General features: G+C 41.9%; 4 protein-coding genes and 2 non-coding genes across 16 annotated transcripts; 3 read left to right on the top strand and 3 right to left on the bottom strand.

The window, feature by feature from the left end:
* Positions 1-28,158: 28,158 nt before the first annotated feature.
* LOC117464707 (pleckstrin homology domain-containing family A member 1-like) lies at positions 28,159-56,269 on the bottom strand. Of its 7 annotated transcripts, none has more exons than XR_011644987.1 (14): positions 56,073-56,269; positions 52,891-53,076; positions 51,831-51,887; positions 51,463-51,508; positions 48,380-48,477; positions 46,941-47,063; positions 39,052-39,186; positions 38,101-38,169; positions 35,649-35,713; positions 35,490-35,553; positions 34,792-34,881; positions 32,593-32,666; positions 31,131-31,305; positions 29,753-29,844 (listed from the first exon to the last, which is right to left on the bottom strand). XR_011644987.1 is itself a non-coding variant. In XM_071206659.1 (13 exons), the coding sequence occupies exons 3-13, from the start codon at positions 53,029-53,031 to the stop codon at positions 29,476-29,478; spliced, it is 1,257 nt and encodes a 418-aa protein (XP_071062760.1). In that variant the 5' UTR covers positions 53,032-53,076; positions 54,500-54,555; positions 56,073-56,265; the 3' UTR covers positions 28,159-29,475. The 7 variants fall into 7 exon arrangements, 4 of the variants coding, with proteins under 4 accessions (XP_071062760.1, XP_033963175.1, XP_033963178.1 ...); XR_004554115.2 differs by having other exon boundaries at positions 32,626-32,666; positions 56,073-56,267; XM_071206659.1 differs by lacking the exons at positions 31,131-31,305; positions 32,593-32,666 and adding an exon at positions 54,500-54,555 and having other exon boundaries at positions 28,159-29,844; positions 56,073-56,265.
* Positions 56,270-57,302: 1,033 nt separating this feature from the next.
* On the top strand, positions 57,303-57,374 carry trnam-cau (transfer RNA methionine (anticodon CAU)). Its single transcript has one exon. It is a non-coding gene; the product is annotated as a tRNA-Met (tRNA).
* Positions 57,375-58,119: 745 nt separating this feature from the next.
* Positions 58,120-59,521, bottom strand: mrpl58 (mitochondrial ribosomal protein L58). Its single transcript, XM_034107281.2, has 6 exons — positions 59,343-59,521; positions 59,155-59,179; positions 59,010-59,069; positions 58,804-58,886; positions 58,384-58,553; positions 58,120-58,294 (listed from the first exon to the last, which is right to left on the bottom strand). The coding sequence occupies exons 1-6, from the start codon at positions 59,505-59,507 to the stop codon at positions 58,210-58,212; spliced, it is 588 nt and encodes a 195-aa protein (XP_033963172.1). The 5' UTR covers positions 59,508-59,521; the 3' UTR covers positions 58,120-58,209.
* Positions 59,522-59,726: 205 nt separating this feature from the next.
* Positions 59,727-59,798, bottom strand: trnaq-cug (transfer RNA glutamine (anticodon CUG)). The gene has a single exon. It is a non-coding gene; the product is annotated as a tRNA-Gln (tRNA).
* A 1,120-nt stretch (positions 59,799-60,918) lies between these two features.
* On the top strand, positions 60,919-72,805 carry daglb (diacylglycerol lipase, beta). The gene is made up of 15 exons (XM_034107280.2): positions 60,919-61,013; positions 61,113-61,264; positions 61,737-61,911; positions 62,684-62,951; positions 65,171-65,293; positions 65,409-65,536; positions 66,347-66,473; positions 66,887-66,970; positions 67,689-67,766; positions 68,345-68,425; positions 68,613-68,740; positions 69,447-69,515; positions 70,058-70,130; positions 70,216-70,469; positions 71,791-72,805. The coding sequence occupies exons 1-15, from the start codon at positions 60,919-60,921 to the stop codon at positions 71,984-71,986; spliced, it is 2,031 nt and encodes a 676-aa protein (XP_033963171.1). The 3' UTR covers positions 71,987-72,805.
* A 774-nt stretch (positions 72,806-73,579) lies between these two features.
* Positions 73,580-142,008, top strand: spag9b (sperm associated antigen 9b). 5 transcript variants are annotated; one of them, XM_034108097.2, is made up of 30 exons: positions 73,580-74,437; positions 84,752-84,872; positions 89,185-89,255; positions 93,033-93,127; positions 110,290-110,437; positions 115,292-115,363; positions 116,340-116,781; positions 116,870-116,963; positions 118,009-118,133; positions 118,591-118,648; positions 120,079-120,231; positions 120,328-120,385; positions 120,656-120,789; positions 122,155-122,211; positions 123,990-124,163; positions 124,798-124,927; positions 129,549-129,638; positions 130,510-130,671; positions 131,168-131,339; positions 131,474-131,683; positions 133,481-133,640; positions 135,954-136,082; positions 137,148-137,228; positions 137,323-137,390; positions 137,480-137,628; positions 138,219-138,390; positions 138,479-138,592; positions 139,003-139,176; positions 139,774-139,905; positions 139,994-142,008. In XM_034108097.2, the coding sequence occupies exons 1-30, from the start codon at positions 74,138-74,140 to the stop codon at positions 140,110-140,112; spliced, it is 4,164 nt and encodes a 1,387-aa protein (XP_033963988.1). In that variant the 5' UTR covers positions 73,580-74,137; the 3' UTR covers positions 140,113-142,008. The 5 variants fall into 5 exon arrangements, with proteins under 5 accessions (XP_033963988.1, XP_071062908.1, XP_033963983.1 ...); XM_071206807.1 differs by having other exon boundaries at positions 123,984-124,163; positions 139,006-139,176; XM_034108092.2 differs by having other exon boundaries at positions 123,984-124,163.
* Positions 142,009-144,179: the final 2,171 nt, after the last annotated feature.

Genomic DNA, 144,179 nt, shown 5'->3' with positions numbered 1-144,179 from the left:
TTCTTTACCAAAGGAAACCTGACTGTGTTTCCCCTCTGCGACCCCACCACTGCCTTCTGCTGGAATTCGCTCACATTAAACTCACTCATGTTTTTTTGGGTGGCTTACACGTACTCACATGCATTTATCATATGTTTATAAATGAAACTGCTATGGATGATTGCCAAAGGTTTGAAGACAAAACCAAGATAATCTTCTCCAAATCAAATTGAAGCATCTCAGAGTAAGTGAAGTAAAAAAAGATGCTTTAATTAACATATTCAAAATTACGGATCTCAGATTTGATTGGTTACCATGTGATTATTCTTCCAGGTATTTCTGCCCTCTGCAGCACCAACCCATATAGTCCGTGCTAGGAATTGAACACTTCTCATAGAAAATGAAAAGCTGGCGGCTCCATTCCATTCTGTATTGTTTTACCCACCAGGTCAGCCTCTAAAATCATTGATTGGAACGTGGTCCAAAGTGCAACATGCCCACTGAGAGCAGTAAAACAATGTTTCTGTGTTATTCATACATGATGAGGAACATATGGTCTAGCTGAGCTCCAATTAATAATGAGGGGACAATAGCAAACGTCGTCATTGTAGCCTTATTAAAGCTGCAAATTAAGATAATAATGATACTAGTCATTGGTGTCGACCATTGTAGTACCTTCAAAATTCTTGGGATTTAATTCAAATAAACTGCACAGATTTCTATCAGGGCTGCTCAGTGTTTGTCTCCAGAGATGCACAGTGCATCAGCTCAGATAAATGATGCTCCTCTTCCACACTCCTGGAGGTGTGGAGCGTGACCGCAGCATGACACGGTGCTTTGGGACTGACGATCTCCAGCCGGCATCCAAAAATCATGAAGTAATGACCAACAACTGGCCCATAAGAGTTTATTATTGGAAGAGCCTCCAACTAATGAGAAACAGCAGGACGAAGGGAGGCTTCCTGCTCCATAAATCAGGACACACGTCAAATGAAATGACGTCAAACACTGTCTGTAGGAACATTTGTGATAGTGGCAATACAAGACCAGCTACGCACTGAAGGGTGTAAACACCCAGTCTCATGGCATTTCGTGTTCACCAACATGATTTTTAATCTATTGATTCGTGTTCACCAACACGATTTTCCCCTTTTTTTCGTGTCACACAGAACGATTTTAAAAGCAATGTATTTCTACTTGTAATGTGTTTCGTGCCTGCAGCACGTCTTTTTCTCCGGTCGGGTCGTGGAAGACCGGAAGCTGTGTGGTTCATAAAAACATGTTCTTACTCAATATCAAGCCACAATTATTGCTTTTATTTTAAATCGTATAATTTCGGACTTTTGTTGCCGTCTGTGAGGAAAATAAATGGGGCTCAGAGCCTCAGAATACTGAAATCTGTATTTTTAAATATTTGTTTCCTTCTAATTTGTTATTCTTTTCAAAATAACACACTGTTATTTACTCACCAATAACACACAATTATCCTTGCTTTTATTTATTGGTTTAATTCCATAATCTCGGGCTTTTTTGGCGTCTGTCAGGAACTGAATTTCAAAATAAAATAACCGGAAACAGACGTAGGCCTATAAGGGACATTTCGAGCATCATTGCGATTGTCAACATTTCTGAGTTTAGGATGGCCGAAGACACTACACTACCCATAATCCCCAGCTATCGTTTAGGACTACAGTCCCCGTGATTAATCTTCAAACTCTGGGATTGGATGTTGGAGTGGCAGTAGTAGTAATGATGCTGTTTCAATGACATTAGTATGCATAACAAGTGACAGGTGGACACGCCCCAAATTATGCAAATGAGCTAAATCCGTCTCCCATTGGCCAATGATTTAAGTCCCGCCTCCCATGTCCCGCCTCCCATTCTTTGATGTGAGATTGGCGTGAAAGCCCCCCCGGCGTGATTCTTTTGTTGTATCGATTAAGATAGTTAAGGTATTTGACCCCTGACCCTGAGAGTGGAGTAATTGCCCTGCAATTAGATTAGCCCCAGGCACCCCCTTTGTTGTATAGGTCTTTTGTTGTATTGATTAAGGTATTTGACCCCTGACCCCGAGAGTGGAGTAATTGCTCTGCAATTAGATTAGCCCCAGGCGCCCCCTTTGTTGTATAGGTCTTTTGTTGTATTGAATAAGATAGTTAAGGTATTTGACCCCTGACCCTGAGAGTGGAGTAATTAGATTACCCCCAGGCAGTCCCTTTGTTGTATAGGTCTTTTGATGTATTGAATAAGATAGTCTCTTTGACCCCTGCCCCTCAGAGCCCTTTGTTGTCTAATCTAATTAGCCTTTGATGCCTGCCCTTTGATGTGATGTGTAATTTCACACTGATGAAAGCCTCTGTATAAATGACTAGGCTACGACCGGTGTATAGAGATATGCTCAAAACTAAATTTAAAAAAGACAGACAATTCAGTTTACCAAGTCAACCGTCTGAAGCGCCAGTCAAGAAACGAATGCGGCATCGGGGGTTCAGAGTACAGCCTCTTTCTGGTCATGTGTGTTGGAGCAGGGGCTCTGTAAGGAAGGTTGAAGGAAGGAGCAGGATTTCTCCCCCCGGTTTGACTGCAAAAGGCTTCTCTAGTAGATTCTGCCTGCAGGGCCACATGATGCCATGACCACACACACACACACACACACACACACACACACACACACACACACACACACACACACACACACACACACACACACACACACACACACACACACACACACACACACACACACACACACACACACACACACACACACACACACACACACACACACACACACACACACACACACACTCACTAAGACAACTAAAAAACGTTATTGCCCTCTCTAGATCTGATTCAGTCTTTGTTTTAAATGATATGTGAGTGCTAAGGATGTTTCTTTTAAAGTTTTTTGTGAAACTGTTAACTACAAGGAAGTATCTGCTTGCAAAGAGGGTATTCATATTAATTTAAAATATCTTGTTTTTTGCTTTTGGTATTTGTTCAACACATTCGCAGCAGTCGGTTAGCGGGAGATGATCTATAAGATTATTATGATCCGGTAATGGCTCTACAACACCATCCTCTAGTTTAAATGTCTTCACTTTGTTTCTTTTTCTTTTCACCTTCCTTCTTTTTGTCTTTTTAGTTTTCCGTCCTATGGTCCCTTTTCTTTTCATTCGCATTCTGCGTTTGCTTTTAATTTTTCTTCTCCTTTTCATGTTGCTTTTTCTTTTTCTTCGTTTTTCTTTACTTTTTCTTTTCTTTTCTGCTAATTGTCGTTTGCGATCTTGGCGAGTGGTATGAGATATACTGTTTCTATAAAGGTTATCTATAATACCATCTTTTAAAGAAAGATATTCTTCATATGTCATGTTATCATGGTCCTCTTTTGTCCTAAAGACCTTACATGGATATGATATAGAGGAGAGCTCTTCTTCGGGGACATCCTCTCCCCTACTTTGTAACATCCAGTCATTAAGCCCATATCCATTATCCTGGTGATAATAAGGGGAGGCTACATCAGACTTGGTTTTTCTCAGATCCATGGCTAGTTTTTTACGGTCGTCCTTAGTTTTATATGATTTGCTGAGTGGGTGGGACATATTGCGTTGAGTGGGAGGCTTCATCTGTAGAAAGTACTCTGTTTGAGGAGATTTCGTTAGGATTCTGACTCTTAATGGCAGTTTGTAATTTTGAGGGTATTTCAGTGAAACAAGGCTGTTTTGAACATTTGACAGATTTATGCTTAAATTCTCTGGTAAAGTTACTGAAAGATACACTTTGTGTATAAAAAGCTGAAAAGTAGATAATGAAGTACTTTGTGTCAGTAGATTTCGTTAAGAATCTTTGACAGATTTATGCTTAATTCTCTCAAGAAGGTTACCGAAAGATACACTTTTGTATTAAAAGCTGAAAAGTAGATAATGAAGTACTTTGTGTCAGTAGATTTGGTTAAGAATCTGACTCTTAATGGCAGTTTGTCATTTTGAGGGTATTTCAGTGAAACAAGGCTGTTTTGAACATTTGACAGATTTATGCTTAAATTCTCTGAGAAAGTTACCGAAAGATACACTTTTCTTTTTAAAAAAGCTGAAAAGTAGATAATGAAGTGTGCTTTGTGTGTACAGACACACTGAAAACACTGAAAAACACAACAAGAAGGACTGTAATACACATGTATCAGACACGCTCCCCTTGCTATAATGATGACAACAGTTTTTAGATGTAAAAAAACACTTTTTTTATTTTTTTCACACAAAATCAATAGTTATACTGATTGTAGCATCCCCAGGACAGTCTCCAGCTTAGAATTCCCCATATTACTGGAGATATCGTGATGGAGTTTTTTCACTTCAGTCAAAATATTCACGTGTATGCTGTTTTCAACACACAGATGCATTACATCTACAAACAGAGCATACAATGAGAGCACATGATACACTTTTGATGTTTGTTTCATTTCTGAGATAATGTTACAGAATGTTTCGGAAAATGAAGATTCCAGGACCACTTTAAATGTTTCGTTTACAATCGTTTCCCAATGACCCGGAATAGTACTGCCAGAACGAACGATATCCAAAATGTCTTCCAGTTTACAAACTTCGGCCATTCTTTTTACACAGGGGTCACTACTCGTTCTGTTTTCAATCGTCCCCATCACCACACTTATTAAAAGGGTAATGACTACATTATGATCAATATATACAGAGCGTTTTGCATAGTAGTTTCCCATTTTTATTTTACTTAAAGAAAAAAGTCAATGTATCGAACAAGTCCCTGGCTTCTCCATCCAACTGCTGGTTGTTAGTCTTCTCCTTCTCCATCCAACTCGGCATGGATCTTTTCAAGTCTCTCCTTGAGGCGTCTGCAATTTTTGAGATTGTGAAGAAAAGCCTCCGAAGCGCCTTGGATCCTCCAATCATCCGTGAAAATGTCTTTATCATTAAGAGTCTGGTCGATCTCAGTAATGAAGTCGGTGAGCCAGAGTCTTTTCATTAACGCGTTGTAATTGTTTCTGAAGTAAAAATCGGACATGTCATTCAGAAAATCGTGTTGCCTCTGGCCGGGGTGACTGACTCGGCACCCGTTGCATATTTCTTCTCTGTACCGATGTATCACCCTCTCCACAATATCAACCAACACCGCTTTCACTGTGTCCATAAACAGAGACGTTTTGGCCCAAGGAGCAAAATCAGCAGCAGTAGTATTGCAAGATTCGGGTTTCCCCCTTGGTGGTGATGATGGTAGTCCAGTAGTCTGTTCCTGGCTTCAACTCGCGGGGGGAGTCTTGGCTTTTCTCTGCTCCATGGCTAGTTTACAACGGTCGTCTTAGCGAGGTCCTTCGTTTTAGATGATTTGCTGAGTGGAGGGTGGGGCTTATTGCGTTGAATGGTGGTAGTCAATTATAGAATTGAGAGTTTTTAGAAAAAAGTTCTTTAAGCGTTGTAGCTTTTTCATCTCATCTCCAGCAATAGGTCATCATTTAAGAACAAGTAATAGTTTTGTCAAGATTCTACAGAAAAAAGTCAAAAAAGTATAGTATGTCAGAAATATGGAAAAGTCATATAGTATGTTGAAAATCAAAAGAAGAAAACTCAATTCAATACAAATTAATGAATATTTTACCCTGTTCTAAAGTTTTGCACCCTTAAAGAAAAACCCCTTCCTTGCCAACTACTTCATATTATACCCTTTGTTAAGTGTTGCGTACATCAGGGTGTATCTCAAAGTATCTTGGTAACATAAAATAACTAAAATATGTAAGTTTATCAGAAAAGAAAAAACCTTGTTTATCTGAACAAGTGTTGCATACACCAAAGTGTGTCTAAAATCTTAGTAACACAAGAAAAAGAGAAGAAAGCGTTGATGTTAACAAAAACTGGATTGTTCCACTGAAATAATTAATAAATAATTTGCTCTTAAAAAGAACAAATGTATTCAGATAAAAGTATTTTGTTAGACTATTAAGTCCACGATGATTACATTTAACCCCTAACCCATTTGTATAATATGTTTGTTTTCCAATAAAGCCAGAGTCACCTGAAATAATTTTGTCTCCATACCTTTTATTTTTATTTTTTACATTTTTGTAACAATCTTAAAACATTTGTAGAGAACAAACACTGTGGTTAAAATGAGTGTCTTTATGACGTCTCTCACACAGTTGGTATTTTTCACAAAATTCATTTTTAAAACACATCATCTTGATACAGAGACAACCCCGACATTCTTTTTACATAGGTAGAATACACAATGTTTTTCTTTGAGGGGTCCTTAGTTTAAAATGATCTGGTGAGGAGGGTGTGACTTGTTATGTTGAGTGGGAGGCAGAGTCCTCTGTAAAGGTGAGATTCTTTTTCACCAGTATAATGTCCATCGATGTCTGACTCTGTTTAAAAAGTTCTTTAAGCTTTGTAGCTTTTCCATCAATCATTTTCAGCCAAGCAGTCAATGGCACCCGCACTGCTGTCTGAAATACTCCACATGTAGAGTTAAAATTCTCCAAAACAAAATCATCAGAGGGGTCCTTCCCCAGCGTTTCCAAATGGCTTGCACGGTTATACCATCGCCCCGATGGTCTGCTTTTAGTTTCCCAGACGGTGCTTGTCAGGACTCTTCTCACTTCTGGCAGCGGGGAAATAACTCTTTCTTCCTCCACATTGAGGGGCGGCGGTGAAATCTCTTCTTTGATCTCGCATGCTGTCTGTGTTTCTTTGCTTTTCTTTGCAAATATCTTGTACACCGATGGCCACTATGGTTTCTTGATGCACTACTTCTTCCGATACAGTGGTTGCGTGGAGATCTCTGGAAGACACCAGAGTTAACACAGCCCAATCTGTTGAGTTCAGTGTCGCTTTAACACTACGGGGTTCATACGTTTCTCCATTCTTCAGATTGTATAAATGCAGTTCATTCCCCATACAGATGTAGCGCTTCGTTTCAGACGCCTACCCGTGCGGGTCCGTGATCGGCACGGGGTGGGCCCCTGCTGAAAAGGAAAACCCCCCCGCAGGACTTGAAACGCCCCCTTGATAAATACATTTAATTATAATGAAACCAGCTGCAATGGATCATGGATCCACCAGGGGGAGCCGTGAAAAGCTGCCACACTGGAACTCATGTGAAATAAACAGCTGATCTACAGGTATCTGATATAGCGGATATTTGTTAAGATCCATATGTCACGGATAGGATCATATTCTGTGCTAAATAAGAGACATGTAATCATTTACTAAACATCACCATGTTTTTATTTAACAAAATAATGTTTAATTCACGTTGGCGTAAGTACAAAACCATCGCTATGTTTTTAGATCAGGAAATGCATCCAAACTCAAACAAACGATTTTCAATCATCATCCTCACATTCATTTAATGTATCATATGTTATATATTCGCAAGTTGAAATGAATGCACTAAATTTAATCCACGTGAGTTTACAACAACAAAAATAATCGCTTTGTTTTTATATCACATCCGACCGGAGGAAAATGCAGCGGCTCTCACTACCGATCATCCTAATCCCACGGACAAACAATAATATGTACAGTGTTAATAGTTTACTGTATTATTAGTGTCTAATATTACTGGAGATTTCGGAATGGTAGGCCTACTCGATTTTGATTTATTGTATCGGCTTCATATCGCAATATATTCCCGAAGTCTGAAATGCAAAATGTCCCACATTAGGGCAATTCACCCTACATTTAATCATTCAAACAAAATCATATTTCGTTTCTTTTTAACGAAATAAATGTGGTTTAATCCACATAATTTACTGTGTTAATTGTTTACTGTAGTAGTGTGCACATTACTTTTCGCTGCTTGTTGCACCTGGTTAGAAGCTAAACTGCATTTCGTTGTCTCAGTACCTGCAATATGTGCAATAACAATAAAGTTGAATCTAATCTTGAGCAGGAACAAATGTATTTAGGCTACTTAGTACATATCTGACATAAACGATTAAACACATTTGTGCATTCTTTAAACCGAGTCAAGCCGAGTCCGGAGGCGGCGGCACATTAAAGTGTGCACCTGATTGTTTAACTTGAAGGTGCCTGATGACATTTAATCATTCAAACAAAATCATATTTCGTTTATTTTTAACGAAATAAATGTGGTTTAATCCGCATAATTTAGGCCTACTGTGTTAATTGTCTACTGTAGTATTGTTTAACTTGAAGGTGCCTGATGCAGAGTCCTGCACGGGTCTGATTTTCAAGACCCGCTCCCGCCCCGCGACGTGCAATACCGAACCCGCCCCGCTACCCGCACATATTGCCAATTAGTTCCGCGACCCGACCCGTCGGCACAAGATCCGCAACCCGACCCGAACCCGCATAGCCTAGCCTATATATGAGTAGTGAAAACGTGCAATTATTAACACATGCAGTTGCATATTTGTCTCAAAAAGCGTGGGATGTTGGTTATTTTCTCCATCTAGGATGACACCAAAAGCCTCCCAGACGTTGGATTTCGCTCTTGAGGAAGTGTTATTGAAAATGCTGTATTCTCCATAGAGAGCTTCACCTCAGCCATTTCGAATGTGGCGCGCACAGCAGCAGATTGATGCGCTGCAGAGGTTATGATTATGCACGGTCCCGCGGGGGAGAAGTCTGAGGATTTAAACATTAAACTACATTATTATTATTTTAATATATTTATTATGCAACACCCGCGACCCGACCCGCATCATCTTTGTTTTACCCAGAACCGAACCCAGAAAAAAGCGTTTGAAAAAATACCACTCGCGAATCACCTTTTTTGCGGGTCACCCGATGCAGGACTCTGGCAGAAGAACTCTAGCTTGAATGGCCTTTGTATGTATACAGTAGGCCTACAGTATAGCCCAACCATGTACACCTTCCTTTTTTCCCGTCCAAAGTTTGAATTGGATAAAGGTAATGGTTATCGATGGTGCTTTTATAGCCGATTGTATAATAACTGTGTGATTTATATTGCTTTTCAAATGCATATATGGCCACCCATTTACACGGCTCTTCCCGTCAAGAATATGAATAGAACTTAGTTAGATTACTTTACATTTCTGCATATTCATTTTTAATCACACACGTCTCTCCACGTCTCCCCGTCCCGAAAATGATAAATAAAATAAAAAGAGGAAACAATTTTCAAGTTCAGTTTTCAACGTTTTATTTAAAATAACTGACATAACAGACACCGTATATTGTAGGCCTATCTGCTGCGGAAACCAGGACGAACTATTTCGGGATCTGTTTTTCGGGGGCTCCCTCTCATTTACCCGGCTCCTGATCTTATGCCACTGGTCAATGTTCAGATTTGGGAACCAATTGGAAACTCAATCTTTTTCAACCTCTTGACGGGAAAAAAGGAAGGTGTAAATGGTTGAATGATGAATAAACAGTGAGGAGGGGTACAGTATGAATACACTAGATATATACAGCAGCCCAGCCTGTGAGCAGTATGAACACCAATGAGCGCTCAGCTCGAGATACCAGCGAGTCGAGAGAGAGAATGATATCTGCATTTTCTTTGCATCTTTTGGTTTGATTAGGACACATCCTTGGGATCGTGTTTACAAACATTGACCAGACCGTTCACCAGCCCCCAGCCCCCATGTTGCCTATGCTGTCCTGTGTTGCGAACTCTTTGTTTAAAACGAATTGGCCATCGGAATGTGTGGAGGAAGGGTCACATTCCACAGCTCCCCCCCCCACCCCCCCCCCCCCACACTCTGTAGCGATTTGTTTGCATATTTCTATGCCGTAATTCATACTGGTCCTCTCACGCACATACATTCTCCTTACAGTATACATATAGGCAGTGGTGTAGTGGAGATTTTTTTACTGGGGGGACGCTATTTTAAATTAGGTCATCCCAAACAAGTGCGCACGCGCGCAGTGCACTCACAAAACGGGCAGACAGGTCCACAGAAACTACCGGTATGCTTAGTCCTACTTTACTTACTGTACTGCAAAAAGCAGACGGCGCTGCGCTCAACAGACACAGACTCCAAACCATGGACACACTGGCACATACGTTACATAAACAATGTATAGGCCTAAATTGCATAAACTACAGTATTGCAACTAAGCAGACAGCGCTGCTTTTCTCTCTCTCTATCTCCACTTTCAAAATCTATTTAAAACTCATAACAAAAAAACAAAATTCCCAAAGTTGTCCTGAAATTAACTTATTAAATAAACAAAACGAAAAATATATATAGCCTACTAATGCAAACATTGAATATGGATGGGAAATTATTCTGATTAGGCCTAGCCTACATTGCAAATAAGCAGACAGCGCTGCTTTTTTCACACACACACACACACACACACACACACACACACACACACACACACACACACACACACACACACACACACACACACACACACACACACACACACACACACACACACACACACACACACACACACACACACACACACACACACACACACACTGCGTTTTGAAGACTGATACATCAGATATGGATGAACAACTTTGCAGCCCAGTTTCCCAGCTTTGCAGTGTATCCACGGGTTGTTTCCTCCGCCACATCTCCTCCGTCCATACCTCTGGGAAAGGTGAGCTTGAGCTAGCCAGGGGAACGTTGCTAGCGCAGCTAACGTGCACGTTAGCTAGCATTATCCACGTCTTTAGGCGGCTCTTCTGATGATGTACTGTAGTACTAGTAGCAGCTTCACTCTTTCTTCTTGTGAATTATATTCTTTTTAGAAAAGAAGTCAAGTAAAAAATGTTTGCCTGCCATTATAGAGCTTTTTCGTTAGCGTTCTTGAGGGAAAGAGCTGCCGCAAAATCGGCGGGCGGTAAACTGGCCGTGGGTGTGTCACTGACACACCCCCAGCTCGCGGCGGGGTCACGAGCGTGATGACTAATCATAATTCTTTAAGGAAATCTTTTTTATTATAATTACTGTGATATGTATTATGTTTTTGTCATTATTACAACAAATACACACTTGCAACTGATAAGACTGGCAATGATTTTATATTTATTAGACTATTACAAAAAAGATCATGCTCCAAATAAGTGGGGGTACGGCGTACCCCCGCGTCCAACGCCCACTACACCACTGCATATAGGCTATATGAGTCCGTGTATCTACGGACCATTTGTTTTTCTTTATTAAAAAAGTAAACGGAAGAGCGTCTGAGAGGCGTTTTTGCCCTTTTGCTTTTTGCCTTACTAAATGGTCTAATGGTCAGTGGAGCGAGGGGGGGGGGGGGGGGGGGGGGGCGAAACTCGCGGAAGTGATTTCAAAACAAAAAGCACTCGTTTGCTTGGAACAAAGAAAACGGCCAAGACACACATTGAGTCTAGAACATGAATGTTATTAAGGGCTGTAAATATAATAAGCCTGTGTCTAAAATTGACAACAGGCTTATTATATTTATAGCCCTTAAGATACACGTTTGTGTTTAACAGCTGACCACCATGACATAGGCTATTTTGTTTTAGTAGATTTCGCATGAGAGCACAATGTATAAATATGAGCATTACATTATATGAATATGAGAACAAAATGCATGAATGTGTGAGTGACAATATATGAATGTGTGCATTGAAATATGATAATATGAAAAGTGAAAAACAATGAACAAGACTTAAGGTATTCATCATAATTAATTATATTTATTTCGTATGGATGTAGGATTTTTGACTTTGTTTAGAGCAGTGATCTTCTACTATATGAACATTTTGGATGCAAAATCACAAAAAAAAAAAGTAAAAACAGATTTTGAAAATGATATTATTTTTCATATAGGTAACACAAACATACACAACGAAACCATTTAAAAGCTGGAAATATATACATGGGATGTCACTATGATAATGTGAAAGTTTGATTGAGGTAGCATGGGATTTCATTCTGATAAGGCAAAAGTGTTATTATAAATACAATACAAATATATATATATATATATACACATTATGTACAAAAATCATTTTTTTCTGTCTTTATCTGTGCCACGCTTCAAAGTGGTTTCTGTCAACTATGACACAGAGGGCAACATCACAGATTCCTCCTCCTCCAGGTCAAAAAACAAGCTTAAAGCTTGACTCACGTTCAGAGTTCTCTTCATCATAGTTGAATCTTCAAAACTCTAAATCTATCTAACTATATCTAAATTCTCAATGTTTGTCTGTCACTTTACTTCAATCGCAGTCTCTCTTCGTCTCCCGCCGCCTGTCTTCGTATATCTTCGTCTCTCTCCATTTCCCGCCGTCTCTCTTCGGTTCCCACCGCCCCTCTTCGTCTATTTTTGTCTCGTTTCGTATCACTCCGTTTACCTGATTACCTCACCCCCTCCCTGGTAAATACATCCTGTTGAGCAGAATCTACAGTTTCCAGTGTTTTCCGTTTCGTAAAATGATAAAATACGGTGAAGATATTAAAATATGTGCTTCCATTATTCATACTTCTGAAATATATCTGTATTAACTTTATATCATCGTATGTCCGTGTTTATTGGGTATTTTTGCATGAAACAAAGACTGGCATATAGTTTCAAGCCAGTATTTTCGACAGAAATACACATATACATCCTGTTGAGCAGGATCTACAGTTTCCAGTATTTTCCGTTTCGTAAAATGATCAAATATGGCGAAGATATTCAAATATGTGCTTCCATTTGTCATACTTTTGAAATGTATTAACTTTATATCACCGTATCTCCGTGTTTACTGGGTATTTTTGCATGAAACAAAGACTGGGATATAGTTTCAAGCCAGTACTTTCGACAGAAATACACATATACATCCTGTTGAGCAGGATCTACAGTTTCCAGTATTTTCCGTTTCGTAAAATGATCAAATATGGCGAAGATATTCAAATATGTGCTTCCATTTGTCATACTTTTGAAATGTATTAACTTTATATCACCGTATCTCCGTGTTTACTGGGTATTTTTGCATGAAACAAAGACTGGGATATAGTTTCAAGCCAGTACTTTCGACAGAAACACACGGCAATGTTGTCCGGACTGTTGTTTTTATGCGGCACCGGCTTGAACAGGTCATGTGATCTGATCACGCCGGCGTGATGGTCGACTCCAAAGGGTTAATATTAAATACATATAAGTATTTTTACAACTTGTATTTAGAAATACTCCGTTGTAATTATTGATGCATACATGTGTTCATCCATTCAATGTGGTATCTGCTATAATGGGGTTAATGTATGATATTACTTAATAATACAAGACATTATAATATATGATATGATAATTACATTTGAGTTTTATTCATTTCTTATTTCATAGTTTCTCATTATTATTATTTGTATCGCTCATCTTATTTTTGATTTTATTAATCTGTGTGAATCTGTGCTGTCCTGTTTTTCACTCTCACCCTGTTGCTGTTTGAACTACTGAATTTCCCCACGGGATTAATAAAGGTCCATCTTATCTTATCTTAATGTATAAGTTGATTTACTTCAATCTACTGTACTGTGTAAAAACACCCCAACAATATTACAAGAAATATACTGCATAAAGCAAACTATATACTTTATTTGATCTAAAATATTGATGTTTCTACAACACCCAGTTTTCCTTGTGTATTTTGTGAATAAAGCTCCATCTCATGGTTAAATCCTGTAATTGAACAAATGAGGAAATTGGGCAACGCCCTCTAGCAATTTGGCAACACCCCCAGCCACTGGCATCCGCTGGGCTTTTGACTGGGACACATCCATGTGAGTCCTATCTGGGGTGCTACATCTGTATAGTTGAATACATAACCCCAAACATCGCCATTTTTCAGAGTCCATTCTTCATGAAGTTCTTCGGCTGGAGGCGTCTGAATCCGGCACAGATATTGCATTCTTTTCTTGATTGGCGCTCCGGACGGATGGCTGTAAGTTGTCACAGGCGTCTCGCTGATTAAACCCATATCTAGGCGTCTCTTGGCCATTTTTCCTTTTTGAAAGGTGACTTGGCGAGTGGAAATGACTGGCTTGTTATTTAGTTTGAGCGTATTTATTTTCATCTATTTCCATCCCCTCACTTTTAAATGTTCTGGTGAGGAGGGCGGGACATGTTATGTTGAGTGGAGGCGGAGCCCTTGTACAAGCTGGAGGCTTCATGGAGTGAAATGGAGCAGAAACACATTTTAAGAAAACTTCTCTTTATGAATACAGCAACATTCTAATATTATCCCTAGTACAACCTCACACAAACTTAATATTGGGTTTCCTTATAGTGGTGTAAAATAATTATAAAAAGACAAAGATCATGTTTTTAAAATTGTTTTATTATTTCCCCTCTTCAGAGAGACTTTTTTTTATAGTTAGTCAAAAGTAATTACACATTAGTTCATAGTCCCTACAATTAAAAAAGAGAATATCCTTAGGTATCACTATTAAAAAACCTAAATAAGATCTTTTAAAAATAACATGAATACCCCCTTTGTAAAACATATACTGCATTCGTATACTTCCAAGAGACTCCTAAACATCTACTTGGGCAGTGTGAATTGAACGATAAACCGATCACTGTAAACGAAACGCGAAGAGAAGCAGCAGTGCAAATCGTTAAGTCTATTACCATGTATGCACTACGACATTAACTTGGTAAAATGTAATGTGTTTTTATTAGGGCTGTCAGTCGATTAAAATATTTAATCGCGATTAATCGCATGATTGTCCATAGTTAATCGCGATTAATCGCAAATTAATCGCACATTTTTTATCTGTTCTAAATGTACCTTAGAGGAATATTTTTCAAGTTTTTAATACTCTTATATATGAGTGGACAAATATGCTTTATGCTAATGTTTATTATCATTTGAACAATGACAAATATTCTCATGAATATTAAACACAACAACCTGGGGCCTATACTACGAACCTGGTTCAACCTAACCTGGATATGTTTGAGTTAGCCAGTTGGCCTAATCCAAAACATACGCGCTCTCGCTAAACGGTACTACGACGCGGGTTATCAAGTGGATCGCTCAAGCCAGCCGTTTCCTATCTAGTTAGGTGCGCGTTCACATGAAAGGGGTGGTATTTGGAGCATTCGACCAATCACAAACATGGAGAAAGCGCACTGACAGCGCAGCGTCATACTTCCTGAATGAAAAGTGAACTTTAATACTAGTCAAAAATGAAGAAGTTAAACTTTAAACATCCACGACTTAAACACTTTATCCAGGATCAAAGCCACATAGCTGCACCTGCAAGGTGAATACAGCTGGTAACAGAACAAGTGTTTGAATGCGTACATTAACAGGTTTATGATATCACTGCCCCGTCTAAGACACGATCTGACTTTAATTACATTTGTCTCGAGTGGTGTTTCGTCAACTTAATGTGTTGCTTAAAATAATACTTCTGCATACAGTATGTGACACTGTGAGTGTTGCACGGCCAGATACGGCTCAGCTGACTCAGATAAGGAGATATATGATACATTATGAAGTGATATGCCGCGGACTGTACTTACTGTACTCTGATCCGGTTACTGATGGTGTGGCAGATATTTAAGTAAGCTTTCTTAACGCTAATGTTATAATAGTCAGATTGCTCTGAAGATGGGAGGTGATATTCTATTAATGTTCACGTTCACACAGTCTGTGATTTTTGCCGGCCGTCTTTCCTGCAACGGCAGCTTTTCTGTATTTCCTTTCTCCTGTAATATGACTTGATCGCTTTAAACTCCGCACACTGAGCTCTGATTGGTCAGCAGGCGGTGCTTTCACTGAGTTGAGCTCTTAGCCTGCAACCTAACCTGGTCCCGACCAGGTTAGCCGCTAAGCATAAGTTACCATGGAGATCTAGCCTGCTAAAAAGAGAACCAGCTTCGTAGGACCGGAAAGCCGGAGTTTCCCCTGAATTTAGCCGGCTAAGCGAAAATCCTGCTTCGTAGTATACCCCCCTGGTCCCGACCAGGTTAGCCGCTAAGCATAAGTTACCATGGAGATCTAGCCTGCTAAAAAGAGAACCAGCTTCGTAGGACCGGAAAGCCGGAGTTTCCCCTGAATTTAGCCGGCTAAGCGAAAATCCTGCTTCGTAGTATACCCCCCAGGTCCCGACCAGGTTAGCCGCTAAGCATAGGTTACCATGGAGATCTAGCCTGCTAAAAAGAGAACCAGCTTTGTAGGACCGGAAAGCCGGAGTTTCCCCTGAATTTAGCCGGCTAAGCGAAAATCCTGCTTCGTAGTATACCCCCCTGGTCCCGACCAGGTTAGCCGCTAAGCATAAGTTACCATGGAGTTCTAGCCTGCTAAAAAGAGAACCAGCTTCGTAGGACCGGAAAGCCGGAGTTTCCCCTGAATTTAGCCGGCTAAGCGAAAATCCTGCTTCGTAGTATACCCCCCAGGTCCCGACCAGGTTAGCCGCTAAGCATAAGTTACCATGGAGATCTAGCCTGCTAAAAAGAGAACCAGCTTTGTAGGACCGGAAAGCCGGAGTTTCCCCTGAATTTAGCCGGCTAAGCGAAAATCCTGCTTCGTAGTATACCCCCCTGGAACCTCTCTCATTCAATACAAATGGTGTGTGTGTGTGTGTGTTGTTAGGGGATTTGGGCTTAAATCTCCTCGCGTTCCTACAAGCTGTTATCTTACATGAAGGGAATCCAGAGCATACACTTAACCGTTTAACAATAATCCACTTTAATGGTAATATACAATGCAATACAATCAAATACATTACCATACACAATCATATCGTATTATGTGTAATGTCAGGAGTTAGGCCTACTCCTGGCTCCTGCCCACAGGCCACCAGACCTCCTGTCCCAGCGACGCGTGAAGAGAGAGACAGAACAGCAAGCTGGATAGGCTTTCATACCAAATGATACAGGAGGGGGTGGAGTTTAAGGACAACTGGTCCAGTCATCTCATACAAACACCTCTGACCCTCACTGTCTCCTATTTCTGCAGCCTCTGCACCGACACACATCCCCCATCCCATTCCGAGACCACAGTGGGGTCTCGGTCCAGCTCCCCCACAGCAATAAAACCCTTACCAGCCCTTGGTCTACCGCCATTTTGGTCCTCACATTTATGAAAGGATGAAACAGATAACTCAATATAAAACACACTTCTTAAATATCAGATGCTGCAATCCCTCTTTTGCACTCTCCTAAAAGAGTGCAACTTACACAAGGCACTTGAAACATAACTATTGTCATTCCTCTCCAATATCATCAGAAACTGAGATCCAAAATATTTGAAATCGTGAAGGAACAGAACGTCACTTCCCATGGCAGTGAAGGAACCATGAGGGGGCAGCTGAGTGCTAAGAAGCGGTCTCCTGGTGGTGAATCATCAGCCCGCCTGCCCGCCCCCCCCAAAGGAATAGCCCACAACGACAGCTGATAGGGAGGGGGAGATGCGGCTTTCCCTTCACGGGTGGAACTGATCAGAGAGAAGTAGACTCCTCTGCTGCTCGACAAGTCCCCCAGCCCACTGCCAGCCGCTTCCAAGTCGTCTGCTGCCTGGATGTCCTCGACGTCCTTCCCCGGTCCGATGATGATGCCTCCTGGGACGACTGCTGGATGGATGTCCTCGAGGTCCTTCCCCGGTCCGATGATGATGCCTCCTGGGACGACTGCTGGATGGATGATGGATCTCCTCGAGGTCCTTCTCCGGTCCGATGATGATGCCTCCTGGGACGACTGCTGGATGGATGATGGATCTCCTCGAGGTCCTTCTCCTCCAATCCGCTGATGACAGCCTCCGAGTCGACCTCCCTGATGAGAGCCCGATCCGTCCTGATGTCGTCTAGGGTCCTCGCAGGTGTTTTCCCCCGCCGCACACTGGCTCCGCACAGTGGTACCAGTTGTCCCCCTTTCCTTGTAGGCGGACGGCACGGGATGTCCTCTGGGTCACTTGGTCGGAGCCGGAGAGCCTGGGGTTGACAGTCAGCCTCCTGCGTCTCGGGTCCCCCTTTTGGCATCCACAACCTGTGTGGAGAAATCTGATACAAATCCCTCAAGCCTACGCTCCGGGCTCTGGGGCCCTCGGCTGTTTGACCCACCAGTGCCTGGCCACTTGGAGCCTGTTGGTGGGGTGTCTTAAAACAACAGACGTCGGTGCACAGGTTTTCTAAATTAATTGTGCAGCTTCAGAATCTTAATACTTGGACTGTGCCAACTAAATAAGAACCCCAACATCTTTAGGTAAACTAAATAACATATTTCAATAGCTCTGAATTTCTGACAAGCATCTGTATTTATTTTTAAATGAAATCCCTGAGATCCCATTAAAAATCTAAAAATATGATTTGAACTGCTAATGTTTCTGGTAAAGAAACACACTAATCTTATGGATTCAAAAACAACCAAAATCACAATACTAACAAAGTGAATGGCTTCCTGGTGATACTGCTTCTACCCGTCAGTGCTTAGATATTATCCCGCTGAAAAAATGAATACAGAATTCCAACAAACTGTCCTCAAATGTCTTTCTATTATGTATTTAGATTAAATGTATATCCCCATAATGACCTCAACAATAAAGTCTATGGCTTTTACTTCTTTACCAGACTAGTTACATGATGTTGTCCAAATTACATTGTGTCTCATTACATTACTATGTTTTAGCTTAACTGTAAATATGTTCTTTCTACATTTCAAACCTCAGTTACTTTAATACCTGTTGAAACATTAGTTGACACATTACTCACCGGTCAGCCTCTCCAGTATTTCATTCTGGACTTACATCTCTCCCAGCAGCCCCTTGGCCACTGATTCTCTACCTGTGTTTCCTGCTATAACTCAATCAATACTAGAGACATGTCAACATTCACCAAACAGCCTCTTATCCCCAAATATGGAGCAGGTCAATTCTAAAACTGTCAATCAATGGTCAGATTGAACAATGGAGTTGGGCAGCAGGTTCCTTTCAGTCCCTAAATGAAAAATGTACATTGTAAAGTTTACACTCCCCCTTTTTTACACATTCTCTCATGTGTAAACAAAAACCTGTATGGGAAGAAAACCTTCAGGTCATAATGGATTATAAGACAATACCAAACATTTTTCCCAGTAAACACTTGAGAGTGTTTCTCTCCATCATTCCGTTCTAAAAGAAACAGAATTCCAAATTTCCTAGTTTGAGTTTCACATTCTTCAAACCGCCACCTCCTGTGGGAGTGAAACATCATGAAGCAGATTAGATACGGTTTCCCCTTTTGTGCAATGTTAGGAAACCCCTAATTTCACACATTATTATCACACAAAAATAATGTGTTAGTCCAAAACATGCTTGATTAGTCATCGTTTCAAATCACGCAGTTGCACTGATCAGGTGCAGACATACACACACTCACACTCACACTGTCAGGTTGTAAAGTCAGGTTTGGTCAGGTTCACCGCAGAGTCAGTCATTGACAGTGCCTTCCCAAGTTACCCTGTCGGTCAGTTGGTCTCCGTCTTTTTGGCCATGTGTTGTGCTCTGCAGAGACTTTGATGTTCCAGCACAGGCCAGCATCCTCCGTCTATACAAATCTGTATATATGGAGCACCATCATTTATTAATTCACAATTACAACTATAATGTTAAAGATATCTCCAACCCCTCCTTGCTGTTTCCCACATTCCCTGAAAAGTGTCTAGCCAAAAAAATGTCACTTCCTTATTGTACTATTACTATTACTGCAATTCATTTACACCTAATTAGTATTAAAATGACTAATAGATCTATTTCAGAAACATGTGTACATCACTATCTTGTGTCAAAACATTACTAGGATCTGTAAAGCTCTGCTATTTATTCCATAACTCATTCTATCAATTTATCTTCAATTCTGGTGCACTTAAAGAACAATGTTACCCTCTTTCACAGTGCGTGGAACTCTGGGTGTCTGAACATGAAACCAGTACCTCAAATTGAAATACTATATTTTGTTTAGAACCAGCTTTCCCTTCAACATGACCTATATAAATAAATATTTATCTGATCTTATAGAGCTGTTACTAAAACTCTCCCTTTGAACTGATCAATACTGTAACAAATTAAAACACTACCAAATTCACACACGAATAAAAAATCCAGTGCATACTTCCTTCATGCCCCCCCCTTTTTTTTTTATCAGTGTGTATTAGACTGATTTTCCACTTCCCTTTAATAGTCCCCCTCTTTTCCGCTATTTTTATTTACCAATTGACTAATTTATGGTCCATAGATCTTCTTATCTTCACTTATTTATCAAGTCAATTCAAGTTCTTTACAATACATTAGTAGATACCTTGTGGAGTCTTCACAATAACTAATCCCCTCTAGGATATGAAATCCATTCATCTTCAAGCAGATACTATGTCCTTATTTATGTTTAGTTCACGATAACAATGGTATAACAACCACATGTCATCCATTCTGGTCCACCTAAAAACCAATGTTAAACTCTTTAGCAGTGTGTGGAACCCTGGATGTCCGAACATGCAACCATTCCTCCCTCCTTTATCAAGGATTTAAAAACAGAAGTCATTTCATATTTCCCATGGTAATAACTATGCTACAATGGTGAAATCAATTATTTAGATTGGAATACTATATCTGGCTTGGCACCAGCTCGCCCTTTAACATTATCCATACAGATAAAGATTTGTCTTATAGAGTGGTTCCCAAAACTATCCCACTACTTTATTCACACGTGAATAAAAATGTCAAAGAATATTATGTTAACCTGATGAAAAGATTGAAGAATATGGTTGTATTCTGAACCCTCAGTGTGTTCTCATTTTACTCTAACATGTTAAGCACTGCTTTACATTTCATCTCCTCCTTTACAGTCTCCCTGCTGTTTTTATGGAGGGCGGATTCTGCTCATCTCCCACACTTTGCTCTTGTGCTCAGCTTGGAACTTCATGGTCCTGTCTGAGGGACTGATGAGGGTAGATTTCTGCCCGTCAGCATGCTGTCTGGTTCTGGATGCCACAGGCGGAGATAGTTCTGGCTGCAGTCTTGTTGTTGTCGTTTCAGCTCTGGTTCTCTGTCTGTTCGATGGAGAAGGAGGAGTTTCCTGTTGGGTTAGGTCTTTTGTCTGCTTGGAGGGTCGGGATCTTAGCCTTTTCTAACTCAGAGGGGGAGTCCAGGTCTCGGGACGCATTACCTATAAAAAATCTAGCACACTGAGGTTAAATAAATCCAACCCTTTCCACTCTGACTCTTTGTAATCATACTATCTGTCTTAATTGTTAAATGCCATCTAAACAACCTAATTGATGTCTACAAATGATATTACAAAAACTCACTCTAAAAATTGTTTCATCCATTGCTACATATGTACCCAACATAACTCTTTCAGGAAAACATTTTCTCCTATACATTGAAAAACGTACATGTTTCCAGCATCACATATTCCACACACTACGAAAGAACATCTACATATTTACTCCAATATTTTAAGCTAGTTCCTATAGCAAGATTATCATGTGTGACATAATAATCAGATGTCTTGTTTGCTAACCAAGAATATTAAACTTCAAAATGTCTTTTGGCCAGTTGAAGTCCTGCTTACTTCATCCTTAAACTCTACTTTAATTATTTGAAACCAAAAAAAGGTCTTCCTTCTCCACCATGATCCTATCTCTATATCAAAGTTCAGACAAACTGATGATTTATCTTCAGAAACCATGAGGAATGACTCATAAAACACTATTTTCCCTTACTTCAGTTCTAAATCAAATGAGCCAGACAGGAAACCCCCTTTAACCACTTGCTTATCCTATTATTTTGATCAAAGTTGTGTTACAAGCAGGTTAGATCTGTAATGAATTAAAATCAATATTTAAAGACGCAATATAAGTTAAATATATTGTTAAGGTAATTACTGTTTTATTGTGAAGGCATCTCTGGCGGACAGCGGCCTTTGGCTTTTATTTTGAAAGGCCGTTCCGGAACAGCCGTGTTCCTAGAAACACGGCAACTTGACAATCGTTCCAATGCATTAACTATAGTCGTGAAAGAGACAAGGAGGGGGAAGGCGTGTGGAAGTAAGCAATGAACTGAAAATGCCACCAATCCTGTTCTAACGTGATGGCGCACATTGAAAACCTAAACGGGCATAAGTACCCCTGTCTTTTGTACCATTACATTTACCAACATAAAACAAGGTCTTTACTAATCAACAATGACAACCTACAGACAGCTTATTTATTTAAATATACAAGCCTTTTCTTTATCCCCCTTTTTGATTCCACTTAAAATCAATCTCTTAATCCGTTCCCATTGCTCCCGATAACTCCCTGGAATTTCAGAATTGTCTTTACTATTCTGACGCAATATATTGACTTCGCTTTTATTTATCTGACTTAATTAACGTGCTTCCCCCCCTTTCAGCCACTAGATGGCAGCAGCAGAGCACAAATGAGCTTCACTCTTCTGAGCGAATGCCTGATTACCACAGACAATCGCTCACACAGGTTATTTAGGTAAAAATCACACAGATTTATTCCCCGTACAGTTTGTCCGGCCTGATAACGTGTTACATATGTCGTCACGCAGGACTCTCTGCCTACCTTGCGATCAACGTTATGTTTACGTCAGCCTTTCAAATTAATTTTTACAGACAAGGGAAACGGGAGCCGGTCTCGTCACAATGTAGGTGACGTTAGCGCTCTCTCCCAAGGATTTAACAGAATAGCAGTCCATTGATACTTTCGCTTATTCGATCTCAGACTGCTATTTTACCCCCAGTTATAAACGGCGGACCGATCTTAAATATCGACCATCCAGGTTTCGCCGTCTGGGACTTGCACCCAAAACTCACGAACTGCACCGCTCCTTCGTCACTTCAGGACTAAACTACCTGAAGATCCACGCAAACTGCTCTAATTTCTTGTTACGCAGGACTCTCTATACCTGACGATCAACGTTCACGTGTTTTATATAACTTTCCTAACATGGTATAAAATATGCATTGTATACTCCATTCAAACTTCAAAAACACTCTGAATCCTGGTTCCACAGCCCTGTCTACACGGAAACGTCGGGTCACCATTTGTTAGGGGATTTGGGCTTAAATCTCCTCGCGTTCCTACAAGCTGTTATCTTACATGAAGGGAATCCAGAGCATACACTTAACCGTTTAACAATAATCCACTTTAATGGTAATATACAATGCAATACAATCAAATACATTACCATACACAATCATATCGTATTATGTGTAATGTCAGGAGTTAGGCCTACTCCTGGCTCCTGCCCACAGGCCACCAGACCTCCTGTCCCAGCGACGCGTGAAGAGAGAGACAGAACAGCAAGCTGGATAGGCTTTCATACCAAATGATACAGGAGGGGGTGGAGTTTAAGGACAACTGGTCCAGTCATCTCATACAAACACCTCTGACCCTCACTGTCTCCTATTTCTGCAGCCTCTGCACCGACACACATCCCCCATCCCATTCCGAGACCACAGTGGGGTCTCGGTCCAGCTCCCCCACAGCAATAAAACCCTTACCAGCCCTTGGTCTACCGCCATTTTGGTCCTCACATTTATGAAAGGATGAAACAGATAACTCAATATAAAACACACTTCTTAAATATCAGATGCTGCAGTGTGTGTGTGTGTGTGTGTGTGTGTGTGTGTGTGTGTGTGTGTGTGTGTGTGTGTGTGTGTGTGTGTGTGTGTGTGTGTGTGTGTGTGTGTGTGTGTGTGTGTGTGTGTGTGTGTGTGTGTGTGTGTGTGTGTGTGTGTGTGTGTGTGTGTGTGTGTGTGAGTGTGATCGTTGGAGCTATGTGCAACTCAAGGCATATGCTCGAACGGGAGCTGCCTGGACGCTGCAATCATGTTGCTGCAATCATGAGTGTGCTGACTTCTCGTACAATGTCCCGCTGTCTGGCTGCCTGCATCAAGTCAAGGGCTCGGCGCAGTTGTGTGGATATGGCGCTCCTCTGTTTTCATTTAAACAGCTCCTTATATCCGTTAGCGCAGCTAGCTAGCACCAGATGCTAACAACAACAATAGCCGCGTTCACACTGCGGTACGGTAATGCACGTAAGGTCTCTCTCTCTCTCGCTCGGGCCACACACACACACACCCTCCCGGTCCTCCCGATGGCCAGTCGGTGCCTGCCGGTGAGCGTGGAAGTGTGGTCTGCCACAAGCGGGCGGCAGGAGCGGGGCTGTCAGCATCAGCTTGTAGATGGTATTTTAAACTCGATGCGCTCTGAAACTACGGGGCGGCCGAGGACAAAAAATACACATGCGTTAATCGCGTTAAAATAATTAGTGGCGTTAATTTTTTTTTGCGTAGTTTTTATGAAAATGTGTTCAATGTTGTGTTTTCAATTAAACAACCATTACAAAATGAAAATGTGTTTTTTATAGAGGTAATGCGCTTCTCATCTCACAGATAGTGTCCTAAATCAGCATACATTCCATGCTTATCTCAACCCCCACATCAAAAGGCCAGCTCCTGAGAGTCTTTTACAGTCAGACCGAGGGGGGAAATCTGTCACTTCCTCACAGAGTCCCTCCTCCAACACACATGAACGCGCACATGACCAAAAAGAGGGCACGAGATAAGTTTGTGCACAGATCTTTCGGCTGTAGGCGTCTGAACCCCGCACTGCTGCTGCATTCGTTTCTTGACTGGCGCTCCTGACGGGTGGCAGTAAGTTGTCACACAGGCTGATTAAACCCCATTCGAGGCGTCTCTTGCCATTTTTCTTTTTTCAAAAGTGACTAGGTAAGTGTAATTGCCTGTCTTTTTTAATTTAGTTTGAGTGTATTTCTATCTTCATCTAATTCCACCCCCACTATCTGTTGGCTCATAGCCTCAGGACGGGTGGGGAGAAGGGGGGAGGCTGGGAGGGGGGATGGTAGGCACTCTCACACATAGCTTCAAAAGATATACAGAGATTAACATCAAAGGCTTTCACCAGTGTGAAATCACACCTGCCTGTTATAACACATCACATCAAAGGGCAAACATCAAAGGCTAATTACTCAACTCTGAGGGGCAGGGGTCAGAGAGACTGGCTTAATCAATACATCAAAGAACTATACAACAAAGGCACTATGCCGTGGGGCTTTTCACTCCAATCTGATTACAAGGCTAATTACTCAACTCTGAGGGGCAGGGGTCAGAGAGACTGTCTTAATCAATACATCAAAGAACTACGCCGGGGGGCTTTTCACTCCAATCTGATAACACACACATCAAAGAATGGGAGGAGGGACAATGGGAGGCGGGACTTAGCTCATTGGCCAATGGGAGGCGGACTTAGCTCATTTGCATAATTGGGGGCGTGTCCACCAGTCACTTTTTCATGCATACTAATGTGATTGAAACAGTATGGTTACTACTACTGACTTATTATGATTAAATTATTCAAACCTATCTATGAATTAGATCAAATATAAAAGTCAGCCGAATTAGTGTTGATACTGCAATGAGACGTATTGTGTGAAGAGAAATTGAAGATGTTGTTTAATTGTTGATATATTTATGATCCACGTCAAGTATTCAGTTTCGGCGGCATTTCTTTATTTTTGCCAAAGCTCTTCTCATCAGGGCTCTATAAATAAAGAACTACGGCAGATCTGTACTATGTAATGCAGCCGAACCGTGTATTACAATGCCGGTATGTGATGACTTTCAAAGAGAAAAGCAAGAGCACTCGGAATTAAGTATTATTTTATTCTTTTAAAATGTATATATATAAACACCAAATCCCAGCATGCATTGCGGCTAAAACATCCAATCAGCGAGCTTAAACCATAGCTGAGGATATTGGGTAATCGCTCGAAATGCCTGTCTGTTTCCGGTTATTTTTATTTTGAAATTCAGTTCCTGACGGACGCCAAAAAAGCCCGAGATTATGGAATTAAACCAATAAATAAAAGCAAGGATAATTGTGTGTTATTGGTGAGTAACGGTGTGTTATTTTGAAAAGAATAACAAATTAGAAGGAAAAAAAGATTTAAAAAATACAGATTTCAGTATCCTGAGGCTCTGAGCCCCATTTATTTTCCTCACAGACGGCAACAAAAGTCCGAAATTATACGATTTAAAATAAAAGCAATAACTGTGGCTTGATATTGGGTAAGAACATGTTTTTATGAACCACACAGCTTCCGGTCTTCCACGACCCGACCGGAGAAAAAGACAGCTGCCGGCACGAAACACATTACCAGTAGAAATACATTGCTTTTAAAATCGTGCTGTGCAACACGAAAAAAAGGGGAAAATCGTGTTGGTGAACACGAATCAATAGATTAAAAATCGTGTTGGTGAACACGAAATACCATGAGACTGGGTTGAAACCAGGTTGAAACACACCACCACCTGTCATGATCCAAACATGTTGTTGTTGTAAAATGTATCCTTTCAATGTTAGGGCTTTTCAGTTTAGAGAGGGGGAGGGAGAGACTATGAAACCCTTCTTTATTATAGCGAAATTGGACCTCTGCATTTAACTAGTACTAGGAGCAGTGGGCAGCTAATGTACAGCACCCGGGGAGCGGTGTTTGGGGGGTTCAATGCCTTGCTCAAGCGCATCTCGCCAGTGACCAGGAAGTGAACCGGCAGCTATCAGTCCACACTGGTACGATCAGGACTTGAACCGGCAACCCTTCGGTTCAAAGAAGGTAAATAAAACTATAACCACAAAACTTCCTCAACTGATGATTTGTTATACTGTATGTACATTATTTAAGACTTTTGATATGCAAACTATGCATGATCTCATACTAAATATGGCGAATTTTTAAAAAAATGTATCAACGTGTTTTTCTTCCGCAAGTCTGTAAGAAGACATGTCCCCATTCACATTTCTATAATCTTGTGCAAAAGTCGATAAATGTTCACTTAAGTTTACTATAATAAGTCTCTCCTGATGGAACTATAGTTTACACTTTCTACACTGTTGACTGCAGTTGGTTAAGGTTTCACAACTGTAATTATTAGCAGCCGCTAACGTTAGCTTAGCTTGTTTCTCCGATAACGCATTTCCACACGTCCTTGGTCAAATCCTCCATGAAATTTAAATGTAGTTAAAAAACAACCAAATCTGAAAAAGTGTTTATGTTTTTTATTGTTTTTAAACATTTGGCCAAATATTTAACATTGTATGGTCCCTTCTAGAAATGTACACACAGTAGCCTACAGTTACATACATAACCTTTTAATGTGAAATGGAAAGCAACACTTGCTCAGAGGTGGAGAAGTACTCAGATCTTGTACTTGAGTAAAAGTAGAAGTACCAGGGTGTAGGAATACTGTTACAAGTAAAAGTCCTGCATTCAAAATGTTCCTCAAGTAAAAGTAGAAAAGTATTATCATCAAAATATAGCGACAGTAAAAGTAGTCATTGTGCAGATTGGTCCATTTCAGAATAATATATATGATATGTTTTATAATGATTGATCATTAAAGTGTTCTTAAAGCTGGTAAAGGTGCAGCTAGTTTGAATGACTTTGTATACTGCAGGGTAGCTTGTGGATTTACTCCAGGTGGAATTAAAGTTTGACTTAACACTTGATTAGATTTCACATCATTCATCCACATCTGTAAAGTAACTAAAGGTATTAAATACATGTTGTGGAATTAAAGTACAAAGTAGCATAACATGGAAATACTCAAGTAAAGTACAATTACCTCAAAATTGGACTTAATTACAGTACTTGAGTAAATGTACTTAGTTACTTTGTGTAGTGGAAACTTCTGTGTAGCAATGTAGTGGGAGTCACCGACTCAGGAAAGAGACACGGTAGAGCAGGAGCTTTGATGTCAAACACTGGAGGTTTATTTGGAGTTACGGCCGGAGGATTCACATCACAATCACACAGTCACGGTCTGACTGCACGGGAGAGTTGCCACGTCAATTCTGGAGAACCTCTCTCTTGTCAGCCCATTGAACTGGTTTCACAGAGTAATCAACATATCTTGATAAGATAGTTTAACCAGTTGGGCACACTGAGTTACTTGCGTCCGTCACTTATGGCCTCGAAGATGTCATACCTTGGAGTCCACAAACAACAAAGAAGGAAGCGTCCCAGTGCACCCACAACAACAGACCACCTGTGACCTAGTGTTGCCCGGTCACAGAATGGGAACAATAACATTATGGCTCAAGCAGCCTGTGTCCTTAAAGGAGATAAACAAACGTCAGGGTTGGTCCTGTACGTCATATCTAGGAGTTTAGGTCAATCATTTCCCTAACACGTTGCACCACTGCTTCTCCTTCAATCGACCTGTTAGCAAGAAAGACACCTACATGCAGTTATAACAAATTTGTATTTTAATAAACGGAGCACATGGTCTTAGAATCACAATAAAAAGGGAACAGCTCAAATCTTTTATCAACTCTTTAGAAATAACAACGCAGGCACTTTACCCATCTTTGTCAAACAGGAACACAGCAGTGGGGGGGTTGTGTGCATGCAGCCGTGCACACGTGTTCATAAAAGTCAGTAAACAACACATGTATATCCTTTAGAAAGCATCTCATCACTGTGAATAATGAAATCAATAACAACTGAAAAACACCCACAACCAGCCCAACATGACAAAACAGGAAAACGTCTGTAAATCATTGGCTCAACTCCCAACAGTCCAGAACAGATGAACAATTTTGATTATTAACACAAATACGTCAACATCTGGTGGAGTTACAAAGGAACGGTGACACAGTGCGGGAGGTGAGTAAAAGCAGCTCTTAAACTCTTTTACTAAAGCCACATAAGTCGTTGATACATTTTAGGGCTGCAACCAGGATTATTTTCATCATTGATTAAATCTGATGATTGATTGAATAATCATTTGGTCTATAGACCGGCCAAGAATCACTCTAATTTGAAATGAAACAGAATCAGGAAGCGGAAAACCACTTATGAAAACAGTTGGTGATCTATGATTTCCTATATATTAAAAAGGAACGTTTTTAAGTTCCTAATTCTTTATGCAAAACTGTTTTTCTTTTCAGATATGCTGATCTAAATCCCTCTAAGACATCATCTGTCAACAAAGGTAACATTTTTGGGCATACAAATGAAAAGCAGAAATGCACCCTCTGTGAATTTAAACTTTGGAGCTTTAAAGAGCCATAACACCAACATGAATACCTTTTCTAAATTAGGCGAGAGAGAAGAGACAATAACACATTTTAAAAAGGGAAATTTAGAATGAAAGAGCTTACAGCATCAAGCGAGATCGTCTTGAAAAAGAAACTGAGAAGCCGGATTAGTCATGGAGACAGTGGAGTCCACACAGGCGTACACCACCGGAGTTTGAAGAAGCTGCTGCTGCAACGACACGAAACGACGGCACAACTTTGGTTTGTCTCTAACATGCTTCATGAAACCAGCGGGGTTAATGAGCGCTACTAAAACATTGAAAAAACGTCACTAAACAATATCTACAATTTGATTTCCTTGCATCACAATGTGTAAATAATATCCGGGGAAGACGATAGTGAAGGAAAGAAAACAGCAGGTCCTATTCCACGAGTGCACACACATACAAAAGATCCTAGGAAGGTTTGTAGGAGCCAATCATGGAGGAAGTGAGTGCTTCCTTTAGAGACCTCAGCGTCCTCAGATCAGGGTCATCTGGAGGCCAGGTTTCTCCATGGTGCGACCGTTCAGCCCCTCGTCACCGTCGCTGCCGACAATCCCCTGCCTGGCGATTTCGCTGCGCCGTTTCCATGGTGACTGATCCTCCTCTGCTACTTGGAGGAGTGCACGGTCTCCTGCAGCGACAGGCGGGAGCGCGCAGTGGGCGGACCTCCACTCAGCCTCCACGGCAGCAGACCCAGGAAGTTGTCCTGGTGGTGGGGGTCCAGAGTGAAGCTGAGGGCCCGCTGGTGAGGGGCCAGTGGGGGGTTCTGGGGAGGGTAGATCCGTGTTGAGGGGGTAGTAGAAGGTGGAGGATGTTGATATTGGGGAGGAGTTGCCACTGTGTTCCTGGAGAGATAAACAGAAGAGGAAGTGAGAGGCGGAAGAGGAAGATGGCTCAATGGATGGAGGCTGGAGGGATGAGGAGTGCAGTGAGAGGAAAAATTAAAGAAAAAAAGAAATCAAGTCAAAATAAGGAACTTATCGTCACTTGGAGCCTAAATGCTACTAGTGACAACATTTGAGATTGACACAACTACTAAGCTTTATGTATTGCAAGATGACGTCACCAAACACCATTTTTCTGACTAACCTTTTTTTGTATCCATCTTTTTTTATCTCGTTGTAATACGCATTGTGGCCACCAGAAGCTTAAGTGCACCAGCACACTATGATCTAAATATATTTTTAACACATTACATTTTTGACGCCATCTTTCGAAGTTTCTTAAATTTGATTTGTTGTATCTGTAAAAGAAAACGTCTTTTCAGGATCATTTTATGGAGTCATTTTTTGTATCTTGATGTTGTAATCCTGATTAAGGCCACTAGATGCTTAAGTACTACCAACCGCTATATTCAAACTTTTTTACCTTTTATATTCTACCAACTCTTGGAGCAAAAGCTAGTTACTCTCACTTGAAAAGAGTTGCACAGGATACTCCATTTTGTTGTCCACAGTTACTTTGGTTGTTCCGACACCCACCATTTCCACTAGGAAAGTAACTGCCGTGAAGATAAAGATTGGTCTTTGGAAACTGGGGGCAGCTACAGATAGCTACCAGGGAAAGTCTTATCTTGTTGCTGTTGTGGTTGAAGCATTACTTTCTGCCTACCCAGTGGCAGACAGAATCGCATAATGAAAAAAATACTCTGCAGCGATTACATTTGCCATTATCACATTAAATAAAGCAAAATGTTGGGAAAATGCTCCTCTTTTTTTAGGTGTAGTTATACAAGAGAAGATTTAGGATCTGGAGAAACTAGAATTAAAAATAGTGTAAGCAGTATAATAATCATCATAAGCATCCAACCCTTATTAACAGCAGTTATCTGAGCTTTTGTCATCAATTTGATTTCTGGTGATCAAGGAAACATTTCCCTAAAATACTTTCAAATGTGATGACACTCATTATTGGTATGAACAGAAAAATGTAACATGCAGGTTGTATGGGTTAGATGTTAGACAACATTATATATTAGGAAAGAAAGAGCAGAGTTGTAAATAAATCCAGTTAGGACAACATTTAACCTGCTAGCTTAATTGCTAGGTGTCACACAAAATAAGTTTTCTTCATAAATGTTGTGAAATGCTACTGTGACACCAATGTCCATGCAGTTCCAAGCAACACGTACGAACGAGTGATGCTGCAGTTGCCAAGGAGCAGGACAAGATCAAACAGCGGTTGCTAAGGAAGCAGAGAGGCAGTGGGGCTTGGTGATTGGACGATGAGCAGTGGTGGGAGGGGCAGGAAGTAGGCAGCGGGGCTCATTTGGGGAAGGTTAGTACTTCACTGTCACACCTTACTCTCTGAAAAGCAGACACACACACACAGAGGAAATACAGAGAGGGTTAGCGGGAAAAAAAGAAAAAGCTCATAATGAATTTTGGAAGTTCTGCTGGGATTCAGGTATGCTGTAAATGTTATTAAGACGTGAATAATGACACAACATGAAGCATCAAAAACACCTGAGACAGGGAGGAAGAAAGAGGAGAAAGACTTAAAAAGTTCAGAGATGATTGGTCATGTTATAAGGAAAGGATGCGGTTTAGTCCCATGTGGATTGCCTCCAATTATGATGCCAAGATGTCAACGGCGAGTTTAAAATGTATTTTTGAAAAGATGTGTAGCTGGGATGAACAATAGCATGAGGCAAATCAGAAATAAATCTTGCCATTCATTTTCTAGGTCTGATTTCAATCGTCTTCTATCCTATGTACGGCTAATGAATACATACAAATGTTTCATCAGGTTTATCTTCCTGAATTGTATTTTTTTTATCTGTGAAAAAAAAGGTTTTCCTGAATAATCTCTCTAAAACACTTTTTTCCCCCATTTTATAAACATCTTGTTACTGTAATATTTATTATGACCACTAGAGGCTGAAGTGTACCACTAACCCATGATGTTCGAGGACTAGAGGATTAGAGAGGACTTTTTTTATTTTTTCCCGGGGTAAATACATTTAGGACAATTTATAATCCTACCAAAATCTTTTTTCCCAAACATTTCGAAATCATAATTACAGGAAAGAATTTAAGATCAGACTTAAAAAATCAAACACCAAAGCTGTTTTTATCTCCGAGGCTACTGTAGGATTTGATGGACCAGTGTGTTAATCTAAATAATTATAAGCATGATGTCTGGGGAGGGGGGGGGGGGGTTATGATGGAGGATGAGGATACTGCCAACAAACAGCATACAGGCACAAAAACATCATCAGAGTTCTGCAAGCACATCTGCCAACGAGCTGGGGATAAATACCTGGACTCGGATCAAATGTCAAAAACCAAAACACTTCATGCAGCACTCACATCATTTAGGATTTTTGTTTTCAAGAAATGTTGAGGAGCAAACTGTCAAGAAAACTATTCAAATACTGTCAATGGACCGCACTGCAAAGCAAACTCATAGGGTATCTGTCAGTAGCTTTAGGAGGGATGAACATGATGAGTTAACTGTAAAAATGCAAGGGCCTCAGTGGGACACAGAAGCAGAGAACTCCTGTAGTGAGCGGGTTACTGCTGGGTAGGGGATCGGGGGGGCTGGTGGCAGGGGTTAATAGGGGCATAGGGGAAGGGGACTGGGTCACATACGTGCTGCATTCACCACTGCAGAATGGCGTATACCTCGGTATACAAGGGCTGGACAGCCTTCTGGCCTGACGGATCTGAAAACAGTTTACAGCACAGCTCGGTTACAGTCATGTGAGGAGCTGCTCTCCTAAACACCACACAGACATCCAGAGGCCTGACTGCAGCGAGGAATATCCAAGGAACAAGTGGAATGGAACCCATTCAAATGTTGTCATATGTTTCATGTCATTGTCATTGCTGGGAAGGCAAGAAAGTGCAGTGTTGAATTTGGTGCAATTTGGAAATATGTTCAATATTAATAAACAGTGTGTCTTTGACTGCAGTTCACTTTTGCAACTGGCCACTTTACAACTTACTTTGGATACTGATACTTAGTTTTTCTCTGAAGTAAAATGATTAACCTTTTAATTGTAAAACTATTAATTCCACACATTGAGTAAACAGTTGGAAGCATACAGGTGAGATGCAGTGCTTTGGGGGATGTTTTGTATGGGATACAATGGGTTAGAATATAACATCATTCAATATAACATGAACTGAACATAATAATAAATGTAAAGCTGTTTGGGAGTATTTTCCTGTCCACGAGAGAGAATCTCCCATGGGCTTCAAACCGTGAGTAGCTACGACTTAACTGTGTGTTCTTTGAAGGAAACTCTTCGAACAGAGTGAAGAGATTGAGAGAGAGTAAGAACAGCAAAGACAGGGAGTGTGTTTGAGTGAGTGTGTGTGCATTTGTGTAGAATAGACATAAATAGTAGCTCAGAGTGTAAGATGTGTCGAGAACATTTGTGCAAGAGGAAACAAACACTTATCATCCTGTGAAAACAATCACAATCATCATCATCATCATCATCATCATCATCATCATCATCATCATCATCATACAAATTATGTCCAATTGAAATTGAGGTTCAAATGGATTTTTCTCTGAATAAATATAGGTGATCTAATCAAAATGTTCCCTGTGTTGTTTTAAATCTTGATGAGCTGCACTATATCCTCCCACCTCAAGATGGAGCTACTTGACTGGAACAACAAGCGAGTGATTGGAGTAGGGATGGGAATTTGAAAGAAAATATATATTCGAATATTCGACCCCCCAAAAAATAGTTAACCGAAATGTACATATCCTATAAAAAAAAAAATTGGGTCAAAAGATTAATAACTCATATTCGAATACCTGAATAATTATTCGAAAACCTGAATAATTTCGAATATTCGATTAATCGTTCCCATCCCTATATTGGACCAGACAATTTAGGCCCAATCCCAAACCACGCCCTACACCCTACCTCTCCGTTTGCGCGTTCGCGCAGAGGGTCCTCCATATTAAGTGCTGTTCCAAACCAAGTGTGTTCTAACTAGAGTCCACTTCAGTTTTGAGTACAAGGTTTTACTTTACTAAAATGTTACTCACCATCTTTGAATTTTAATTTGAAAGGATAACTACATTTTTTAAGGGTACCTTCATATATTTATTTTTATATAAGTATACCTCAAGAGTATTTCATTATACACATGTTTTCTTGTTAGTGTACCTACAGTGTTTTCCCTGGTTAGTGTACCTACGTGTTTTCCCTTGTGTGTGTACCTACGTGTTTTCCCTTGTGTGTGTACCTACGTGTTTTCCCTTGTGTGTGTACCTACGTGTTTTCCCTGGTTAGTGTACCTACGTGTTTTCCCTTGTGTGTGTACCTACGTGTTTTCCCTTGTGTGTGTACCTACGTGTTTTCCCTTGTGTGTGTACCTACGTGTTTTCCCTGGTTAGTGTACCTACGTGTTTTCCCTTGTGTGTGTACCTACGTGTTTTCCCTTGTGTGTGTACCTACGTGTTTTCCCTTGTGTGTGTACCTACGTGTTTTCCCTTGTGTGTGTACCTACGTGTTTTCCCTTGTGTGTGTACCTACAGTCTTTTCCCTTGTGTGTGTACCTACGTGTTTTCCCTTGTGTGTGTACCTACGTGTTTTCCCTTGTGTGTGTACCTACGTGTTTTCCCTTGTGTGTGTACCTACGTGTTTTCCCTTGTGTGTGTACCTACGTGTTTTCCCTTGTGTGTGTGCCTACAGTGTTTTCCCTTGTGTGTGTACCTACGTGTTTTCCCTTGTGTGTGTACCTACGTGTTTTCCCTTGTGTGTGTGCCTACAGTGTTTTCCCTTGTGTGTGTACCTACGTGTTTTCCCTTGTGTGTGTACCTACAGTGTTAGCGGAGCGTCCGGGGCCTCGCTGAGCTACGATGGCCCCTGAGATGGCCTTAATCCAGCTGTGCATGTCCTCTGGACTGTCAGCCTGAAACACAGGGAGAGAGAAAGACAGGATGGGATCATGTTTCATTGTTTTTCTAGGAAAAGTCATTTGTAAATGCATAAAGAGTATTATTACTGCAGTGCTAATAATGTCACAGTGTTAAAAGCCTGAGAGAGAAACATTAAGTGAAATTCCAAGCTGAGATTATAAAAACAATGCATCTCTGTGTTCTCTGTGAGGCTGATTAAGGACAGCATGCGTACTGTGTATCATGATCTTCTTAGTGTAGCGTGTTAGCATGCTAACATTCGCTAATTCAATTTTGCTGAGAGGAACATGTAATTGTGGAACAAATTACATTACAATCCATCAAATAGTTGTAGAGACCATTCACAAGAGTGAGTGAGTTAGTTAGGGGATCACCACGTCAAGATTTGTAATAAACTTTATCTCCATCATCCATCCAATAGTTGTTGACATTATTTCAGTGTGAGTACTGAATTGCAGAACAGATGGAACAAGAAACACTTTGCTAGCATGGCTAAAAAAAAAGAAGATTTTACACAAAAATGTAAACTATTGGTCCTTGGGTTTACGAAAGGCTGGATATACATTTGACTGACTGACAGATTTATCTTCATGTGTGTTACCTGCATGTAGAAGGTCCTGGAACTGGTGACCATTTCAAACAGGTTGTCCCTCATCATCAGATCACTGCAGAACAGAGAGGGTTATTAATGAGCTGCCATGTGAAGGCCTGGCAGCAGCAGCAGCACTGATTCATGAACGCCTCACAGGAACTCACTGACCTCTGTTTGCACTCTTGCACCTTGTGAATCTCCTTCAGAGGGATGACTCTCAGGGCCTCTCTCTCCTGAAAGGAACACAAGAGATAACTGTTACACACACAAACACACATACACACACACACACAGACTTCACAACAGCAAAAACATGCATACAATAACGTGATTCCAAAACGCACAGACAATTACATTAAAAAGCATTCTTAAGGAGCCTTATTCTGCTCATTTTCAGGTTCATATTTGTATTTCCTGCCTCTGCTGGGACACGTCTCCATGCTTTAATGTTCAAAAAGCTCTTTATTCGTCTCATACTGCCTGGGCTGCGGCACCTCTTTTCACCCTCTGTCTGAAACCAGAGCCCAGTCTGCTCTGATTGGTTAGCTGGCCTGCCCCTTAGCCTATCACGTCAAATGTGTTGGTGCACTAGCCAATAGAAGCATGAGTGTTACGTAGTGATTTAATTATGTGACATGAGTAAGCAAAGGAGTCCAATGGATTTGAGACCATTTACATGCGCAAACATCTATGTAACCGATACAGGAAAGGGAAACCCCAAAAAGCTCAATAGAGCCATAATGAGGTTTGTTTTTGTAGTATATGAATTTAAAATGACATCTCCCTTCCTCACCTAAACTGCTTCATCATTTTTGCTGCTTGATTAAGTTACCAGCTTTTATTTAACGAGATATCATTAGTTCCATCTTCCATTAGAGCCAGCTATACAGCTCACACTTATTATTGTTCCTCTGAGAAATAGAAGATATGCCAACTACTGTATGTGTGATGTGTGTCTGGTTGCATAGCTCCGTGGTGATTATATTTTACGCTATTTATTTTATTTGCTGCTCAATGTTGAAAGTACAGAACACACAGTGAACATTTTAAAGTGGGCGGGGGATTCCTACTTAGTGGCAACAGTCTAAGGAAAGGATAAGCAACCTGAGGCACATTTGTTATTTGTGATTTTGGGCTAAATACTAATTAATTATTAAAATATAATTACAAATAATAAATCAATATAAATACAGAAACTAAAAGGAAGAAAATGTGATTGATTAAGAGCTCTATATCAAAGAAAACTTGCCTCTGGTGTTGATAAATAAAACATATGTTTTCCATGCTTCCTCTTGCCTTGCAAAAACCCACTTTAAACTATAAGTAGGCGCCTGTACACATTAGATATTAAGCTCATACACTTTATTAAAACCATTCCTGGTCTGCATTCCTGCTCAATGATCTGTTTGACACCATGTTCGATACTCAAAGAGGTAAAAGTCTCTATAATACATACAGATGGATCTCTAACCCTGGACTAATGATTACTTTCTCAAAGTATATATCATCACATAATCCAACCAAAACTTCCGGTGGTAAAAAAAGAGGCCACTTATATACTATTTAGTTACCATTACATTTCTACCCTCACATGCTGATTAGCTCACCAACCCACAGCTCAAACGTTCTGCTGGTTACTGACTTATCATAGTTGACATTATATAATTATAGACTATTTAAAGAGCAACTCGGGTAAACTGCATTCATTTCCTCTTCTCATATCAGACTTTAGTTCAGCTGCGTCATCTGTAGCTGTCAGGCTGTCTTATGAGGTTGATACTATACAGTATGTTTTAACATGTGATTGCACTCATGAGCTTCATAGTATCATTTGGTTGGCAGCTTCAGAATATATTTGACACACACACACACACACACACACACACACACACACACACACACACACACACACACACACACACACACACACACACACACACACACACACACACACACACACACACACACACACACACACACACACACACACACACACACACACACACACACACACACACACACACACACACACACACACACACACACACACACACACACACACACACACACACACACACACACCCGCAACACTAGGTGTGTCCATGTATGTGGTAAGGAGTCGCTAATCTCTCAACACGTGGATAACATGAGGAGGACACACACACACACACACACACACACACACACACACACACACACACACACCCGCAACACTAGGTGTGTCCATGTATGTGGTAAGGAGTCGCTAATCTCTCAACACGTGGATAACATGAGGAGGAATTCAGGAAACATGCTGCTGCGTGTACACACAACTAACTGAGTGCAGAGAGAGTCACTGCACACACGCACAATTGTTATATGTGCACAGTTTTATTCCTCAGTACTAGTAAGCAGTGTGTGTGTGTGTGTGTGTGTGTGTGTGTGTGTGTGTGTGTGTGTGTGTGTGTGTGTGTGTGTGTGTGTGTGTGTGTGTGTGGGTGTGTGTGTATGCTTAAGTGTGATGTAAGCCAACAGTGAGTGTGGCTAGTAGCTACATGAACAAATATGCATACTGCTGTAACATGATACTTTTTTAACAATTGGTTCATTGAAAAAGAAAGAAAAAAACATATTGTCTCACCAGGTCAGATTTGTAGTAGCTGAGAGCGTTTTCTTCCAGCATGAAGTATCTCCTCTTCCAATTCTTCATCTGAGGAAGAGGAGCAGAATTATCAACATAAGTGTACACACACAGGTTACTAAGGTTTTAAAGCCTTGAGATTGGCACTTTGGCCGCTGCCATCTTGGTTTTAAGGAACCAGAAGTGTCAAAAGAGAGTGGAACTAGGTACAACCACATAGTAGCAACCTGTCAATCACAAGGTCCTCAAGCATACTCTGCTTTACCATTTCTTTGGTTAAAGGGGACCTATCATGCAAAATGCACTTTTGTACGTCTTTTATACATGAATATGTGTCCCCGGTGTGTCAGAAAACTCACCAAGTGTCATAAAACACAACCCTCTCTCTTTTCCTCCATACCCAAATCTCTAAAAACGGGGCTGCAACGGAGCTGATTATTATTTGAATTGTTCTGATGTCAGAAAAGGGGTGCTCCGCCTATATGGGCAACTCTCCACCTATCAGGGGAATGAGAGACCGCTGGAAAGTGCTGGAGACGCTGTAGTACATATGCCAGGCCTGTAAGTGGCGCTGTAGTCTGCCACAAAAGCAGAATCAGCCCTTGCAAAAACAGGGCTGGAAAACAGCAAATAGAGCGAAATGAGGCATGGATAAAATGCATGATCCGTTTGGTATTTTGAAAAAAAACTTCACAGACATGTTTTATATAGGTATGGCCCTACAATATGTGTTTCAAATATAGCATGATAGGTCCACTTTAAGTTTAATCAATTTATTTTAGCTTTTTCAAGAATATTGTTTTTTTGGTGAATTATGCTCTTTGAAATGACCAGAATTGCTGTGTCAGCAGGTGATTTTGTGTGTGTGTGTGTGTGTGTGTGTGTGTGTGTGTGTGTGTGTGTGTGTGTGTGTGTGTGTGTGTGTGTGTGTGTGTGTGTGTATGGCCTCACCAGAGCCCCCTGTTTGACACAGTATCCGGCCTTGATGGCCTGGTCCTGCACTCCTCTGGATAGGAAGTAGGGAAGCTGATTCTGACCTTTCTTCAAACCTCCCCGCTCCCCCTCGGTCTGCCCCTCCCCCTGCTCCTGAAACACACACATACAACAAAACATTTTACAACTTAAAAAAGCTTCTTATTTGCACATTCAGCAAGTACGGTGCAACATTAGCCTCTCTTTAGAATGGGGAACATCACATTTCTTAATTTGTCTCTACCGATTTAGTATTGTTTAGCAAAGACACGTGATGAATCTTCTTTTTTTTTTAAACTCTATGTCTGGGTTGCACAAACAAGGTTTAGTTTTAAAAATGTGAATAGGTTTAAAAAGGCCCTATTATGTTTTTTGGGGTTTTCCCTTCCTGTAGTGTAGAATTCAGGCATGCAAATGGTCTGCAAAGGCTATAATCCCAAAGAAAGACTACATTTAAACCCGTCTTTAAACATGTAATAAGTTCGTACTCTTAAAGGGAGGCAATGCTCATGACACGCATTTTTAAATAATTATCATCCGATAAAACAGACCAGTCTCTGCCAGTCTTTCTTTCTTTTTTTTAATCCGATGAGGTTATCAGTGATTTTAAGCTGATTAATTACCGAAATAACATCAACCCTGTGGGCGGCGCCATTTTGACGAGTCACATGACTTATTTTACCGGAAGTGACGTGAATAATGCGTTTGGTGTCGAGGACAAATTGACGTATGTGCTTTGTTCATGTTGTTTACTCTAGTTACTCTCACAATTATATTGAAATATGTATCATTGTATCGCGAAACATTGCCACAATTCGGATAGGAACAATCCACGGAATGCTCGGTTCCATCTATTGCCAACGGGTAAGCGTAGGAAGTACGTTCGGAGGCAGTGGCTAGTAAAATGTGCTTGGCCCGAACCGAAAGATCCACAGGCACATGTATGCAGCGAATATTTCAAGTTTCCGGACGATTACTCTGAGAGTATGATGAAACATTAAATGGGATTTATTAATCAACCATTACTTAATGGGGATGCAGTGCACTGCCAATAGCCGCGTTCACACTGCGGTACTTTTCCCACAAAGGTTCATGCGAACTTAGTTCATGCAAACTCTTTAGTTCGCATGAACTAAGTACAGATCGCGTTCACACCAGAATAAGTCTCTGAGGGTGGATTAGGCAAATGAAGCCGCTGACGTCACTTCTTCTCCTTCTGCTTTGGGTTTACTGGCAGGCCGCAAACCACTTCACGGCGTATACTGCCGCCCAAAGTCCCCGGCCGGAAATCCCCGGAGTTGGGGACTGGCTTCAGTCGAAGCTGCTGGGAGTCCCAGCAGCTTCTACTGAAGCCTTCCGAGTAAATCGCCAGAACGCCGACACCTCCTCATCTCCACCGCTCCCATGTTTTATTTTGTGTTGCCATAAGTTAGTCTCTCTGCGTTTCTGCGCTGGGCTAATGCTAATGCTAATAATGCTAATGCAAGGATAATAAAATGGCGGCTTCACAAAACTTTTTGGGAGTTTTACGGGGCGTGGTTTGCAATCCGTCCAGCCAATCAGAAATATAGCTCTTTTCTCACAAAAGAGCCGCTCGAAAGTCCCTGCTCTCTCGCAGGGACTTTTGAGGGGGTAAAAAGGTTCGCATGAACTACTTTTAGTACCGGCTCTTTTTGGTGTGAACGCGATCATGAACTAAGTTCGCATGAACCTTTGTGGGAAAAGTACCGCAGTGTGAACGCGGCTATTGCCAGCCAGCGTAAGCACATTACGCAGCAGACTTTACTTATTGTTTACTACGTAAGGAAGCAGAAATTGCAGGACCCAGAGCGCACGGAGCACAGAGCGGACAGCAGATAACGGAATTGCAGTGTTATTGCTTATAGATTATCAGAACATTTCAAAGGGGACACAGCCACATTGGATATTAACCTATGGATTAACTACATCATCGTTTTTATCGTTGTAATGCCATTGAAGACCAGTTTAGACCAGACAAAGACCAAGGTAAGCCATGTTAGCCTAGCGCATGTTAGTACCTAGCGCCACTTGTTTTGATGTACGTTTTTATTGATAACGTCGCGAGTTTGTATCTTTCAGTGGTGAGGTGAGCACCGTTAGATTCTGTGTCTTTACGATCATAAACGATGTGTTGGATGTGCAGCTAGGATAAGTAATAAGGGAGCTAGGAGTGATTTTCAGAGCAGTAATAGGTTAGCATTTTTCGCTCGGGGCTAATTCAGAGGCTCACGGTTAGCATTGTGTGTTTTTTTTTAAAGAAAAAAATGAAAAAGATCAGTTAAATTAGTTTTTTTCCCCGTTATATGGATATAAAATATTCATAGTTTATTAAATATTAAGGTTCCTTAGACGTTGTTTCCTGCAAATGACGCGATGTCGGCCCCGGAACCGGGTCCGTGGGGCCTAAGAGAATAACAGAGTATGTTTGTTTGGTTTTTTTACATTTGTATTTGGATGGAATTAATACCTATAGTGATAATTCAAAGTAAGTCCGCCTGGACTTTATTTTTCTAAACTTCTTCCTCGGCTGACTAGTCCAAACTCAAATACTCCGCCATGTTTTCGTCGAATGAGCTGTTCGTGTGTTTACAAAGTGAACGCATAGATGACGTCACAACCTAGTTTTTCGGATCATGTGACTACTGAAAATGGCCAAAATGGCAGCTGCCTGACGGAATATACAGGTTTTGATAAAAAAGAGCTATAAAATCATTATTTACCGGGGAATATCGCTGATTTCTTCAGGGTATGGTTAAACATAATGTTTCACTAAATACTGAAGTTTTTATTAACTATCTAATGACTGGAGCCTTCCTTTAAATTGAATTATGCTGCAACATAAAAGTCTTAAAATTGGGATCAAGTTTTATTCTAAACCTATTGTTGAGGAAGAGCATCTTTTAATATGGCTGCCTTTTTGAGATGGACTGATGAAAATAGGTGATCTTGTCCACTTTTTGAATCTTATATTATTTCTCAAAAGAGAATACATTAGAGTTGTTCTACCGAGTCATCATGAGTAATAGTTGGCTACTGACTTTTTAGTTAGTAACATTTTGTCAGGAAATACAGAGAAGCCAAAAGTTAATGCCCCTGATGACAGCATGCAAATGCATTTATTTATTTGGATAAGCTAGAATCTACAGATTGGTTGTTTAATTTCTGTTCAAATCAATAAAGTTGGGTTCAAACTGTTTTTTTGGTTATTTTAAGACGTTTTAAATTAACTCCTTGATGGTGCAACCTAGGCTTCCAGTCATCAAATTCCAACCATTGCTGGTCTGTGTTGGAGCGTGTCGGGTGAGTGTGGCTGCATACCAACACTGACAGGACCGGACCTGCTAACAGCTGCTAATACAACTGTTCTATTTCGTATAGGCTATTGACCTCGCTATTGGGTAATCCCCTGCGCACCCGCGCAGCACTGAAAACACTTGGGGTCCATCTGCGAGGTGGGCCCCACCTTCGGACTCACTTCCGGTATAAATAGGAAGGAGGCCCGATAATCTGCTTCCTCTTTTCTTCAGCACCCCGGTACTGAAGCACTGCAGAGACACTAAAGAGTAAAGGCTCTTTTAAGAGCCACCTCGAAAAAGATCCTTAAACATGAATACACAGGGTTGTGTGTTAGAGTTTGCTCCTCATGCCAGACGGGGTTCATAATGAGTTATGACCGGCACTCACGATGCGAATCCTGCCTGGGGTCGGAGCACGCGCACGCAGCTCTCGCCCAGCTCTCGCCCAGCTCTCGCCCAGCTCTCGCCCAGCTCTCGCCCAGCAGGTGTCATGTGCTCATTGTCATTGTGCCCGTCTCCCTCTGGCTGACAGACAGCGAAGAGCAGACGCTCTCGCTACTACGGCCGAGGAGGATGATTGGCCAGTCCAGAGTCCTACTCCGTGGACCAAGCCCTTGAGTTCCTGAGTTTCTGGATCCGAGTGCTGATCCGAGTGCTGGGCAGGAGTCGGAAGACTCCTACCCCGCCTCCATCCAGGGATCGCCCGCAGCGCCCGCAGCACCCGCAGCCACGGCGTCAGGGTCGCCCTTCGGCGGTCGCGGGGGCTCCATCCCACGTCTCTGCTCCTCTGCCACCCGAGAGACAGGGTCTCCCGGCGGGGAGCCGGAGGGAATCGAGGCACCCCCGCTCCTGGTCTGCTCCGCGAGAGCCTACGAAGAAGCAGGGCCGATACTGACGGTTTGGGGGGGGATTTTTGTGAAGAAAATAAAACAGTTTCATTTTCCAACAGTTTGTCTGTGTCATCAGTAACAACTGTTTCTCACATATGCCCCACCCTGTGTAAGCCAGTTGCCTCTGACCTATCGGTTAGTAGCCAGCAGGGCTCGCTGCAGAAGCCTGCTGTTTTTAACGTATCGGTTAATAAACTGCAGAGCTCGCGGCATTCCTCTGTCCCAGATATACCTCCTACACACGGTCATAATAAGCCCACGAGTGCCGTTATAACGCCTCGTGTGGACAGCACTGCACCCACCTCCACTCATCCCCTGAGCGTGTGGAGCAGTGTTAATTTCGTCAGCTAGTTTTTAATTTAGTTTTAGTCATATTTAGTCACCTTCATCCTGTTTTTATTTAGTCAAGTTTTAGTCGACTAAAAGTCTGAGCATTTTAGTCTTATTTTAGTCGACTAAAACAGTAACTATTTTAGTCAAGATTTAGTCGACTAAAAGTCTGAGCATTTTAGTCATATTTTAGTCAAAGAAAACTAATTATTTTAGTCTACTTTTTGTCAATGAAAACTGTTGAGTCTTTTTTAGTCATCAGATTATATAGAACATTTCAGTCAAACTAGTCTAACCAAAACCAATACTTTGTCATTTTAGTATATATAAATAAATACGATTAATTTGTCCTTATTTGATGAAAAACTCAGGTTGAATGATTGAGAAGCTTTGCAGAGAGTATCTGCTCAGGTTTGTGGTGGTTTTACCAGCTGTGTTATGGCCACATTGCTTCCCTTCTGATGAATCAATGCATTCGCTTTTTATCTCCGCCTCATTGTAGCGAAAATGGGCCCAAATATCACATAGTTTCTTTTTCCCAAGCAGTGGTGGCTTTAGACTTTTTCGTTGTCAGTCATTTTGACGGACAGGATTGTAACATTTCCGTCATAATCCATTATTACCCATCGAGTGCACAATTTATCACTCACTCGCGCTGACGGGGGGGTATTCGGTTAATGCGACCACTGCTCCTAAGCCCTGTTGTTGCCATTTTATTTTCTGTTGAATAAGGTTAGTTAGACCATGAGTTAGACCCGAGTCTTCCTGACAGTTCAGTGTGCCGCTGCCCGGTGTAATTCAAATGTACCGCCGCGCGCAGCATAGACACACAGCTACTGCCCTGACGCAGCACCGGAAATGGAACTGCTGGGAGAAAAACTGACTATCAGAAATGTAACGTTATCTTTGATAATATTTCGTCTCCTCATTTTTCGTCAACGAAAGTAAAGAGAGATTTTGGCATAGTTTTTATTTAGTAAACTACATTTTCGTCTCGTCACTTTTCGTCAACTATATTGCATGATGATTTCGTTGCAGTTATTCTTAACTGCCGTCGGTGCCGTCTCGTCATCGTCTCGTCATCGTCTCGTTTGCGTCATGGAAAAAAAGGTTGTTGACGAACATATTTCGTCATAGTTTTAGTCAACGAAATTAACACTAGTGTGGAGGCTCCCTTTCGGTCCAGGCCCACCTTGGGTTGCCTCACGGGCAGCGGCGAGGGCTCTGGCGTGGTTCGTCACCATGACGACCACAGCACATCACGAGCATGTATGCCCGCTCTCAGAGTGGCAGCGCATGCCAGTCTGATGGACAGATCAATCAATCAATCAATCAATCAATGTTTATTTATATAGCCCAATATCACAAATGTTACATTTGTCTCAGTGGTCTTCACAGTGTGTACAGAATATCAGTATGACAATACGACACCCTCTGTCCTTAGACCCTCACATCGTAGGAAAAACTTCCAAAGAAAACCCCCAGTTTAAAGGGAACATGGAGAAACCTCAGGGAGAGCAACAGAGGAGGGATCCCTCTCCCAGGACGGACAGACGTGCAATAGATGCCGTGTGTAAATTGAAAAGATAATACATTTGCAACATAGGTAGTCCAAATGTTTGGAAATGCATGTAGATGGATGAGCAGGCTGATCAGCAGAGGGTACTCTGCAGTTCGCCTATCCCCCCCAGCAGTTCAATTGGATACAGGAAACACTCCTGTCATCCCAGGAACAGTGTCTTGCGCTCCATTCAGAGCTGCAGGAAAATACTTTTTCCAGGGTTCCTCAAAAGGAGGAAAATCAGGGGTTTTTACTCCCGTTATTTTTCTAATTCTAATTCTAAAGACCGGGGGAATGAGACCCATCCTTGACCTGTCAGTATTCCACATGCTGACAATCAAACAGGTGCTGGAATGTGTTCACCATGACGACTGGTTCATTTCCATAGACCTGAAGGATGCATACTCCACGTACCCATCATCCCGAAACACAGGAAATTCCTGCGTTTCTCATTTCAGGGAATATCAGACCAGACAATCGTCTGCCGTTCGGATATTCCCTGGCTTCTCGCATTTTTCCAAAGTGTGTAGAGAAGGCTCTGAAGCCGCGACACTGGGTTTTTGCTCTCGGTAAGATTTTCTCAAACTTGGTAAATATCTCTCGAATTTCTTTGTTGAAAGCGGAGTGAATTTCTGGGTTGAATGAGTGGAATGAATTGATATGTGTTTGTGAGTATTAGTACCCTCCACCTGCGAGGATCTTCCTCCGAATTCATGCGGAATATAGGTATGTGTTTGTGGATGTTAGCTCCCGCCACCTGATGGAATATAGGTATGGAATTGATGTGAATTAATTTGGTGAATGAAAGTTTGAATGTGCTTTTTTTTATCACCAGTCATTTATGAGGAGATGCCTCTAAATACTGTCGGACGATTTTAAATGTCACAACTTAATTGGGCAGTTGAAGTTCAAATTTAGGGTAATAAATGTAAAACTGTGAATTAGAGTTGCATATTAGAAAATGACCACAGCATGATATGTTTAGTATGATTATAATGTTGTAACAAGAGAAGGTAGAAACCCTGTATACGTTTGGACCATTTTTCTTCAAATAAACTGATCCCATCTTTTGGACTGGGACAACTTAAAAGACATTTGCTTAAAAAGGTAAGATTGCACACTGCCACACTCACACTTAGGTAGGGCCACACCTCATTACTGATATCAAAATTCGTTCGGAATCGCTTAAACAGATTTAGCGGGTTGTCTGAATTGAAACAGCAGTTAATTGAACCTGGTTCTTCAGGAGTTAATAGAGGTGAGATCTTGCTGACGTTGGTGGATCTGGGCCAAGCAGTAAACTTATATAGACTCAATAACTTCTGTTAGGTCAATTAGTAGGTCTGAGTAATTTGCCGGAATAAATGATCAGGCCTCCCGACTCCTACAGTACCGGGCGGACCCAGTGGGGCGCAGGCTACATCATTCTTCGCCCTTAACCCAATAGCAATAGCCTTAGTGGGCGAAGCCTATACGAAATAGAACTGAAGTCACCTACTGTAACTCCAGCTTCTATGAGTATAGGCGTAGCCCTCTAAGTTCTGGGCCCCACTGGCTCCATGAATAGCTGAAGAAAAGCTGTTTGTGTGGGAGCAGATTGTCGGGCCTCCAAAGGCGAGTCCGAAGGTGGGGCCCACCTCGCAGGTGGGCGTGGACTACAAGTGTTTTCAGTGCTGCGGGGGTGCGCAGGGGATTACCCAATAGCGATAGCCTTAGAGGGCTACGCCTATGCTCATAGAAGCTAGAGTTACAGTAGGTAACTTCAGTTACCTGGGTAGCTGTGATGATTGGGACTCCTCCTATAATTTCAGTCTTGTAGGAGACCTGCTTCATGGCTCCAAGAACGTCTTGGGTAGTCTCTGCAGTTGTTTGGCCCTCGTCTGGCTTTGGCACCTAAAGAAACATCTGGAAGTTAAACAACAGTCCTGTCCGTCAAACACACTTTTTATACCCTCAAAGGGTTGAAGGTTAAAGTGGTTTATATTTGTAGTAATGCCTTCAAGGACAGGGACAGGCAGCAACGCTTACAGATGGAGTCCTTTTGATTTGGTCTTATTATCATCATCATCATCATCATCATCATCATCATCATCATCATCATCATCATCATCATGTATTCTAATAAAGTCTATAGTTAGGGCTGGTTCAGCTTTCAGGAGGAGAAACATCCTCCATGGTCCTACTATTTCAGTGTTTTTTTTTCTTTTTCTATTTTACATTCCATCTTGAATTGTATTATATTTTTGTTATTGTATGTATGTTTGTTGATCTGTAAAGCCCACTGAGACAAATGTGTTTTGTGATATTCGGCTATACAGGTACAATTTCATTACAAAGTGACATCACTATGTAACAATCAATCTTCTATTGGCTAGCGCCCCAACACATTGTAAGTGAGAGGGCGAGACATCTCTAAGAGATTGACCAATCACAACAGAGCTGGCCAGCTAACCAATCGGAGCAGAATGGGCTCTGGTTTCAGACAGAGGGTGAAAAGAAGTGCTGCAGCACAGGCAGTATGAGAAAAATAAAGAGCTTTTTGAACATTAAAGCATGGAGAGATGTCACAGTAGAGACACTACATACAAATAAGTAAAATAATTCAATCTTTGAGCACAGCGCTCTGTGGCAATTTCAAGCTTTATGTATAAAGTCCTTTATGATAGATAGTTTTAACCTCCGAGTAATTTAAAATATTTGTATGTCGGTTAACTGTTGTTTTAGTGAGTGTTTAGCCAGTGTTTTCTTTCTTTCCTTCCACCCTTTAATAGCAGGGTTAGGAGTAGCAGGTGCAAACATTTCATATCCTGCATCTCACGCTATTTAGTGAAACAGAGACGTCCCATGGTGGGCGTTAGTGGTTGTGGCCACGTCTGTAAATATAGTATGATGAAATATTGAATAACTTTTAAGGTCCAGACGTGACCACAAACAGCTGCAGGTGTATATGAAAGCTCCCATCTTCTCTGTCACACTCTCTGTAAGCCTGAACTGAACTGAACTTCATCGCTCTAGCCGGATGGGTAATTTTCCATCTGCCGTACCCTGAGGCAGAAGACAGAGTGGCGTACAACAGCAGGAGAAACAGGGTCACCTATTGATCCATGTGTGTATGTGTGTGTGTGTGTGTGTGTGTGTGTGTGTGTGTGTGTGTGTGTGTGTGTGTGTGTGTGTGTGTGTGTGTGTGTGTGTGTGTGTGTTAGGCTCACAGTAATCTTGGTAGCATTGTTGAGAACACTGATCCATTCCACCAAATCCTGCTGGTCGTTGGCCTGCAGATAAAACTTCCTCATTCCTGCATTTATAACTGCAGAAAGGGAAAGTCAAACAGAGAAATGTCAATGTGTTGGTTGTCACCCGCTTCTTACTTTGAAACACAAAAGTGCAAAAACACAAGAGGAAGAAGAAAAATTCCCTGAGCTTCATGCAAATCATGAACTAAAAATATCAGTTTGGTTCTTTTCAGAGGCAGAGGAAGCAAGAAGGAAACTGTACAATGACTCTGACCTGATGAGAGAGAGAGAGTGTGTGTGTGTGTGTGTGTGTGTGTGTGTGTGTGTGTGTGTGTGTGTGTGTGTGTGTGTGTGTGTGTGTGTGTGTGTGTGTGTGTGTGTGTGTGTGTGTGTGTGTGTGTGTGTGTGTGTGTGTGTGTGTGTGTGTGTGTGTGTGTGTGTGTGTGTGTGTGTGTGTGTGTGTGTGTGTGTGTGTGTGTGTGTGTGTGTGTGTGTGTGTGTGTGTGTGTGTGTGTGTGTGTGTGTGTGTGTGTGGATGGGACGTTAACACATGCAGGGATCAGGTCATTGTACAGTTTCCTCCTATTGAGTGACACACAGCTACTGTGGACCACCAGAGGAACAACAAGCTGCAAGGGACAAAAGAGAGGAAATAAACCAGGAACGGGAGAGGAAAAGAAGGAGGTAGAAAGACAGGAAAATCAATAGCAGAAACAAGGAAGGAAGGAAGGGAATAAAGAGTGGAATTGAAGGAGATTGGAGGAAAAAAGGGTAGAGGAGACGGGAAGAAGAGGAAAATAGGGAAAAGTGTGTTGGAAAGTATGTGGACATCTTAATGTTGCTCCCATATGTGGACATGGACATAAATATTTGTTGCAGCTTTTAGACAATGTTGAACTCACTGCAGACATTTGTGTAGCTGTTTTGGCTTTTATATACATATTAAAGGTGTTCGATGGGGTCAGGGATCAGTGCAGTCCAGTACAGTTTTTTCACTCGAAAGGGGGAAACCATTGCTCTATGGAGCCGCCTTTTTGTGTCATTGTCAAGTTGTAACAGGAAAGAGACAAACACAAACTGGAAGCACACTATTGTCTCAAGTATAACTGTATATAGAAACCTTCAGATTTCCCTACATTGGAGCTAAAGGGGCCTAGCCAAATCACACACAAAAAAGCAGATTTTTGGATTTTTGCTTCACTCATTTTAATGGTCTGCCTTTGAATATAATTTCACATGTAACCCGTTAATTAATGGTTTGATTCAGCCAAACCACAGTTGTTGATTGTTAGAACAGGGATAAGAATAACCAATATGTTTTATTTTGTTTCCTTCGAGTATAAATAAAGTGTGTTTACCACAAGTTAGCAAGCCTAGCAATTAAGCTAGTCTTAGTTCAGTTAACCAGATCAACTTAAAGGGGACCTATCATGAAAAATGCACTTTTGTACGTCTTTTATACATGAATATGTGTCCCCGGTGTTCCAGGGAACTCACCAAGTGTCAGAAAACACAACCTTCTCTCTTTTCCTGCGTACCCAAATCTCTAAAAACGGGGCTGCAACGGATCTGATACAGACTGATCCAGATTTGAAAATTCTCTGGTGTCAGGAACGAGGAGCTCCGCCTATATGGCCAACTCTCCACCTATCAGGGGAATGAGAGGTTGAGCCACGGCCGGCCATTGCCGCTCGAAAGCGCTGGAGACGCTGTAGTACATATGCCAGGCCTGTAAGTGGCGCTGTAGTCTGCCACAAAAGCAGCGAAGAAGACTTCCCGCGCATGGTTGCCCTTCTGTTTATTCTCCGCTGTGGCTCTTTTTCTCCCTCCCCGAGGCAAGCGTTTGCGCCTCCTGCTGCTGTAATTCAATGCAATCCCTCCCCGTCGAGGCAAGCGCTGTAATTCTCTCTGGTAGTCCACCAGCAGATGACAAACACCCACCTCTCCGCCTCTTCCAAGGAACGAGGGGACCGTGTGGCAGAGTTTCAGTTAGATTTTTTTCCGCCGGTCAACATGTCCGTTAAAGTTTAAATCTTCCAGACAAAATTAGAAAAGTGATTTGAGTGTGTGTGCATCTGGATGGGACGTTAACACATGCAGGGATCAGGTCATTGTACAGTTTCCTCCTATTGAGTGACACACAGCTACTGTGGACCACCAGAGGAACAACAAGCTGCAAGGGACAAAAGAGAGGAAATAAACCAGGAACGGGAGAGGAAAAGAAGGAGGTAGAGAGGGAAAGAAAGGAAAAGGAATAGCAGAAACAAGGAAGGAAGGAAGGGAATAAAGAGTGGAATTGAAGGAGATTGGAGGAAAAAAGGGTAGAGGAGACGGGAAGAGGATGAAAATAAGGAAAAGTACGTTGGAAAGTATGTGGACATCTTAATTTTGCTCCCATATGTGGACATGGACATAAATATTTTCTTGACAGAGTTTGTTAGATTTTTCTCTGCGGTCAACATGTCCGTTACAGTTGAAATCTTCCGGACAAAATTAGAAAAGTGCCGGTCAAAGGTCTTCTTTGTTATTTATTGAGCTTTAAAACAAATGAATAATGACTCTATATAATCATATATAAGAATAAAACACGGAGGACGGAGATCTCTTATTCTCCCCTGCTTCTGGGCCTAGCAGCTGATCTCAAAGCACGCTCCCCTCTCCTGCAGGGGGGCGTGGTCAGCTGCAGCTCAATTGCATTAAAGCTACGTCACAGAATCAGCCCCCTGCAAAAACAGGGCTGGAAAGAGCAAATAGAGCGAAATGAGGCATGGCTAAAATGCAGGATCTGTTTGGTATTTTGAAAAAAAAACTATATTTATATACTTTATATAGGTATGGCCCTACAATATATTGTTCAAATATAGCATGATAGGTCCACTTTAAATGAAGAAGGTGTATAGTTGTATTTTGATTCAGTTAAATGAGGAACATAGGCAGAAGAAAATGATATTTTGTGGGGTGAAAGGTAGTCAATGTTCCGCCTATACACATGCAAAGATAGAAGGAGAATGTAGAGGAAGGAGAAGAAGATGGGGAGAAGAAAACAACGATGAACTTACCAAAGCAGAACTCGGCTTTCGGTCTGAGTTTGGTTGCATCACTGACCTGAATGAGAGAAAGAGTAGAGTTAAACTTTACAGTGACATTCATTAACATTTTCTTACGCTGATTGTCTGGAAACTCAGTCAAAATGTGTTAGAAATACAAAGCCAGAATCCAGAAAGGACACTATCATCATCTTAACTTAGCATAGAAGAAGTAGGGAATTTCATCTGTTTTTGTCTTACACCAAGATATGGACAAATGGAAAGGGTGCGTTTGCGTGTATTGTGTGTGTGTGTGTGTGTGTGTGTGTGTGTGTGTGTGTGTGTGTGTGTGTGTGTGTGTGTGTGTGTGTGTGTGTGTGTTTGAGAGAAAGGGGACTTACCTTGGAGATGTAGGTAAGTTTGAGAGATCCCACCTTCTCTGCACCTTTAGGCAGATTCTAAACAAAGACACACAAAGATGTAGAAGTTGGAGAAGTAAAATTGGTAGCATTATTGTAAAACAAAAATGGATTTGTTACTTATTCCATAAAAAAAGCTTGCATTACGGCTTGGTAAAATGTAGGATATTAATTTTTTTATATATATAAGAATATTTTATAAGTTTATAGTTGGAATTTGAACATTAATTTGGATGTATTAATTTCCCGTGTGACTGCTAAGGCCGAAAGCATAATTTTCTTTAACGAAAAACACATTTCCTGACATTAGAGGAAATCTAAACATTTAAAAGTTTTTGTTGCAAATATAATTGAATATAATAATAAAATAGCTACGATTATTAGTTATCAGCATTCTTAAATCAATAATCTGTCCACTGGCAGCAGCTACAAACCTGCAGCGTTTGAGGAATTCCCCGGCCGTGGGAAATATAAATACTACTACCCTTTTCAGTTTCTGTTCTGGTTCCTGTTTTGATAAGGTCTTATCAAACTCCTCACACAAGTGAGTTATACAGCTTCAACCAAGCGCACTAAAATATGTGTCAGGTGTAGTTCTGTCCAACAAAGCCACAACTTCCTGTTTCTTTTTCATCCATTCTTGTTTTCAGGCATACGTTTAGCATGCCTGAAAACGACCTGACTTTGCTGAAAAAATAAAGGCAACGAAAGCAAGCATTCTTTCCCAGAACTCCCTGAAGTTGCAAGTCCCTGCTCGTTCACTTTCATTGTGAGCTGAAGTTAATAATAGCTGCCTGGAAGGAAGGAAATTCATCACTGTACCTGACGGTGAGCACTAAACATGCGTCTGAACTTCAAAACAAAGCGGCCAAACAATCTCTTTTTAATACCACCAAACACAAGTGTGCTCAGTTGGTTCAGATGTTTTCAGTGCGGACTAACCAAAGAATAATCTCTATAAAGTCAGACACATGGGAGAAGCTGTCAATCATGTACACACACCCATTCATTGGCTTCCCCTCACAAACACACGCTCCCTCACCTGTGGGTTGTCCATGAACCACAGCAGGTTTCCCTGTTTGGTGTCCAGGATGAAGTATCGGCGCAGGAACCTTCCGCTGCTCTCATTTTCCTCGATGTCCAGGAAGCCGCAGATGCGATTCTGTCGGTCCACATAAGGCATCGCAACCCCGAGCAGCTCAACTGGCCCTGGGGCATCACAGGAACGCTGTGGGGGGACAGGGGACAGGGCCACATTCAGAACCACTCACAGACATGGGCATCATTTAACCTGCAGGGAGGTTGCACGTATGCAATAACATGACCTGAATGAAAATACTTCATGGTTAAACATCTTGTTTTCGTCTCAGTTGGATTTGAAATTAAATTAATAGGAAGCTCCTACCTCAGCTTTATTTCAATTTCATTAAAAAGGCTGTAAAGAATGACGTTTTTATGCATGTTAAGCTTCTATTGAGTTCTTTAAAAGAAGCTTTGAATGTCTGGCGTCAGAACGTCTAGACATAGAAAGAAAAACATGTTTTATTATGTGGCTACATCTTGCATGTCATTTTAATGTTGTTAGATAGCTGATATAGGTGAATGCCTCTCTTTGTGTGCTGAGCTCAGTGAAAAGTGTTCGTTATCTTTATCTTTTATTTTCTTCTATTTAAATTGTATTCAATACTTTTTTATGTTTCACTCGTGTGTTTTTTGCAGCTGAAAAAAAGTGGTAGTACTATAAAATATCTGATCTGATCTAATATGTTGTTTCTAAAAGGCTAAATGCCTGCACATATGGATTAAATCAGAATATGTCATTAAATAAAAACATTATTGAATGTTCTTATCTTAAAAAAGTTTAGATTTTTAGGATTTAAAGTTTCTATAGAGTTGTGAGAAATGTTCCGATCACCCAATCGTAAACAATCAAAAAAGTGCTACAAATTTCAACTCATACATTGTGATAATATGTTTTAAATGCTCTGTATCTGTAAGGTCTGTACAACATATGGATGAGTCACTGCCCAGCTGCTGAGTCATGCCTTTAACAACCTTCATTTCCCTCTCACAATAAACGCGTTGCAACAAGCAGGTGACCAGCTGAACCGCCTCAAACACTAAACTGGAGAAGGCTTTGAATGCAGCCTACATTTTTTGTTTTTGCAATGCAGCCTTGGTAGAAAGCCTGGTGATAATACACCTCAATGTATTAAAAGGATACTGAAAATGTTGCACCTTTGTGGTCATTTGGATCCTAAAAGGTATTTTTTCCATGTCAATTCAAGCAGAGGAGGGATTTCAAAAACAATGAAGAGATACCTGAAAAAAGTTCACACTATACAATCAGCAGGAAGTGTAATGTGTGTGTGTGTGTGTGTGTGTGTGGTGTGTGTGTGTGTGTGTGTGTGTGTGTGTGTGTGTGTGTGTGTGTGTGTGTGTGTGTGTGTGTGAAGGGAAAACGCTTGATATTCAAATGACAAGGACAGGGAAACGGTCATTCAAAAACTCTCAAATCAGAAAGACTTTGTTACCAAGGAACTCACATCCCCCCTTTGACCATGCTTTGTCTTACACCACGTGTAAAGTGTTTAAATGTCATACATACTGAATTAAAACATATAGTCCAATCATTTCATTTCATTTCAAACCTTTATTTAACCAGATTGGTCCCATTGAGATCATAGATTTCTTTTTCAAGGGAGACCTGCAGCATATAGGTTCCACATGAAACATAAAACAATAAAGGACATCATACATTATATTTACAGGATGCATAGTTATAGACATTTACAAGTGCCCATTGTATCAGCAAGCATTTCATTTAGCCTAGCTTTAAAAACATGCAGAGGAATGAGATTGCTCAGTTTCAATTCTTGCTGAAGATTGTTCCAAGCAAGTGGAGCTGCGCACATAAAAGCTGTCTTACCTGAGACAGTGCTTGCTCTTGGCACATCTAACAAGACCACATCATGTGACCTCAGACAATAGCTGCTTGCTGCTCTCTGTGTCTCAGAGAGCAGATATAATACGGGAGTTTACCCAACAAAGCTTTATAGATAAACGTGTACCAATGACTGAGCCTCTTTACAGTAAGTGATGGCAGACCTGCCTTGGCATACAGGGTACAGTGATGAGTAAGTGCTTTACAATTTGTGACAAATCTCAGTGCGCTGTGATAGGCGCCGGCGGCATCCAACTTGTTCAGGCAATAGGCAGGTGCATTCATATACAACAGATCCCCATAGTCCAGCACAGGTAAAAAGGTCACAGAGCCTTTTCCTGGCTTCAAACGAGAAACAGGACTTGTTCCTGTAGAAGAAACCTAGTCTAACCCTCAGCTTTTTAAGCAGATTATTGACATGAAGTTTAAAAGCCAGATACCTAGGTATTTATAACTAATACAGTCACTATAATGGACGTGCAGTATGGCAACAGCTATTACTGTTAATAATCTGCCATTTGTTTTTAATTATTATTTACCAATCCTTAAGATATTCCATTCACAATCAAGAAGCAGCACATCTCCCAGTTACAGGATCTGGATCAATCACATTTCTAAATGTTTCCTTTAAAAAAAATCACAGAAATTAATCAATTATCAAACTAACTGCTGATTCATGTTATTTATATCGACTAACTGAGTAGATATACATCAGAGAGACACTATTAATGTATATCATATAATAATAAAAAAGCACACAAAGGGTAAACCAGAGGAGCAAACATAATACGGTAATAAATCACAGGCTCAATATACAGTTCTATGGCAATATTTGGAGATTTAAACGTCTTAAATATAGATAATATTAAAGGAATATGATGATGTTTATCTACACTATCGATAAGGGAAATCCACAACACTACACATTCCTTCATATTCATTTTGCTGTATAACATTTCATTGCACTGCAATTTAACCTGCTGTAACTCCATTACTGACGACGTTATCTTGCATTATTAATCATGGACCCATACAGCCACACACGTATATATCACTGTGGTAAATAAGTCCATTTAAACACAATTATTGCCTGTGCGAATCAAACTGTTGTCACACAGGCCTAGAAACATCGACCGATTTCCCTACCGCCTCCATTACCGCTGTGCTCGACATCACATACTTATGAATTATTATTTTTGGGACGGCATTTGTTTGTGTACAGCTCGGTGTAACCGTTAGGCGGCTCGCGGGCTGTAACAGAGGATTGTGGGTTTACTTACACAGTTCGGCTCAGTCCGAGTCCAGAGTGTGGCAGCTGTCCGGTACGAGCGTAAAGTTACATGCAGATTAAGCACTTACAGACTGCATCCGGTTTCTGTTTCAAAAATAAAAGCGTTGACGCCTCAACGTTACTTCCGTTTGGACTTCAAAGTAAAATACCTTATTGCCAGAGGGACGGACGACTTCGGCCCATTCCCAAACCGCCCCCTACACCCTACCCCTACACCCTACCCCTCCGTTTGCGCGTTCACGCGGAGGGCCATATTGAGGGCTGTTCCAAAGCAACGAGTGTGGAGGGGGAGTGGGCTATCAAGCCCTCAAACAGCGAGTCTGCAGCGGTGCTGATTTGAGACCGGTCTCTACCTGACCGGAGTCACGCTGTGTGTGTCCGTCAGGAAACAAGCTGTTTACGAGTAGTTCCAGCAAACATCCACTGATAAACTGCGATATTAACAACCTCATGATAACCTCATATGTTTTTAACTTAGGATCATACCTGTGTTTAGTCTAGAAAAAGGTAAATGTCTGCATTTTATTATAAAGTTGTGTATATTTACAGACCATTGCAAAAACTAAGAAGCTTATAAACATCAGGTTTAAAACTAAAAGAGCTTTGAAACACAATGAAAGATGTCTGGAGTTTTTTAAACTTTTTGTCTAAGAGATGCTGATTTGAAACCGTTGTTCCATACAGTTACGGCATTTCCTGTTTCTGCCGGAGAGAGGGGAGGCCGTCCCAAAGCTTGCTGCTGTATTTACTCCCTCCATCTGACAGGAGGGAGCCTCGTTGAGCTGCGAGTGTGGCTACAGACGGAGTGAACTCCGTCTGTAGCCACACTCGCAGAAACCTAAAGGAAGTGTAGTACCGCTGTTTGGCCACAACGAATATTCTCATCAGACTCCGGCGCACTTCCTGGGGGCTTGGGCTGCAACTAAATACGGGAAATAGGGAATAGGGATTAATTTTACGATTATTTCGCCATTAAGATGTTGGTCTATGAATTGTCAGAAAGTACACGATTAAAGAATCAATGCATGTAAGGCTACTTAATTTTTTTATAATTTTTATGAAATGTCCAAGGCATGTATTTAAATATCTTGTTTTGCAGTTCCAAACCAAAATACTTTCACTAAATAGAAATATCGTCAAAAGAACACATACATTAAAGAAATATGATACCACACATTTTGAGTATTAATAGTTATGATTTTACAACGGGTGCTGTGGAAGCAGAGTGGCGCAGCGGAAGCGTGCTGGGCCCATAACCCAGAGGTCGATGGATCGAAACCATCCTCTGCTAGCTTTTTCGTAGATTGTGAACAATGTATGGTGCACTGCATACCGCTACCCAGTGTAGATTCGAACAATTTGTCGTCCCAACAACAAAAGAGGATTGCTGGCTTATCTAAAAAAACCTCTGTTCCAGAAAATCTACACACACCTGAAATAGTGTATCAGTTGGAAAGTCCCAGTTAAAAACTTAATTTCTGAGTTCGGCGTCACAAGGTCTACGGGAATACATTCGACGTTCGTTTGAAGGTAGCCTTTCTGTGTATGTAAGTGGTAATGTAAAGAAAACAATAAAACGAAATAAAAAGCACAGGAAGGAACTGAACGTCTATACATGCACTGCCACAAGATGGCACCATTGGACCACAATAAAGTCAACTACCAGCTCTGAATTATCCCTCTAAAAGGAAATAGCAAACAGCTAAGCACCAATTAACAAACGAGGTATAGCTATATAACCACATGTAGGATAGCATGACTTCAACCTGTGAATCCAATCATTACCAAATGATGGACAATATCCTGGCCAACCTTACAGACTTAACAAGAGTAAAATAAACAGCTATCAATATAATGTGTGCTATATGTCTGCCTTTGAATTGTATGTTTTTCCCAAGATGTTTGGTTGAAATAATATAAAAACATTAAGAAATGTAAATTTAAAACAGAGACACAAAGTCTAATCATTTATTTCAAAGTGTTGTTTGTGTTCTAGTCTTACTCTGCCCAGGAACTACACAAATCGGGGACATTAATTCTTCATTCATTTAATACGGAAAATGTAGCAACCTTATTGTATTACAAGGCTTATCATTATTTACAATAGCGAGGTAGAAATATAACAGTTAGTCAAAATCCACTCGTCTGCTCTTCTTGGTAGCTGATTGGATCTTCTTCTCTTTGAGTCGCTCCTTGTCCCGCCTCGCTAACCTGCACAACATATTTTACATTGAATACATACACTACACACTGATAAGCAAAGTGGATCAACATTGATTTGCTCTACTGCTGGGTATTACCTGGCTGCCCTGAGAGCTACGTCCTCTGCTGTTGGTTCATGTGGCTTCTCGCTGGCCTCAGCTATGATGGCAGAAATCTTCTGTATGCAATCAGAGAGGTTTCTGTTCTGACTCCTGCTCAGCTCTGAGTTCACCAGCAGCTCCCCAGCCTTATTGATGCGGTTTTTGTTCTGTACCACGACGCAGAAAATGTGTTCAGTTGGTTTAGGGTGACAGGGTGAAATCAGAGTTTCAGAGGTCATTCAAATATTATTGTTCTGTTTTTGGTTGATAATGTAATGATCCCTTGGGATAAAATACTTCCACTTAGGTATAAATGTAATATGCATAACATGTAGTTTATTTGTGAGCTACAGTAATAGAACAGATTGCAAAACTGTCAAACTGCGATCAACAACTCCACAGCCTTTTAAAACAAACCGTTTCAAAGATTTTCCGTCGAACATCCTCTGGGATCCAGTCTGCTGTTAGCACATGGAATCGGACCTCAGCCTTTGTGCTGACTGTGGATTGAGATTTGAACACACAAAGGAATATACTGTGAATGATAGGAAAGATTGAAGGCCTTGTACTAAGTGGCTGGAGTCACTTGTCATATTTTAATAATTAAGTAGAACTTTGAGTACCTTTATTTACATTCTGACCACCAGGCCCACTGCTTCTGCTGTAGGATACTTTCAGGCGGTCTGAGAAGAAATATATTGTTGAAAAATACAAAAAGAAAAAAACACTTTCTTATTCTGCTGAGTGAAAATATATTAGTATATTTACCCACTGGAATATGCACTTGGGAATCCTGCCAAAGTAAAAATAAAATAAATGTATTGCTTTGTTGTACATTCAGAACACAATTACAGTGAACTATTAAAGACTTCATAAGGCTATCATGCAGTAGCCTACATGAACAGATTCATGAATTGGGAGGTAATTCCTCATACTTACAGTGTTATTAAACTAACCTCTGTGGTGTCTGCTCCTCGAGTCCCGTAAGCAACACGCAAATGTAAAGTGTTGTTGATGTCTCTTAATACGACATCCCTCAGTTTTATATGTTGTGGAATCGTGTTAACTGCTGTACTACGACAGAGAAAATAACAACAACGTCGTGCTATGTGCGCCGCCATGTTGGACTGACTTCATAACAGCAAGTGAACTGGTATTCGTCAATGTAGCCATGCATGTACTTGGATGAGCTAGCTGCTGCTGCTAAAGTGCAGTTTTATATGTAGGTACTGCATGCTGCCGAGTAGAAACTATATGTATAGATTTATAAAACTAGAAACACACAGTAGTTTCCATCACCTTTGAGGAGTATGTTCATAACAGAAAATGATCATAACGTTAGGTCCTACCGAGATTTGAACTCGGATCGCTGGATTCAGAGTCCAGAGTGCTAACCATTACACCATAGAACCACATGTGACGGATTTTCACAGGGGTATATAAAAATACTGGTATTTATTAATTACTAATTGTACAAAAACATATACGTAAGTAGACTATTTTTGAGCGATACCTTGAGGACAGTTGTTTGAGGCAAACTAGTCCGTTTATGTTAATCACAGTATTTAGAATAAAAAGCTTAAGTGCAAAGCTAACGTGAAAAGACTGTTACTAGTACAGTAATTATTATAACTATCACGATATTTTCGGTGTTCTATTATTCCGTTATTAGGAAAACATTTTTTACTTGGAATATTTTCATTACACCTATAGCTGACAAATGTCAAACGTTTACAGTTCTGGTTCTGACTGCTTAGGGAGATATATGAAATATGCCGATCTGTCGAAATCAATTTGGAAAAAAAACAAAAGTGTTCTACCACATCGGTCAAAAAGTGTCTCTCCTGCTATATTGAGAGGAAAAATCCCGGAACTATTGTGCGGCGAACTCTGTTGCAATAGGGTAACACCAGCGGACGGACATGGCTTGTATTCCTTTTTCAAAACAAACCATCTTTCTATATTTAGATGCGTTTTACTTACCGTTATGTGATTAGTTGCGAACGTTAGTTACAAGGCATTATCTTGATATATAACTTGCTAAATAATGGTAGTGGTTGCCATTCGGGATTAACGCTAGCTATAATTTTCTAGTAATAGCTTTAGATAGAGTATTTTTAGCTAACGTCACGCAACGATAACGACCCTGCTAGCTGTCGGTAACCGCATTAGTAGCATTATCTAATGTAATTGGGCTATATGTTGTAAGGTTGCCAAACACAGCACAGTATCCGACGTCAACATGTTACAGTGGACGACGTTAACTTAGGATACAATTGTTAACGTTAGCGGGCATCTGCTCAAATACTCATCTTAACGTTAGCTTGTCGCGAGCGTTTGACGGATATCTCTCCCTTTGGCTGGTTAAGCAACATGGGAAAGTGACGTTATGACGTGACAACAAAGGGCAACGCTTGATGATCAGCGTGTGTCATGCATTACTTGGCTTGCTCAAGAGATTCATACCCACATAAAGAGTGGTGAGAAGGTCAGTTAACATCACAGGGACATTTCGCCTTGTATAGCTGCACAATGCCTGGAATGGTGGTGTTTGGTCGGCGGTGGGGGATCGCCAGCGACGACCTGGTTTTCCCCGGATCCTTTGAGCTATTCGTCCGTGTACTTTGGTAAGTTGTCTCTTCCTGACGTCTAAGTAATCAGACATAATAATAATAACACGCATTGACCCTGCTATCTGTCCTTCTCTGCTGCTATTCTCTCCTTAGGTGGATTGGCACCATGATCCTGTTCACCTATCACAAGGGTAACTTTGATTGTTACGGCGGAGGAGTTCTCCACACCTTTCTGGTTGGACTCATGGTTGTGCTGGCGCTCATCATCCTGTCACTTTGTGCTACTGTTTATGTCAGTGCCCAAGGTAAATCCATTTGTATGTATTTTCCTCCTTACAATTAAATGAGCTTTACCTATATAGATCAGAAACTAGATCCACATTATTGGAGTGGCAGACATCACAGGAACTCAATGCTTTCACATAGTTTTGCATTCAGTAGAATTGAGATAAAAACGTTTTTTTCCGGCACACAGTTTCTGGGCTACACAAGGAAAAGTATAGGAAAGGATGTAAAAGTGTCCTTCCTTTTAGTCCACACATAAGTGCCATCCTTGATATTAGACTTGCAAAAGGCGTAACTGTCAGAAAGTACAACTGTTGAAATAAAGGAAGGAGCCACCTCTGCCTCCTGTTGAAACCGGGACAGATGATTGGTTTACTGTCACCCTCTGCAACATCACAATCTCTCCGTGTTGCAGATCAGTAAAGTGACATGTTCAAAGTCCAGATGCATCTCCTTTTGTTGACAACACAGATATCTATGATTGTTCGCCAGGTACCATTACAAACCCCGGCCCACGGCGCTCCATCCCTGCTCTGATTTACCTGCGAGCGATCCTGTACATCCCTGAGCTGGTGTGGGCCTGTCTGGGAGCCATGTGGGTGTCTGCAGACAGCAAAGGCTGCGATCCAGCCACGGTGGGGGCTGTCATCTCAGCAGTGATAGCCAGGTAGGTGGTGGAGGGCTACGGTTTCAAAGAGTCATTGTTTTATAGTTCGCCGAGGGGTTTTCATTCAGCCTCTTTCAGGGTTCTTTAAACTTGATAAAGCGGTGATTTGTCCTCATATTAAAAACTAACGAAACACTCCACCTGTCTGCAGTAAATCCCGCTATCACCCCACCCAAATCAGCTGAAGATATCTTCAAAACAAAAGCATCAAGATACATATGTAACATATATAATGACACTAAATAATGATGCAATTACTCTATACAAAACAGCAAGAACATAAATGGTAATAATACAAAACAATTATTATCTCAAACAGTATTTTATTTGAACCTTCACGATTTAGAATATGCTTAACTCAGAATATACTCCTTGAACATGTTCAACATAATCTGGTGTTTCATCGAGACTCATGTAAAGCAAGCATCTTTTAATATTTCAAATACAACCTGTTTTTCCCTTGCACCTCACACCAGACATGGAGCGGGTTGGAGCTAGCGGGGGGGGGGGGGGAGTGTGGTAGAGAAACCCCCAATGGAGGGAACTTTGTATTTGATCCTTTGCACACCATCTTTGAATAGTAGGAAAAAGTTACAACACACATTGACGGCTGAGTGTACATTTATTATGTTACCTTAATCTTTCTCCGCCACATTTAAAGTTGCAAAATAGATGTGATGATAAGGGATTTGGTTAAGGTATCTTGAAAGTGCTTGAAATGTTCTTACCTATACTTTAATAAGCTGTCTGAACTTTATGTCCTGTATCACAGCTGGGTCATCCTGCTGTTCACCGGGTTGGGCGTGGTGTTTGTGTTTGACCCGCTGGGAAACCCCCGTCCTCCGCACTCGGCCATGGAGCCTCTGGGAGTCAGGGACCAGCAGAGCACCGAGGGCACGCAGTTCCTGTCCACCGCTCGCTCCCTGGCCGTCAAGGTGTGGGAGAGCCGGCTGAGGCTGCTCTGCTGCTGCCTGCCGCAGGACGAGAGCCACCGGGCGGCCTTCTCCAGCATCGCACAGCTCGTCGGGGGGTTCTTCTCCGTAAGACACGGCTTCTCCCTCTCGTCTGTCCTTGTTCTTGTCTTCAAGTCTGGGTTCACATGTACAAACATATTGAGTGTGCTCTAAGAGAGAACTTAGTCCAACAGGAGTGGCTTAGGAGTGATTGAGGACATTCTCACAGCAACTCTGAGGGAAGAAAGGACACACTCTTGTATCTTAGTGGGGAGGTGTGGCTGACCCCTTTGCTAGGTATGAATACATTATTTTATAAAACGGATTGATTCATAAAAAAAAGCCCTAAAGTGATTGGAATAGAATACAAACTGAAATTGATAGCCATGTTTATAGAATTTGGTTTCTTTTTTAGAAATTATTTTGAATACGTCATGGCCATACTGAAAAAGTATAAAATCTGTTTCTCTTTAAAAACACAGGCACACAGTAACCTATTAAAATGCTGACATTTATATCTTTCCTGTGTTTGTGACCAATCTATAGCTAGCGGCATCGGTCGGCATAACAACCAGCAAACAAGTCCTTTCTCTTCAGCGCCCTCCTCCCTAGTCCTAATAGTTCTTAAGCTTAGGATCTCTCTTAAGATGCTTTGTGAATACCTTAACCAGGATGTTGTCTTAACTCAAAGGGAAAATCCTTAGAAAACCTGGTATTATTAAATGTCACTTGTTAGACGCTTTTATCCAAAGCAACTTGCATACATTCAGTCCTGTGGGCGATCCCCACGGGAGCAATGTGGGGTGAAGTGTCTCAGGGACACCACGACATGCTGACTGCAGTGGGACTCAAACTTGCTATCCCCTGATTTGAAGTCCAGCACACTATGCACTGAGCCACAGCCTCCCTCCCTAATACTAATACTTTTCTTAACATATAATAATTTGGAGCAATTCTTTTTACTAGGAGCTTTATGAATGTGGCCCCTGGAAGTTAGACTGCATCAAGTCAGATGACATATTAGAACACCACAAGAAAGACTACAAAACCGTGTGTGTGTGTGTGTGTGTGTGTGTGTGTGTGTGTGTGTGTGTGTGTGTGTGTGTGTGTGTGTGTGTGTGTGTGTGTGTGTGTGTGTGTGTGTGTGTGTGTGTGTGTGTGTGTGTGTGTGTGTGTGTGTGTGTGTGTGTGTGTGTGTGTGTGTGTGTGTGTGTGTGTGTGTGTGTGTGTGTGTGTGTGTGTGTGTGTGTGTGTGTGTGTGTGTGTGTGTGTGTGTGTGTGTGTGTGTGTGTGGGCCGACATCACAACACCTCAGGAAGAGACTGTGGAACTGCACAGAGACTCTACAGGGAGGGTTCTGCTCAGCATGAAGCCGTCTGAGGTCAGGCAGCACCGTGTGGACTCAGACTGCAGGGAAGCCTGTTTGGGGTTTGCTGACCACTCAGTCTCACACTCAGTGTTTAAGAACGCCGCTGTCGGTGAGGATGTTCTGACATTTACCATCAAAGCCAGACTGCAGGTGTCACCCACTGAGTACACTCTGTCCACCTGGTACCCTCGCATCCACACTCCATTCTGTTTAAACCATCAGGATTCACAACAACACCTAGAATCCACTGCACACATAACAAATGGATGTAATGCATACAAACGCCTGTACATAGCCGTCATGACCGTATTGTGGACATTGTGTCTGATGCGGTACGAAACATCTTACCATCTAGCGCAGCAATGTACAAGCACGCTAGAGTGCTACCAGCATGGTTTGGTTTTACAAATGATGTCTTTGCTCACATCCCAAATACACCTGATGTTGTTTTTGTTGACACCAACCACAGGGAGGTGCTGATCTTAGAAGTACGCTGTGCCTTTGACCGGTGCATGGACCAGGCTTTCCAGGACAAGTATATTAAACACCAACCACTGCTCGATGTGATACAAGTGTAGATATAGCATACTTGTATTCGGAAGTCTTGGCCATGTATATAAATGCACCATGACTGGGCTGAGGATGCTGGAATGCCAAAGAGAAAAGCCAAACAAATTGCCAAATATTGCTCTGTTTCAGCTATTAGCCGTGTGGAGAAGGAGGTGCTATGTGTTCCCTTAAGGCTGCTGCTTAGCCGTGTGGAGAAGGAGGTGCTATGTGTTCCCTTAAGGCTGCTGCTTAGCCGTGTGGAGAGGGAGATGCTATGTGTTCCCCTAAGTGTTCTGTGCTGCTTAGCCCTGATATATTTGATTCCCTGTCTTATGTAATATAATTTGTGGAACCAAATAAAGTATTCAAATGTGTGTGTGTGTGTCAGGACACAGACCTGGTCCCCAGTGACATCGCAGCTGGTCTGGCTCTGCTGCACCAGGAGCAGGATAAGATGGAGCAGAGCAGAGACCCAGACGTCATGGTGGACCACAGCCCCTCGTCTCCCCTCGTAAGTCTGCCCCTCGTGTCGTCACAGCCGCACAAGGAGCAGGACACACTGCTTGTTTCAGTCATGCAAGTCTTTTAAAATAATGTTCTTGTTGACGATCGTTTATTCTTCATAGGGAGAAGATTTGGAGACGGAGCTGGAGGAAGCAGCTCACTGCATGCAGTTTGCTGCAGCTGCCTACGGCTGGCCCATGTACATCTACTCCAATCCGCTCACCGGGCCCTGCAGACTCAGCGGAGACTGGTGAGATTGAGACTTCACTTATCAGTCAGTGGGACCCGTCAGAGGAGTCACACGGGTAGCCGGTTAGGTTAAAGGACAGGTGTGTAGCTGTCAGGCCTTCAGACTCAGTGTGTGTTCCTCTCTGGGCGACTGTACTCGCATGCTGGGGCAACAGGAAGAACAAGTAGATCCAAAGGAATGATCGTAATGCTGTGTTCACATGGCTTCGGGCAGACAGGAGACAGACAACACTTCCTGCCAGCACAGAAAGAAAACATCCAATCAGTGTGATGCCACGGCAAGACAGCAGAACACGCGTTCATATCATTTGCCATGGTGATGTTTCATTGTTTACAAATAATGGATATATCAAGAAAATGTAATGACTCTTTATAGCATATAGCTTCTTGTAATATCATGGAAGGATTCCAAGCACTGGTCTGTGGGGTGTTGCACACAAATGAAAAAGCTTCCTGTTCCCCCTTGTGGGCTTAGTGGGCTACCTAACTTCAGGTTGTAAATTCCATTGCAGAGTACGGCGGGAAGTTTAAATATTTAACATTTTGAACGACAATCTTATCTATATTTAACGATGCTGGTATTCTATGACTGCCTCGCCTCATTGCTGCTTTCCTTCATTAAAGCAGAAGCTAGACATCAATGCAAATATAGTTCTAAAGTCCTTTCACTATTCTGATTATAGAGAACAAAGATGAACTGAAATCTAAAGCCCAATATTCTCCTAGGTGAGACATCTAGATTTCAGAGTCAGAAAAAACCCAATATGTGTTGACCACATTGAGATTAAAAGTGTGATGCGTGTTCTATCAGCTGTAGAAGCCGTGAGGCCGAGTATGACATCGTTGGAGGAGACCACCTCGGCTGCCACTTCTCCTCCATCCTGCAGAGCACAGGTCTACAGTACAGAGACTTCATCTACGTCAGCTTCCACAACCAGGTACACATCTCACATGTTCCTGTGTGTTCATAGTTTCCCCAGATGGACTGTTTTAGGTCATCAACTCCTATCCAACAGTCTCGCAAGGCAAGGCAAGTTTATTCATATAGCACTTTTCAACGCAAGGCAATTCAAAGTGCTTTACAAAAAAAATAAAAATGAAAGACATTAAGCATTAAAAAAGAAAAGCTAAAAAATACATGGATAAAAGTTACAGTGCAGTCTAAAATATGAATAGTTCAATTAAACATTACAAGAAAAAGTACATGGATAAAAGTTACAGTGCAGTTTAAGATGTGAATAGTTCAATTAAAAGCAGCGACAAAAAGAAAAGTCTTCAGCCTGGATTTAAAAGTAGTCAGAGTTGCAGCGGACCTGCAGGTTTAACGTCATCTGAATCGTCTTTGTTGCAGATCTATGAGATCCCGTTTTATGTGGCCCTGGATCACAAGAGAGAGGCTGTTCTGGTGGCTGTCAGAGGAACGCTGTCTCTGAAGGTGAGTGGACTCCCAACCCCTACATATGTTGGTCCATTATAGACAAAGAAAAATCATTATTGGTTGCGGTGCTTGCCAATATGTTAGATTGTTGTTTCTCTCGGTTCCTTCTTGTGTTTCCCGTTACACACACAGTGTTGGTCCTGGTTGGTTTTCATTTTCTCCTTTTCAATCTATTATTTAAAATGTGCAAATAATATAATCTACTACATTAAATATGACATGCCGAACAATGAACTAGTTTCTGTCCATGTGTGCACATGAATAAAGTTGTGCGATTTTTGTTTCGTTTTTTACCCTCCCATTTCCCGTTACTGTACAGAATGACTTCCCCATTCGTACCCCAGATGGTGTTGGAGGTGATAGACGAGTGTTAAAGGCCACAGCTACATATCGGTGATAGTTGGTCTATTTGTGATGGCATGTAATAGTTCCTCTAAAAGATAAAACCCCATGACACACTTGTATGAGAGTGTTAACACATGTCTACACACCTTCACATTAAAGTCAGACAGAATTATGGTGATGATTTGGTTGGGGAATATTATAGTCTCTCTGCTTGTGTTCGTCCACAAGACTTAAACGTTCATTCTTAATCAAGCTTTAAATCAACCTTGAAACATTTCATTCCTTCCCCAGAGTCTTCAACATTGAATGATGCCTTTAACACGCGGTCTGAGACCAATGTCTTGCTCATTTCACTCCGTCTGTCCTGCAGGATGTGCTGACAGACCTGTCTGCTGAATGTGAGAACCTGCCTGTAGAGGGAGTGCTGGGATCCTGCTACGCTCACAAGGTGAACGACATTTAAACACGCCACCTTTCAAAAGCTTTTAATGTGTTTTAAACACAAGCTGACAGAGCTGAGATTACCCACTGTTAGTACTGGTGTTCTGATGATAGATTTTAAATGAAAAATAAATTAAGAAATGATAATTGGTTTTAGCAATATGTGCGAGAATATTTGAAAGTATTGGGCACTATTGTTGAAAGCAAACTGAGATGCAACGCTATCACCAATGCTAGGTTTGCCAAGGCTCAACCACGTGCTTTAGGGAAACTTGGAAGCCTTAATGTGGACAGAACTGTGCTAGCATTATTTATAACAACTCCATCCAGGGTATACATGCAGACCTCAAGATCTGTGTCCCACACAGTATTCAGCATTTAGCTCTGATGTTAAACTTGCACTTGGGTCTTCATTGATTTCCCAAATGATGCTAGTACGCTGTAGTATAATACGTTGTCATGCATGGTTGTTACTGTTATTTTGATATAATTGTATGCTCTTTTTGCAAATCGAATTCTCCTAAAAGCACTAAAGGTTTCATGTATTCAGTTCAGTAGAGATGAATGCTGCTGTGTTCCCTGCAGGGCATGTGTCAAGCGGCAGGCTACATCTACAAGAAGCTGGTCAACGATGGCATCCTGAACCAGGCTTTCTCCATAGCACCGGTAAGAAGGACATTTCAGCTTGGGAACTACATCTCAGCCCCAGAATGCATCATTACTTTCCCTTCTGCCAATCGTATCTGGAGGGAATGAGATTTCATTTTTAGGAAAAACAGCATTGATTTCTACACAGCTCTCCATATCCATTCCATGTATTGTAATCCTATAAGTGTTTCCTTTCTCCTTGTAGGAGTACAAGCTGGTCATCACCGGTCACAGTCTGGGTGCTGGCACAGCGTCTCTGCTGGCTATCCTCTTGCGCAATTCCTTCCCCACCCTGCAGTGCTACTCATTCTCTCCACCAGGGGGCCTGCTGAGGTAAGGAAAACTATTCAGTAACCATGGCAGCAACAGTTTGGCAAACAGATGACAGCCCATAAAACTGGGATGGTCCCCTGGCTTTGAAGGGTTACTCAATTCTGAGTCATTAGTTACATATTTCTTATAAAAGGAGATTATGATGTCTTTTTTTCCCTTGACATGTATTATATAGAGCAGTGTTTCTCAAACTTTTTCATACCAAGGACCACTTAACCAATAAAAAACACTCGCGCACCACCTAACTCCACAAATATCCAAAAACACATCGTTTTTTACAAATCGCCTGAAAATGGTACAAACAAGTGGCAACATGTGTGAAGAAGGTGCTTATCTGGGCTATATCATGCAATCCAAAGTGAAACTTAAGCTCGTTCCATTGCGGAGATATTCCCGCGAGAGTGCGAAAAACTTAAATAAATGTATTTATTTCAAATGTGAAATGTTACCAATATACTCACGGACCACTAGGGGGCGCTCACGGGCCACCAGTGGTCCGCGGACCACACTTTGAGAAGCACTGATATAGATAAAAGAATGATGTGAAAAGTTTGTACTTTGAAACTATCAGTGAAGTTTCAGTCCTTGTTGTTTGACTTTGGTTGTATTGGTCTGACTTAGATATGGCTGTTTGTCACATAGAGAACACTCAGTTGTTAAACATGTTACTAATGTAATGCGTTTTCTGTTCTGTGTGTCTATGCAGCAAAGCCTTAGCTGATTACTCCAAGGACTTTGTGGTGTCCGTGGTGCTGGGAAAGGATCTGGTTCCCAGGTAACTAATGGCTATTATTTACTTCTTAGCCTTAAGAACATATTGTTTAATCAAAGTTTCAATTTATAACATATAAAACATGTATTTTGATACTGGTTAGATCGTTGTAGCTGTTTGGTTTATACATTATTTCCAGTGGATCCCTGAAGATAAATATATGTGTGTGTCAGCAGCACTGGAGACACTTGTTTTCCAAAAGCCAAGTGAAAGTGTGGTGATGACTATTACGGAGCACTGTGTCACAGCGTGGCTCTGCCCTGGTGTTAGAGAGCAACTTCCACACTACTTATTTCATATAAACCTTCTATGTTTGTCTTCTGGACCATTCTCAGAAACGCCTGGATGGAATACATTTTGTTTTGGCACAAAATCCACATAATGATAAACTGATTAGAAAGATCTTGTGAAAAGCCAATATCTCTTTGGCCATACAAACAAACCCATTCTCAGCCATAACTCAATCATTGATGTGATCATTGAGGCATACATGCATAAGGCGGTAGTTCTAGTAGTTGTTGTTAATCATTGTTCTTTTTGTACAGATTGAGCCTTCCCAATATGGAGGATCTGAAGAGAAAGATTCTTAAAGTAGTGTCAAACTGCAATAAGCCCAAGGTAAGAACCACTCAAAGCCATGAATGGAGTGCTGAATGTCTCGTAGGTCAGGTCAGTCTGTGAACATATGTTCTGTGTGTTCCAGTACCGCATCCTGCTGCAGGGGTGTTGGTACGAGGTCTTCGGAGGAGACCCTGATGACTTCCCCACTGAGATGGACAACAGGAGGGAGGAGGAGCTTAGCCAGCCTCTGTTGGGGGAGGAGTCACTGATGATTCGCCACTCGTCATCCTATCAGAGCCTGGCGTCGGACGAGTCCCCTGCTCATACTGCTACCCACTTACCTCTCTTCCTGCCTGGACGCATTCTGCGCATCACAGAAGACGGGCCATCACGGAGGTTTGTCTACACATATTTGTAATCTCTGACTTCCCCAGATCCACCCGAAGCAGAGCGGTGCAGGGATGAGGTCTCTGTGTAGGCCAACCCCTACAGTTAGCAACTGGTTCCCCTTAGAAGGAGCGCATAGGATTTTGGAATGACGTTGAAAATAAGTTCTGTGGCAAAGACACATCTATGATCGTCAGGCGCTTTGTTCAGATAGATGATCTTTTATGGTGACAAGTTAGGTTTTAAACAAACTGCATTGACTACAATTGACTTCACGTCACAACCACTTAACCAAAGGCAGAATTTAGCTATTTCTTGGAAGTCGCCCCTTTTTAAGTCATGTTTAACTTTAATAACGACTGGGGGTACTAAGGAATATCGTAGAACAAACTGTTAGATCTCTTAGGTTTGTGTAAAGCCGTGTGCTATTCAACAGATTTTAGTTTGGCAGAACCATCATTTTTAAGTTAACAAAATGGCTTGTTGGAGCTCGTGCCCCCCCTCCCTATGAGCCCACTGTGCTCTGATTGGTCAGCTCGCCCACTCTGTTCTGATGAGTCCACCACCGTTACAGCGGAACATCAGTGATTATGTGTGTTACGTTCCCTACTGGGCTAGGGGAACCAAAGGGAAGCAACACAACCAGAGTGGATTGGTAATCATTATAAGTGGCTGACATCCTCGTGGATTCATCTTCTCATTACAGACACATGCAGTTCCTAACATTCGGTCTATATGCTGTCAAATGTATTATCTCTTGGATTTACACACGGCATCTATTGCACGTCTGTCCGTCCTGGGAGAGGGATCCCTCCTCTGTTGTTCTCCCTGAGGTTTCTCCCATTTGAGGCTCGAGGAGCGGACAGTGTGAGCTGGGTTACTGGTGTCGTTTCCTGTTCCTGCGGGTTCCTGCGGGTTCCTGCTGGTTCCTGCGAGACAGAAAGACAGCGAGACACTGCGGAACTCAGCCTGAGCACACACACACACACACACACACACACACACACACACACACACACACACACACACACACACGCACACGCACACGCACACAGCCACACACACACCTTTTTAACTGCATTCATTTTTCTTCTGCTGACTCTGCATATTTCAGTTCTTAAAAATAAGTTGACGCTAATGAATTGTTTATGTATTTTAGCAACTTTGCTGGCGCTCAAATGGACAATACAACCACTCTATATCAACATATTGCACTACCTCACCACCAGATTTGTATCAGTGTCGGGTGGAACGTTGCCCAAGACTCTTTGCAATGCAAATTGTGAGATGGATTTGCCTCTAAAATTCTTGTTTCTCTCTTTTCCCTCAGATCCTGTTTTTCCCCGGTCCGGTACCGCGCAGACTGGTCCAATGAAATGTCATTCAGGAGTGTTTTGATCAGTCCCAGGATGCTGGCAGATCACATGCCCGACGCCATGCTCCGAGCACTCACCAGTCTGACCAGGGACCGGCCCTTCTCCCTCTGCCCGTCGTCTTCAAACAACACCAATCACAACACTGTCTGAAACGCGTCAAAGAGACTGAGCTCCCAGACTTTACAGTACTTTAAGCACACTTCAGTTTTTTTTACGTTTTCCTCCATGCTTCAAATACTTTCTTGCTATTCAGTTGCATCTTGTCTTCAGGCTTAATCCTGAAGACCCTTTTCTCTAAAATACATTTGAAAAATTGATTGTAATGGTAACGGAACTTAAACCATCGGCATTTACCTGCTGTGAGCTTCATGAATGAACAAGTACCTTGCTAAATTGCACTTTTAATTATTTATTTCCATTTGTTTTATTTCACATCCCTGAGTTACTGCGTGAGCTACTTAATGCCATGATCTTTGAATGTGCGTTGTGTACCATATTTGCCAGTGCTGCAGTTTTAATGTAATGTCTGTTCTACATTTGATGTTTTTGTTAATGGTGGACACAGGCCCCCATGGCCACTGTAAGTGTCACATGCTGTCTTCCTGATCTTTGGAGAGCAGTCTGATCCAGGATGTGAAGATACAAGGGTATAGCATTACCTCCTCATTGTATAGTAACTGTGCTTGGTATGTGTTGTGTTTAATGTCTCGAAACATCAGGGTGATCAGTGCCTATGCATCACAGAAAAATAAGTCAGAATTGCTTTACAAAAAAAAAGACAGAGGTGAGTGTTTACAATAAGTTCTGTTCTGCGTTCACTATAATGCAGTTTCAATAGTGCATGATGTACGGCAGAAAATATTTAATGCAACAGGTAGAGCGATTGTACATTACTTGAGAACCTGTTTACTTGCTGTGAATACTTCATATTTTTTTCAGGTAATATATAATAAAGTTGAATCAACTGATGCTTGCATAACAATTTCATATTCACAGTAAATTGAATTGGAATTCTTGATATAAATTAAAACACTAGTAAAGCCCACTGCATCCTTTAATTTTTTTGTACACTATACAAGGTGTTTTAATAACCTATGTACTATTCTCAGCACTGGCAACTGTTGTTGAACTGAAAGCAAGTCAGCCATATCAGTCAATGAGAGTGGGTGTAATTAATTCTGAAATGTCTCCAATGGTTAACACCAGCAATTGGCTTCAGTTTTGACTCCTTCATCAGCTCTCTTTAGCATGTGACGTAAGGCGACGTCCCGTCAACAACTCATGACCTCTTCAAGTGATGCTCGGAAATTCCCATTTCTGAACTGGGACACGGTCAATTGCAGTGCTGACCGAATGTAAAGTATCAAAGTTAGCTCAACATATTTCTACTTTTGTCTTTAAATATATGTAAGGGAAAAAAATGGCACAGCTACATAACTAGGCTCCTCTGTAAGCTCTGCAACTTTAAAATAAAAGGGGAATGTCCAGTCATCCAGGGAAATTAATTTGTGTTTGAAATAAATCTGACAAAAGGGGAACATTACATTATTAAGAAAACATCACCTGACGTTATCCTTACCTCAGTAAATAAACATATAGTAACAAATAAGCCGTTTAGATGTTATAATCAGGGTTGGATAAGGTTCGTTCTCCGCCCCTTAGACGTCACACACTATCAACTATATAACAGGACACATGAAATTATTATTGTATCTTCAACAACAATGTCTCCAATCTGGTAGTGTACATACGTCTTGCCACTTATTTACTACATTGTATTATTGTAGTTGTTCAACACTTTTACAACATTGGAGTGCTTTTGCTGTTTTTGGTGCACTTTTGGCTTTGGCGTTTTGCCAAATTGAACATCCAGATTAGTGTTTATCTGGTCAAAACGGAGACAAATTAGAATCTGACATTGTATTTGCAGTGGACATATTTATTAATTTCATATGTCGCTTAAATTCGTCCCATCTCAATTTTTCCGACAGCACTTGAAGGCAGCATCAGGAGCTCATCTGTTGGACAGGGAAACTAATCAGGAGCCAAGTGAAGACTTTTCAGTGGCGCTGCTAGCTCCCAGGCTAGCAAGCTATCAGAGTCAGCCGTCCAGTCGAATAAGGAGGAGTACAGACTTTGATTATAAAGTACAGTGTCTCTTCTGTACAGTACACAACACTCAAACTATGTTTTATTAACACCGTTTTGTTGCGCTAAAGTAGCAAGGCAGACAGCCTCTGGCCAGCTGAAGCTTGCGGCTAGCTCATTAACGTTAGCTGGGAAAGAAGTGGAGGCAAGAAAATGGAGCTGGACGACGTAGTCCTGTATCAGGATGACTCAGGAAACTCCACCATGATGTCCGAGCGGGTCTCAGGTCTGGCCAGTTCAATATACCGAGAGTTTGAACGGCTTATCGAGAGATACGGGGAGGATGTAGTGAAGGAGCTGATGCCGCTGGTGGTCGCCGTGCTGGAGAACTTGGACTCGGTGTTCGCTGTCAACCAGGAGCAAGAAGTGGAGCTGGAGCTGCTGAAGGAGGACAACGAGCAGCTCGTCACCCAGTACGAGCGAGAGAAGGCGCTGAGAAAACACACAGAGGAGGTGGGTTTCACCAAAACACTGCCCAACTACTTTATAACCCGGATTACAGATTAAAGACTCGTATTATGGTACAACAAGATTACAAACCCAATTTATAAATCTGGCAATTCACTGTCGCGGTGTTTATCAACTATATATATCCCATTAATCACAAATAAGTACTCTATGAAATATAAACGCTCATTTTCTGTTTGACATACCCACTTCATTTCTCAAAGGAGAACTACACTTCCTCAAGTGGTTGCTGAAACTAACTGGGGCATTTAACGTAGGCAAATTGAGGGAATAGAAACTTCAAACTTTTCTAAATAATTACAGCTTGATGGTGTAAATGCATTTCCTGAACGGCGGGTCCATCCAGTGTCATAAGAGGCTATAAAGACCGCCATGTATGTGATCCAGATTTTACAATTGAAGCGCAAACATGACATGTGAAGCACACAGTGTACTGTAGCTGCACGTCCATGCCTCTATGGACCCCCTATGAGGAGGATACCGTGCCACACTTGGGATTGCAGTCACTGCGCGCCAGATTGAAAGCATCCACATGTATTCAAGTCAAGCCTCAGACATGCAAACCAGTTAGTGATATGCTTGCAGGATGGTTGCAATGAACGCACATTTATTACAAGCTATCGCCACGCTCTGCATTACTCCACCTCTACAGTGCAGTCTAATGTTGGACAGTGACACATTCACGTCGACACGAGCACACTGGGTCTGATTTTAAGATGTGTGTGTTTTCATTATAAGTCAATAGTGTTTTTAGTTCTACTGGAAGAAGAAGGCGTGCTTAATAAATCAGGGAAGATTCATTTCTCACTCTGTTAACCTACAGTTACAGCTCAAATACATACATGCACAAGTAGAACGGAGACACACTAGGCCTGACATACACACATGCACAAAGTATGCATTCAGCGTCAGCTAAATGCAATGTAATAATGTATGCGTTGATGGAGAGGTGTCGAGCCCCTACTGACCTTCACCGCACTGTATGAACGTGTGATACTGTATAAACACAGCTATTGTTCCACAGTGGGCATCTAGAGTTACATGTTGAATGCACAGACTTTAAACTCGTTAAGTCCTTGGTACGACAGGCACACATAGCTCTCAGCTTGGCTCCTGTACACACATCAGTGGGTACTAAAGTTCCAGGCTGCCTCCAGTCAGTGTGGTTTAGGATGATACAGGTGATGGTGAGATTGGTTGCGAGACAAATAGGATGCAAATATGCCACTTTAAGTGTGCACATGTTTTTGCCACTCCTTAATGTTTCCAGAGTCGTTGACATTTGACTTAACTGCTAAATGTTGAATGACAAGCGCTCTAGCGGTGTGTGTGAATAATTGATGTCGTGTCGTAGCATGTCGCTGAAGCTTTCAGACGGACCGGTGTACATGAGGTTTTCCATTGGTATGTTATGGGGCTTGCATTGCTCTTGCTTCCTCTCCCTGCTGTGTGTGAAATACCCATAGACTGTATACCTCCTCGTCTCCTACACAACGAGCTCTTCCTCTGCCAGGCCGCCTGCACCCTCATGGGTGTGTTCTGTGGTATCCTTATGCTGGCATGATGTCATACTGGAGGTTGCAACTGTACACCCTCTCTAAAGCAGAGATCAGCCCCTGAACAATTCATATAGGAACTTGAATGAGCAATTACATTTCAGGATGTGGCATTAATGTGTGTTGCTACCGATCAGGACTGCTCGGTTATGGCAGGAATCATAGTCACTGTCATTATCAATCAATCTTGAGATCATTTTGTAAATGTTTCAAGTGAAATGCGTCTGGTGTGCTCTGACTGTGCTCTTGTACACCATCAAGTCATGAACACATGGGCTGTATACGTATGAATGGTGATGACATGATAAAACAGCCACACCCACACAGCATGGTAAATATGACTGTTACCCACAGCTGTTACCCACATGTACGAATGAATGGGTTGTTGAGACGCACAGGCTGCAGTGGAGACGCTGCGCACAGCTGATCGACCATAGCCACCAAATACAAAAACATAATTCAGATCCAGTCGTCATGACTCCACTCCGGAGGGATTCCCCGACCATTTCTTATAGTTCAAGGGGGGGTCTCCTGTCCCCGGTGCAAACACACTGCCTGAGGAAGCTTGCTATGTGTATTGTTTTTGTCATTAACCTTTTTCGGGCCACTTATTTATTTATTTTGGTGACGATCCGACCTCCATGCTGCTACTCTGGTTCAAACGGCATCCACCAAACTATGATTTATCTCCACCTCCCCAAAATAACTAAAATCTGACACGGTGTGAGATGTATTTTGTAGCTATTCCGTCGTCATTTCCTGCGATCTCCTTCATAAAGTCAGTCAGAATGAATGAATGGGCGTTTCTTTGACTATTTATAGGCACATATTGGCGTTACGTGAAGCCCGCAAAAGCTGCACCGCATTTCGAGTCAGTTGTGATTTATAAAGGGAAACCGGCGTAGGAAGTGCCGTACGCACTTTCCTCGCCGGTACGCAATGTTTGGTGAGTCGGAAAATGTCTGTACCTATTTTTTGGATTTCTACTACGTAAGCAACCTTCCCACGTGAATCCTACGCACGGCGTTATACATGAGGCCCCTGGTCAAAAAATAAATAAACAATGTTAGAAGATATGACCTGGGGCCTGTACTACGAACCTGGTTCAACCTAACCTGGATATGTTTGAGTTAGCCGGTTGGCCTAATCCAAATCATACGCGCTCTCGCTAAACTGTACTACGACGCTGGTTATCAAGTGGATCGCTCAAGCCAGCCGTGTCCTATCTAGTTAGGTGCGCGTTCACATGAAAGGGGTGGTATTTGGAGCATTCGACCAATCACAAACATGGAGAAGCGCACTGACAGCGCAGCGTCATACTTCCTGAATGAAAAGTGAACTTTAATACTAGTCAAAAATGAAGAAGTTAAACTTTAAACATCCATGACTTAAACACTTGATCCAGGATAAAAGCCACAGAGCTGCACCTGCAAGGTGAATACAGCTGGGAACAGAACACGTGTTTGAATGCGTACATTAACAGGTTTATGATATCACTGCTCCGTCTAAAACACCATCTGACTTTAATTACATTTGTCTCGAGTGTTTCGTCAACTTATGTGTTGCTTAAAATAATACTTCTGCATACAGTATGTGACACTGTGAGTGTTGCACGGCCAGATACGGCTCAGCTGACTCAGATCAGGAGATATGATACATTATGAAGTGATATGCCGCGGACTGTACTTAATGTACTCTGATCCGGTTACTTATGTTGTGGCCGATATTTAAGTAAGCTTTCTTAACGCTAATGTTATAGCAGTCAGATTGCTCTGAAGATGGAGGTGATATTCTATTAATGTTCACGTTCACACAGTCGGTGATTTTTGCCGGCCGTCTTTCCTGCGACGGCAGTTTTTCTGTATTTCCTTTCTCCTGTGATATGACTTGATCGCTGTAAACTCCGCACACTGAGCTCTGATTGGTCAGCAGGCGGTGCTTTCACTGAGTTGAGCTCTTAGCCTGCAACCTAACCTGGTCCCGACCAGGTTAGCTGCTTAGCATATATTACCATGGAGATCTAGCCTGCTAAAAAGAGAACCAGCTTCGTAGGACCGGAAAGCCGGAGTTTTCCCTGAATTTAGCCGGCTAAGCGAAAATCCTGCTTCGCAGTACACCCCCCTGGTGTCTGATGCTCAGGATAAGGGGAATGTTTGCTTTTGTTGTAATAATGCTTTACATAGCTATTTCATCGGAATAAAACTTTTCCAAAGAAAATGTTACAAGAGAATTGCAAACAATCGCAAAGCTTGTGTATGTAAAATGAGAGACGAATGATAAATAACTTTTTCGTTTTACAGCTATGTGGTGATACGTTCAGCAATATATGTAGGCTACATTTGTATTCATAGAAGTTAGTGAAAAAATAACAATGTAAATCAAATAAATATGCTTTGCTGTCGTATTCAGTCAATCAAGAGTGCATCGTTCCAAAGAAGTTCTCACTGTTTGTATCCATACTTTGCGCTGTTCATATTCAGGTTCTTTTATTGAGTTTGTGTACACAGCGATTGGTTGAAAAGTGAAACGGACACACAGCCTCCACATCCCCCTCATCTATAATCCGTCAGTTACAAATAACTGTGACTAAGTTGCATTGTACGTGGGTAAACTGTGACACAATAGTATAAAGTCATGAAACTCACACTGTTGATATGCAAAATGTCCTCACACCAAAGCCACTACCTACTCAACGGAGGCACGTGAATAGCTGGGCACAGACTCGGTTCCTAAACTGCTCATTTGGGTGACAAGACGCTCATTAATCCCGCCAAACAAACACATTGTACAAGCCAAGTTCGGCTTTTTGCTGCAGCAAGCCCAGAGGAATACCCTCTTCGTAGCTTGTCTCGGCAGAGCAGAGGAAAAGGCAAGGCAGGAAGTTCTTGGGGAAACACAGCCCTTCCCTCAGTTCTTTTGTCCACTCAGGGTTGTCTGCTGACCTCCCATCAGTTTGGTCCAGAATGAACTACTGATTAGATTCCAATGCAAATGTGTACACTGTACAGGCATTCGTTGTTTCCTCGAGGATACATCTTACTGACTTTGGTTATACGATCAACAGGATTACTCTTTGACTTCGCAAATCATGCATTTACAAAGATAACTTTGTAGATTTTGTGTGCATCAATCTGGTGCACTATGAGAGCAACATTAGGAGGGTAGATCTATGAGAAACGTTGTGCTCATGCCTCATGTAAACCATGTTGTGCTCTAGAACTGATAAACACATTGGTGGTGAACATTTGAATGGCGATGACATGGCAACACTTTCAGACCCACAACACACGGCAAACAGGGTTAATACTCGAATCAAAGAACGACTGGTTAGAATTTGAATAGGGATTCCTGGTTACAATAGGATGAATCTTACTGACTTCCCTGATTCGTCCTTGAGTTATATCCAGCGCTAATAAGCAAATGTAACAAAGATGGACCTTATTTTAACATCAACATTTTAGCATCGTCCTTTTGCAATGTATCCTCATACAACGATGTGTAGGATATCTTAAGGAAGTCTAGTTTTGATTGAGTGATGAGTTGCCTTTCGAGTCCTTGTAATAAGTACTCTGTTACGTAACAAAACCACTTGTTACGGTTTAGAAAATATCGCCTTAGTTACTTGAAGTATCGAACACGCGTAACAAATAGATCAGCATTGCTTCTGGACCCAGCTATCCACCACAGCCTCCTTCCTACATGGACTTTGCGGCTTTTTATACTATGTATAATCTCATGGCTAACAATTACATGGGTTCCATATAGTGGTGCACGATAATTATCGGCCCGATAATAGGAATTATGACGTCATCCCGATAAACCCGATAAAAGTATTAATAGCCCCGATAATATACAATATATTTTTTGGGTAAAAAAAAAGAAAAAAATACTGCGGTGTGGGTGGATTGGGATGAGGGGCGCTTGTTTTTCACTCGGCTCCTCCCGTTTTGCCAGTACTGTGGCGTTAGTGGTTTAGGAAGAGGGGAGTTCTTCACCAATCCAGCGCTCCCTTCTCATGCCTGGCTGTGACGTAAATGGTGTGCGGCCGTGAAGCCAGGACAGCGAACAAACATGTCGTCGGTAGTATGGGACTATTTCAAATTTTCAAAGTTAGATAGTTCGCTTGCTATTTGTATTAACAAATGCAATGCAGAAGTTCCACGAGGAGAAAAAAAGGCAACAAGCTATAATACTTCCAACCTGATTAGTCACCTGAAACATCGCCATGGCTACGATGGTGTGTTCAAAGCGTACGAAGACGCCTGCGCTGCTAAACTAGCGGCGAATCCAAAGCCAGCTGCAAAGGCACCGGGGCTTTCACCTATCGACGAGGCTTTTGAAAAAGGCAAGAACTTTCTTTGGGAAAATAAATATGGTCACTTTGAAGAGTCAGAACTTTGTTTTGTTCATAGTAGTAATGCTCATGTCATTTGCTCACTACTAGTCTTTTTTTTACCACCAGGTGTGCAAAAACTACAGGTACATTTAATATATATATTATATTATTATCGGGTATCGGTCTTGAGAAGCAGGAAGTTATCGGTATCGGTTTCAAAAAACCAATATCGTGCATCCCTAGTTCCATACCAATTGATTACGTGGGGTATTTACGTATGACTTTTCGTAGGTATAACTACAAACAGTGTATGCCAACTGCATTCATTATGTGCATGTTGTTATGTTGGCATAGCAACACTGTGCCGAAGTCACACAAAGCTGCCGGCTTGTCTGTAGAATACTTTTTATTCTAATTCAACTGCATCCGTCAGTGGGTCTATCAGCAGCTGCGTGTGTCTGGAGAATATGCCCAGCCTATGGCTATGCACATATTCTAAGTCACTTGATTGCCTCAAGCTTTCATTTACCACAAAGGGCTGCATGTTTTGTTACTTCAATATTATTAACTGTGTGATTATGATGTAATGATCCTATTTGAAACGGTTCATTAGTGCTTCAGTTAATTTCATCTGACGGCCAAGACAACACACAGCCACAAACACTGAGGAGTTGATTCCACTCAATGGTAATTGAGTGCCAATACAGTGGAGCCCTGTCTGTGTGTGTGGGTGCGCGGTGTGCACGCACTTGTGCCGGAGCCACATGTGTTGTGTGCGTGTTGTTGGCACTCGGCGACAAAGAGAGCATTATACAAGCCGCGTAGGGGAAGAGTGCACGTTAAAGCGCTGTCATAAGCACAAGCCTTCTTCCTGGGTCATATGATGAGCAGCAGTTTGAGAGAGGAAGATGTTGGGAGTTCTAAATTATTGATACATGCAGACAAGACACTTCTATTGTGTCCTCCACACAGTAGGCTACTCTCGACAGTGATAGTTTGTGTAAATCCAACGAGGAGAAACCTGTTTCCTCAAATGCAGCAGTTTATAATGATCAGAAACTAAGGCTTGTAACCGTTTAGCTGCCCTTCGTGTTGTTACGTGCAACCCCAAATGAAGGGGCACACCCCACTATGAAACCTACCGTCTGTAGTCTAGCCCAGTGCTATGTTAATGCTCTTAGTAGATTTACATGTGAAATAGTAGATTACTACACATACTTCAGAACTTAAGATGATCCCTTGGTGTCCCAGACATTACATGACATGTCACTTGTTAGACGCTTTTATCCAAAGCGACTCACATCCTCAGTACTGTGGGCAGTCCCCACAGGAGCACTTTGGGGTGAAGTGTCTCAGGGACACCACGACATGCTGACTGCAGTGGGGTTTGAACCCTGATCCCAACACCAACGCTCAACCCACTGCACCACACGCCTCCCAGACCCAACTGGGCCCTGTGTAGGCCCTTTCCCTCAAGCCCCACATTACATCCTCACCCCCTGTGGAAGAGAGGAAAAAGGCCACTACTGATCGAATAAGGACATTCTAGGTGTTTAATAGACATCACATCTCCAGGTTCTCTCCACTGAAAGAGCTTTGAGAACCACACGCTGAGCTTTGAGAAGCAAACGGCAGAGAAAGACATCTTAGCCCATCAATGACTGAATTGTGTTTTTTTGTATTAATAAAAGAAAAGGCTAGAGGCTCAGAGAGTTCACAAAAGCATCTTGAAGAAGCACCTTTGTGTTGCACCTCCACTCTCAACGTGCTGTGCGTGTGAAGAAGAGGCCGTTTGTAACGAGGAGCTCAGGTGGTCCTCAGATGATATCCGTCCTTCCCGCCCAGAGCCCGACCACAGGCCCCTCGTCCACAGCCAGCACCCACATCACAAGACTGCATGTTTGCAGACGCAGTCTTTCTCTGTCACCAAACACCTGACTCAGCAATCAGCTGAGGCATCAAGAGAAGGCACAACACCAACCTCTAACAAAGCACCAACAAGAGAATCAATGTGTTGGTTACAAAGTGCTTCAGGAGCGAGTCACTAACCCGATCATTGGTTAGAAATGTTAACTTCTGGTTCTCTCGCCTCAAGTCGATGACATTTTGGTTAGATCCCTGAAGCAGCGTCTGTTGTTGACACAAGCTTAAGAGGTGTTTATTCTACAAAATCAAATACTTCAGTTACTGCCCCGCTCAAGCTTAAAGCTTTTATGGCTTTAAAGAAGTCAATGGATATATGAGACTGAAATGAGACATTCCACCTTTAGTAGTCACAACAAAAGGGGTTGATCTGTGGAATAACTAACGATGAAATACTGTGCAACTTTATCTAAACTAGAACTCTTTAGAAACCAAATCCTGACATGTGCATTTCTTGTTGTTTTGTACAAACAATTATTTGTTTAAAACAATGAATCCAATATCACGGATGCTGGTGACGATGATCTAATCTTTTATTTTATGAACAATGTACTCTAGAGGGGGGGTCGGACCAGAACCATGTTTACGCTTCTTCTTGCCCCTTTTCAACACGACATCAACTATTTGAGAATTTTATTTTTTTATACCTTGAACGGTTTTGTTTTTTTTGCTTCTCTTTGTTATAATAATAATAATAATAATAATTATTATTGTTTGTTTTGTTTCCAACATGTTCAATAAATTGACTAATAAGTAGTGGCAATGTGAAATAATGCGATCATGCCATTAAACAACTAACCTAAAGGTAGCTTTTGAATTCTGGCAAATGCATTTAAACTTGGTGGCTGGTGTCTCCCTTAGAGATAAGGTGAGAAGTTCGGTCATCAGGGAGGGACTCGGAGTTGAGCCGCTCCTCCTTCGCGTCGAAAGAAGCCAGTTGAGGTGGTTCGGGCACCTAGTTAGGATGCCACCTGGGCGCCTCCCTAGGGAGGTGTTCCAGGCACGTCCAGCTGGGAAGAGACCAAGGGGTAGACCTAGGACCAGGTGGAGGGATTATATCTCTTCGCTGGCCTGGGAGCGCCTTGGGACCCCCCAGTCAGAGCTGGTTGATGTCGCCAGGGAAAAGAAAGTTTGGGGCTCTCTGCTGGAACTGCTACCCCCGCGACCCGACCACGGATAAGCGGGAGAAGATGGATGGATGGATGGCATTTAAACTTTAAAAATCACAAAACTGCTGTTCATTTTAAATGATTATCTCGTTGAAGAGAACTTGACGGCATAATTCATGTTTTTCTTCTTCCAAAAGAGCTTGTTTTATTGCAATAATTACAATACAACAAAATCAGATTAGCTTTTCCTGCACAAGGGCGACGATAACTTCTGGGTCAGCGTTCACAACAATGTCATCAATTCAGATTTCATTTCAATGTTAAAGAGGAAATATTCTGCTCGTTTTCAGGTTTTTATATTTGTGACATGTCTCCGTGCTTTAATGTTCAAAAAGCTCTTTCTTGTTCTCATACTGCCGGTGCTGCTGATGTTGGTGTTTCTGCACCCAATGATCTCTGTGATCCACTTTCTCATGAAATAAAAACAGTCGTAGTCCCTGATCCCCTCGGAGAAGTACTGAGGTGACTAACAGCTGCTGTGAAGATTGAAAACACAACCATGACACTGAAATCAACTGGTCCTACCTCGCCCAGTAAACTGTGTCCGTGCACCGCGCCGTGCACCTGTTGCTCTGAGAGGTTGGATGACATGCACAATGGAAAGAAGACGGATACGGCTGTTCCCAATGTTCCACCGGTGTCAACACTGAGCACGAGAAGGTCTGACTCAAACACACACGCAAGATTTAAAATCAATTAATCAAGTTTATTTTATATTGAACTTCATACACAATATGTAAAACAAAAAATGGACCACACTTGAGACTTGCGGTGTCCTGGGAAGCTGTTCTACACTTGTGGGCCGTAATTCTAAAAAGACACATTACCTTGGGCATTTGTTTTACATTAAGCATTATACAAAGCAAATGGCAGAAGACCTGAGGGATACACGGAGTTCATGGGTTAAAAGCACATCTGATAAATAGCTGGGAACAAGACCATTTAAAAGCTTAACAAATCAAACAAAGGTGTTGTATAGAACAATGGGTGTGATTGGTGTGACATTGTGCTCTATCTGGTCCTCGTTAATGGTCTTTCAACTAACCCCTAGGTTCTACACTTGGTTACATGGTTTGAAATGAGTTTTCAGAACCTTTAATCAGGAGCCCCAACTCTATTTCCTGCACTCTGAAAGTGGCTAATGTAATAGACGGTGATGATTAAAAGGTCATTCATGTCTCAGCAGGCATGTGTGATATCCCTGTCACTGCCAGAAACCAATCATCTGGCCATTACTTAACCAGGAGTTCACAGTACTCGTTAGAATGTCAGGGCTTTGATAATAATTCCTTTCATGTTCTGTGTTTATCTGCAGAGGTACATCGTCTTGGAAGACTCCCAGGACGGCGAGAAGAAAGATCTGCAGAGTCGACTGGTGATGCTGGAGGCACACTCCCGTCAGCTGGAGCGCAAAACTAAAAACCATGCCGATCAGAGTAAGTTCCCACACACAGGTTTTACTGTTCTGCCTCTATTCTGGGGTAGACACACACACACACACACACACACACACACACACACACACACACACACACACACACACACACACACACACACACACACACACGACCCTGTGAGCAGCATTGACATGTTGCAGGTCTTGTGACTGTGTGTTAGCCTGACGTGCCAGAGGCAGATGGACTCCCATGTCCCAGCTAGTTAAGGTAACTAAGTAAGGGATAATGTGCAGCGACTTGGTCATTATGGGGAAAAGAACACCGACAGGCTGATCAGGAGCCCGACGCGAAGCGGAGGGATCTGGATCGGCATGCCGATCCAGATCCCTCCGCTTCGCGTCGGGCTCCTGATCAGCCTGTCGGTGTTCTTTTCCCCATAATGACCAAGTCGCTGCACATTATCCCGCTTATTACATGGCCACATTCTCAACAAAGTAACGTTATGACTCCCAATATTAATTGAAATGCTTTTATGGATTTAGAAAATGATTTTATTGATTTAAAAAATAGTTTTATGTATTGATTTAAATTGACATGCATCCGCGAAGAAAAATAGTCCGATGTTACTGTTTGAACTAACGTAGCAACGGCAGGAACTGCTTCGATAGCGTTTTTGAGGAGCTTTCTGATTACAGATTTGAAAACATCGCTGCTTGCTTTAAAAGTAGCACAATTCATTATGTCAGACCTTGGAAAGTATCTCGATATCCCTGCCCTGATGCCAAAGTAACTGCACACTGTATGTTTTGCCATTTGATGTCTATGGCTGGACCGCTGCGTAAAAAGGAGGGTTTCTGCCCGTTACTTCTCCGCTGTTTTCTTGTCCCTCTTGTCTTTTTCTTTTCTTCACTGGGGACTCATCAGCCACTAACTATTACTCCAAATTACTGTGCTCTCCAAATATATTAAAATGAATGTTAAAATCCTCCATGTTGCTATCACACGCCAGCGGAAAACTAAAGACAATCAGACAGTTTGCTTGCTTTTCAAACTGTTACATTTGAAAAACAGTGAGAGCGTCTCTTGTCAGTTTGAAAAGCCAACGGTAGGAACTGCTTGCGTTTTTGAGGAGCTTTTTGATTACAGATTTGAAAACATCGCTCCTTGCTTTAAAAGTAGCACAATTCATGATGTCAAACCTTGGAAAGTATCTAGATATCCCTGCCCTAATGACAAAGTAACTGGCAAGTGAATATGTGTCGCCGTTTGATGTCTATGTCTGGACCGCTGCGTAAAAAGGAGGGTTTGTGCCCCGTTACTTCTCCGCTGTTTTTCTTGTCCCAGTTCGAAAAGCAAACTGCATGCAGTTTGCTTTTCGGCCCAACTGTATACAGTTAAATCGCCCGGACTTCTTTCTGAAGATGTGAGCGTCCTTAACAACGGTCAATAAGTCCTTGACAGCGGTCTGTCTGTTCGGTATTAACAACGTGTCACGTGTTCTGAATTGACCAATCAGAATCGAGTATTCAACTAAGCCATGTAATAACACAGGTTAACATGACTAGCCTGCCAACTGCCATGTCTGCTGAATGAGCTGTAATATAATAATCAGCACGTATAAAGAAAGGCTCACTTTGAAGTACAGGACGAGTCGAGGCTGTTAACCTGCTTGTTTGTCATCTAGAAAACCCTTACTTTTCGTATCGTTCCATGTTTTTGGATAATTATTTGCCTAAAACACTCACGTAAAAAGTGAGTGATCTAATGCTTTTTTCTTTTTTCTGAGTCTTAAGGACTAGATCATGCAAATAAAGCCCTCATGATGAGTGCATGACTGCACTGTGGACGGTGTGTGTGACCGCTTGTTAGTTTCGGCGCAGGGCCGTAAAATACGCCTCCATCATGCCGAGGGAACACTAGTGTGGGTTTGATGATGTCAGTGGATCAAACATACTCTAAATACAGTATTAACCAAAGGAAACTATGATGAATTAAACTAAATAATACAAATAACAAATAGACAACTCTGGGCATCTGTTTAGAGGTACTAGAGGGGAAACTAGAAAAAGTCAACAGTAACATTGTTGGCTATTTTCCGGTATAATCAATACATTGTTTCAGTCATTTATCGACTGACAATATTGTAAACATTAAAAAATGCTTAACATTTCATACACCTAGCTATTATCGATTTAAAGAAGGTACAATAAGAAAAGGGAACATTAGCACATTATTTAATAATGAAAGTAATTCTGTATACACTCTAGGTCAGTAGAATGTATTAGGTACCGAATTGTTGTTCTCTTATTGCTAAATTGTATCAAAGGAAATTTGAAAACAAACAAAACTTGGATAAACGACAACAAACACAAAATGATTATCGCTTTATTTACTTTTTGTATTTGATATACTTATTTCACTTTGACATGCATGAGAACATCATGTGGGGCTTTCCTGAGCATCACTTCCATTTGCTCACACCTCTGTATTTAACCAGGTTATTTCTGCTCCACTCCAGTTCCTCTTTCAGCCCTCTCATAGGCTCACTGCCTCACTGTTTACATCCCTCTGTGCAGCTGCTCACTGCCTCACTGTTTACATCCCTCTGTGCAGCTGCTCACTGCCTCACTGTTTACATCCCGCTGTGCAGCTGCTCACTGCGGAACTGTTCTTCATTGATTACGTAGGTGTTTGTTCTATATCAAGCACATGAGCCTTGTTCAACACCTGAAACAAAGGATGTTTCCGACATGTGCTGCAAAGCATGAAGCATGACGGGTCGTGCAAATAAGTTGTGACAGCTCACAGCCGGCTCTTCATGGCCACTTGTACAGAGGGTAAGGGACTTCGAAGTGCCACAGTCAGCTTTTTGTTAGAGGGCGTTTGACATCTGGCAATGCAGGAAGACTGTGTGGCTGTTGTGACTACAAACTGATCTCACCTTAAGGCCACAGATGGATTACCACTGAGGGTGATTGTTACTATTAAGATAAGTGTGTCTATTGTTAATTACCTTTATTGCACTTTAGTTTAAATTGTAAACAGGAAATGTGTAGTTTAAAAAATAACTATTCACCAATATTTCCAGTGATTATCTTAAGGTTACTTTGAATGTTATCATTTCAAACTGGGGCTGCACATTCATCTGAACTTAAAGAGGCTATGTTATGCAAAATGCATGGCTCATATTTGTATGTTTTGCCTCTACTGTGACATGTTTACATGCTTTAATGTTTAAAAAGGTCTTTATTTTTGATTGTTCGTCCGGTATGAGATGTGTGGGAAATGTTTCCGCACATGATACACCCTTGGCGTATCACGTGCAATGTGTTGGAGCGTTAGCCAATAGAGTGTTGCATAGGGCCTCTTTAAAGGTGGGGTAGGTAAGTTTGAGAAACCGGCTCGAGATCGCTAGAATTTGAAAATACACAACCGGAGAAAATCTGCCACTTCCTTACAGAGCCCCTCCTCCAACACACACGAACGCGCACATGACCAATGAGGGCACGAGATAAGTGTGTGCCCCGATGGAAGGCTGACAGGCAGGTAGGCCATCCGATTGGTTGTACTTTTTACAGTATCACGGCTTCTACAGATGACATTTTTTTATGGATTTTTTGTCAAAGCACTTCAGATATTCATTGCTATCGGGATGTTAAGAGCATTCCATGGAATATAACAAAAAGTGTATCTCGAGCCGGTTTCTGAAACTTACCTACCCCACCTTTAAGTGGTAATGGTAATATAGGCTATTCACCAGTGTAATATTCAAATTGCAGGAGGCGCAATATGTGTTGCAAGCTAAATATGTGTACATTTTATTCTAAATTAAGTAATTACTGTTGCAACAGAGAATTGCTGGCCCTACAAATCGTATTCTATGGACTTCTGAAAGATATCTTTGTTTAATGCCCTCCAATATTGTGAATCAATTGCAATATCAGTCAAAATAGGTGAAATTAGTTTTTTATCTTGAAACCCTACTACAAACCACATCATTAATATAACACTTTTGACACCATTGAAATCAAAACCCAAGGAGCTGCTCGGTCATTTTAAGATTGAAAGTCCCTGCTTCAGAGGGCTGAGATAACCTGTCTCCTTGTTGATGCATGGTGGCCCTCCTCTGGCTATGAGAGGTTATTGCACTCTAGCACCAAACGGTATCCCAGAATCCAATGAAAAAAATGGTGTATACTTGGTTTCCCACTGGACACATTTAGTCAATGTGGCAGTTTGATCCATACTTGTTATTTATTTAACTATTGCTGTTGTTATTAAGATCTTTGTTGTTAACTTATGGTGTTTTTCATGATATGCACTTGAAGTAATTTTCTTTTTTTCCATGCAGTTATCAGATGTGACGAGAGAGAAGCAGACCTCAAAAAGGAGTACAACACGCTTCATCAGAGACACACTGAGGTATGTCTGCCTGAGATAAGGACGTGTGTTTGGTCACATGTCACCCAGATACACACAGTGTTGTATCTGTATTTCACATAACTAATGATACACGGTGCAGAGAAAAGGTAGCAATTTGGAGCCTCCACCTAATTAATGACATCACTGTTTAATAGTCAACACAAGATCATTTTACAAACAGCTTGAGTCTAATATTGATGTCAAAATTCAGGAACAACATAAAAACATCAATAAAATATCACTTGTCAATATAAAAGTGAATGTGTATGAAAAAGCAGTAGATAAATGATCTTTCAGGCATTGTTTTCGAAGCATTATATAGAGGGAATGCTTCAGTTTATATACAAATGACAGGGTTCGTACGGTCATTGAAAACCTGGAAAAGTCATGGAAATTCAAAATGCAAATTCCAGGCCCTGGAAAAATTATGGAAAACAATATTTTTCCCAAAGTTTTGGAAAAGTCATGGAAATGTAACTAAAGTTGCGTCAAATATAATTTACATTTTATCTAATCGCCGAAATAATCTGCGGTCGCGAGCTGTTCTGTGCCATCATGACGCGCATGGTGTTATTTTTTAATATATGAAGCGCGAGCTGTGTGCTCGAGTCTTCCTGCCTGTCGGCTGAACTCTGCTGCTCCGGTATGAAGGTCAGTTTAGCTACGGTGCGTTCGTTAACTGTGCGGAGCAGACATTGTCACTATCTGCTAACGTTAGCTTTAGCCTTCGTTTTCTAATAGTTTTTTTCATAGGCTATAAACGGAGGTGGTATAAGTATAGATATTGTGCTAGAGTAAAAGTAGAAGTACTCAGATCTTGTACTTTAGTAGAAGTACTCGGATGTTGTTCTTAAAAGTAGAAGTACTCAGATATTGTACTTGAGTAAAAGTACAAGTACTCAGGTCTTGTACTTGAGTAAAAGTAGAAGTACTCAGATCTTGTACTTGAGTTAAAGTAGAAGTACTCAGAAAAGTAAAAGTACTCAGATCTTGTACTCGAGTAGAAGTACTCAGATCTTGTACTTTAGTAGAAATACTCAGATATTGTACTTTAGTAGAAGTACTCGGATGTTGTTCTTAAAAGTAGAAGTACTCAGATCTTGTACTTGAGTAAAAGTAGAACTACTCAGGTCTTGTACTTGAGTAAAAGTAGAAGTTCTCAGATCTTGTACTTGAGTTAAAGTAGAAGTACTTCAGAAAAGTAAAAGTACTCAGATCTTGTACTCGAGTAGAAGTACTCAGATCTTGTACTTTAGTAGAAATACTCAGATCTTGTACTTTAGTAGAAGTGGAAGTACTCAGATCTTGTACTTAATAAAAGTAAAGTACTCAGATCTTGTACTTGAGTAAAAGTAGAAGTACTCAGATCTTGTACTTGAGTAAATGTAGAAGTACTCAGATCTCGTACTTGAGTAAAAGTAGAAGTACCAGAGTGTAGGAATACTCTGTTACAGTATAAGTCCTGCATTCAAAATGTTACTCAAGTAAAAGTACAAAAGTATTATCATCAAAATATAGTTAAAGTAGCGACAGTAAAAGTAGTCGTTGTGCAGATTGGTCCATTTCAGAATTATATATATATATATGTTTTATAATGATTGCAGCGAGTTTGAATGACTTTGTAGACTGCAGGGTAGCTGGTGGATTTACTCCAGGTGGAACTAAAGTCTGATTTAACACTTGGTTATATTTCACATCATTCATCCAGATCTGTGAAGTAACTAAAGGTATTAAATACATGCAGTGGAGGAAAAGTACACCATGTGCCTCTGAACTGTAATGGAGCAGAAGTACACCATGTACCTCTGAACTGTAGAGGAGTAGAAATACACCATGCACCTCTGAACTGTAGAGGAGTAGAAGTACACCATGTACCTCTGAACTGTAGAGGAGTAGAAGTACACCATGTACCTCTGAACTGTAGAAGTACAAAGTAGCAAAACATTGAAATACTTAAATAAAGTACAAGTATCTCAAAATTGTACCCAAGTATAGTACTTGTTGAGTTTATGAACTTAGTTACTTTACACCAGATGCCATAAAGATAGAAAGACTCAGCCTTGCACAGAGGCATGAAAATACATTTTCAAAATGCTCAACAGTGCTGCCAGAATTATAAACTGACTGCTACACAATTAAAATAAATGCTTTTATATATTTCTATTAGATGTGACTCTTTGGCGTTTCTGTTATTATTAACACTGCTGCTTTAGTTGTTCTGACTGCTAAAATCCTCTGTTATTCCTCATTTTAAAGCCGATATTCCGTGGGGTCGGGGGCTCGGGTCCTTGTCACCTTTTTCATACCTGATGAGTTTGCCTCCATGACTACAGTTGCTTTAGCGTGTAGAAGCTAGTAAGCTACTATTTGATTTGTTTTAGATAGGCACTACATGTTTCATATGCAGACCTTATTTTCCTGTTCCATGTTCAAATAAACCATTTTCAGTGGTAATTTTTGTTTGGTCATGGAAAATGAGGTAAAGGTCATGGAAAAGTCATTACAAATCATTGATGAAAAAGTGTATGAACCCTGAAATTAGCTTTTCAAAAACACATAAAAAAGAAGAAATTAATTATTGAATTATTCCACATCAATACATTCCAATATCAGTGTCATTATATGCACCTCTGGTTCAATAAAAAGTTGTGAAAATTAGAAGAAAAGATGATTTAAAACATGAAGTATCCAAACATGAATAATGTTTTTGTTGAGTCATTAGTCAGCCTAGTTCTCTTAATAAATGATGCATCACTAACGGATGCTCTAAAACAGGGGTGTGAAACTCAATTTCATCGCGGGCCACATTGGAATTATGGTGGCACTCAAAGGGCCGGTTGTAACTTTAAGACTATATATATATATAAAATGATGTATTATATTACATTATTGCCTCTGCATTGGATTATTATCAGATAGGGTAATAACTTCATAATTAACTACGTCTGAAAGCAGACGTCTACGGCAAATAAATTGCAAGTCTCTTCGGTGAGAATGTCACAAAATGATTTAAAAAGAAAAGCAACATTTTGAAAAAAAAAGCAAAGTATTGAAAACAAATCGAATTCTAAGGGGAAAAAGCATATTTTGTAGAAAAAAAGTCAAATTCGAGATGCATTGTGGGACATGTAGTTTATGGGCAACGTGCTTCTGTAAATCGGCATGTAACCGTATAATAAACGTATTCTTCATGTGTGAGTGACCATGAATGTTTCAAATGGTATAATCACGTATGCTGTAGTTTGGTAACAACAGTCATTTCATCATCCTCGTTTTGTACAGGTTTTTGGCATTTTAATATAGCATAACACATGTTAACATTTTAAAAATAAACGGCACACAACCTGTACTGCTCTTACTTTGAAATGCAGAAACCACGGCCATCGCATATGTCTGAAAACTCTGTGTATGTTTGGTGCAAAACATAGAGTTAAAATCCATAAATGCTTTTTTGATCCCCAAACATAACTTGATTCACAAAGTTATGAAAGATATCAACAAATGTTTTTACTTTACTTAAATAAATGTAAGTAAATGAATTGAATGTATCCACAGATTTTTTTTATATTTGCAGATCAATTTTATATGTGCAAAGTATTTTCAGAGTTTACAAATCTTATTTTGCATATGTGGAACAAATGCAACATAGGCTTATACATATAATTATTTTTGACACTTTAAACAATTTGAGTTACAATATTGCCATATTGAGACGAAACTACCTCCAAATGAAATTGAAGCTTATTCCACGACTCTGTTTTGCCATATCCCTTCCAGATGATCCACAGCTACATGGAGCACCTGGAGCGAACGAAACACCAGCATGCAGTCGCACATGAGCCCTCAGATACAGGGACATCAGCCAGAACACGGTGAGACAACCACACCATACTCATTACATACTGTTAGTTCCTTCTTAAAGAGGCCTTGTTATGCTTTTTCGATATTCCCCTTTCCTGTAGTGTGTTATACAGGGTTCCTGCGGGGTCTTAAAAAGTCTTACATTTGATAATCTGGTTTTCATTCATGTTAATGGTCTGCAAAGGCTACATCCCAAAGTTTCCACCAGAGGAAGTTTCTCTCCCACCCTGCGAGATTACTTCCATTACATAATGACATCACTAGTGCTCCAACACATTGTACGTGATACGTACCGTTAAGGGATGGAAAATCTCTAAGCAGTTGACCAATCGCAACAGCGCTGGCCAGCTAACCAATCAGAGCAGCTCTGGTTTCAGACAGAGGGTGAGAAGAGGTGCTCCAGCACAGTCAGAATGAGAAAAAGAAAGTGCTTTTTGAACATTAAAGCATGGAGACATGTCACAGCAGAGGCACAACATACATATATGAACCTGAAAATGGGCACAATACAATAAATGAGAACATTTGATTTTAAGACTTGACAGGTGTGTTTGTATGTCCATTCAATTGCTTTGGACAGTAACCCTTTTTGGAACAGACACATGGACAGACTTTATGAAAGATAGACCTTCATTATAAACTTCTGAAATAAATGAAACTGGAGTTGAGTGGGACAGCTAGGGCAGTGATTCTCAAACTTTTTTCAATAATGTACCCCCTTTGAAAAAAAATGCAGCCAAGTACCCCCTGATCAGCGCAAACACTAATTGTTAGGGGGAAAATGCCTATATAAAGAGGTACAGTACAGCGCTGCACCATCAGTGTCTGATTTATTAAAACAACAACATTGTAACTGAGAACACTTTAAATGCTACCTTTCAAATGTTTACAATCCATCACTAAATTCATGGCCAACCAATTTTCAACATCATGCAATAACACTAAGACGACATTAGTTGCATTGAAACTGATCTTTTTAATAAGTTGTACTTACAATGTAGTGAGAAACATGGGCTTCTGCTTCACTGAGGATCTTGTCATTTCTGACAGGGAGGCAAACTGCAGTTATTACACTTTGCATTTTGAAATATGTATAACTCTGTTCATATAAAACCCACACTGCTCAAACTTCCTTACTTTTCCTAAAATTGGTATATTTGTAATATACCGTACTTTTCGCACTATAAGCCGCGACTTTTTTCCCCATTTTTTTTTTTTTTTTTTTTTGTACAGCTAACGGCCACTAGGGAACCTCCTAAATCTATGGATTTTACAGGTAAAATTAACCACCTTTAACACTATGGGCTCTATGACCGGTCCGCGCCCGCCACCTTTAAGCGACGGGCTCCAGCCAGCAGGAAAAGCTGGAGGCCGGTAAAGAGTGAGACAGGTAGCGCCAAAGTAAAAGTTGAGCCGAGAGACAGAACGAGAGCAAGACAGACGGACAATTTAGCTGCTGCGGCTTATATGCAGGTGCGCTTTATAGTCCGAAATGTACGGTATATTGGATTCGCTCAGTGTGGCAGGAAACACTACCACTTTGTCAGAACCTTCTAATAAATACCAGAGGCAGCTTTGTACAAAATATAGGAACATCTTTATTTTAACCACAACAGTTAATTGGTAAGAGGAGAGGAGAGAACAAGACGAAGCGAGTCCACGGGGCACCAGAAACCCCCACTAGACTGTGGAGTCCACTTTTAAATACACTTCAGCAGGGCTAGTTGTACTAGCGTTTAACGCGGCACACCACACCAAGAACACGGCATGCAAACACCCTCTGCCGGAGGCACACAACTAGGCTAATTATGAACACACAGCACACACACACTGCAATGACCCAACCAACAATTTAGGGCGAGAGCTCCAATTCGTGGTAGCCTCTCCCCTGCTGCTCTCCTTCCATACACTGTAAAATACTTCTAAAATCTGACATCCAACAATATAAATGAATATACGTAACTCGCCAGTTGGCGAGACCCTCCCCCGGGGTCTACGCTTGGGACGCCGTCCAACTCCCCGGGGATTAGCTTCGCTGGACGACGTGAACTGAGTCACAGCTGGTGTCCGTGTTGCTTGGGCACCGCCGTGCGTAAGGAGGGATCGTGGCTCGCACTCACTAAAACCCCGGCCCTGACTATCTATAGGAGGTAACAGGCCTCCCGATCCTGACACTCTAACGTCTTTCCTGTCTGGCTGTCTTCGTCGCCGGCAGCTCTATCCGCTGCGAACGACACCCTCCCACCCAAAAGAGTGCTGAGTCACATGTAGCGTTCTCCAACCCCCATTCAGTTCTCCACTGCCTTTTCTCTTTCCGCTGTCAGTCCCCCAGCTGTGAGTCCCTCAGCTGATTAACACACCTGTTTCAGTTCAGTTAATCAGCGCCCATGCAGGCGCATTCACATCAAACATTTATCAAATTATTTTTTTTTACAGTACTCCAACGTACCCCTAGGGGTCACCGTACCCCCATTTGAGAACCACTGAGCTAGAGGATGCTGTGGATCAGAGCTGTCACAGTCATCTCCAGTAATCCTACGATGGCCTGATGAGCTCTGTGGCTGATTGCTCACTTGTGGAGCAGATTATGCCTACTGCAGATGCCAGGAGGTCAGCAGACCCACTATCAGTTATTATGAACATATCAATTTAAAAAAAGGCTATTTGTAATTAGTATTTTGTGTGGATATACTGGTTCAGCCCTTTGTGTCAGCAAGTACCAGTATTCACTCCGTTTCTGTTTACACATTGGTCTCCCACCCTAGCCATCAGATGGTTTGTTGATGATTCTTCGATGTACTGCCACCAAATCTGACCTATATTCACATCCACCTTTTTTTCACATATGCACGAATTGCAATACATTTGGTCATTGATTGACTTTCCCTCTTGCACCATCATCAGGTCAACATTTAACACTTTCTCACACTTTGGCTTATAAAGTAATACCAGCAAAACTAAAGACACTAGGTCAACTAATGGACTAATGACTTTGCATTTAGTGCCGAACAGTAAATACTAGCATAAACCATAATACCTGCTAATCATAGAGTGGTGCAGTGACGAGTCCTAACTCCCGGAAGTGAGTTAGCATTTTACCACTACCGGTTCCCTCGTCTCGGAGTCAATGGGATTTCTCAATAGGATTTTGGAAAATAGCTGGAAATAAGGTTTGTGGTCGACACAAATTTAAGAGACTGATCATGTTTGTTCTACGACATTAAATACATCAGCAGTGACCCCACTGGTGATTTCTGAAGAGTTTACGTGTCTGAAAACCGATGGTTGTTAACAAGTGGCTGAATAGGACTACAGAAGTTGTCGAGGTAATTACGCCGAACACGTAATGTGAAGAAAACTTCTGATCAGCAATGTGATGAAAGAATGGAAACTGGAATCTGCTTAATACAATACAAACTTTATTTATAAAGCACTTTAAACCTCCAGACCAAAGTGCTGTACAGGCAAATAGATAAAAACACAGCTCAGCTCACACACCATAAAACAAGTAAAAACAAAAAACAATTTAAATGCAAAAAAGCAAAACTCTAAAAGATGTTGAAACGCCAAATGTTAAAACGCTAAGGAGAAGAGGTGGGTTTTAAGAAGCGATTTAAAAGCAGGCAGTGTGGAGGCCTGTCTGATCTCCAGGGGCAGAGCGTTCCACAGTTTGGGAGACGCTACAGAGAAGCAACGGTCCCCTCTGAGCTTTGACCTGGTTTTAGGCACATTCAGGAGCAGTTGGTCCGCTGACCTGAGAGGGCGGCTCGGCGTGTAATGCTGTAGCAGCTCAGCAAGGTATGGTGGGGGTCATGCCATTTAGGGATTTAAAAGTAAATAAAGAATTTTAAAATGGATCCTAAAATAAATTGGCAGCCAGTGGAGAGAAGCTAAAACAGGGGAAATGTGGTCAAACTTCCGTGTGCCAGTTAAGAGCCTTGCTGCAGCATTTTGCACCAGGCCTTTATGTCATCTAGGCACTTTAGCAGTGGGCTAATTAGGTAACCCTCCTTCTTTGTTAGAGGGACATAAATCTGGCTATCGTCAGCATAGCAGTGGAATGCGATGCCGTGCTTTCTAAAAATGGACCCAAGAGGGAGCAAATAGAGGGAGAATAGCAGGGGGCCTAATACTGAGCCCTGTGGGACCCCATACATGAGTGGAGCAGAGGATGACTCGGAGTCACCAAGGCTGACAGAGAAAGTTCTGTCCTTCAAATATGACCTGAACCATTCCAGGGCTTTTCCCCTCAATGCCCACCCACTTTTCCAAGTGGGAGATCAGGATGTCATGGTCGACTGTATCGAAAGCAGCAGTTAAGTCAAAAAGTAGGAGCACAACGCATTCCCCAGAGTCAGTAGATAAGAGGATGTCATTAAAGACTCTTAAAAGCGCTGTTTCAGTGCTGTGCATAGTTTTAAAACCGGATTGGAAAACCTCCAGTATGTTGTTGTCTTCCAGAAAAAACATAATTTGACTGTAGACAATCTTCTCCAGGATCTTTGACAATCATCCACTGAAGTTTATTGAGTCATACGGCCGGAGCGTTTACAAGATATTTCACACAACTTTCATCATGGAAAGACCAAGCCAACACTGAGGAGACAAAGAAACACAGCGCAGATCTATACATGAATAAAGGAGTGGCCTATATTCGCGCGATTTTCCCTAATCGATACCAGACATGTTGAAGACAAAGAACCGGTCTGTTAAAGCCATCGTGCATGGTCCACACTTGTGTGGGTTCCCATTACATTAATTACATCAAAAGCAGAATAAGATTGAAACATTCAATCACAATGGTTGATACAGACAACCACAATAGAAAAATCATTTCTCTTCAGTGTTTGATTTCTTTTGTCAAAAAGCACAATAATAACACACATGCAATACAAAAATATAATGGTAAAATATATGTTTCAAAAACAAGATCTTTTATCATTTATCACTCAGTTAATCTCATTCATCAAACACAAATTCACAATCAGCTTACATCTCAAAGATTTACTTCAAGGCAATTACTTATTAAAACACAATTAGAATTTAGGATTATAAGAAATCCAATTGAGGTATGAAATCAGACTCATGAGAGATCCAGTTAAAATTCCTAGTTAAGGTATAAATTCACAGTGATGAATCGATCAATCTGTAAAGTTACAGTGTCCTCAATCTTTAACATTACATTACGTTTACTTCAATAGGCTTATTCAAGAGTAAGGCACTTAACAGTACATACATTGTATTCAAATACATTTGTTCAAAATCTGAAAAGGAAAAATCAGACATTTTATTGTAACAACCTGAGGAAGGAAAAATCAAAAACATCTGTTCTTTACAATAAAAACATCTATTCTTTATTTTGAGTGTCAACTTTAATCAATTTATCAATCGCTGAAAGGGGGTACCCATGGTACAGAAACTGCGATGGAGACCCATGGGTCTGGAAGCTCGGCGTCGTACATCAACATTGTGTCATCTACAGTTGAATACCCCACTAGCCTCTGTGGGGCCTGGAGGGCAGTCTTGGCAACCCTGCGTATGGCTAATTTAACTACAGTGATCAAACAAATCACTAGGATTAGCACAACCAAGATAAACACTGCAACAGTAACAACACATTTAACCAACCCCGCTCCCCAGGATCCATGCAATGCTTTTATCCCGTTAGCAGTATCATGAATCATATCCATAACTTCCGGTTAGGGCTGGGCGATTTGGCCTTTTTTCTTCTAACTAATGGACAATTTTCGATTTAAACCTCGATTTTTTTCTTTTTTTTCTAAACAAACAAGACCAAGGCAAAATTTCAATACATATTTTCTTTAATAACACAATAAAAATAAATGAGATTACCAAGTAGTCTAGGCCTATGTGAACAAATCAGTTGTTCAATAATAAAATAAATAAAATAAAAACAGCACCACGGCACTTGGCTGTCATTAATGTGCAAAGATTTTTTTTTAAATCAAACTGAAAAAAAAATCTCTTGTAGGCCATCCCTGAAAAAACTTGTAAAATGAAAAACAACAAATAATAAATAATGAAATGAATAATAAAAAAATACCCTCAAACAAAATAACATCCCTTTTAACTTTCTAGGAAGTTGTCTTTCTACAGACCTTACACAGAACAGTTGTTTGTTCTATGTATGACCGCTTGTACCCGAACCACTTCCATAAAACTGAAGTAGCACCTTTTTTAGGAATGAGTTCTTCATCTGTGTTCGTGGACATTTTTATGGTACGTCTGTCGGTGAAGCGGTGAATGTGATTGTAGTAGGCTATGTGACTACCCGATCTGCAGCTCTGCACATGCGCACAGTGTTATAAATTAAAATCAATGTTTTTGATGGCATAAAGTACCTTAAACATACCGTCAGCTTAAATGCTGTTTTATACTGAAAAACCAGAAGTTCTCGTGCGCAGTTGTTAAGCTTTTATTCTGAAAATCCTTCATCTCCGGTTAGCATTTAGCATGTGGCTAATACCATTTACTATAGAGGTGAATTTAGTAGCGATATGACACGGAGTGTTGCACACCGAAACCTACTGATTTCAACACTACAACTACTGTATAAACGTCGAGATATTATTATTGCTGAATATTAAATGAAGGTACAGTTTATTTGAATACGTTTGTTTACAGACGTGGGTAGCATGAGACAACATCCGGAACTACCAGAAATGAAACCAGCCGTGAAGTTTTTCCTGTATTGAGTATTGATTACAGTGTTCAAAACCATATTAAATGAAAAGTCATGAAAGAGATAAGGAGGAGAAAAGGCGTGTTTAGTTATATATGTAATGTACACTGTCTGAGTCCTCTGTTATGCTCAACAACGAACAACGAACACAGCATAACAACAGCAGATCGGGCAGAGCTGCAGAGCTGCAGATCGGGTAGTCACAGGCAATGTGGCTGAGTTTTGTGCGCGTTCTGGAAAGTGAGAGAGTAAGCTACTACGGAGTCCCTTAAAGCAAAACAAATCTGCGGAGTCTAGAAATGTTTTAAAATCGCGATTTCATTTCCATTTCACAAACCGTAGGAAAGTTCAAATGCAAATTAATCGTGAAAACCGAAAAAATCGCCCAGCCCTACTTCCGGTGTCGCATCAGAGAGAAAAGAGCAACACTCAGTTCCAATTACTTTACAAGTGCCCCCCTGGGCAGCTAAGAGGAGGTCCAGCGCCATGCGATTCTGTAGTGCTACTGTCCTAACTTCCTGCAATTCTTTGTGTTCAGCTAACATCGCTGTGTTACATTTAGATGATTTTCCTCTACTTTGGATAACGCCATGATTTCCTGCTGACTAACATAAATGCCGTACCAAGGCAAAAACAGGCTCGCTATCTGTTGTCCTTTTGTAATGGACCTGCTGTTCCTGTGTAGAGAGGGAAGTATCGCTGCAATCTCATTTGCCTCTACTTTACGGATTAAAGGAATTAGGTAGGCTAGATAACAGGTGCCATAAAAAATGTCAAAGGGCACGCAGCCATACGCTCGGTCCCCACAAACTAAGTAAACTCTCTGTGGGAGGCGAATTCTGGCTAATTGTACCCTCACTATGGTATTACAGTCGCTGTGTCCCACATCTGGAGAGGTGTGAGATCCTGCTTCATTCTGGAAACAGATGGACACATTCTTCCATTCCTGTACTACAATTGGGGGAACATATACTGAACAGTCCCGTGTAGGGGGATTGCCTAGGGGTATTGGTTGCGATCAGTCATGTATTTTAACCTCAACGGAGTCCACTGTTCTGGAGCCAAACCAGGGCACAACTGTTACCAAAGCTTCAACCAACAAAGATGCCATGTGTGGTTGTTTTGTGCATGTTGGACATGTGGAATTAACCGAACAATTAGTTTGGGCCAGAGCTAACTGGAATCTGTATTCAAAAGCTAGGTTAATGTATTTCTTCACATATATTAGTTTTAAAAACATCAATCGTTTGAAACCGTCAGGCAGGTAATTTTTATTTACTGTATCAACAATGAGAGAGACTAGACCCTCGTACTGTAACGGTTTATCAGAGTCTGTTGGGTAGGAAGGAGTGTAGCAGTCCTATATGGGCTCAGAACAGTCTCATAATACACACATGCACACAGAAGGATTCAAACTTGTATTTCCGGATCCATACTTGTGTTTTTCAATACACACACACAAATGTATTCCGTTTCATATACATGTAAATAAAATCCAAATACAGAAATAAAGTTTTACATATGTATTTTTGATCCTCACTTATTAGTTTCCCGTTTAAATCCCCTGAACCTGCAAACACAAACAGCGTTCTGTGCACGGATCGCTTTGCATTCGTGTGTGGGTTTTTGAGACTCCCCTGACGGTCAGCCGATTCGTACTTGTAATTTTTTCTATCTATAGCCAATCAGATGTCTCCTTCATTCTAAACCAATCACACGAGCGCGCCCCCACGAGGGTAAGATTACTTCATATACGCATTTTGCGCAGTCCGGTCAGCTCGCTAAACAGAGGGAGGAGCATCAGGCTCATGCAGAGCAGCGTGTCTCCATCAGACTCAGCAGCTGATCTGATCTCTCTCTCGCGTCCGGTTATACTTCGCGTTTATGTCCATATCGATCAGATCCAGCTCTCCTGATCGGCCTTTATAGAGAGCACCGATCAAACTATTAAGAGTGAATATCGGCCGATAATGACCGGCGGGGCTCCCCCCGTTAACAGGTCACTGTTTAGCACTGGCTTCGTAGTGCACTGATCGATTAGGCTAAGCTAACCTGTAGCTGCTCCCTCCACACTCACAACAACTTCATACAGACATAAATAAAGCAGCTGTATTCGCCATACAAGAAATACATTTAAAACGGTTTTGCCTGCCGTTTTTGTGTACACAAGCATTCATCAATGGTTTGGAAAGTGGCGCTGTACCTTAATAATATAAAGGCTTGTATTTTCGTGCATTTCCTGTTCGGAAAGTGGCGCTGTACTGAGAGTGGAGGTGTCCTGAGATTAGCGCCTGCAGGCAGGCTCCATGGACCTGTCGGCTCCGGACTGCGCAAAATGCGTACATGAAGCGCTACGTCATGAACGCAAGAAATCTACCCTCGTGGGGGCGCGCTCATGTGATTGGCTTAGAATTGAGGAGACATCTGATTGGCTATAGATAGAAATAATTACAAGTACGAATCGGCTGACCGTCAGGGGAGTCTCAAAAAACCCACACACGAATGCACAGCGATCCGTGCACAGAAAGCAGTTTGTGTTTGCAGGTGCAGGGGATTCAAACGGAAAACAAATATGTGAGGATCAAAAATACACATGTAAAACTTTTTTCTGTATTTGGATTTTATTTACATGTATATGAAACGGAATACATTTGTGTGTGCATTGAAAAACACAAGTGTGGATCCGGAAATACAAGTTTGAATCCTTTTGCGGATCATGAAATACAAGTGTGAATCCTTCTGTGCGCATGTGTGTATTATGAGACTGTTCTGAGCCCATAGTCCTCAGCCTCATCGCTAATTCTGGAATCTATATCATTCCAGCTGACTAACCCATAGTCAGCTTTCGTGAAAGGAATTGGGCTAAACATGGGAGAATGCATAGATTCTGGCATATTTTGGCACAGCCAACAGTTGCTAATATAGCATTCATGTGCGTAGTCTAACATTAAACTTACTGCAGAATTAGTTTTAGTTTGTTTAAAAGGAGTGATTAAGGCCTTTTTTGAAAAATCTACATCACCTCCTGAGTGTTTAAGTGGAGTGGATAGAACATTTGTTTTGCTATCTGGTCCAGACATTTGGCATGCAGTAGCACCTGGATTGGGAACCTGGTAATCTGGTTTCCTCACTCTACATGTTGCCTCATCCCTTATCAGTGTCTTAACCTGTTCTACAGTGCTACACCACAGTTCTGGGGGCATGTCTTCAATGGTGTTGAGTGCTATTCTCACCCCCTCTGATGTGACCCCGTCCCCACGGTACTGGTCCATTGGATATATCACCCACGTTGAGTAAACTAAGGACACAGGAAATACAATAATACAGTTAGCTGGATCACATATTGAAGCTGGACAGTTAAAAGAAACAGTCTCTGATTTATGATCAGGGAGGGAGACAATCCTCCTGATTCTTCCTCCTTTTCTCTCTCTTTGTGTCTCTTGCACCATACTGAATGTCTGTGTGGTGATTGGATACAACCTGTCCTTGTCGCTAGGCACTGATTTGCCCGTTGGTGTCGTTTTGCCCTCAGGGTCTGGGCCCTGAGTGGTCAAGTCGTCTGCGCTCTTAGATAAGAGCACCTTATTTTCTTCCTCAAACTGCCCCGCCCAGTGATCCGTTGCACCACAGACATGACATGGCATCAACTTTTTGGAATTTTTGTTCTGCTGCTGTCTGCCCTTGTCTTGATAACCCTGTGATCTTCCCTGATTTTGATACTGCTGTGTGCGGTTTTGTCCCTGAAACTGCTGGGAGTTATCCGCACTCTGATAAGCCTGTGTATTTTGAGGCAACTTTTGCATCAGCAGGGCAATTCTGGGGGTCGCCATCATGTAGGCCTGAGCTGTTTCAGGGATTACATGATGTAACAAACTCTGTATGGCGAACAAATCATTGCCCTCTCTTTTAATGCCCGCATTATTATCCCACACTGTCATGAAACGCTGGAGAAATTCTGGGACAGTTTCTGTTGGGTTCTGTACGCAAGCCGTCACTAGCGAAACATCTGTGAGTTTTAGCGCATGCTCTAATCGCCACAGCAGCGACGGTCTGGATCCACATATCACGCGTCTGTGTCGCAGGCCAGTCACCTGCAGGCGTACAGACAGGGAATTTAAACTCGTCTCTGCACGTGGGCCAATCTGCCTTGTATGTTAGGATTATCAGCTGTTTAACATCATGAACCAAACCGTTATAAACTGAGCAGACATTAGTCAACCACGACAGATACTCATCTGGGCTTTTAGTGGGACTTGGAGCGTGATTAGTGACATCCATGACCTCAGCGGGTGTCCAAGGCTTATAAACTGGAACTTCTCCTATCAGAATTTTCGGTGCGGTCACAGCTTCAGCAGAATTATTATCCTGAGATGTTTGCAGTCTTGTGATAATTCTATGCGGGACATACTTGTTAAAACTGGTGCCGTACGGCGTGTTTGGATTGTATAACATTTTTGTTGCGGAACCAGAAGTGGGGGTATGTAATGAGCTGCTATCTGACATTTCCTCTCCACTGTCCGCTGCACTGTGTTCCTGCTGCTCACTTTCTTGTTGTCTATACTGTCCTGCCTGATATGTCAACCCATTTTGATTCATGATAGCTGCAGCTGTCATTAACAGATCATCATCGGAGTTTCTTGCAACAGGATTTGAGAGTCCTATCGCGGGAATTATTTGTGTGCAGAGAGCTACAGCCTGCTTTTCCTCCAGCAGCCCAGCGTCTGTTAGAATGGAAATTAACTGAGCTGTGCTGGGAGATTTCCCTTGTCTTTTCAGCCAATCGTACATAACTGATTTCGCAATGGCTGCAACGTCCTTTCCGTGTCTTTCCTTAATTCTGGACATGTTCTCTGATTTAACATCAAAAGCAGCCTCTAGGCTAAGCAAATGACAGCTCGCCGCGCATTTAGAAACTCGATCAATCAAAGCCTTGAGCTCAAGGTTACATCCCAGGAGCAATTCGCCTCGTGTTCAATTAATTTGAATGCCTGCCACAACACGACCATGTCAAAAGTACCAGTTAACGGCCATTCAAACGGAATCTTTCCTTTCTGACTATTCTGTTGTGAGTGTTCACAAAGTAACGAGGTGAACGGCATAACTTTAGTCCAATCCAAGCTTCTTCCGACAATTCCGACGGCATATTAGGGGAAAACATGTGCGTGTAGTGGCTGTCTGTAATAGGATTTTTTGGAAGTGTCTTGGTGCGTGAATTATTTTTCCTCTTACCAACCGAATCGTTTGTGGAGACAGTATTACCCATTTTTAACGGTTAGTACAATAAAACAAACACTGCAATTTAGACAAACAAACATAAACTCTCAACAATCGCCAGCGTGACAAAAAAAACCTTCCAGCTTAATTTAATCCGAATTAGGGAGACTTTCAGAGGGGGTAGAGAAATATCTGTTTAATTATGAGTGCCTTCTTACTCATAATCCTTGTATTCAGCAATTCATATATGACATTCTCACACCACGTTTAACCACTTTCTTTAGTTCAAAAATGGCAATATTGTGGAAATAATGACTATGTGCTGTTCCAATCTGTTGAAGAGCAATAACTAATTTATTCTCAAATCAACAACCACTATGCTTATTTTAGTGGTGCTTTGCTTTTTTCGTCCAAAAGCATAGACTTTAATTTTTTCTCACCCTTTCTTCAAAAAAAAACAACAGCTAAATTCAGCAATTCATATATGACATTCTCACACCACGTTTAACCACTTTCTTTAGTTCAGAAATGGCAATATCGCGGAAATAATGACTATGTGCTGTTCCTCTCTCTTTGTCTGCATGCGGCGCTCCACAGGGGGGAGAGAATCGGCAGCGCAGCAGAAATGCTGTTGATTTAGGCAGTTTAACCTCTGAAATCTCCTGAATTCGGCAATTTGTTTCGATACAAATCTATCACATTGCTTCTAATGCAGAAGCTCCACTTTACTGATGCTCTCTTTCAAGGTCTCTCCGAATATTTGCTGTGTGTAATTGTCCGGTAATTTAATTCCGAGAATCACACACAGAAGAAATCGATGAAAGTCGATATTCCCAGGTTATTTATTAGCCCCAAATATTCTCATTGTTTTTACATGAGCCGTGTTTGTTCTGTAAGCGCATGCCCCAGCAACAACCACAAGGTAAATCGGCCAGGACAACGTCCCCTTTTGACACCGATTTTCAAGGTTATTTATTAATCCTCCGAATGTAAACGAGTAGAGAAACCAAAAAAATTGCAGCAGCTCAGTTCTTTCAGGTAATTTATGATACCGTCAACCACAGACACTGGCAAGCCAATCTCAAAATAGAAATGTACTTACCAGCCTCTGAAGATCTTTTGGTATCTTGTTCGTGACGCCAATGTGTGAAGAAAACTTCTGATCAGCAATGTGATGAAAGAATGGAAACTGGAATCTGCTTAATCATCCACTGAAGTTTATTGAGTCATACGGCCGGAGCGTTTACAAGATATTTCACACAACTTTCATCATGGAAAGACCAAGCCAACACTGAGGAGACAAAGAAACACAGCGCAGATCTATACATGAATAAAGGAGTGGCCTATATTCGTGCGCTTTTCCCTAATCGATACCAGACATGTTGAAGACAAAGAACCGGTCTGTTAAAGCCATCGTGCATGGTCCACACTTCCCCCACAGGAAAAGCAGGGCCTCTTGACCTTTGCCCTGTTCAAATTACAAACGGCAGACAAAGAGAGAAAACACTAAAAGTCTCCTATGCACAGATCACATTAAAATATTTCCTTCACAGTAAACACTCCTCTAAGTTTGTTTGCCCTGTTCTGCTTGAAAGCAAGTACCTGCCTCCTGCAAACTGTTCAAACAAACGCTTCAACTTGAACCATTTAGAATCTGTATTTTTGAATATCGATCTTAAGTTGGCGTGACGTTGAAGCAGCGACCCTGCTGTAGTTCGTTTATAGCATAACGTTAGCATTTTGCTTCTGGCAATTAGATTTATGATTATAAAATTATAAAAGTAGGGTAGACACGTGGATATTATCCGGCTGAACAAAACGTGCAGTCATCTAACAGGTTTGTTTTCCACAGACCTTATTTCCAGCTATTTTCCAAAATCCTGTGGAGAAATCCCACTGCTCTTTTGTCGAGGGAACCAGCAGCTTACTTCCGGGGAAATACGTCATCCCTGCACCACTCTATTAGCATGTAAACGTTGGAGTTTAGTTCAAGTACAGCCCCACAGAGCTGTGAGCAGACAGAAAAGAGTACAATAATAGTGTTGTATGATAACCATTTAACTTATAAAGCTACTGATATAAATAGTTGCAAACTTTCTTTCATTGTGCAATTTCTGTTAGTTTGTACTCATAAGATTCCCTGTAATTTACTGCTTTAATTCAACTTTAAAACAGAGGTGTGAATAGTGGTTAACACTGTAGTGTGTATTTAGAGAGCCCCCATTAAATCCTAGCCTTTACATATCCCTTCAGTTGACACACACACACACACACACACACACACACACACACACACACACACACACACACACACACACACACACACACACTCAATTTTAGATCAGACTCCCTGTTGTCAGCCAATAAGCTGCAGCCTGAGAAGAGGCATACGAAACAAGCTGCCTCAGCACCCAAAAGAGAGAGTTAGACAGGGAGGGAGGGGTGGGGGGTGCCACAGAGTGAGGGTGGGAGAGCGTCAGTGTTCCAGACTCAGCGGCAGCTGTGTCGTATCTCAGCAGAGGATAGGAAGAGGGAAGGAGGAAGGAGACCCTGCTAGAGGAGGACAGTGGAGGATAGGAGCTGCCTCTCCCTGCTCTCTGTGGATGATTTACTCTGCGCTGTGTGTTCCTGCTCTCACTCTCAAGGATTACTGTTGTTGTGACTGCTGCTCACAGTTGTGCTGCAGTGTACGGAGCCAACAGCTCTGCTGCAAACTCCCAGCCAGAAGGATACAGCATATTTGACCTCCACTGTAGATGTACTCAGTGGCCAATGTCCAACCTCCCAGGCTGAATTTGGTACTTCAGTGACCCACCTCATTTGCCATCATCGTCTGAACCTGCTGGTCCCTGTTGAGGCACTGGGCCATGATCTGGGGGGGGCCATGAGCCCCGGGCGTATGCTGCTGTTTGTTTTTGGCTTTGTAGGCGGAGCGGTGGTTATCAACTCTGCTGTGCTGGTGTCCCTGTCAGTGCTGCTGCTGGTTCACTACTCTGTCTCTACCGGCGGCTTACCTGCCCTGCCTTCTTTACCCTCCTTACCCAGAGTCAGCAGGTACAACCTCTATGTGTGTATCTTATCTTTATATGCTTAATTAATGTATCTTCTCTGTCGTCTCTGTAGACTGTCAGTTTGTAGCCACCCCTGCCATGTGGTTGGGTTATAACTGACAGCATGAGACTGCACTCTAAAAGTAGCCATATCTGAAAGACTATATCGCTATATCTAATTCGCTAGAGTTTATAACTGTTAATGATTATTCTCATAAGTAAATTAGCCTATTTGTCAAGATAAAATGGTAGTGGATGATTTTCTTTTTCATCCCGGTTGAAATGACAAAAGGCCACATCGGTCACCATCAGTGGCCTGCATGTGACCTCTTGCTCTCAATATGGTGGCGTGTCCATTGTTTTTGGAGCTCTTTTCAATGGCAGCCTTTGTTCTGCTCCACTGCACAATATTCACTTGATACCAAGCCGCTGGAGGGAGAATAACTGCTGGTGTTTACCTGGTGTGATGCAGTACTCTATAGTTACTTATCATAATGCATTATTGAATATTATTGGACTTTCAGTGCTCAGAGTTGTTGTGAATTAGAGTATCATCCCCCTCCATGCAAGAGTGTGCTGTAGTGATAGGTTTTTATTATAAGAGATGGAGATGGTAACGGACATGTGTTCATGCTGATATATCTCTCTGCTGCTACAACTCCCATCATAGAGACGGATACAACTGGATTCATGGTATTGCCTGAGTTAATAGATGGGAGGTAGTGGAGTTTATGAGCAGCTTTATTTCTATTCCAATCACTTCAGTGCCAAACTGTCCCAGTCTTTGAAGCAACACTTCTCTGAAGTCTCTACTCTGACTCGTCACACAATTAATATTGTTTTGTCCAAGTTATTGACATTTTAACTACTTAAAATACGTTTATTTAAGCAAAAGAAAATAAGTAAGTGTTATTTCAAGCTCTTAAAGTAGCGTTGGCAACTTTATTTATCCCTTCACCTAGCACTTTTCTACCAAGGGTCAATTTCTCTGCAGGAATCTCATCACAACATGAAGAGAGAGGGTGACAACATTCTAATGAGAGACTGTCCAACCGGCTTTATATATTATATCTCATATCAGGCACTTCTTATTGCACAACATAAATCACTTCATACGTGGAATGTTCTTGCACCCTGCTGCTGCTGGGACTGCTTTCCTTGGTTACGGTCTCCCTAACTCTTCTTTATGGTACACTTTGGTCTAAACAGAAATATGTCTCCTGTTTTTGGATAGATTGCAACAGAATTAAGCAAAACATCCATTGTACACGGAGGATGAATCCTAAGGACATTTCTAACACTTTGCAAGATCAAGTGGCTTGTGCAGATATTCATGGTTCCCAAACGATGTATCATACTGCATTTGTAATCCTGTCTGTTCCACTAGCGATGTCATTACGTTGGCATTTGTGATTTTAGGAAAGAACTTCTGACCACTATTTTTGTGGATTGCTTGGACATTTGTTATATACACTCTTGAGGATCAAATGCTATAACTTTTGCGAACTCCTAACTTTTCGATTTCAGTCTATTTTAACAGTCAACATTTTGTATTTGTCCACTATATGGATTGGGGATTAGCAAATCTATTTTCAGGTACAATTTTGGCTTCCTACAATTATGAAAACTATATTATCAAACAAGTTCCTTTATGTAGTATCAAGGAAATATGATAGGGTCTTTTACAATGATCAAGCAGCCTTTGTCCAATTACGTTGGTTTATGACTAAATCCCAGCAAAACTCACTGTGTACTTCACCCATCAGTTGCTGCTATACTTTGTAATTAGTGCTTATTAGCTAAATAATAATAATACATTTTATTTTTAGGCGCCTTTCATGACACCCAAGGACACCGTACAATTGTTAATAATTTATTAATAATGTTAATAAATGTAACATCCTTGCAAGCTAAATAAGATGGTTACCATTATGAGCTTGTTAGCATGGTGACATTAGCATTCAGCACTGCTCTTCCAAGTATAGCCTCATAGAGATGCATAAGAGGCCAAGTAAGTGCTTTGAGCACCAGGAAAAGCGCTTTATAAATGTAATGTATTATTATTATTAAGTCCTGTTTTATTTTTATTCTAATAATGTGAGAAAGACATCACCAACCGGCCAGTCTTTCAGACATTTGTATATTCCTTTCTTTTGAAATTGCGGTATTACATTTTGATCAATCCTTCTATTGTCTTTCTATCCAGAAAGGAGCGTCCCATCTCCATGGGCATATTCCAACTTCCCGTAGCTGATGGTGTGACGCCTGAGCTCCACAAGGAACCCGTTGAAACCCCTTCAGAACCATGGAGAGTCAACAACCTGAGCCATCCATGCTCTAACACCAGTCTCCAGGTATGACGTACAGCTACACACACACACACACACACACACACGGATTTATTTGACCGGTTTCAAAGTGTTAGTTACTGTCAGATGTTGGCTCATACAGCTTCCCACGGATGGGACTAGTGACATCATCCCCAGTTCATTTAAATAAGGTTGTGGAAACCAAAATGCAAGCCCTCAATACCAAAGAGAGAGCACATTTGTATGGAGGGAGAAAGGATTGTTGAGTGTGTCCAGAATGTTTAGCAGCCGCTTGTGTGTGTAACGGGGTGGCTTGAAGCCCAGCAGGCGGAGGAAGTGGTACCATTCTGGGGCCTGTCTTTAACCTCGGGGGAGGGTGGAGAGGACAGAGTGTCTTCACATTGTTGCTGTTGGAGACCATGTTGCAGGCAAGGCCATCATGCATATTAATGACTGCCTAATAGGTATTCATTGGCTGTTATTACACTAGTAGTACAGGGTCAGAGAGACATTGTAAGTTTAGAGTTCAGGACTTGTTTTATAACAGGCATCAGAAGTGGTTGATAATTACTCTTATCAGCACCTAAACCTAAATCCAGTACAATTGAGGTGTAGCAGCACATCTTTCTCCCACAACTGCAACACACACACACACACACACACACACACACACACACACACACACACACACACACACACACACACACACCACCAGGTACTCTAGTTAACATATACAGCAGTACCTTTGGAAAATGCCCAGTCACAAAGATTTACAGTTAATAATCCATTCCCTCTCATTCAGACCCGGCGCCAGAACAAATCTAAAGGGAGGGCATATGATTTTCATGGGAGGGCACACAACACCGTCATGTGCTGCGGGCCTGCGGCACAATATATATCTAACAGCAAGGCCAATAGCATTGCGTAAAGACGCACACTTATCGCAAATACACACACAAATAAAGAGCAACATAGAAACCACTTTTGAAACATTGTGTGCGTGGCAGCACACACACTGGTAAATCACGAGCAAGGCACACTGGTTAGGGATGGCAGCTTCCTCATCGCTGCACTCGGAGAGAAATAGTAGAGACGGAGACGATGAACTGTTTAGCCCGCCTTGGGCATGGTTTATGTTCCTATGCACTGCAGGTGCATCCTTTCGCTCAGCCGAGCTCACTTAGAACATTATGTTGGTCAACTCTGCATCTTTGTACTGCAGCGTATACTCAAACAGCGACAGGAAGAGCCCACTGCCTGACTCGGACATGCTGTGGAGTGCATCGTGGTCACCTCTGAGAGGGAGCTGGTTGACAGCTAAAAGAGCTATAATATCAACGACAGCTGACACGTAATAACGGCTCCGTGCAGCTGATCTGCACCAAAGTACTCATTTCCTTATTTGTGTCCTCTCGTGTATATCTCTCTCTCTCCTCTCTCTCTCTCCTCTCTCTCTCTCTCTCTCTCTCTCTCTCTCTCTCTCTCTCTCTCTCTCTCTCTCTCTCTCTCTCTCTCTCTCTCTCTCACATGAAATGTGTTCTTTTGATGCGGCATGCCTTAGCAGTCCTTTATCAGTCTGTAATGCGTGTTTCGAGTGGCAAAAACCTTTGACAGTAAAATCCGCATCAGATGAAGACGTATTTACTTTAAACTGTCTACAGGGGAAACAAAAGGCTGCGCAGGTGGTGGTAGGGGCACAAGGAGCTGTGCCTCGGAGGGCAGCGTTGGTGGCGGCCGCCTTGATGAGTCAAGGCTTGGGCTCGCTAACTCAGCCCCGGGGTTTGCCGAGGTCAAGCTTGTGACATTAAGGCGTGCTGCTGCTACGGCAGGTGCAGGTCGCCAGCAGCCATACTTGACAACCCTCCCAATTTTCGCGGGAAACTCCTGATTTCATGGTCCTCTCCCGGTTTCCTCCCGGGGTCTTATTTCTCCCGATTAGAAGCCATTTTCCGCAGAGGAGGCTGCTCAGCGCAGCTGTAGTAACAATGGAGTAAAAGCAGCATGCAGAAAGTCTGCAGTGAGATGAACTGGACACAAGAAGAGGGATAAACCAATGTAGAGAATCTCTCATTCAATATCTGCTCAAGGTGACCGAGGGACCTGCTGCCTTGTTGTTGTCCTGATTGATTAATTTCCCTCATGCCCTGTTCTATTTGTAGCACTCAAGCCAATGGCATTAACAGATCAAAACAATACAGGGTTAGACGTTCTGCGTGCCACACAGAGCTGCTGAAACCTGAGAGTGATTAGTAGGTACTGTACATCAAGGTCATTTTCATTCACACAGCATTTGCCAACCGAGTCACTTTGTGTAGCGATACATATGGCTCGAAACACTGTTCGCTTGTGTAGCTCAGTTTAGGCTTACCCCACAGCTTTGGTTATTTTTGGGATACGTGCAACAGTGGCAGACAGGTGCAGACGCGCTTCTCTGGCCTGGTGATTCCTGCAACTCCCTGTTATTTCTGTATGTGTGTTAGGGCTGTACCCGAATATTCGACTATTCGAATATTCGTTCGTTGGCCAACTATTCGGGTTTCAATTTCATTATTCGGATATTCGTTTTTTTTTTTTTCCCAAACAAAAAAATATTTTTAAAAATAAAATATTTTTTCAAACAAATTAATATATTTTTCTAAATGTATGCTATTAATAAAGGCGAATTGCCATATTCTTATACTATATTTATACTTTTGAATTGCACTGTTAAAATGCGGAAATATATACAATCTCAGCCTGTGCTCCTGACATTGCGTTCACTGTTCACAGTCACGAACGCAAACGGCACGCTTCACCTCGCTTCACCTCGTTTCACCCATAAAATGCTGAAGACTTCAGCTGTGTGGGACCATTTTAAATTGGACGACGGTAAAAAGAAGGCAGTGTGCCAAATATGTGATAAGAAACTGGCCTACCACGGTGGCACAACAACTCTGAAAAGTCACCTGGATGCTGTAAGTAGTAGGGATGCCAGCGATTATTCGAATATTCGCTACAGTCTCCATAATCGAATATTATTTTTAAAAATCGATTTTATTTATTATTATTTATGTTTTTTTTTTTTCTGGCTTAGGTTCAACCAAAATATAGACTAATGCTAATAATAGTAATAGTATTAATAATTGTCATTGGTCACACCACCAGTTTGTTTTACTGTAAACTTGGAGGAAGCCTGCGTGCAGAGCAGACTGCTGCTGCAGCAGCACGCTACACACCGACCCCGCCCCCCCTCTCCCTCACACGTGCGACTAAAGATGAACAAAGCGGCAGGTAAAAAGAGTTCCTCCTCGTGGAACTACTTCGAACTTACAAGTCCAAAGGAAGTTAAATGCAAGCTCTGCGAAAAGACGTTGGTCTATCACAGCTCAACCTCAACAATGCGTTCGCATTTGAGTGCGAAGCACGCCAAAGAGGTTACAGAGAAAGACGCAGCACAGCCGGCCATTACCAACTTCACTTCAAGGCCACGTCGTTGTGATGACATGCTTGTTTGTTGTTTGTACTGTTAAACATGTTCCAGTAAAGAAAACATTATTATTCGCCAGGGCTGCCGAATAATCGATTTTGATCATGGTCAGTTTCTGGCAACCCTAGTAAGTAGTAGCCTAGCTTAGCTTAGCTGTTGTCAAGTTGCCATGATGAAGCTGCTTTATCCGCCGTTTAAACAGTAACGTTAAACATGATAAAAACGTGCACTTACTTTGCTTGGAAAATAGTTGCAAGCAAGCAACCGAATTATTTTTTTATATTAGTTTTTTAATTTTATCAGCATAGTGAAAATAATAGGAGTAATGTGGGAACATCTGGGGCTAAGGCAATTATTGGCATAAAGTTGAGTAGCTCAGCCTAATAATACATTGTGGCCATAGGTGCATCCCCACGCATCCCAGCCATCAACATCCTCAACAATACAGCAGACCCTACAGTTAAAAAAAACGATAACGGAGAAAAGAAAGATAGAGATAACAGATGCCATAGTACATTTCATCGCTATGGATATGAGACCCATTTACATAGTCGAAGGCGAAGGCTTCAGAAAATTAATGAAGAAGATGGAGCCCGGCTACACTGTCCCCAAACGCTCCAGTATTTTAGATGCCATGTCTCTGAAGTACAGCGATCACCGAGACCAAATTGTAACTCAGATTGAAAACTCAACTGCCGTAAGTTTTACAACGGACATTTGGACCACCTCGGTGCGTATGGAGGCGTATATGGCTGTCACCTGTCATTTCATAACTCGCGAGTGGAAACTCTGTAACTTTGTTTTGGAAACCAAAGTAATGGAAGTAAACCATACGGGAGTAAATATTGCAGAACAGCTTGGAGAAGTGGCGGACGCCTTTGCCATTCCGAATTATAAGCGAGTAGCCGTTGTCCACGACAATGCCAGCAACATGAAGCTGGCAGCTGAAATATGTGTTTTGTATCTTTGTTTGACTGTTCAGGTTGTAAAATGTTATAGACGGAATGTGGAACCAGATTTGGTCCCCGGGTGCTGCGCTGGGTTAAATGCAGAGGACACATTTAGTTTTAATGTTTGCGAGTACTGATACAATAAATACATATAAATCGTAATAGTATGCTCTATCTGCGCTTCTGCTTAACAGCGTGTTGTCAGGTGTCTCGGATTCGGAGCGTGTTATGAAACCTTTTGGGGAAAAAAAAAAAATGTGAAAAAAAAATGTATTAAAAAAAAAAATACAAATCTCTCCGCACCGAATATTCGAATATTCGCTGCTGATTACTACCGAATATCCGGAGCCCGAAAAATGGTATTCGGGACAGCCCTAATGTGTGTACATATCGCCTTCTTTCACATGAAGTCATTTTGTGGAATTAATGTTGACAAATATTAATGACCAAGGTGTTTTTAATATTCCTCATTTTGAGGAACAGTTCTGCCCAATCAAAGAGGACGGTGAAAGTCCAAAGGAGACGTGTCCCAGTCAGGATGCTGAGAAGGACCAGGTAGACCTGTGTGTGACTCAGAAACTCTAACCCGGGCGTCTCCCAAACGTATCAAGTTTAGTCGTTAACACAACTGGCTGTGGTGTGATTAAATACAAGGATGCTAACATACTGGCTTCACCTCATATGCCATTGACACCGCATGATGCTGACCTGTTCCCTTATTTATGTTTAGCCGGCCTCAACATTTAAAAGCAATATATTTTTAGTTTTGTTATTTTCTGTTAATTGGTAACATTAAAATGATTGCTATCCATTAAGGTAAACCACTAGCGTATTGGGAGAGTGGATGACACTGAGCCATTACTCATCACGACTTCCCTCACTCTGAGCATTTGGATCCATATCTTAAGGCCGTTTTCACACTCGACCACAGTCTGGTTTCTGGTTGGTCATTGCCAGAAACCATATGATTTGTCAACCATAGAATGTCCTGGTTGCATGTGGTGGATTGGTTTGTGTTCAGCTGCATGTCAAGGTGCACTGTTGGTTGTAACATCTACTACTCTTGGCTTGACTTTATTTAAATAGAAGGAATGTAGATGTACGTGCTATTGTACTTCCTCAAATGTTGAAGAATCATAACTCGTGGTTCACTTACCAGCTTTTCCCTTAGCTTATGATTACATTATCTCCGTCTTCATGTGGCCGAAGAATGCCTCTGGTAAAAAGTTAGTTCGTAGACCACGAGTTAAAGAAGTGTTGTCAAGCTAATGTTTTCAAAATCAATGTCAACTTTGATGCTCGTTATTCAAAGTGTTTATCTATTTAAATCAAGTTTGGGAATGCAGTGAGTTTTGAACATATTTCCACCTTGATCCCACTTTTGTTTTATTGTGTTCGGATCAATATGTTCTGCGAAGTAGCTGCATGTATTGCCATGAAGAAAAAAAAATAGATGTACCTTTTTGATTTGAATGATATCCCCTCCCTCTCTTCTTCTCCACTCCCCCTCTCCCTCCTCTCCTATCTTAAGGATGAATTGGCCGGTTCCAGCTACAAGTCCGGTACTCCAACCAACCAGGGAAGGGTCTCCAAAACGGGAACTACTTTACAAAGTGACGGGTCCCAGGGTGGTGCCTCTAAATCAAACACATATTCACACAGTGCTAACTCTCAGTCAACAACACAACCGTCTCCTCATGACGGAGTGTCTACCGGAATGAGTCCATTGACATCTGGATCGCCCCTGTCCCCATTGACATCTGGATCGCCCCTGTCCCCATTGACATCTGGATCGCCCCTGTCCCCTGCTGCTTCCAATGTTTCCACGGAGTCAGAGGAAGTTTCTGACGGGCTCAACAAGAACCTGGACGGGAGCAGAGGAAAACCAGAGGGCAGTAAGAACATTGCAGCCGTGCAGGAAGGACAGCAGGGTCAGCCTGGACATGACGCCTCTACACCCCTCAAAGCTGATGGTACGTACTGTAGTAACATTAAGCTCCCCTCAGTTTGAGAGTACTGGCTACTCATCCCGCTGTGTTGTATCCCTGCTGGTTGTATTAGATGGAGCGGAGAATGTGGAGACATCTGAGGTGCAGGCCATCATAGAGTCCACTCCAGAGCTGGACATGGGCCTCGAAGGCTGCATAGGAACGAGGTACATGACTTATTATTGGATGTTGCATCATCATTACCCTGAAGTTAGAAAGATGTCAACCCTTTTCCCTCACTGGGGATTTATTTGTATTTGTTTTAATTGTCTCTACGTTAATGCATATAGCATACATTTTGGGAACATGTGTTTTGTTTTTGTCAACGAATAGAATTATTTAAATAAACCGGCATTTATATTTAAATTAAGAAAAAAATAATATTGGGTGGTTTTGATCGGAACTGAAGTTGGTTAAAACAATGTGACTTAGTTAAAGTGAAAAATATTATAACTATCATTTAATGTACGTTTTTGATGCAGACATTTTGTCTCTAATGACATTAGTGCACAACGGTTAAATGATGTGACTGGCATATATTATTTTTCCTCATCAAATTCAAGTAGACAACCAATGTCTCCCATTTTAAACATGCCGAAGACATCCCCCCCCCCCCCGTTATTACCATATCTATACCGCAATATTAAGCTGCCCATTTCTATGACTGCCGTATAAATGTATTTTAATAGTTTTTGGAAAGCAATGGATCTCTGTCACAGAAAAATAAATACAGTAAATCAATATAGTGAAATACAAATAATTTCGGTCATTAAATGGTATATGTTAACAAACAGTAAAACATAGATTCACAATGCACAAAGTGTTAAAAATACTGGTGAAAGGAAAAGTTATGTTATATCAATGTTTATTTCCTCACAAAAACGATGACTTTTTGCCGTGACTAAGACAAGGCCATCATGAAATATTGTTAACGAGACAAAACTGTGGTTTAAAATATAAAAACTTGAATACAATATCTCTTTAATCAACTAACAACAAAACACGGTTAGGTTGACTCAATATAATTAACTAACAATGTAATACAGGACTTTAAAGAAAATATAAACAGCTGACTAACACGAATTCAGATGTATAAGACTGGCGTTATTATGCAAAAGAAATCTTGCGACACGATGCCTCTTTCACTTTTATAATCATTATGTTCTCTCTTTCTTGTTTCATATTTCCTCCCCTTCTCATCTGTACATCCAGCACACCAACTAAAGGTGGGATAGAGAATCTGGCGTTTGACCGTAACACAGACTCTCTGTTTGAGGAGCTGTCGTCTGCAGGGAACGACATGATAGCAGACGTGGATGAAGGAGCCGACATGCTGGGTAAGAAGCCTCCTGACTGGAATCATTTCATCGTCTCCTTTACTCATCATTTCATCACTTAATTTCTCAATTGTCTTTCCTTGGCTGTCGGGCTTCATCCTCATTACAGATGAGTTTTCTGGTGTGTTTTAAATGAATTCCCCAAATATTTCTTTACCAGCTTCTTGTACTAAATGTATGTCCTTGAGTCGGTTTTAGTTACCTTGTGGCATAGATGTGCAGAATTGTGAATAGTGTTACAGTGTTGTGTTGGGCAGTAACTATAGAATAGTTTCAGTTTCAATGAGAACTTGTTTAAAAATCTCTTACTTTGCTGCATCATCTTTTCCATGACTTTCAGACTACACCTTTCTGGGTAAGACAGTTTGTAGGGTAGACACAAGGATCAATTATTTCCTGATGGAACAAATTACTAAATAAAACACTGTGTATTCACATTATGGCTGATCATTTTCAGGTATGGGTCGGGAAGTGGAACATCTTATCCATGAGAACACCCAGCTGCTGGAGACCAAGTTAGTACTTATTATCAACTCTATCTTCCACAAGTGTTTATGTAAGCAGCCAGAGAGAGAAATACAAGCATTTAATGAAGAAATGACTTTTAATGTCAAAGTATCTATATCACGATTGCAGATAATGCTACATTAGTATGTCATGTTAAGTTACATGCCAAAGAAATCCATTATTTTTGCCTTTTTTTTTTACAAAATGCTTGTTTCTTCTTCATGCATAAGATTCCAGACGGTTATTCTGACAAATCAATTTCAGGCTTCTACAGATGCATTTACGGTGTGGATACAAAAAAAGCAAAAGCTGTTTATTGCCATTCAATCTACTATGACCCAACTGCAGTGTTTGTAACCGAAGTTTGCAAGAAGTGCTGCTATCTTTTCTCTTAACAAACATACTTCATTCTAAATATTAATTTAGATGACTAGAGAATGCAATTCCTGAAGAAATTGCTAGTGGGAATGCTTTACGCTAAACTGCTATGCTGAAATGTAATGTGTAAGAAGAAAGTGAAGAATTTAGATTGAAATGATACATGAACACTGGGGGCTTGAATGTGTGATGAGAGAAGAAAAGAAAGTAAAAAGGCTTGGAAAAGCAGCAGAATATTTGAAATGCAAATTTCTGAACTAACTTGATGGCGAATGATCTGTCGCTATGGCAACGGCATTTGATGACACCCCATACTACGCTTGGATGCATTGATGGCTGCATCGTTACCAAACCTGTGAAGTTTTGGGCTGTTTGGAGTATTTTCACTGAAGTTATGAGAAAACCGAGCAAGGCGAGCATTGTGTTGCCATGGCAACGGCATTTGAAATCTCAAAACTGTCCTGTAGATGTGTTCACGGCTGGACTGTTGGGACACATGTGAAGTTTGAGCACTTTTTGAACATTTTCATAGGAGTTATACATTACATTGGGACAGGGGTGGGGAACCTTTTTCCTCTCAAGGGCCATTTCATTTGATTGACCTCTGCTTAAAAATACTAAAATCACAGCCCATTCATTCGGCCTTTCTTTGATGCTGTGCAAAGAAAAAGCAACCTCTTAATCCAGATATTTTACCATGACTCACTTCTTCACCCTGGCCTTCTAATCATAGCAGAGCACGACTCATGACACTTCCCTGTGTTTGATTTTTATATTTGCTGTTGTAATTTATTGTCTTCTGTTTACATCGGTAGCAATGTGTTATTTATTATCTGCATGTGCAGCACTTCGTTTTTAAATGTGCTATAGAAATCAAATTCTCCGCCGGGAAGATTTTTTATTTTTAGAATTAGTGGGAATGCTGTATCAGCATTCCCACTAAATTATGCAAACTCATTCATGAACACATGCAAACAAAATCTGCTCTGGAGCATAGTTGAAAAACAGGGCAGTGCTGCCACCTTGTGGGTAATGCATGTTGATATGTGTTTGTTTACAGAAATGCTCTGAACGTGGTGAAAAATGACCTCATAGCACAGATGGATGATCTGACCTGTGAGAAGGAGGTTCTGCGGGGGGAGCTGGAGGCCGTCACTCAGGCCAAGACCAAACTGGAGGACAAGAACAAAGAATTAGAAGAGGAAACCAAGAAGTAAGTACCAGCCCGTCGGTCTACATACCACATTTTAGTATATATGTAGCATAAAAGTGGCTGCTGGAGAGTTATTTCTTGTGTACTTACTTGCAGGATTCGGGCAGAGCTTGAGGAGTCCAAACAGAAGGTCAAGAACGACAATGAGGAGGACGTAAGCTCTTGATATAGTTTGTGATGGATGGATAACGGCAGTAGAGGTTCTTTGGGAATTCTACACAAACCTTGAAACTGATTTAATTAGTCAAATGTACCTTTTCACTTGATACCTTTTCCACAGCTTTTAGTGTTGCCCCTTAAGAAGCTTCATAAGAATTTGGATTGATCATAATGCGAAAATAAATAAAAGGTCAATGTGCCAATATTTCTAATCTGTATATATATTGAATAGTGGTTGAGTGGTCTCCTGCTCATGCTTTCTCAGCAGAGCGATGTGCCTACAGCCCAGAGGAAGCGCTTCACCAGGGTGGAGATGGCCAGGGTCCTGATGGAGAGGAACCAGTACAAGGAGAGGCTGATGGAGCTGCAGGAGGCGGTCAGGTGGACCGAGATGATCCGGTAAGACCATATGAAGTACTGTAGAGCTGGAAAAATGGAAGAATCAATCAATTTGTGAAATGAATTAGTAGTTATCTTCTGCATTTGTGCTCGATATGCTATACAATTTGATATAATTGACTCATGCATGATCACAAATGTGTTGTTGTTTCTACATCAATACTGTAGGTCACTTTATCAGTGGGTAAATGTAACTTCTTGCATTTAGCTGATATTTATTAAATAATTACATATGTGGTATACTGCCTACTACTAAATGATATTCATATCATTATGACGTTCAAGCGTGTAGTTATGCAACATCTGTATGCTGAAGATGGCCAGTAATTGTAGTAATAGTGAGGTGCTGGCAAGTTCTTTTTTTTATATTTATCATCTAGTTCCTGCTTTAGATTCAGAGTTGTAGGGCAATAAACCTAAACATGTGGTCTAAATGTAATTGGTAGTTTATGATTACTCATGTACAGCTGATTTCAGGAGATCACCAACAGAAGATGGTTCATGCCATAGAAGACTGTCCATATGTTTTGGTATTTAATGAACAGTGTAAAGAAATAGGCTCCAAATCCCTTTTTAACAAAACCAATCCGTGTCCACTTGTAAGCAGGGCAGATGCCAGCAGGCATAAATCACAACATTAACCAGACAAAGGGAACATCTTAGTTTTGTTACCAGGAAATGGCACCAACATTCATAATCCCTTTGATTATATAAAGTGATGACATTGACTTTAGTCCCGATTGGACGTTTGTTGAAATGACTAAATCAGAGCTATGATATTTTATCATGATGGACTGTTGCAATTAAATACAATTCCTCATGTTCTTTGCCTATCTGAGCCTTAATCCACACACACTCTGCAAAGGGGACATTCAAAGAGATACTACATGCTGACCGTTGAGCGGCCCAGACCAAGCAAGGAGGCAGAACGTCCAAAATACAACCCGGTGTGGGCATTTATTACTCACAACCGTATGACACAGCCTCAATCTGCTGTTCACGTGAGCACAGTCACCAGCCACCACAAGGATCTCACACACTACCCAGCCTCCTAACAGACAGGGAAGCAGAGCCTAAATACACACACACCCTAATCAACCAATTAGACACAGGTGGGGGGGGGGAGGAGGAGGCAACACAGGGCACCAGGTGAACATAATCAGGAGCAACAGAAAAAACGGAAGGGGGAACACTTTTCAAAATAAAAGACATGTGCCGTATACAAGGCCCGAAGCAGTCAATCAACAGTGTTACCTTCGTCACACTACAAAAAGAAAACACGCTGAATATGAAGTAGCAATAAGGGAACTGATGTAACACCCAGTCTAAAGCATCCAGTTTGATGAATTCAACTCTCTCTCTCAGGGCTTCAAAGGACAACCCCGCTCTTCCAGAGAAGAAGAAATCCAGCCTCTGGCAGTTGTAAGATCCTCTTTTCTTCTCACTTCAGCTCTCAAACACCAACCACAGCGTGACGACAGTAATATTTCTCTGTTTAATTTTGATTTTCTTTTGTATTCCATGTTGTGTGGTTGTTTTCTCCAGGATGTAGGTACATCTTTGACATGCTAAAGGTGTTTATTGACTGGTGTTCTGTTTTCATCTTGACAACAAAGTCTTAACAGAGGAGAGCCAGGAAGGAAACGGCAGCTCTCATATCAGATCTGAGCCACTTTACTTTGTCTTTTTCTCTTTATTCAATTAAATAAAGTTGTAAATATCACTCCTGGAAGATGGAAGCTTTTGAGAGCTCTGAAGAATGCACTTGTTTGTTCTTAGAAGAAGTAAATCTGAAAAACTGCATTTCTGTGATCTTATCCCGGCTCTCCTCTGTTGAGTTTCATACGGAATGAGTTTGGATCGGTTGCTTTTGAAAGGGGATGTTGTTTGGGGCAGGTTTCTGGTGACGGGATAAGGGCAGGGGTGTGTTTTAAAGAGAAGCATTATCTGACAAATCCACCGTCTGTCCTGCCCTGTTTCTGTGTCCCTCTATATCCTGCTGACGTTGTGTCTGTGTGCAGGGGGTGAGTTGGGAAGGTTGCTACAGAGATGGGGCGGGGGGGGGGAGAATATAGGACCATGGGTGGAGTAAAGTTAAAATTGAAGTGAACAGATGAGAGCAGAGCGAGGTGACTGACTGGCATCATGAGAGCCCCGCTCCTTCTCCGGTGAAATGAAAGAATCTGCGCCAAAAGTATTTCCATCATGCCTAAAAGCTGCTGTCGTGTATTGCACGTCAGACAACGGAACATATCCAAAATAGATTTTCTTTACTTTAACTTCAGTCAGTCAATACCCGTACGTCCGAAAGGAATGCAGACATTTAAAAAGGAAAAATAATGTGACATAATGACGGGGAAAAAGTGACTAATATCAAACAGTGGTGGCACCTACATAATCAAAGCTACTTCTAGATGTTAGGAGATGACACCTCCTGCCATTGAGTCGGATCATTAGAGCAGACTGGGCTCTGGTTTCAGACAGAGGGTGAAAAGAGGTGCTGCAGCACAGGCAGTATGAGAACAAGAAAGAGCTTTTTGAACAATAAAGAATGGAGACATGTCACAGTAGTAGAGGCACAAAAAAAAACTAATATGGAACTCTAAATTAGCATAATAGGGCCCTTTAATAAAATGGATTGTATTTTATTAATTTGTGTCTCTCTCTGCTTTGCAAAGAACTTGTATTTACTGCCAGTGAAATGACAGCAGATATTTTCACCCAAAAAGGGGCGAGGCCATGAAGTACCTCGATTGGTCGCTCTCATATACACGCTAATAAAGATTGACTCGTATTATTTGAAACAATAGAGGTGTATTTAAGTGTCAGATATAGTGATAAGTATTGTATGCTGTCATTGTACAGTTAGGGGTGTTTTGCTCTGTGTTGTTGACTAACGTCCTCATCGGTGCACAATATTAACCCCGCACTCCAGCATTCTGGGATGAAAGCTGCTCTGGTGCTTTGCTGTTTAGGACAGGTCAATGGGGAAGTGCATATGTGTGATTGCTCCCTGTGTGAAAGCTTGCATTGTGTGTTGGCATGGGGAAACGGAACCTTTTCTGTGTGTACCTTTTTAAATGTTGCACCTTACTTCTGCCACTGGAGCTACCGCTTGTGTCCACCCCGCTATACGTTTGTCTGTGTGCTTTTTCTCCCCGTTCCCCCCTACTTCCCCACCCTTACACTTGCAGTTTCAGCCGTTTGTTCAGCTCGTCGGGCCCAGCGGCCAAGAGGCCGGCGTCCGAGTCCCCAGTGAACGTCAAGTACAACGCACCCACCTCCCAGATTCAGCCGTCAGTGAAGAAGAGGAGCACCACCTTGCAGCAGCTCCCCAGTGACAAGAGCAAAGCCTTTGATTTCCTCAATGAGGAGTAAGTCGCTCACAGGAAATGAGATGAAAACATGATGGGATGCTGTTACCTGTGTATGCTGAGGCACTAGTGACTCAAGACCCTTTTTTCATCACTCATACAGATATGATTTACCCAGAGAAATTAAAACTGAAATTGCTTGTAGTTCTTTCAACTAAACCACCATCAAGCCAAAATGAATGCAAGATTTTGCAGCTGGAGTTTTATTAGCTCCGATTTCCCTAATATTGCCCACACTAAGAAATGGATTGCTTAAATTGGCTCCATTAACAATCAAAACTATATCAATACTATATTGGATGTACCAAGTCCTTCCTAACACTTATGCTTCAGCAGTTTAGTGTGGGGATTTGTCCTGATCCTGAAAGTTGGGTGAATTGGTTGAGTGATTCCCCTGTAAAAAACGTGCTAAACATAGTGACCTCAATGTAAGTCCTTCATAATATGCTACAAAATGTTTTAATCCAATTGTTCTACTTGTCCCTGTTTCTTTAAATTGTGAAAGCATTGGTGGAAGAAGTATTCAGAGGATTCATTTAAGTAAAAGTACCAATACAGTAATGTTAAAATAGTATAGTATAAAAGTAAAAGTAGGAAAGCCATGTGTGTCAGTGAGCCGTTTCCCTGTCCGCAGAGTGGCAGCGGACAACGTGGTGTCCCGGCGGGAGCAGAAGCGGGCTCAGTACCAGCAGGTGAAGGCTCACGTCCAGAAGGAGGACGGCAGAGTGCAGGCCTACGGCTGGAGTCTGCCCAAGAAGTACAAAGTAAGGAGAACTACAGAATGTCTGGTCCTCTTCAGGTCATAGTAGAACTGCTGTGATGTGAGCTACAACAGAACAAAAACTATAACCAGTGGCGAGCCGTCAGGGCCCTCTAGGCCCTCTGTGAGGGCCTAAGATATTCTAAGAAATAATATTTGAAAACATTAAAAAATATATATTATTTTTTTATATATGTTTTTGTTGTTATATTTTTCATTAGTTTTACCAAAATAACTTGATTTAATTGTATGTAAAATAATATTTCCAAATAAATAAATCCTTCGAATCTGCCTGTTCAGTTTCTGTTGGAATGTGAAGGGTTAAATGCCGTCTCTGCGAGTTATGTGAAGACGGGAGAGCTTGTTGGTCCCTCTCTACATTCACAGAGGGCCCGCTATAGTAACTCAATGAGAGAGTAATGTCAAATGGCAGTACAATTGACCAATCATATCTTCCCTCTAAATGGGCTGGCTTTCTTTTCGCGGACTTTATGACAAGTTCCGCCTGCTGTGAGGTCTATGCAAGTGGTGCAGTGACGCATCCTAAAACCCGGAAGTAAGCTGCGCTCGGATTCCCTCGACAGAAAGCAGTGGGATTGGAAATAAGGTCTGTGGAAAACGAACCTCTCCTTACCAGCACCTTACCGTGGTAGAGAGGTTTGTGTGCCCTGATGAACCTGGGGGCTGTGTTGTCTGGAACCTTGTGTTCCTGGTAGGGTCTCCCATGGCAAATTGGTCTCAGGCAAGGGGCCAGACTAAGATTGGTTCAAAAGACCTCATGAAAGAAAAACCAAGAAGTGAGGATACCCGGCCCGGAGGAAGCCTGGGGTCCCTTTCTGGAGCCAGGCCCAGAAGGAGGACTCGTCGGCGAGCGTCTGGTGGCCGGGCTTGCCACGGAGCCCGGCTGGGCCCACCCCGAAAAGGCAACGTGGGCAACACCTCCGCTTCTCCGTCCCGCGGGCCCACCACCTACGGGAAACAACGATGGGGTCCGGTGCGCTGCCAGAAGGGTGGCAGTGAAAGCGGAGGGTTTCGACGGACCAGACCTGGGCGACAGAAGCTGGCTTTGGGGACGTGGAACGTCACCTCTCTGGGGGGGAAGGAGCCGGAGCTTGTGCGGGAGGTGGAGTGTTACCAGTTGGATCTGGTTGGGCTCACCTCTACGCACAGCGTCGGCTCTGGAACCTTACTTCTGGATAGGGGTTGGGCTCTATTCTTCTCCGGAGTTGCTCAAGGTGTGAGGCGCCGGGCGGGTGTGGGGATACTCACAAGTCCCCGGTTAGGTGCTTCGTTGTTGGAGTTTACCCCAGTGGACGAGAGGGTCGCCTCCCTACGCCTGCGGGTTATGGGGGGGGAAAGCTCTGACTGTTGTGTGTGCTTATGCACCCAACAGCAGTTCAGAGTATACAGCCTTCTTGGAGACCCTGGAAAGAGTCCTGTATGGGGCTCCTGAAGGGGACTCCTTAGTCTTGCTGGGAGACTTCAACGCACATGTGGGCAATGATGGAGACACTTGGAGGGGCGTGATTGGGAGGAACGGCCCCCCTGATCTGAACCGGAGTGGTGGTTTGTTACTGGACTTCTGTGCTAGTCATGGATTGGCCATAACAAACACCATGTTCGAACATAAGGATGCTCATAAGTGTACGTGGTACCAGAGCACCCTAGGCAGAAGGTCCATGATCGATTTCGTTATCGTTTCATCGGACCTGAGGCCGTATGTTTTGGACACTCGGGTAAAGAGAGGTGGGGAGTTGTCAACTGATCACCATCTGGTGGTGAGTTGGGTCGAGTGGCGGGGGAAGCCTCTGGATAGACCTGGTAAGCCCAAACGTGTAGTTCGGGTGAACTGGGAACGTCTGGAGGAGGCCCAAGTTCAGGAGGCCCAAGTTCAGGAGGCCTTCAACTCGCACCTCCGGCGGAGCTTTTCGGGCATTCCTGTGGAGGTTGGGGACATTGAACCAGAGTGGTCGGTGTTCAAAGCCTCTATTGCCGAAGCCGCGGCGGGGAGCTGTGGTCTCAAGGTCCTAGGTGCCTTAAGGGGCGGTAACCCTCGAACCTCCTGGTGGACACCGGTGGTCAGGGAAGCCGTCCGACTGAAGAAGGAGGCCTTCAGGGATTTGTTATCCCGGGGGACTCCCGAGGCAGTTGCAAGGTACCGACAGGCCCGAAGGGCAGCAGCCTCATCCGTGGCCGAGGCAAAGCAGCGGGTGTGGGAGAAGTTCGGAGAAGACATGGAGAAGGACTTTCGGGCGGCACCAAAGTTGTTCTGGAAAACTGTCCGACACCTCAGGAGGGGGAAGCAGGGAACCATCCAAGCTGTGTACAGTAAGGATGGGACGTTGTTGACCTCAACTGATGGAGTGTTAGGGCATTGGAAGGAACACTTTGAGGAACTCCTGAACCCGACAACTCCGCCCTCTATGTTAGAGGCAGAGCTGGAGTATGACGGGGGATCAACACCAATCTCCCGGGGGTAGGTCACTGAGGTCGTCAAACAACTCCACAGTGGCAAAGCCCCGGGGGTGGATGAGATCCGCCCGGAAATGCTGAAGGCTCTGGGTGTTGAGGGACTGTCATGGTTGACACGTCTCATCAACGTTGCGTGGAAGTCGGAAACAGTACCGAAGGAGTGGCAGACCGGGGTGGTGGTTCCCCTTTTTAAAAAGGGGGATCAGAGGGTGTGTGCCAATTACAGAGGCATCACACTACTCAGCCTCCCCGGGAAAGTGTACTCTAAGGTACTCGAAAGGAGGGTCAGGCCGATTGTCGAACCTCAGATTGAGGAGGAACAATGCGGATTCCGTCCAGGTCGTGGATCGACAGATCAGCTTTTTACTCTCACAAGGATCCTGGAGGGGGCCTGGGAGTACGCTTATCCGGTCTACATGTGTTTTGTAGACTTGGAGAAGGCGTATGACCGAGTTCCCAGGGAGTTACTGTGGGAGGTGCTGCGGGAGTATGGGGTGAGGGGGTCTCTACTCAGGGCCATCCAATCTCTGTACTCCCAAAGCGAGAGCTGTGTCCGGGTCCTCGGCAGTAAGTCGGACCCATTTCCGGTGAGGGTTGGTCTCCGCCAGGGCTGCGCTTTGTCACCAATCCTGTTTGTAATATACATGGATCGGATTTCGAGGCGTAGTCGTGGGGGGGGGGTCTGCAGGTCGGTGGACTAAGGATTGCACCACTGCTTTTTGCAGATGATGTGGTTCTGATGGCTTCATCGGTCTGCGACCTTCAGCACTCACTGGATCGGTTCGCAACCGAGTGTGAAGCGGCTGGGATGAGGATCAGCACCTCCAAATCTGAGGCCATGGTTCTCAGCAGGAAACCGATGGACTGTCCACTCCAAGTAGGGAATGAGTCCTTACCCCAAGTGAAGGAGTTCAAGTATCTCGGGGTCTTGTTCTCGAGTGAGGGAACAATAGAGCGTGAGATGGGCCGGAGAATCGGAGCAGCGGGAGCGGTACTGCAGTCGCTTTACCGCACCGTTGTGACGAAAAGGGAGCTGAGCCAGAAAGGCAAAGCTCTCTGTCTACCGGGCCATTTTCGTTCCTACCCTCACCTATGGTCATGAAGGATGGGTCATGACCGAAAGAACGAGATTGCGGATACAAGCGGCCGAGATGGGTTTTCTCCGCCGGGTGGATGGTGTCTCCCTTAGGGATAAGGTGAGAAGTTCGGTCATCAGGGAGGGACTCGGAGTTGAGCCGCTCGGAGTTGAGCCGCTCCTCCTTCGCGTCGAAAGGAGCCAGTTGAGGTGGTTCGGGCACCTAGTTAGGATGCCACCTGGGCGCCTCCCTAGGGAGGTGTTCCAGGCACGTCCAGCTGGGAAGAGACCAAGGGGTAGACCTAGGACCAGGTGGAGGGATTATATCTCTTCGCTGGCCTGGGAGCGCCTTGGGACCCCCCAGTCAGAGCTGGTTGATGTCGCCAGGGAAAAGAAAGTTTGGGGCTCTCTGCTGGAACTGCTACCCCCGCGACCCGACCACGGATAAGCGGGAGAAGATGGATGGATGGATGGAAAACGAACCTGTTAGATAAATGCACGTTTTGTTCAGCCGGATAATATCCACATGTCTACCCTACTTTTATTATTTTCGAATCATAAATCGAATCGATAGATTTATGATGGATAGATTTATAATTAGCATAAGTTCGTTCATGATGGCTCACTTCAGTGATAGTGATGACATCGTTGCAAAATTATTAACAGAGTCATTTTCAAGATTGAGTTACAATGATAAACTGGAGTGGCAAAGGATCAGCTGCATTGCCCGCAAGTGTTTCATCCAAAAGGACAGGAGGATGGACTTTGTGTTTCAGTGATTTATCATCAAAGGTAGGCCCAAGTCATTTTCAATGTGGGCCGCCGTGCCGACTTAATTCATTTGTAATTGTTACTTGGCTGTGGGTGCCCTGTCATGATAGGTGTTTATATAAATGGTGTTGTTCTGTGTGGTAGAGGGTCGCTGTCTTTGATGCGTTTTGCACCCCGGGTCGCTGTTTTGATATTCCGCTGTGACTGTAATATCTCTTCTTTTTTTTCGAGTGAAGGGGGGTCAGAGGGCCTAGGTATACAAGTCACGGCTCGCCACTGACTATAACGCATGTTTGTCTTTCTCCAGGCGAACGGTGGTCAGGTCGAGAGTAAGATGAAGAATCTCCCTGTTCCTGTCTTCCTCAGACCAGTGGATGAGAAAGATGCTTCTATGAAGGTATGTCCTTCAGCTTCTTAATGTAATATAACTGCATCAACCTTTTTTTTTGTTTGATCCGCATTATTAAAGGGACAGTTCAGCTCAAATTCAGAAATGCATATTTTTCTTACCCCTTGTGCTTTAAATTGATCTAGATAATTGTGGGTGTGTCTTCAAAACTCGGGAACTCAAACCATACGTTGTAACATTTGAAAACATCAGTTATTTCAACTTTACAACAGTAATGTCTTTATTCAGAACCAATATCCTCATCACTCAATAGAGTGATGAGGATATTGGTCCACTGACCTTGTTGAAGGCAGTTTAATACAGAAACTGTTTTCTCTCACGGCACAGAAGTAAGCTTGCACCGACTAAAGGACGAGGTGTTCATGCTGTATGTATTCAATGTTGGCATCCTCCTCGCATGAGCTGAAAAGATTAGTTCAGGAGAGTTTACGTGAATGCTGCTCACAGAAAGTCTTTGGATTATCTTGAGTAAAAGCGTCATGGTTCTGAAAAGAGACATTGTTGTAGAGTTTTTCAATTTGTATGTGTATAAGTGCGGTCTAGTTCCATCATATGGGAGAGAAGGCAGCTGTCTCCGATGTGTTATTGAGGGAACTATCCCTTCTTAGACAGGAAAAATATTGTTAATCATAATGTTGATATGCTGTGACTGAAACCGCTGAAAGCCCGTTATTCGCCAGATACTGCTGAAAGCCATTCTTGTAACTGCATTACCAGCAATTATTATTATTTATTTTTTTCATAGCTGTGACTCAAACTTAATATCTGAAAGCTCTCAAAAGATATGCAATACAGTGAACCTGTGTGATAACGATGCATGTGTCATGGTATTCACTGTATCTATGTGTCCGTGCTCCAGCTGTGGTGTGCTGCCGGTGTGAACCTCTCCGGAGGTAAAACCAGAGACGGAGGCTCCATCGTAGGAGCCAGCGTGTTCTACAGCGACGTGCCTGGACCAGAGAGCCCTAAAAGGAGGATTGGGTCTCAGAGCAGCCTGGATAAACTGGACCAAGAACTCATGGTAAAACACACAGACACAGATTTCAGTGACGATGACAATCATGTAAAGCATGGGTGTCCAAACTACGGTCCGGGAGCCAAATGCAGCCCGCAGCCCATTTGAAACAGCCCTCAGCTAATTCAAAGTATAATGGAGTTTGGCCCACAAATGAAACTTGTGCTGGTCATATATTGTACTTAAATATATATGTACAAATATATTACACAGTATGCATGTTTTAATAAGCCCACTTTTTTTTACAAAAACAAAACTCCTGGAGAGCTGTGATGTAGGCTTTTGTGTTTCTTAAAGTATTTTTCAAGTATCAAGAATAATTTACCTACATTTGATGGATTTTGCTAATTTATAACTTAACTGATAAGGCAATATACCTCACCTCTAGTGAGCGGTCCGGCCCTTTTGTATATGTTTCTGTATGTGGCCCTCGGTGACAAAAGTTTGGTTACCCCTGATGTAAAGGATTACAAATAATCACACTTTTTGCTTTGTTCTGCAGGATCAGCAGAAGGAGTTGCGGCAGCACGATGAGATGTCGTCGCTGGTCTGGATCTGTACCAGCACGGAGTCCACCACCAAAGTCGTTGTCATTGACGCCAACCAGGCCGGAAACATCCTGGAGAGCTTCTTCGTGTGTGACTCCCACGTCCTCTGCATCGCCAGCGTTCCAGGTCAGCGGGTGGATTAATGTGCATCTGATTAATGAAGAAAAGGATAAACTGTGTGCAAATGATACACAAATAAACTGCACCAAATACAAGGATGCCCATCTTTAAACCATTATTATGTGTGTATCTTTATTAAGGTGCAAGAGAGACAGACTACCCAGCCGGTGAGGAAGTAGTTCCAAACTCTGAGACAGAACCAGTGGCAAACGTCTGCTCACAATCAACAGAGAGCAGCTCAACTGGGGGAGAAGACGTGCTCGGAGGCATCACTGTGGTGGGCTGTGAGGTGGAGGGGGCAACAGCTGTTCCTCAGAGAGCAGGCAGTCCAGGAGAGGACGGAGAGACCGGTCAGAGACATTTACTCTTACATCCCTTTCCTGCCTCACATTAGCATGCACATCTCGGTGATCAGAGCCAGTTTTTAACGAGCTTCGGAGATGTACTTTTAAAATAATAATAAGGAAAGAAACAACATTTTAAAGAAGAAAAAACATTTCCACTCCTTACCTCATCATAGTTAATTTATTGTGTTGGAATATCTGAAATTTTATTATTTTTTATGTACTTCATAAATTAAACTGTCAAATATTTTACAACAATATGTATGTATATTATATTTATTGTACTATCTACAAAATCGACACATTTAAACATACATATTAATTAAATAATAACCCGCAATTAACATGAATGCAGCTTGTTTTTCCAAGATATTGTGCTGAGAAAATGCATTTCCTGCTGAAAATGCGTGTGAATGCTGTAAACTGTGAACGTTTGTTGCTGAAAATGCAGAAAAATCTGAATATGTTATTAGCTGAATGGTAGCTGCTTTTAGCTACAAAAACCAAGTACAGTAAGTGTGTCTGATGGAAACTTCATACTGACTTCAACATGTTCCACATTTTATACATTATTGGTGACGTAAGTTTGTAGTTAAAATATTCTGCTGCTTTTCAAAGCGTTTTTACTTTCTTTTCTCTTTTTAATACAAATTAATTCACTACTACTTACATTTTATATGTAACTCCTTCAGCCTACTTTCAGCTACAGAAACCATTCAACTATTACATTATTCAGCTATTTCAGGACATAGAGGCTATACATGTTGTTGTTTTTTGCTGAGCTTAGCGGAGAAATGCAGAAAAGTGAAAGATTTGAATCAAAATTGTTACAGCTCAAATGCATTGCAATGACTTTGTTGAAAACTTGAAAGTGAAATGTTAAATTGGAAGAGTATGAAAAATAGTGAAGAAGCTTAATATTAAAAAAAAATGTTTAGAAAAGTTATAAACAACAACATGTATAGCATTTTTTTGCTTAATTTTTATTTATTCTTTCAACGTAGGAGAGTTTTCCTACGTTTTTCATGAACAATGTTGTCCGAGGAGTGTAGGGTTTGGGAGTTATGTCAGGTTTAAAAAAAAATGTGGGCGAATTTCAAGCTCTCTTCCACTCTGTTTTGAGATCAAAGCACTCTAGACTTAACGAGCTGCTCAATACACACTAATGTTAAAATCTGAAGAAAGCCTCTCTACCAAGCTCCAAACTAAGTTCAATATCTCAAAGTGTAGAAGATGTGAACAATCTGAAGAACAAGTGTTATAGCTGAATGTCTTGTGATCATTTTAAAGTTGGAATGAAGTCTCTAGCTGAAAGTATGTGGAAGGAGTAGAATTTGGCGCAAGGTGTAGGTAATCGAGGATTTGAAGGTTCCTCCCATTGACTTCCATGTTAAAAAAGAGTTTAAAAAGCTGAATATTTCAAAAAGTATTAAATATTTTTAAAAAGTTGAAAGTTTCCCATCATGTGCTGAAAAGGGTGAATATTTTTGAATGGTTTCTGTAGTTGAAAGTATGGTGAAGTTATTGAGAGCCAAACTATTTGGTGAAATGAGAAGAAGAAGATGCGAGAATAAAGAAAAGAAGAACTATAGTGGAATGCTGTAAACAGCACTTGCACTAATTAACGTAGTTCTGAGAGGCTGTAAAGCATCCAAAGTTGAATTAATTAGCCCGGACGATTGTAAAGTCCTCACTGTTTCATTTTCTACCTCTCTGGTGTAGTAATAAGGCGACAATGACACCATAAATATTACTCCGATATTTGATTCCGTCATCTTTACTGAGAGATGCTCCTCTCTACAGAATCCAGAGCAGCAGAGGAAGCCACCGAGGCGACGGAGGCCAGTGCAGGACCTGCGGACCAGACAGCCAGCCTGCGGGGGGGGGCGTACACAGAACACGTGTTCACCGACCCTCTGGGAGTCCAGCACACAGCAGAGGCTCCAGCCAACTACACTCAGAGGTAATGTAGAGGTACACTCAGATGTACACAATGTTACCATTCAGTCTGTCAAATTACATTTAGCTGTCGCTTTTATCCAAAGCGACTTACAATAAGTGCGTTCGACCAACAAGATACAAACTTGAAGAAAACAGAATCATATAAGTACATCAGGTTTCATAGAGCCAAGCATTTCAAGTGCTACTCAACTGGCTTTGGATAAGCCAGTCCTTTATTAGTATATAAGTGCTTTGTTAATAGTTCTATCGCTCGAAGTGGAGTCGAAAGAGATGAGTTTTCAGTCTGCGCCGGAAGGTGTGTAAGCTTTCTGCTGTCCTGATGTCAGTGGGGAGCTCATTCCACCATCTTGGAGCCAGGATAGCAAACCCACGTGTTTTTGCTGATGGGAACTTGGGTCCCCTTCGCAGCGATGGTGCAGCGAGTCGTTTGGCTGATGCAGAGCGGAGTGCACGTGCTGGGGTGTACGGTTTAACCATGTCCTGGATGTAGGAAGGGCCAGATCCATTCGCAGCATGGTACGCAAGTACCATTGTCTTGAAGTGGATTCTAGCAGTTACCGGAAGTCAAATAAAACCATTTTATCAGTATAACCTTAAGGCGAGACACGGCAGGCAACAACATCGTTTTTCAAGTAGCCTACTGGTCAATTTTGAGATGTTGTGCTATTTTGATTCTATAGCATGTTTTCTTTCAGGCTTTTGGAAGGAAAAAGTACAAAATACACATTTAAGTATTTATTTTACTATGGTTTGTCTATTTGCGTCTGTAGATTTCTCCTAAATTCACCAAAAGTTAGCATTCTAACGTAACATAAAGCACTGCGACCGCTGTGTGCACCATGTCAACAGAGGTATCGTTGGAAAGCTGTGTCTCTCCTGCACAATCTCATCGGATCCAAATATGGTAATTTTCTTTTTATCAGCAACCAATCGTGAAAGCACAAAGGGGTTAAACCAAGAAACGAAATCTCATTGGCTGGTGTCAATTTCTGACAACGTGATTCGTTCAGATGCGTCACATGCTGAGCTAAAACACTTCCTGGTTAGCTTTCCGCTTGAAATTGAAATCTCAAAATGGCAAAAGAACGGCGAAAAAAACGTTCACAGAGAAGACGACAACAATTGTCACTTGCACGAAGCAAGGTTATACAAAAAACAAATGACCCCGAACATGAAATACCTTCACGGAGTGCGTCGAGGCGCAAGCTGTCATCCAAAGAACAGGAGGGTTTAGCTAGCGCCTCACTGCAATCTCTAAAGGTCGTTTTCTCAAAATGAGTTTTTTCTCCTACTCCGAGTTCGAAATTTCAACTTCAGTAGCACGTAGAGACACCAAACCTTCCAGTTATATTCCTATCAATATTATGAAGGCTTTTATAGAAGGGTTTGTTCATATATCATTCATAGCCTGAATTATACAACATTGTATACCTAAAAACATGGCAAATTGATATTTTAGGGCTGTTGACAGTATGTTCTGATTTATGGAGTGATAAAAAGAGATATCCAATATCCCTTCTGTAAAAGCCTTAGATACTAATGACTACAAAATGAAACAAGAATTTTGAACCTGGCTTTCAGATTTCGATTCCTGAAATGTGTTCAAATATGTGCACATTTAATGAGATAATGGATAATTTGCATATTTAAACATGCTATTTCAGAAAACTTGTAATACAAAAAACAATTGCCTTTATTGTAAGTAATTAACTGGAGACATTTCTAGCTGATACCTTTAAGTAAAACAAATTACCCTATTCACCTGGGGTGTCTCGCCTTACACAAACGTACTAAGCAACAACATACAATTTAAAAACACTATATAACTATAACATACTATGTAATAGAAGCAGATATACATCCAGTGCCACTAATAAACTGATGCCCTTTGTATTGATTGTGTCGAGTGGGGGACTGACGTTTTTTTTGTCTGGCTGTATTATAAACTACAAAAAGCTTCGTTTTGTAGTTTTTGGAATATTACAGAAAATAAAATCTGTGGCAAATACACTTTTATTATACTTACACTTTTTGTTCAGCAGGATAACCTCCACATATTACCACTGCCTATAATTGTTAAAGCATACGTGCAATTGCAAGAAATACAAAGCTAACATTAGGCTATAAACACATCAATATTGCATAACACATATTTAAAGAAACATTGACTTTGAGAGTGCTAATTCTAACTCATTCCCAAATGTAAAGACTCATTCCTGCATCACTCTATAGGAGAATTACTCACATGCACCTAAATGTTAAAAATAATGCAATCACAACCTCTCTAACTCTCAATGCTGTCTGCGATGATCAGGGAGAGTGATCTGCTGAAGGACGGCGTCAGTTCAAACCCCAACGCGGAGGAGCAGGACCTGATGAGGGAGGAGGCTCAGAAGATGAGCAGCGTTCTGCCCACTATGTGGCTTGGGGCTCAGAACGGATGGTGAGTGTTACGGTTCAGCTGCCCATCACAATTATTCATTTTATACGTCCTCGGGGTGTAACGGTGCACAGAAGTCACGGTTCGGTTCATACCTCGGTTTGGTACAACAAGGAAAAGCAAAAAAGGCTGTTATTTATTTGTAATAGTAGTGCAAGTTTTGGTATGAAAATAAGGAACTCTAACATTTGGAATCATTAACTGTATTACACAGTTAAAAACAAACCACAAACAGTACCACACACACACACACACACTCAGATGGCCATATTATTTATATTGGCTGATGTCAAACAAAAAGGTTAAATAAGCTGTACAACTGAATGTCTTGAACATATTAAAATAAATAACAAGAAAATAAAATCTGTACCTTTTAGGAGCAATGTGTAATTAACTTGTGAGTGTGTGTGTGAGGCCATTATGCCTAAATAAAGCTTTACTCTAAGTTTTTCTTCAGAAAGATGAGTTAGTCTACGTTGTCAGCAGTGAGGGCAGATCTGTTGGCGGTAACTATGTCACCTGCCGTCGAGGAAACCCTCTCGCTGGGGACTGAGACTGACTCGGAGGTGATTGAGCATGTTTGACGTGTTACCACTAGCATACCGCACCGCTGTCGAACAACGCCGACACACCGTCCTCGTCCGATCCACAACTCGCACCGCATCATTGTTGTAGTCCACAGGGAACCCGAAATGTTCCCACACAGCTGATTTAAAAGAAGCAGGTGGGTCTTCTAGCTCCTGTGTGTTGTGTGAACTCGCCGTAGCAACTAACTTTTCTTCTTCATGTATTGTGTTCGTTTTGTTGTGTTTTGTTCTTGTTCTTCATTTGTTATTTACGGGCGGCTGGCTTTTAGGCGCAATACCGCCCCCTGGAGTATATATAGTGTAATACTGCCCTGAGTGACAGACTTTTTTCCCACTCGTAAAAAAAGGCGTATTCGCCGTGTGACTGCATGTGCCGAACCGTGACGTCCGAACCGTGACGGCACGGGACGAATACGGATACCGTTACACCCCTAATACGTCCATAACTCCAGAAATCTGAAGAAAGCCTTTGTGATTGTAGTGTTTACGTCCACTCCTCTGTGGCTCAGTGGAAGAAGTGTCTCCATTCTATAAAGCTGAAGGACTCTGTGCTCGGCATAGTGTGAGTACATTGAAATGAAAGATACACACATATGACATTTCACTCTCATGTAGCAACTGTTTACAAATAGTGAGCGGTTTCTTCTCTCTCTCAGGCATGTGAAAGGGCGTGTCCTGGTGGGTCTCTCTGATGGCACCTTAGCCATTTTCCACAGAGGCGTAGGTAAGGGAAAAGGGAACACGCACTACTTTGCAATAAACACGTAATATCAACTCTATAAATATAACCATGGCGTCCATGGTGTGTGGCAGATGGGCAGTGGGATCTGACCAACTACCATCTGCTGGACCTGGGGAGGCCCCACCACTCCATCCGCTGCATGACTGTAGTGCACGACAAGGTGTGGTGCGGCTACAGGAACAAGATCCATGTCGTGCAGCCCCAGGCCATGAAGATAGAGGTACAAGTACACCTGTCCCTCACTCGTTTATTCCTAGATTATTTTGGTCAGTTGTTTCCGCTTTTGTGTTCACGAGTTAAACGGGAAGACATTTTTTGAAGGACAATCTTTCAAATGTTCTTGAAAGCTTCATCATCTGTGTAACGGAAGGGAACAAATATATTGAGAGTAAAATATGAGAAAATAAAGATTTGGCAGGATAACTGATGGTGCACTTCGGCCTCTTGTGGCTGAAATGTGTATTACAACAACAATGACCTCGACAAATAAGTGACAATCTTGACATAAAAAAATACCTGACAAAGTTTTGTTTTTTCCCAACCTGGTTCACAGTTTCAAGCAGTTTAAAACATGTCATTCAGGCAAAAGCTTTTATGTTTTGAAATAATAAACACAGGAGAAAAATGTTTTTACACCACATTTAGTTTTCTCCCTTTTAGGGCTTCGATTTGTACCACTACAAACTAAATATGATCCACAGCTTCTCTTTTCACACATCAATAGTGCCTTGTAATTTCCTTACTTTTGGCCTTGAGTCATGAAGTCCTTCGTTCAGTCTTCTTTTTGTGGATATTTTTTGTCCCTTTCAGAAATCGTTTGACGCCCACCCCCGTAAGGACAGCCAGGTGCGTCAGCTGGCCTGGGACGGGGACGGGATCTGGGTGTCCATCAGACTGGACTCCACCCTCAGGCTGTTCCACGCCCACACCTTCCAGCACCTGCAGGACGTGGACATCGAGCCCTACGTCAGCAAGATGCTGGGTCAGTGCACTCTTTAGAACACTTCCTCCATACAACACAAAGGACCTGTCAATCAGCTCAAATGTTGTGTTGTTGTTTTCTTTCTCAGGCACAGGGAAGCTAGGCTTCTCATTCGTGAGGATCACAGCTCTCATGGTGTCCTCTCATCGTTTGTGGATCGGAACTGGAAACGGAGTCATCATCTCCATCCCTCTGACTGACAGTGAGTTCAGGAATTAGAACCACATCTTATTTATTTATTTAGTTAAAAAATGAAGATGTATTTATACTCTGCTGCCTTTGCAGTGTGTGTGCAGTCCCTCATTAACCCTAACTCCACATCCGCTACACTTAATGTCTTGTTGTGGTTCTAGTATCAGCTAGTCTGGTTATTAACGGTATTTAATTCTAATACAATAGGATAACTGGCACTGCAGTTAATTAGGTGCATTAGGTAAAAGTAACATTTAACTTAATTAATAATGATCAAAATAATAATTATATTTATATATTGTATGTATCGATAACTGAGTATAACAAGTTGTTGAGTTTTCTGACATTAAAGGACCGTGTAGTAACTTTAACTTGATATCCGTAACACATTGAGTTTGGCTCTTAATGACCTTCCATTAGCAGGCAGCAAGGCGACCAGGGCAGCGGGGAGCCAGCCAGGCAGCGTGGTGTACAGCGACGACAGCGGAGACAAAGTGATGGCCGGGACCTTTGTTCCGTACTGCTCCATGGCTCAGGCCCAGCTCTGTTTCCATGGTCACAGAGACGCTGTCAAGTTCTTCACCGCGGTCCCAGGTAAACACTGCAGCCTCTTCACTTGTTCTGATCAAATGAGTCTGCTCTACGACTATTCAACCGACTCGTGTATTTATTCTGCATATTCCCATATGTGGTTTCATCAAGCATTCAGGGCCTACCAAAACTATCTTTTGTTGGGATATTCAATCTTTTCAGTAAAACAAAATACATTAGATAGATGGATAGGTACTTTATTGATCCCAAATTGGGAAATTATTTATTAATAGATATTACAAAAATAGCTACTTAATACTAGTAGGTGTGTTACATTCCACTCTCTACGACAGCTGCATCATTGTTTAACCCTAAAAAGTACAACACAAAATAATCTTGATCTTTGGCTTCAACTCGGGGGTCCTTCAATTTGAGGTAATCCGTCTGGAAAAACACTTTGGGGTTTAAGACTTTGTGGGAACCCTTGAAACTGTTTAATAGTCCGACTTGGTTTGTCATGCTATTGAATTGAGATGAACAACGAGAGAGTCGGTGAGCTGAGGTCTCTTTAACACAGCACACCGAGCAGAAGGTAAGCACCAGATACACACAATCTGGACTGAGTGGTGATATTTACAGTGTGTGTCTCCGTGCTCTCAGGTCATGCAGATCCATCTGCTTCCTGCGGGGGGGAGGCAGCGGGGGAGAAGACGGCAGATGCCGCGGCTCAGGAAGGAACCAAGTCCATGTTGGTGATGAGCGGGGGAGAGGGCTACATCGACTTCAGGATGGGTGAGTGTGCTACGTGTAGAGGATACAACCCCTGCTGTCATCACAGGAGATTTAGAGACCAATGTCCCGTCTCTCTGTTCGTCTTCAGGTGATGAGGATGTGGAGGGGGAGGAGGGGGAGCAGCCGCCCATGAAGCTGCACCCCTCCCAGGCCAAAGCCGAGCGCAGCCACCTCATCGTGTGGCAGATCCTAAACAACGAAGACTGACCCCTGAAGCCTGATTTGCCTTTTAACCCAAACGCGCTGCCATGGAGGCGTTCAGGGGGACGACCCCCCCCCCCTTCTGACACGAGTTTAATCAGCACTTTTTCTTCCTGAACAATACGAGTCAAACAAGCAGAGACTGCTCTGAGAGCTGCTCCGTGAACACATCCACACAAACTGCATGTTATTGTTATAACCATGATTTATTTTTCTTTTAATCTAATATTTTATAAACTTGAATCTGTAATAACGCCTCTCTGCCTCTTCTAATAGGATTTGAGGTAAAGCTGTATATTGTATTGGATACAGAACTTTTTGTTTTTTATTTGCTCCTCAAATTCAACCCTTTCCCCCCCGCCTTACATGTTCCGGTTCCCTCTCCTGTGTTCAGTCCGTGGGCTCATGCTGGACCCGCATGATGCTGAATCACTGGGTCAAACGTTACAATAATCACATGGAGAAAATCATTAGATTCTTCATGAATATTATCGTCATATTTTATGTTCATTTGAATCCTTTGAGAGCTTGGCTTCTGATTGTATGCAAGACGAGGTGGATTGATTGCCAGGTGTTTCTAGGTCAGGATCTGTTTGAGTCGGCAACACATGAGCTTTATGAATCCGTTTGAGCAGAACATGGCCGTGTGCTTACCTAATAGTCAAGATGTTACAGTGGTGGACCCATTTGAACCCAACATTACATTCCAGTCACGGAGCAAAGCCTCAGATATTCTGAAAAGTCAACCAGCAAAGTTTTGATACCGAGCGTTTCCCAGACTCTCGTCAGGCCATCATGTCATGTAGCAGCTGCAGGCTATATGGCCTACTATCTGAATGACTATCAGATGGAATGTGTTGCATCCTCCCTCAGGAGGAGTTGCAATAACCTTGGAGTTCCTCTGATTTAGCATAAGCTCAACATTTTATACATTCAATCATTTAGTTTATGACAAAATACATGTTTTTCATGCTATTTACTGTAACAATAATGATCCGCTAAACTACGACGGCTAACATTACCATTGTCAGAGTAGGCATGTTAGCATGCTGACGTTAGCATTTAGCTCAAAGCACCACTGTGCCTAAGCACAGCTTCACATAGCTGCTAGCATATCTTTACAGATTTGAAGGAAATGTTATTCTTAGCTCTGTGACTCGAGTGTAATGATGATATGTCAGAGGTACTAACTGGAGGCTCAGTAACTAACTGAGTGGTTGCCATGCTTACACATTTGTAGACTTCAGACTTGTATTTAACCCCGAATGACATGAGGATGCTGTCGGTCCTCTGCTCTGTTTAACAACCAGCTCCAGCTTGTAGACACTTTAATAATATTCCCTAGGCATCAAGAGTGGAAAGGACTCGGTAACCAAGCTTTTCAAGTGTGATAAAGTATTTATTTTTTCTTGAAAGAATGTTGCGCTTGCTACCAAAGGAAATTAAAGATGGATAGTTTGCTGAAACAGTCTAACATTGAGCAGTTTGAGTCTGCCTCCATGTAGATAACATTTTATAACAGGAATCCTGGTGAATAGATATATTTTTAGACTTTCATATGGGGAAATATTTTCAGGGTGTGAACAACGAGAATGTGCTGGATCTGATACAAGCAGCCACACTAAGGATTACATAACCCGCCTTCTAATCCTGATTTCCACATTTAGAGGTCAGAATTTAGATGTATTTAGTTTGTTGGCGCTGCTCTGCCCCCTTTTGTGCAACTATATGTTAATCTGACGATTTATCTCTCCTAATGATTTATGTTCTTCTAGACTGTCCTCTCTCTTGAGTACAGTGCACACAATGTTCACTTGGTTGTCATGAAACTGTATTTCTGGCCTGTGTGTGTGTGTGTGTGTGTGTGTGTGTGTGTGTGTGTGTGTGTGTGTGTGTGTGTGTGTGTGTGTGTGTGTGTGTGTGTGTGTGTGTGTGTGTGGTGTGTGTGTGTGTGTGTGTGTGTGTGTGTGTGTGTGTGTGTGTGTGTGTGTGTGTGTGTGTGTGTGTGTGTGTGTGTGTGTGTGTGTGTGTGTGTGTGTGTGTGTGTGTGTGTGTGTGTGTGTGTGTGTGTGTGTGTGTGTGTGTGTGTGTGTGTGTGCAGTTTAGCCATTTCAGTATTTATTTACAATGATTGAGCCTTTGCAATTCCGAATGTATCTTTGTACATTGAATATGAATATATATTATGATCTATGTATAAAACATTGTAATGGCTTGGATGCTGTTGAAATGAATTTGTTTCCTACGGGGTAACCCTACTCAGCTATGCACTATGTCTGTGAGGGGCTTTGCTTCAGGCCTGTTTTGTATGTTTTAAGTAAAAACCCTGCAGCCTGTCCACAGAAACATTCAGCTTTCAACTAATGCAGGAAATAAACTGGTCCACGAGCGAGAAGCTTCATCCCACCTCGGCCTGATGGATCAGGTCGGCCATCCCTCTCCTGCTAGTGTCGCTAACATGGAGGAGATCAATGTTAGCAGGACGCTCAATCTTCTACAGCATATCTAGCCTTATTTTTAACAGTCAATAAAAGCAATTTTTGTGGGCATGTTTTGTCAGCTTGTAATGTTTTTTTAAAGGGGCCTATTATGCTTGTGGGGCTTTCCTGTAGTGTTACATAGGACTTTGGGCATGTTTTCCTCTGCAAAGGCTAACATCCCAAAGTTCCCTCCAGAGAGAGTTTCTAGTCTTCTTAAGATTTGGAGCTAATGTTTGACTGCAGCACCATGGTAACCCATGCAAATAATTAAGCAATCTCTGAACAACCAAAAGCAAAACCATTCATAAAACTTAAGTCACCTATTGTGCAAAATCCACTTGTTCATCCCCTCTGTGTAAAGAGATTCTGAAAGTTTCAGGAAAAAAGGCCCCCATCTCTTTTTATCCTGATCCATTTATATACAAACCTGTCTGAAAATGAGCTGATCAGATTTTGGAGACTTTGTGATGTCACAATGTCTTTTGGGTTGTGCAACCATTAGCCAATAACCCCCCCCCACCTTCACACAGACTCCTCCTAGCAGCTCATTAGCGTTTAAAGCCACCGACACTGAAGCACTGAGGAAACTGAGGGATACTACAATGCATGATCTCTTTGGTATTTCAGCCAAACACTTCAGAGGGGGCACTTCAGGTACACTGGGGGTGTTTCTCAATGTCAAGGAAGGATGCTCTAGAGCCACTATTTCAAGGATGGTACGTCATCGAGTCCCGCCGAAGGACTGTTCCAATGTCCAGGCTCCTTGGAATTCTACCGAGCCCGGCGTACTTCGTAGCGAGACATTTCGAGGCTGCACATGTGTATCCTCCTCTGTCTTGAAATCCCCACAATGCTTTGCACACGGACCAACTTCCCAACATTTGCAATAGAGTCTGGCTGCAGACCGCAGCAAGGAGGCGGATCGTATAGGGGCGGATCGTAGAGAGAGGCGAAGTCACGCCCATCTACTTCCGGTCCATGGAAGCGAAAAATTATACATTGAATTCAATGGAGATAGAAAACGTATCTTTTGATCCCGTTTGAATTGTGCCACGAATGACACATATGATGTTCGTCAATCTTAAACAATCATTTCCATGTAAAAAAAGTCACAGTTTGTCGTAAAACTGTTGAGATATAAGACTATGAAAAATACGCAACTAGAAAGACTACAAATCCCATTCTGGGTCACGTAAGTGATGTCATAGGCGACAATGCTCCAAGACTGGTTGCGACTCGCAATTAAAGCAAAGAAGAAGAAGATCTCATAACTGATTTATTCCCTCTAATAAATATAAGAGATTGCTAAAAATAAATTCACTTTTACAAGATGCCTGTGTGCTTTGTACCAGGTTGGAATCACAAAAGTGATCATACCACTTGCTCGTTCTATCGCTTCCCGTCTGATGAAAGGACCAGGAGTCGTTGGATCATATGTGTAGTTCGTGGCACAATTCAAACGGGATCAAAAGATACATTTTCTCTCTCCATTGAATTCAATGTACATTTTTTGCTTCCGGCGTCCCATGGGCAGTAGATGTAGATGTCAGTAGATGTCAGTAGATGGGCGTGACTTCGCCTCTCTATACGATC

The sequence above is a fragment of the Pseudochaenichthys georgianus genome, chromosome 19, assembly GCF_902827115.2.
Source record: "Pseudochaenichthys georgianus chromosome 19, fPseGeo1.2, whole genome shotgun sequence".
Taxonomy (NCBI): domain Eukaryota; kingdom Metazoa; phylum Chordata; class Actinopteri; order Perciformes; family Channichthyidae; genus Pseudochaenichthys; species Pseudochaenichthys georgianus.
This window is presented reverse-complemented; position numbering and strand designations above follow the sequence as displayed.

Coding starts and splice junctions, on each gene's coding strand:
- daglb (XM_034107280.2), top strand. CDS start 60,919: ATGCCTGGAATGGTGGTGTTTGGTCGGCGGTGGGGGATCGCCAGCGAC. Junction 61,265..61,736: donor TGTTTATGTCAGTGCCCAAG/GTAAATCCATTT, acceptor ATTGTTCGCCAG/GTACCATTACAAACCCCGGC. Junction 67,767..68,344: donor GATCCTGCTACGCTCACAAG/GTGAACGACATT, acceptor TGTTCCCTGCAG/GGCATGTGTCAAGCGGCAGG.
- mrpl58 (XM_034107281.2), bottom strand. CDS start 59,507: ATGGCGGCGCACATAGCACGACGTTGTTGTTATTTTCTCTGTCGTAGT. Junction 59,070..59,154: donor CCAAGTGCATATTCCAGTGG/GTAAATATACTA, acceptor ATTTCTTCTCAG/ACCGCCTGAAAGTATCCTAC. Junction 58,554..58,803: donor GACGGAAAATCTTTGAAACG/GTTTGTTTTAAA, acceptor GTCGTGGTACAG/AACAAAAACCGCATCAATAA.
- LOC117464707 (XM_071206659.1), bottom strand. CDS start 53,031: ATGCCTTATGTGGACCGACAGAATCGCATCTGCGGCTTCCTGGACATC. Junction 51,888..52,890: donor GGTTCATGGACAACCCACAG/GTGAGGGAGCGT, acceptor GTCTTTGTTTAG/AATCTGCCTAAAGGTGCAGA. Junction 47,064..48,379: donor ACAATGCTACCAAGATTACT/GTGAGCCTAACA, acceptor ATGTTTCTTTAG/GTGCCAAAGCCAGACGAGGG.
- spag9b (XM_034108092.2), top strand. CDS start 74,138: ATGGAGCTGGACGACGTAGTCCTGTATCAGGATGACTCAGGAAACTCC. Junction 93,128..110,289: donor GGGACATCAGCCAGAACACG/GTGAGACAACCA, acceptor CTTTCTATCCAG/AAAGGAGCGTCCCATCTCCA. Junction 124,928..129,548: donor GTCTGCCCAAGAAGTACAAA/GTAAGGAGAACT, acceptor GTCTTTCTCCAG/GCGAACGGTGGTCAGGTCGA.